Raw genomic sequence first — 144179 nt, 5'->3', positions numbered from 1 at the left:
CCAAATATAGCTGACCTTTGGCATATAAAATTACATAAAAAGACCAAAACTTAAAAACTTAACTTTGACCACTGAACCATGAAAATGAGGTCAAGGTCAGATGACATCTGCCCGCTAGACATGTACACCTTACAATCATTCCATACAACAAATATAGTAGACCTATTGCATAAAGTATGAGAAAAACAGACCAAAACACAAAAACTTAACTATAACCACTGAACCATGAAAATGAGGTCAAGGTCAGATGACACCTGCCAGTTGGACATGTACACCTTCCAGTCCTTCCATACACCAAATATACTAGCCCTATTGCTTATAGTATCTGAGATATGGACTTGACCACCAAAACTTAACCTTGTTCACTGATCCATGAAATGAGGTCGAGGTCAAGTGAAAACTGTCTGACGGGCATGAGGACCTTGCAAGGTACGCACATACCAAATATAGTTATCCTATTACTTATAATAAGAGAGAATTCAACATTACAAAAATTCTGAACTTTTTTTTCAAGTGGTCACTGAACCATGAAAATGAGGTCAAGGACATTGGACATGTGACTGACGGAAACTTCGTAACATGAGGCATCTATATACAAAGTATGAAGCATCCAGGTCTTTCACCTTCTTAAATATAAACCTTTTAAGAAGTTAGCTAACGCCGCCGCCGTAGCCGCCGCCATAGCCGCCGCCGGATCACTATCCCTATGTCGAGCTTTCTGCAACAAAAGTTGCAGGCTCGACAAAAAATCAGTTGTTTTCTGAATTTGGGGTTTCACCACATTTCCCTTAAAGGTGTCAGACCACCAATTAAAAATCCCTATCTGTTCAACCAAATTTTGCAATTTTCACAGCTTTCTAAATATTTTACCTTAAGTTTAACTTCAAGGAAACCAGGTATATCCTGAATTGTACATGTATCACCTTCCTACATGCCAATTTTCAACCAATGTTTAAAGTCTTGTAACAAATTTCTGATTTTGAAAAGACAGGTACTACCAAAATAACTCCCGGTTTTTTTCTGGAAATCTTAAATTAGTGTACTATGTAGCGCATTAATCCTGAATTTTTAATGCAAACTCATAGACAAGTGAATTTTGGCTCAAAATGGTCTAAATATATTTCCCTTTCACCAAAAGTTTCATTTCTGCAAATTTGCTGATTAGTTTAAGTAAACAATGACATCAAAAGCACTATTTTGTGTCATAGTAGGACTACTTTTAAATTGGAGGGAGTAATTGGTGGTCTGACACCTAAAGAGCCAAAAAAGTTGCTCAGAAATCTTTGCTTTGCTTTATTCTTAATCCTTAGTCAATTTGAAGTCAGAAACATCCTATCTGAGCATAATGTGACTTATATTACAAAGGAGTAAGTTCGGTAAGGGCCATATTTGGCCCCAATTATAAAGTTCATAGTTACAAGACAATAAGTGCTTTAAGTTGCTTTAAAGACATGTGAGAAAGTTAAACAGAACTGTTTTTGTCAAAGTTTAATTCTAACACGTTGATGTTTACATCACAAAAAGGTCAAGATAAGGGATTTTTGTGAAATTTGACAAAATCAGCTGGATTTCAACCAAATAAAGGACCAGGAAACATAGAGCGCAGGCTTCGACAAGCTTAATATTCAAATAAGACATGTGAAATGTCTTCACAAACATTATTTTAAAAGATCTTTGTTGTTGACGTATGCGCTCTATGTTTCCTGTCCAATAATCTATGGAAATTTACCCATTTTCATTGATTTTTTCATGAAAAATCAATATGAGTACAACTTGTGACGTCATAATGAAACGCAGAAACGTGAAATTTTCAATAAAAATGGCTTACATCCTATCTAGTCAATATATTAGCTATAATTTATCGGGATATTGGTAAATAAATCCGAATTTGAAATTTTCGCTAAAAAAGGGGGCCATTTTAGGACCTTATCGAACATACTCCTTTCACAGCTCAATTTAAACTGACTGTAATGTATGACTTTGATAGAAAATACTTGAAAATTTCATTTTGGATTACAGAAACATAAACTTTCAATATCAAGATCAGTTTTGTTGATTTTTTTCTTGTTTGTTCTACTTCTTAAAAGACCTTCCACAAATTTTTACAATGGGTTAAGTAAAAAATTCAGGGTATTGAAGAGTCAAGGAATATTGACCCCCCTTTTTTACACCTGGTGTAAGTAATGGGACTATTAAATGATCAAAAGTGCAGTCATGGTCATTTAACTGTTTTTTTTTCTAACAGTTGATACAACTTAAGGCATAAAACTTTCATTTGAGATAATAAATGTGATATTTGTGAGTTTTTGCAATGTTTACATCAGGCTGTGTTATCTGCCAAATACATGCTATGACGCAATGATATAAGGGATAAAAATCAAATAATTTCATTAAATCTTGATGACAAGAACTTTTTTTGGTGGTAAAATAACCATGATTTAATGTTAATACCACAGAAACATCTTGCTGTGCATTTATAACAATTTGGGACATTTTTTTTATGTGAAAGCATATTCACTAGTAGCACGATTTCAGTCTGAAACGGTCATTTTGGTCTGATCGTATCTTAATTGACTGGATTTACCGCTAGAGGAAAACGTCAAGATTTGTCAGTTCGTTAAGTCTCCATTCGGATCGATAGTCTCATTAGGTAAATTAGTCCCGTTAAGGCATGTCAAGATATTTAAGACTGTATCTTCTAGCGAGCTGTTTAGATCCGTTAAGACCGTGTCAGACCAAAACAGACCATGGATACAAACTGACGTCAAGATGTTGTCAGACCGTGTCCAGTCGTGTTCAGATTTTAATAATTTGGACACAAAACGAGTGAAACTTTCCCATTATTTATCAGGGGTTGCTCCCCTTTCAAGAATAAAATAAAACTGTGAAAGAAGACGATTTTTTTAACTGAAAGTCTACCACGTCCCCTTAATCATGTTATTTAAATAAAACAAATATTCAATTTGAATTCTAACTTCTTCCTATTTAATTATTTAACACTGTTTTATAATTATATAAATAAAAAAAAGTAGCTCAATTGAAGTCATACTGCTGCACAAATCGCCGCGAATTGACTAAAAAAAATCAACAGATTGCCGAAATAATATTTGATTATTGAATATAAGCACCTGAACCTTTATATTTAATGGTTTACAAGTGATTGCAATACGTTTTATATGCAATTACAGACTGCCGTATGTGGTGAAGAATTTGTCACTCATTTTTACACCCTTATTTAATAATAACGGATGTCGGCCGTGAACACTTGAAAACGTGATCTTAATATGTTGAATTAAATTTAAGATATAACTATTTTTAAATATTGTAAATGAATGCATTATCATTTATCTTTTTATGTTACCTATATAAATTGCATTTGAGTAAATTTGAGGCAGGGAAAAAAATATATAGATATAACTCTGTCTTTTATCGTTTTCCGTTTATTGTCATGACATTGTCCGTTAACTTTATTTTTGCCAGACTCATGCGTTTGACTTTCCATCTTTATTTTTTAATGTGTCTATAATTCGAGGGCCTTTTGTAAAAAAAACTACATACCAGAAGCCTTCGTTAAAAAATAAAGTTTGAATATTATAGCAGAAAAAGGCTTATAAATTCATTCAAATTAATATTTGAAATAGGATAAATAATCAAGAAAATGTTTATAAATACGTCAGACACTGTACTTAAAGTACATTTAAAGACCAGGTTACATATATATTACATGCATACAGCATAATAAAGCTGGTTTAATTTGAATGACTATCCATTAGGGACATTTTTCGACGATAATTAATCAAATCTGACAAGTTTAATTAAAAACGGAAAATAATTCTTCGCCCGTAAACGATTTAACGTTACCGTACCCTCTTTATTTTTTGTTGCATTCATGTCGCATGTGTGTCGGCAGTGTCAGCGCTTCTAATAGCTAACTTATTTTACACAAAATCGTTGACATGGTAGAAGGAAACTATAGTACAATATAAGCTGAGCTGGAAATTGCAATTGGTGAGTAGAAATGAATATTTTAATACATGTCTATCAGAATAATCATTGATCATGGATCATCACCCAAGAGTTTGAAGGAAAAATGTTCACATTTGTTAAATTTGTGCATACAGGTATGAATCGACGTTCCAATACTCCACACTCTTGGATAGTAGCCTGTTCAAAGGCAAAGTAAGAATTTGGGCTTGTTAAAAAATTGTTCCTGTGATTGGACCCCCCCCCCTTTTTTCATTTTTTTGGAAGATCAATGCATGATTTAAAAAGTTACATATAAACAAGTATGGTTTAAACCCCCTTTTAAAAATGGCTGGATCCACCCCTGTTTATTGCCTAACATGCATTGACATGTGGGGTATTCACAATGGTATGGTTGTGCGTGATGGCCTATAGGCTATACAACAGTTACAAGACCTAAACCCCTGATCGAGTAATCCTACATATTGTATGTTAATGTATTGATAACTGTCACGTCCTAAATTTGCATGAAATATTTGTCACTTTTTTTTATTAACCAATAACCAACCAATCTTTACATGTTACGATGTAGTCCGAGACAAGCTTGTCTGGCAAAACAGCCGTTTGGACATCAGAGTAATCTCGGACTAGTTACGTTTGGACGTCAGAGTAATCTCGGACTAGTTACGACGATGATATACCTATTTATATAGCCACTGGTGGGTGATGTACAATAATTATAATTTGTCACATATGTGTTATGAATACCTTCAACATGTTCAAGGCTTGGGTTTGTATATATGCAATAACCTCAAAATTGCCCGGGGCAAAAAAAAGAGTATATTGATATTGTGCCCTGACATGCCTGATTCCAAATGATGAGACAGCATTGCGTCCTTAACAACAATTTTTAACACTTTTCATCTTTTGTGATAAGAAATTTAAGATTTTACCGGGTATGATTCATTATTTTGTTATAAATGATTTGTTATGCTCTTAATTTTGTAGAACTTAAATATATGTTATAACAAGAAAAAGAAATTATGTTGAAATTTTTATTTTTATCTTTTGTATATTATTCACTGTCATGACTGTCATGACTAAATAAAAATTAGATCCCACGCATGCGCGGCATAGTTAAATAAGTGCCCGACACGTTATCATCAGTATGTTGATGGATTATAAAGAAGAAGAAGAAGAAGAATCTTATAAGGCCGAGAAAAAAAAGATCGATGTTTCCGGTAACCCGACCAACCCTGTTTTTTAGCCCCCGACCCTAACTTTTTTATTGGATCTTCAAAAAAAAAAAAAAAAAATTGTATCAACCGACCCCGTTTTTGACACAGGCTTCTGATAGATGACATAATATTTTTTCTCTATTGCTTCTACTTGCATAGAAAGCCAGTAAAACATTTTATTAATGTCAATAGGTATTCCAAATAGGTTAAAATCCAAGAAATTTGCACAGCAGGGGCTTCAAAAACATTGCAAATGGCACACTTCCGGTTTTTGAAACTAATTACGGATCCGGACTTGGAAAAACCATGATAATTTTCCGGATTTCATTTACGATGTCAAAAAAAAAAAAAAAAAAAAAAAAAAAAAAAAAAAAAAGAATTCCGACCTACCGACCCTATTTTTCAAAATGATGTTACCGGAAACACATATCTTTTTTTTCTAGGCCTAAATACTATTTGCTTTGTCACCATGTCACGTTGGTAGTAATATTCAACAAATTCTATTTTAAAATAAAAAAGTATTATAAATTGATCACAACAAGTATAGTGCTATAGCCTCTATTAGACAGTAACCCTTCAATGAAGTATACACCTAAGAAAACATTGATGTAGAAAGAGAGAACATTTTGTTTTAGAAATAGAACCTCAAAAAAGGGTTTTATTCTTCTTCTCATTTATCAATTAAATTGTATAAGTCATAAATTCATTTCTTTACATCATTAAACTTTGTTGTCAAGCAACTTATGATTGCTAGTTTTTCTTGTAGATAAATACAAGTTTATATATAATAAATACTTTATTCTTAATGTATATTTTTTTTGTAGATAAGATATCACATTGGTTTGAGCATGATTCCCAGCCAGATTATGAAGCGGCATATATCATGTATATCAATGTATATATAGGAAATATATAGTGTCACTAAGTTACTCTCATATGGTACCTCATTTGTACCTGTAGCTATAAATTGTGAAATGGTGGATTCATTCATAATTTTGTGTTACTTATTGGTTTGGAAATAACGTTGATAGAGCTAACAGCATTATGTCATGATGTACAGTTGATGGGATGATCTGATTGGACAAAAAGAGAATTGTGAATTGAACAAATAGCAAACTTACAATTCATAGAAAAAATGTAGGAAATACAATGTACTACATTCATGACATTACTTGGTGACAGAGCATACCTTTGATATATATATATATATATATTTGAAATAAGTAATATTAACAATTTGAAATAAAGAGAATTTAAAGTTTTCTAGGAATATTAGTAGTGCATCATATCTTAATTCCATGATTATCTTGGATAGTTATATCATTAAGAATAGAAAATTGGAATAATGGAAATTTCTAGTTTCAGTGAATATATATCAATCATTGTCAATACTAAAAGTGCAGCATCATGATCATACATCATCTGATTCACCTTGGATAATTATTCATTTGAAATAAGAATTTGGATATAATAAGAGTTTCTATGCTGCCATTGCTATTGTTGGCTACATGTACCACCAGGGAGTGTTAAACCTCCTTTACTTTCCATGAGGGTCTGTCACGGTCCATCACTATTGGTTAGTGTCATATATATGCATGATGATGGAAGTTTTTACCAACCTAGACAAGCTTTACAGCCCTGGCATGGTTGTTGGTTAGAGTCGAATGACAGCTTGCTGTATAGTTATAATAGTCTGAATGTATCTACATGTATTTTAATAATCTTCTAAATTACTGTTCATTCTGAAACTGGCATTTTATAATAGTAGTCAAACATATTAAACAATACATGTACTTCAAAGTATCATTTTATGTTGTCTCGCCTTACACAAAAGTCATGAAAGCTGGTTGTATACAAGAAATTTGTATTACAGTCTTGGGGTGATGATGTAAGCTATTTTATAGAGCTTTACATTTTAAAAGCTGAAAGAGCTGGATGTTTCTTGTCTTGTATTCAGATGCTAGTAGCTAATTAATATGTTATGATGTTTCAGTTTGCCATTATATGTACATTGCACCTGACCCCATTTTCATGGTTCAATGACTGCATGTAAAATATACTGTTACTTAATCAATGAAATGCTCTCTTATACTGTATATTTTATATATGTAATTGGATACATTTTATTGTATATGAGTACCTTGAAAGATCTACTTGTCTATCAGGTTGGGTTGACCTGACCTTGACCTTCATGGATAATTTAAGTGATTAATAAAATTGAGAATGGAAATGGGGAATGTGTCAAAGAGACAACAACCCGACCAAATAAAAAACAACAGCAGAGGGTCACCAACAGGTCTTCAATGTAGCGAGAAATTCCCGCACCCGGAGGCGTCCTTCAGCTGGCCCCTAAACAAATATATACTACCCGTAGTCCAGTGATAATGAACGCCATACTAATTTCCAAATTGTACACAAGAAACTAAAATTAAAATAATACAAGACCAACAAAGGCCAGAGGCTCCTGACTTGGGACAGGCGCAAAAATGCGGCGGGGTTAAACATGTTTGTGAGATCTCAACCCTTATTTCAGTTTGATACAATGTTAACATGGTTAGGTTTGTTTCTCAGTTAATACTTCCTAATAAAATTGACACTGGAAATGGGGAATGTGCCAAAAAAGACAACAACCCAACTTCAGAGCAGACAATAGCCGAAGGTCATCAATGTTTCTCATAAGCTATAAGCTACATTGTACATGTATAGGATCACTACTTTTGGCATAATTATGGAATAAATGTAAGTTGTACATGTTTGACATTTTTGAACATTGTTGAATGGCTTATTTCATCTGACAATGACACCATTTTCATGGTTTTTATGTTTAGTCTTTTTCTCTGTTTCTATGGTTACTATAAACGTTTAACCATAAATTTGGGGTATGGAAGAACTGTGAAATTCAAAAATTCATGAAATTCATGAAATTATCTGTCATATATCTGTCTGGCATGGTTATTTTGACTGGACTTCATTTTAATGGATTATTGATAATGTAAAGTTTATGTGATACTTATAGACTACCGGTAGTAAAATCTTCTTATTACAGAATTTCAATAAAAAGATCATGAATAAGGCCACATTTAAAAGAATGTCTGTTTCCCATCCCAGGGGGCTTATTTTTTACCTGGGTGTGGGGAGGGGAAACATACAATTTTTATTTTGGCCTAAGGAGATATGGTGAGACGACTATCAACCATTTAAATCATGTAGACCAAGTGATTTACTTGTTAGTCACTATATAATAGGTCACTGCACACCCTTCAACAATGACCAAAAACTAAAACTTTATAATGAGCACCCTATAAAAGGTTCAGCCTGTAATGAGGCATCTGACACAGTTAATGTAAAATATTCAGACTAGAAACCCAACAATGATGACAATTTGATTTATTATACCATACCCTCCCCCCTCCCTTGAAGTTAAATGTCTAATCCCTTGGTGTACTGATATGAATAGTATTTTACCATGTTTACTGGAAATGTTTCGGAAAATAGATATTGATGCTAACGTAAATATTTTATCCAATAAAAAGACAGGAAATAAGTCGGTGAACCAAAAAGTTCAAATCTAATTGAAAATTAAAGTGCCCATGAACTCACTGATCATACACGAGTGATTCTATTCATAAAAAGTGTCCGTGTAACAATTAAGAAGAGTCTGTGTATCATCGAAAAAGAGTCCCCCTTAATGTACTGTTTTTCTATAGCTCTGCAGGGGGGGGGGGGGTCAAAGTCGTTCAAAGGTCACTGTGCGGCCTTTAACAATGAGCAAAATCCATACAGCATTCTAGTACGGCATACGTTTTACCTCAGCGAACTCTCTGTCTTCACTCTTGGTGATGTATCAATCATTTGCTTCAGGTCGATCCATTTCGCATCTCGTCATGAATATGCGTGATATATTTGCCACTGGACATTAAGGGAGCAATCAATTTATCAGTTTCATTTAGTGATGCATGCTAATTATATATAGTTCTCAAATGATAATTGTCTAAAACTGTTTCCATTTTTGTGTATTTTATTTTTTAGCGTAAATGTTAGAATTTCTTTCCGAATCTTTCTCTTTGCATTTATTTGTTTGTAAACATTTAATAAAGTAGTCCATGTCAGGGGTTAGATTGTATACAGCCAATCTAGGACAAGGGCAGTAGAACAGAAAACAGTCTCCATTGTATACATACATATGCATTTATGTTGAAGCGTAAAACAACGACATGTAGTTGAGCTCGTTTTGGTGAATCAATTACTGTCAAATCTTTATATATATATATATATATATATATATATATATATATATATATATATATATATATATATATATATATATATATATATATATATATATATATATATCTGGTAAAGTTGTCATAAAAGCAAAAACGGACGAAAAAGTTGGCAACAATTTATAATAAGACTAAACTTATTTTGGCCGTTTCGTTTCTTCTAAAGTGTTAAATTCAACCATGCGACTGGCTTACTTGGAGATTCAGGTGACCTTTTTCGTTTTTTAGAAATTTCAATCAAAGTTCGTATATCCCTTCAACGATTTATTCAATTTTTTTTAACGTATAGATAGCGCGAAACTCTCACTACACCATGCATAGACTATTTTTTTTTTCGACCAAATGCGGCTGCTTATTTATACAACCGAACAACCAAACGTCCGCACCCAATTTTAGCAAAGATATACTGTCGAACGGGAGATGTGAATATTTCTATACCCAATCCATCATTTGGTTTTGAAAACAATTTTAAAGGTATACATTAATACGACATCAACCCAACGACACATATCAATCAAAACATTAAGAGTCAACACACAGATTTTTGTTATAGAAAGAAACCTATACAGAATAAAAAGCCTAAACCGCAACAAGACTTAATAATACGGGAGCAGTGATTTTTTTTAGACAAAAATGCAAGTGTTCCGTAGAAATATTTCACGTACCATTTTTTTTTATTTCGATCGTTGAAAATTATAGCAGGTGTGATATAAATCAGTAGATTTAGGACAAAACTATAATATGGAAATATAATATGAAAATTAAGCCTGCTTTGTACTAGACCGACACACTGAGATGGATTTTTAACGTGTAAGTTCACAAGCTAACAGTTCGAAAGAAAGAAAAAAACTCTTTGTTAGACCCGTTTGGGATTCGGACTAAAGTCCTCTCGCTGTCGAGGTGAACTTATTCTCACGAGACCAACCAGGAGAGAGGTCGCATAGTCATACCAAAAACTCGGAGCATAATAAACAATACAGTTTAACAGAATTATCACCGTTACTAATGCGATTTTAAAGTCATGATCTTATCTAAATTAGATACCGTTATGTGATGTTGGTATCTACACGTATGAATAGAGATGGCCGACATCAGAGTAGATTGAGAGGACCATCGCTCTCTGCAAATTGAAAACTCTTCCTCAATGATGTTAGTGGTCCCATTGTAGCGAGCTGTTGCAAGGCTAAATTTCTATCCTTATTAAATCTTCTCTCATTATTCAGTGGTATTTCAAGTTTACTTTTAATCTTATTGTCAAACGACTATTTGAAGTGCTTCCTATTATATTTAAAACTTGTGTTCTCGTTATGAACACGAATGAAATATTTGCCACTGGAGGTGACTGAGGCAAACAACAATGAATCACCATCACTAAAATATAAGTATTTGTTCTCACAAAATACTTTGTAATTAATTAGAAGAATGATGACAATTTCTCATCTATTCACGTTTTGATCGAGCCGCTTCAACCTCAAATCTTGCTGCAATTGTTTTACATTTAGGCTACTAGTATTAAATACTATTGTATTCATTGAAGTTTACATGCGTAGTTTTTTTTTATTCAAAAGAATAAATTAATATTTATAAATAAATTGGACTGAACAAACAACACCAATTATTTCGCATTTGCATGTAACGCAGTTTAGAAAAATAAAAGATTTGATTTTTTTTTAGATTAGCACACATGCAACGCATCCCCACTTAGGAGTCCTCCAAAAAGGTAAAATTTACCTGTAACGGAACATGTATGTCTGGTGTATGTATATCACTCGTTCCATCTACAATATACGGAAATGACACGACCGGGTATTGTAAAGCTTTGAGGGACTTTTAATGTCAAATTCATATCCCTGGGCGAAGAAATTACCAAGTTTGGAAAACACCGTGTGTACACTGACTTATAAAAGTGTTTATGTCTTTCATGCTGTCTAGTCTGAGAATAAAAGTTTGAGCAGTTTTTGAAGGTAAAAAATAAAGGTTTAATAATATTGCAAAAGTCTGTGAATAATTGAAAATAGGACGTTCCGGAAAACACAAGTCGCTATATTAAATGCTTGTAAATCTCTGTTACATGTGGTGCGCTTCTATTTAAATACCTTTCTGTTAATTAAGAAAGTGTAAAAACAGTTATTGAAATCCGGCTGAAAAAAGGGAAAACGAATAGTGACTATCTAACTTATTTTTCAAATATCGAATACACAAATAAATCTCTAACCATCCACGCTTACAATTTGTTTTTACTGACAGGTGTCTGCTGGCATTCGATTGGATATCAGTTTTATGTAGGCGTAACAATTCATCCCATTTATCCAATCAGCTGTCTTGTGTGCGATCTCATACGGTTCACACTAGGGTTCACAAAGTCGAGTTTTTTATAATGATAGCGATAAAAATTATTCGTGCAGAATATACATACACTATAAAACAAAAATATCCTGTCCAAAAATGACTTACGAGACACCATATTAACCAAATAACTATTTAAAGACTAAGACCGTACGAGTATACGTATACGGTCCGGACCGTACGCGTACGGTCCAAATACTCAAAATTGATCGGATTATCTTATTTTTGTTTATGAATTGTGTTGTTAGTACTGGTCCGGGAACACAATTATCCCCCTTCAATTTTCGTTGTCAATTTTCGTTCACAAATATAGTTCCCTTTAATTTCAGTATATTTTTTCTTAAATTTTTTTTTGCCTTTCCTTTGAATTTTCCCCCATTTTTTTGCTATAATGTGAATGTAAGGTCATCTAAGAGAATTTCTGTAAAATTTCTTTTTGATATTTTGAGCAGAAATGAGTGATTTTGTTAGGTAAACATAGGTGGGATTTCCCCTTTTCGGAAGCTCTCTGGCTTAACCCATACTGGTGTCCTTGTGTTTAGAATTAGAATTTAAAATATTTATAAGACAGATCAGTATCTAAAAAAGAATACTTTAATGAACGAATGAACTTTATTACCTTAAAACTACATTTCATAGTAACAGAGAAAATATATATTTACAATTATTAATACCATGATCGTGCACATTCATTTGGTTGAAAAAAAACCTTGATTTAACTTGCATGTAGCTTGCAGGACCGATTTACCTGTAACATTTGTAGAAATTTAGATTATTTTTTTGTAAGATGACCGATAGTGCTGTCTCAATTCAGAGTTTGAACTTTAAAAAACATGATTAAGTGTGTATTAATATAGTACATAATAGTATAGAATGTGAAAGCGATTCCTTTGATATAAAATTTGCAGCAATATTCCAGTATAAAATGTCTGTCTATCTGTAGCTACATCCAACACTTAACATGTCATGATATAATGATATTCGTCACAGATATCTCTTGAGCCGCAGAAATGACAACGTCTGTCTTGAAAGGGGTTAGTTAGTTATAACTTTATGAAGTTAATCTCTTTTCGTGCTTTTGGAGAGTTGTCTCATTGGCAATCAATACCACATCTCGATCTTTTTTTTATTTTTTTTATATATATAAAGTTAGACTTCAATGCCCCCCCCCCCCCCCATTTTTCTTGAAACTCCTCGTAGATTTATAATTATTATAGATAGCTTACATATAACATATGTTTTGATAACTAATAATAAAGATCTTATTTTAGTTTAAAAACTTTACGAATGCCCAGCAAAGATTAAGCGTGTTGCATTCGAAGTGATCAGACTACCGCTAGGCCATTTCAACTCAAAATATATAAAATATCGTTGCATCGGTAAAACTTTGAATCATTTTTGACAAAACTATTAGAATTTAAGACTGCTCTGCTTTTACAATAACTGTTTACTTGTTATCATTTCAATGAATATCGAGTAATATTTGTCGATGGACGGTTGTTGAGTTAATGCACGGTATTGTGATTTTTTTCACAACTGAATTTATAGAACCTTTTGTTAAGATTCATTGTCATATGTATCAAATCAAAATAGCTTTCTATTACCAGTTCCTTGGCGTTGCAACACCACTGCATGGTCATCCAATCAAAAAAGGAAAGTTATAATATTTATTTTATTAATAATATAATCTTTTATTCGTAAGCAATACAACTTACAGAAAATAATTATTACAAATATTCAATTACATCAGTGAAACATATTTACATTTAAACAATTAGTCAAATAATCATATAAGTAGGTATACCATTATAACAGTACAGCAGAATAGGATCAAACGGATTTTTAGCATTAATGAATGAATTTAATTTCGTACCTTCTCAGTCAGAAATAAAAACTTCCCTTTAATTGGTTAGTTCCTTTACATTATTAACAGATACTGGTGAGAACCCAACCCCTTTAAAAGGGGGTCCCAACCGAGCATAAAAAAAAGGGGCGAGTTCCAACTGTATATATATGCCCCCTTTCAAATGCATTGATCGTCTAAAAAGTTTAAGATTCGACGGTTTTCTCCAACAATATGGTTTGATAAATTTCTTTCGAAGTTCATTATACTTTTCACATACTAAAATAAAATGATATTCATCTTCAATTACTTGTTTATCACACCATATTACAAAATCTCGGATATCTCTCAATATTATAAAATCGACAAGTTTCTATATTCAAACAGTGAACAGACTGATTTATGCGGTATTTACAAATAAATGGTTTTATAAATATAATTTACAGCATGATCTAAATAAAATTGTTGGGGTCAAATACATCTATGCAACATACATTTAGGCGAGTCTTCAAAAAAATAGTTCATTTCACTATTAAGGCAGCAACCATTTGATTTTCTGGGGGGGGGGGGGCTATGGATTTTTTTCCAAACATTTTTTTGGCGACAAATTTTTTTTCTTTCAATATTAGCATTACATATAGTGTCAGCTGAGGGTAAAACAAACATTATTTTTCTCAGGGTCAAAAAACAAATTATTTTTTTTCCAAAACTCGAAACAAACTTTTTTTTCCAAAAAAAACCATAGCCCCCCCCCCCCCCCCCCCCTTTCCACCCCCAGAAAATCAAATGGTTGCCGCCTAAAGCTACCGTTTAATCTATCTTTGAATTCAATTAAAAACAAGTTCACATTTTTTTTTAACCCTAATGTAACCGTATGTTCAAGCGTTTTCGTCCGTATCAATAAATTGTTTATCAAAATTGAAGTGCATGAGTATTATTAACGTCTAAGATGAGTGTGAGATTTCTCTGTTGATGGGAATAAACAAAATTTAGCTGAATTTGTATTATTCAAATTAATGAAAAGGCAAGCTAGTGTGTGTTTAAAATGATATTGTTGGAATGGATTTATAACATTAAAAATGTGTGTAACCGATTTTAGGTTGACTTGGACTGCGAATTTGAAAATAATTTATTTGTGAAATCACATTCTTTAAGATGACATATTTTGTAAGTACGTTAACCTTTTATTCTAATTATAGTATCTTTGAAATGCATTTTATAGCTGACTATGCGGTATGTGCTTTGCTCATTGTTGACGGCCGTACGGTGACATATAGTTGTTAATGTCTGTGTAATTTTGGTCTCTTGTGGACAGTTGTCTCATTCGCAATCATACCATATCTTCTCTTGTATATTTATATAGCTGTTACTTACAACTGTCATGTGTACATGTTCCAGGCTCGTGCCGCTGAAAGGGGTCCCTTTTCAAGTTTGAAAATAGGTGAATAGGTCGGGAAAACTATCAGAAATATATATGATAAAAAAAACAGTAAAGTTCCCACTACTTTTTTGGTAAACTTTCTTGCTATTCCCGAATGTGTTTTTGTGATTTATGCAATTTTATTCATGGACTAGCTAGCATAAAGAATTACATGTACTTTAAATGTATAAAATAAATTTTTTCTACAATGATATATAATTCGGAATGGAAATTAAAAGCCTAATTCAAAAACATAAAAAGGATTTTTTTATTTGTATCTTTAAATATCCTCGAAAATAACTGCGTTTGAAAGCTTCTTTTAATATAATTTACACGTATATCGAAATGTGTTCATACCAATTGTCCCGCTTAATACCGAACCCGCGTAACCTTAAAAATTAAGACATTACACAATCAAAACATTACAATTTTGTTTATTACAGATATTTTATCATATCCACGGTTGAATGCACAATATCCCCACCAAGAGAACCGTCTACTGTAAGAGGTGGGACGACAGCCTAGATGTCGTGTGCAAAAATAATAATCACTTGGTACGGTTTCAGCTTGCGTATTGTAATTTTAAATAGTATAGATCGATTCGTGTTTTAAAATCAAACAAACGCTACTGCTTGCACTGTTGATCAAAAAATTACTTTTATATATATATATAAAAAAACAATGTATTTGTTACGTTATTGGTATTAAATTGTATATTTTGAAGATCATATTCCGTAATGTTATGCCCTGAATTCTATTCGATGTCTATAAAACAAATAAAATCTATTTGTACTCGTAACTAAAAGGAGAAAAGATTGGGCTGCCTCTCTTCAATTTTGTCCAGTTACCAAAGTAAAATCAAAATTAAATTCTCCGACAATGCACATCTTGATATATTGTATATGTCATTCCAACACTTACACTTGTTCTTTTATTTGTGTGGCAAATTTAATGACCATTTTAATTCAAAGCTTGGATTTGCATCCTTCATTCTCCAGTACGTTTGAATTTCTACATACATCACAGTCAGTAATTAAAGTTGTGTGTTAAACGTCAGTACGAAAGCAAACAATCCATAGTAAAAAAAGATATTTAGAGGGCACATATGTATCTTTCGTCTGACAGCACGTATACACCACAGTTATCGTAAATTATATAAACATATAAAAAAAAAATCGATTTTTTTTTTTTAAGACAAAAAAGAGAAAAGAACTGATAAGTGCGGGTAATCCATGCGCCTTGCCTCCTTTATGTTTCGATATCTTAAAAATTAATTATTCTTTTATCTATTATAACACGTGAAAACTACACCGGTGAGTTCCATACATGTCATAAACTTACAGCTGGTCCTGAACATGCATGAAGTATTTGCCACTGGACTTTAAACAACAATCAATCACACTACAACTTATAGTATATATAGTTGTGAAATACAAAATGTATATTATAATGATACATTTAGATGAATAAATAGAATACAAATACACACTACTTTATATATCTGACACAATTTAAAGGAATACTCTCTAAACTATATAAGTAGAGAAGCGAAACGTTTCTTTTGAATACTAAACAAACTTCCTAACAGTACATGTTTTTTTAATGGTTTTACATGCGGCGCTCAAATATTGTGCATGGTCTTTTGGTATAGTGTTTAGACATATATGATATTGTAAGAACCTTTAACGTATAATAGATTCACATTCGTTACTTTGCTCAATATAAAAAAAAACATAAGCATTAATTTATATTAAAAACTGAAGGTCAGACATCACTAATACGTGTTCATTCATTCTTTATTAAAGTTTAGACCTTTTTATCAAGAATGATGATGAGAGTAATTGTAAAATATAATAGGCATGTACTTTCTTACGTTATGGATCATTGATTTTGTTACCTGTTGACCCGGTTGATTACTAGCACGTGCCATTGAACTCGACCGTTTTAACTAAAACAGATTTTATTTTAAATCAACGCCATATATATATATATATACAAAGTATATACAAAGTACTATATACATATTATATGGATAAGAAAATAAATATTATAAGGATATATTGTTTGAATGAAAATTTTTATACGGTGATACTTTAACACCGTCCCGACAGAGACTGAATGCATTATATGATCAGGTTTCGGGATCCGGGAAGTCTTTTTTCGAATTTCCGAATGTCGGGAATATTTTTTTCCAACTTTAATAGAGTAACTCGCACGAAAAAAAATAAACATACCAAAAAAAGCAACAGCTTCAACGGTAAACTAGGACATATATCAACAGAAAACGAATTAAAGAAACTGTCATGCATAAAACAAAAATATGCATGACTGTGTTAATTTGCCTCCGCTGCATTTCTGTGGATTGTCTCATTGGCAATCATACCACATCTCCTTAACTTTTTTAGGTTACGTTTAGGATTTTCCGTTACTAATCTTCAAATACAAAAAACATTTTTACCGGTGTTCACAACATTTCAAGGTTAAATTTATGGCATACATTCTGGTGTGTATACAATTAACGTACGTCCTTGCATTTAATTATCAATATATATTTATATAAATAAACATTTATTAAAAAATAAACAACATATATATATAGACGAATAATTTATTAGTTCCTCAACAAAACAAGAAAAGAAATAAAGAATTAACACAAGATTTAATCTTTTTTTTTAATTAATCAAAATATACTTCAAATTGTAATAATAAAATACATATATACATGTATTAATCTAAAATACATTATCGAGTAGAAGGGGCGCAACTCGTGGTATCAAACCGGTATACTGAACGGATCAAAACAGGGTCTGAAAATTTTGAACGTTCTTTTGTATCCATGGTTTGTTTTGGTCTGACACGGTCTTAACGGGTCTAAACAACCCGCTAGACGATTCAGTCTTTTCCGTCTTGACACGCCTTAACGAACTGATTTACCTGATGAGGCTATCGATCTGAACGGCGACTTAACTATCTGAAATATCTTGACGATTTTTTCTAGCGGTAAATCCAGTCAATCAAGATGTGATCAGACCAAAATGACCGTTTCAGACTGAAATCGTGCTACTAGTGATTGTCAGGGTGGGAAAAGCTAAAAATAGCACAAATTCAGGTCTAAGGCTCTAAATTTGCAATATGTGACTTTTTGCCCCCAAAAAGATTAAAATGTGACTACTATCACTTCATATGATCAGTTAAGTAAAAAAAATCAGTTGTTTTCTGAATTTGGGGTTTCACCACATTTCCCTTAAAGGTGTCAGACCACCAATTAAAAATCCCTATCTGTTCAACCAAATTTTGCAATTTTCACAGCTTTCTAAATATTTTACCTTAAGTTTAACTTCAAGGAAACCAGGTATATCCTGAATTGTACATGTATCACCTTCCTACATGCCAATTTTCAACCAATGTTTAAAGTCTTGTAACAAATTTCTGATTTTGAAAAGACAGGTACTACCAAAATAACTCCCGGTTTTTTTCTGGAAATCTTAAATTAGTGTACTATGTAGCGCATTAATCCTGAATTTTTAATGCAAACTCATAGACAAGTGAATTTTGGCTCAAAATGGTCTAAATATATTTCCCTTTCACCAAAAGTTTCATTTCTGCAAATTTGCTGATTAGTTTAAGTAAACAATGACATCAAAAGCACTATTTTGTGTCATAGTAGGACTACTTTTACATATACGTTCTAAATTGGAGGGAGTAATTGGTGGTCTGACACCTAAAGAGCCAAAAAAGTTGCTCAGAAATCTTTGCTTTGCTTTATTCTTAATCCTTAGTCAATTTGAAGTCAGAAACATCCTATCTGAGCATAATGTGACTTATATTACAATTTCACAGCTCAATTTAAACTGACTGTAATGTATGACTTCGATAGAAAATACTTGAAAATTTCATTTTGGATTACAGAAACATAAACTTTCAATATCAAGATCAGTTTTGTTGATTTTTTTCTTGTTTGTTCTACTTCTTAAAAGACCTTCCACAATTTTTACAATGGGTTAAGTAAAAAATTCAGGGTATTGAAGAGTCAAGGAATATTGACCCCCTTTTTTTACACCTGGTGTAAGTAATGGGACTATTAAATGATCAAAAGTGCAGTCATAGTCATTTAACTGTTTTTTTTTCTATCAGTTGATACAACTTAAGGCATAAAACTTTCATTTGAGATAATAAATGGGATATTTGTGAGTTTTTGCAATGTTTACATCAGGCTGTGTTATCTGCCAAATACATGTTATGACGCAATGATATAAGGGATAAAAATCAAATAATTTCATTAAATCTTGTTGACAAGAACTTTTTTTGGTGGTAAAATAACCATGATTTAATGTTAATACCACAGAAACATCTTGCTGTGCATTTATAACAATTTGGGACATTTTTTTATGTGAAAGCATATTGTCAGGGTGGGAAAAGCTAAAAATAGCACAAATTCAGGTCTAAGGCTCTAAATTTGCAATATGTGAATTTTTGCCCCCAAAAAGATTGAAATGTGACTACTATCACTTCATATGATCAGTTAAGTAAAAAAAATCAATTGTTTTCTGGATTTGGGGTTTCACCGCATTTCCCTTAAAGGTGTCAGACCACCAATTAAAAATCCCTATCTGTTCAACCAAATTTTGCAATTTTCACAGCTTTCTAAATATTTTACCTTAAGTTTAACTTCAAGGAAACCAGGTATATCCTGAATTGTACATGTATCACCTTCCTACATGCCAATTTTCAACCAATGTTTAAAGTCTTGTAACAAATTTCTGATTTTGAAAAGACAGGTACTACCAAAATAACTCCCGGTTTTTTTCTGGAAATCTTAAATTAGTGTACTATGTAGCGCATTAATCCTGAATTTTTAATGCAAACTCATAGCCAAGTGAATTTTGGCTCAAAATGGTCTAAATATATTTCCCTTTCACCAAAATTTTCATTTCTGCAAATTAGTTGATTAGTTTAAGTAAACAATGACATCAAAAGCACTATTTTGTGTCATAGTAGGACTACTTTTACATACGTTCTAAATTGGAGGGAGTAATTGGTGGTCTGACACCTAAAGAGCCAAAAAAGTTGCTCAGAAATCTTTGCTTTGCATTATTCTTAATCCTTAGTCAATTTGAAGTCAGAAACATCCTATCTGAGCATAATGTGACTTATATTACAAATTTCACAGCTCAATTTAAACTGACTGTAATGTATGACTTCGATAGAAAATACTTGAAAATTTCATTTTGGATTACAGAAACATAAACTTTCAATATCAAGATCAGTTTTGTTGATTTTTTTCTTGTTTGTTCTACTTCTTAAAAGACCTTCCACAATTTTTACAATGGGTTAAGTAAAAAATTCAGGGTATTGAAGAGTCAAGGAATATTGACCCCCCTTTTTTACACCTGGTGTAAGTAATGGGACCATTAAATGATCAAAAGTGCAGTCATGGTCATTTAACTGGTTTTTTTTCTATCAGTTGATACAACTTAAGGCATAAAACTTTCATTTGAGATAATAAATGGGATATTTGTGAGTTTTTGCAATGTTTACATCAGGCTGTGTTATCTGCCAAATACATGCTATGACGCAATGATATAAGGGATAAAAATCAAATAATTTCATTAAATCTTGTTGACAAGAACTTTTTTTGGTGGTAAAATAACCATGATTTAATGTTAATACCACAGAAACATCTTGCTGTGCATTTATAACAATTTGGGACATTTTTTTATGTGAAAGCATATTGTCAGGGTGGGAAAAGCTAAAAATAGCACAAATTCAGGTCTAAGGCTCTAAATTTGCAATATGTGACTTTTTGCCCCCAAAAAGATTGAAATGTGACTACTATCACTTCATATGATCAGTTAAGTAAAAAAAATCAGTTGTTTTCTGAATTTGGGGTTTCACCGCATTTCCCTTAAAGAGCCAAAAAAGTTGCTCAGAAATCTTTGCTTTGCTTTATTCTTAATCCTTAGTCAATTTGAAGTCAGAAACATCCTATCTGAGCATAATGTGACTTATATTACAAATTTCACAGCTCAATTTAAACTGACTGTAATGTATGACTTTGATAGAAAATACTTGAAAATTTCATTTTGGATTACAGAAACATAAACTTTCAATATCAAGATCAGTTTTGTTGATTTTTTTCTTGTTTGTTCTACTTCTTAAAAGACCTTCCACAATTTTTACAATGGGTTAAGTAAAAAATTCAGGGTATTGAAGAGTCAAGGAATATTGACCCCCCTTTTTTACACCTGGTGTAAGTAATGGGACTATTAAATGATCAAAAGTGCAGTCATGGTTATTTAACTGTTTTTTTTTCTATCAGTTGATACAACTTAAGGCATAAAACTTTCATTTGAGATAATAAATGGGATATTTGTGAGTTTTTGCAATGTTTACATCAGGCTGTGTTATCTGCCAAATACATGCTATGACGCAATGATATAAGGGATAAAAATCAAATAATTTCATTAAATCTTGATGACAAGAACTTTTTTTGGTGGTAAAATAACCATGATTTAATGTTAATACCACAGAAACATCTTGCTGTGCATTTATAACAATTTGGGACATTTTTTTATGTGAAAGCATATTGTCAGGTTGGGAAAAGCTAAAAATAGCACAAATTCAGGTCTAAGGCTCTAAATTTGCAATATGTGACTTTTTGCCCCCAAAAAGATTAAAATGTGACTACTATCACTTCATATGATCAGTTAAGTAAAAAAAATCAGTTGTTTTCTGAATTTGGGGTTTCACCACATTTCCCTTAAAGGTGTCAGACCACCAATTAAAAATCCCTATCTGTTCAACCAAATTTTGCAATTTTCACAGCTTTCTAAATATTTTACCTTAAGTTTAACTTCAAGGAAACCAGGTATATCCTGAATTGTACATGTATCACCTTCCTACATGCCAATTTTCAACCAATGTTTAAAGTCTTGTAACAAATTTCTGATTTTGAAAAGACAGGTACTACCAAAATAACTCCCGGTTTTTTTCTGGAAATCTTAAATTAGTGTACTATGTAGCGCATTAATCCTGAATTTTTAATGCAAACTCATAGACAAGTGAATTTTGGCTCAAAATGGTCTAAATATATTTCCCTTTCACCAAAAGTTTCATTTCTGCAAATTTGCTGATTAGTTTAAGTAAACAATGACATCAAAAGCACTATTTTGTGTCATAGTAGGACTACTTTTACATATACGTTCTAAATTGGAGGGAGTAATTGGTGGTCTGACACCTAAAGAGCCAAAAAAGTTGCTCAGAAATCTTTGCTTTGCTTTATTCTTAATCCTTAGTCAATTTGAAGTCAGAAACATCCTATCTGAGCATAATGTGACTTATATTACAATTTCACAGCTCAATTTAAACTGACTGTAATGTATGACTTCGATAGAAAATACTTGAAAATTTCATTTTGGATTACAGAAACATAAACTTTCAATATCAAGATCAGTTTTGTTGATTTTTTTCTTGTTTGTTCTACTTCTTAAAAGACCTTCCACAATTTTTACAATGGGTTAAGTAAAAAATTCAGGGTATTGAAGAGTCAAGGAATATTGACCCCCTTTTTTTACACCTGGTGTAAGTAATGGGACTATTAAATGATCAAAAGTGCAGTCATGGTCATTTAACTGTTTTTTTTTCTATCAGTTGATACAACTTAAGGCATAAAACTTTCATTTGAGATAATAAATGGGATATTTGTGAGTTTTTGCAATGTTTACATCAGGCTGTGTTATCTGCCAAATACATGTTATGACGCAATGATATAAGGGATAAAAATCAAATAATTTCATTAAATCTTGTTGACAAGAACTTTTTTTGGTGGTAAAATAACCATGATTTAATGTTAATACCACAGAAACATCTTGCTGTGCATTTATAACAATTTGGGACATTTTTTTATGTGAAAGCATATTGTCAGGGTGGGAAAAGCTAAAAATAGCACAAATTCAGGTCTAAGGCTCTAAATTTGCAATATGTGACTTTTTGCCCCCAAAAAGATTGAAATGTGACTACTATCACTTCATATGATCAGTTAAGTAAAAAAAATCAATTGTTTTCTGAATTTGGGGTTTCACCGCATTTCCCTTAAAGGTGTCAGACCACCAATTAAAAATCCCTATCTGTTCAACCAAATTTTGCAATTTTCACAGCTTTCTAAATATTTTACCTTAAGTTTAACTTCAAGGAAACCAGGTATATCCTGAATTGTACATGTATCACCTTCCTACATGCCAATTTTCAACCAATGTTTAAAGTCTTGTAACAAATTTCTGATTTTGAAAAGACAGGTACTACCAAAATAACTCCCGGTTTTTTTCTGGAAATCTTAAATTAGTGTACTATGTAGCGCATTAATCCTGAATTTTTAATGCAAACTCATAGCCAAGTGAATTTTGGCTCAAAATGGTCTAAATATATTTCCCTTTCACCAAAAGTTTCATTTCTGCAAATTTGTTGATTAGTTTAAGTAAACAATGACATCAAAAGCACTATTTTGTGTCATAGTAGGACTACTTTTACATACGTTCTAAATTGGAGGGAGTAATTGGTGGTCTGACACCTAAAGAGCCAAAAAAGTTGCTCAGAAATCTTTGCTTTGCATTATTCTTAATCCTTAGTCAATTTGAAGTCAGAAACATCCTATCTGAGCATAATGTGACTTATATTACAAATTTCACAGCTCAATTTAAACTGACTGTAATGTATGACTTCGATAGAAAATACTTGAAAATTTCATTTTGGATTACAGAAACATAAACTTTCAATATCAAGATCAGTTTTGTTGATTTTTTTCTTGTTTGTTCTACTTCTTAAAAGACCTTCCACAATTTTTACAATGGGTTAAGTAAAAAATTCAGGGTATTGAAGAGTCAAGGAATATTGACCCCCCTTTTTTACACCTGGTGTAAGTAATGGGACTATTAAATGATCAAAAGTGCAGTCATGGTCATTTAACTGGTTTTTTTTCTATCAGTTGATACAACTTAAGGCATAAAACTTTCATTTGAGATAATAAATGGGATATTTGTGAGTTTTTGCAATGTTTACATCAGGCTGTGTTATCTGCCAAATACATGCTATGACGCAATGATATAAGGGATAAAAATCAAATAATTTCATTAAATCTTGTTGACAAGAACTTTTTTTGGTGGTAAAATAACCATGATTTAATGTTAATACCACAGAAACATCTTGCTGTGCATTTATAACAATTTGGGACATTTTTTTATGTGAAAGCATATTGTCAGGGCGGGAAAAGCTAAAAATAGCACAAATTCAGGTCTAAGGCTCTAAATTTGCAATATGTGACTTTTTGCCCCCAAAAAGATTGAAATGTGACTACTATCACTTCATATGATCAGTTAAGTAAAAAAAATCAGTTGTTTTCTGAATTTGGGGTTTCACCGCATTTCCCTTAAAGAGCCAAAAAAGTTGCTCAGAAATCTTTGCTTTGCTTTATTCTTAATCCTTAGTCAATTTGAAGTCAGAAACATCCTATCTGAGCATAATGTGACTTATATTACAAATTTCACAGCTCAATTTAAACTGACTGTAATGTATGACTTTGATAGAAAATACTTGAAAATTTCATTTTGGATTACAGAAACATAAACTTTCAATATCAAGATCAGTTTTGTTGATTTTTTTCTTGTTTGTTCTACTTCTTAAAAGACCTTCCACAATTTTTACAATGGGTTAAGTAAAAAATTCAGGGTATTGAAGAGTCAAGGAATATTGACCCCCCTTTTTTACACCTGGTGTAAGTAATGGGACTATTAAATGATCAAAAGTGCAGTCATGGTTATTTAACTGTTTTTTTTTCTATCAGTTGATACAACTTAAGGCATAAAACTTTCATTTGAGATAATAAATGGGATATTTGTGAGTTTTTGCAATGTTTACATCAGGCTGTGTTATCTGCCAAATACATGCTATGACGCAATGATATAAGGGATAAAAATCAAATAATTTCATTAAATCTTGATGACAAGAACTTTTTTTGGTGGTAAAATAACCATGATTTAATGTTAATACCACAGAAACATCTTGCTGTGCATTTATAACAATTTGGGACATTTTTTTATGTGAAAGCATATTGTCAGGTTGGGAAAAGCTAAAAATAGCACAAATTCAGGTCTAAGGCTCTAAATTTGCAATATGTGACTTTTTGCCCCCAAAAAGATTAAAATGTGACTACTATCACTTCATATGATCAGTTAAGTAAAAAAAATCAGTTGTTTTCTGAATTTGGGGTTTCACCACATTTCCCTTAAAGGTGTCAGACCACCAATTAAAAATCCCTATCTGTTCAACCAAATTTTGCAATTTTCACAGCTTTCTAAATATTTTACCTTAAGTTTAACTTCAAGGAAACCAGGTATATCCTGAATTGTACATGTATCACCTTCCTACATGCCAATTTTCAACCAATGTTTAAAGTCTTGTAACAAATTTCTGATTTTGAAAAGACAGGTACTACCAAAATAACTCCCGGTTTTTTTTCTGGAAATCTTAAATTAGTGTACTATGTAGCGCATTAATCCTGAATTTTTAATGCAAACTCATAGACAAGTGAATTTTGGCTCAAAATGGTCTAAATATATTTCCCTTTCACCAAAAGTTTCATTTCTGCAAATTTGCTGATTAGTTTAAGTAAACAATGACATCAAAAGCACTATTTTGTGTCATAGTAGGACTACTTTTACATACGTTCTAAATTGGAGGGAGTAATTGGTGGTCTGACACCATAAGGTAATAGGTAACAGGTGAATATACTATTGATATCGGTATCGGACTCGACCCAGAACTTCTTAATTATTGGCAATATTAATTACGTGGAAAACAAAAGGGCCTTGAGTGGTGTAATTTTTAATCTACACCTTAGTACTATATTAGTTATATATAAAGTTGAATTCTTTGATTCGTCGTTTTGACGTGATGACGGCTGACAAATTAGACCTCGTAATTTTAGTATTATAGATGATTAATTTGATCACACCAAGAAAAAGTGGCGTCAACCAAAATACCAAGGACTTTTTCACAGTGACTTTCATTAATTTATTGGCCATTAATGGATACATTGAATGTGTCATTGCACAAGACAGACAGTTTTTGTTTTAAACCTATACTCATTGTCTTAGTTTTTGACACATTAACTAACATTTTGTTTTCATCAACCCAATGACAAATATTTTCTAATACAACTGTTACATGTAATTTCTTTGTATATTATGGTAGAAATTGAAATCTAATGCATAAATTTCAGATTTTGTTGAAAAATAATCATAAATAAACGAGATATTCAACATTATTTAGACACGTGCCTGTTTTTCTTTGATATGCCGAAAATCAATGAACCGTTTGACACGTGTCAAATTTCATAACTGATAACATTGGAATCCTGCTATCTGTTGTGTTTAATCGACAAGTTTGGTAAAGTTGGATTGTTGAAATTTTATTAATATTCTTTTCTCAATTTTCTCAAGTGTATATTTCTTGTGAATAATAAATTAGTCACCAGAGCAATATATCTAATGTCGGGTTTTTAATGATGTTCATATTAATAAGTGACTGAGATATATATTGTTTTAAATATCTTAATTCACATTCATATATATATTTTTTGAAAGTGCGAGTTGAAGTTTGAATAACTGGCAGAGATGTTTGTTGCTTTTTCATTAAACCGAAAATTGAATCTAATATTTCGTAGCGTTCTTTGTCGTTGGAACCAATTTTATTTTTTCGGTGGTCGGAAACATTATCCATAATGTGTTTTGCACCCGTATCTCTATACTGTTTATTATTCCTTGCAAGCGTGCTTTAATGTGATGACTGGCGACGACGGACATGCGATTGAACAACAGACAGCTATGGAGCTCGAACACTTTAGTTTGTTTCTTGTGGTGCACTTTTCACAATTTATTTTCATAGTATGAAGATTATAAGCAATGTTTTACTGGACAAAACGAAACCAATAAGATAATACATTTTTACTACATGCAACCACACTTAGTTCATATATGACCTGTTTGGGCAGAGATTATCTTATGCGTTTGCTGTGGTTCATTTTCAAATTTTTTATCATATGAAGAAAACGTTTGAGCAATATATTTCAGGCCTTCAACAGTGAGTAAAGCACGTACCACATAGTCATTATTTCATAAATTATTTCATACAATATGTTGAAACAGACAATTTGATAAAAAAAAATACAAATCGAATTCCTTTTGACATACTTGTTCTTCTTTAAGAAATATAGATTAAAAGAAATTATAGTTGAAAATATTTCTGTCGGCTTTTTCATTTTTTCACGTGATATATTTAGGTTTTAATATTCAGATTATATTGTATTACAAAAATTATAAAGGAGTAGGTTCAGTAAGACCCCTTTTTGGCCCCAAAATATAGCAGTTTTACAAAATTGTTAAAATGTAAACCTTTAGTTATTTATTGGACAGTAGAATGCTTCTGCTACATAAATATGGGCTGTTTTTGACAATACAATGCACATATATTCGGTACTAGCACCATTAAGTCATACTAAATTACTGAAATCCTCATAATTCTAGCATTTTAGTTAAATTTTAGACGGTTTTCGTGTAAAACGAAAGAGGCCGCATTCGTGTTCATCCTTAATATTGAAATGTAAGTTGTATTTTATGATAATACATAACATATATAAAGGTTGAGGATGAACACGGATGCGGCCACTTTCATTTTTACCAAAAACCATCTGAAAAGTGACATTTTTCGGCATATTAGGTAGATTTTTCATATTTGAGCTTGAATCGGATCGTTTTTAATGACTAAATCTGTTAAAATCTTCCACATAAACTAATTAATTCAAATAAAATAGACACTTAAGTGTTTAAAAAGTGGTCAAAATCTTTCGTCAGATGAACCTGAAATTTGAGGCCAAAATCGGTCCTTACCGGACCTACTCCTTTACACATCATGTGGTAAAGGCATGTTTTCAAGGCATTCATACGAAGCATTCTCTTTTTCTGTCAAAATTATATCTTTAGCTCTTACTAAATTAACACATGTCGAGAAAATTTCGTGAATGCTGTACTAAAAACTGTGGAACATTTTAAAAAACATTTGTCTCTTTTATATATTTGAAAATGAAACTTAATCTGACTAAAAATCGGGAAATGATTTTTTCAACTCCTTTTACATTTAGAAAAAAAAAGTCGAACATATACAAACAAATAAGTACCGTATGAAGCCTTTGTAAACAGATATCAAACTGGTTGAAAACTATAGTGGTTTTGATAAACCCAAGGACGCCACATTATTTTTTTTCTCTCAATTCAATCGAAATATTTTAGTGAAACCATTTGTATATACACGCATCTTTATCGAAATTAAAATAAAAACAAAACACTTAATCAAAGCGCTGTAAGCACTGTAGGCAGTTAACCAAAAACCAAGGCAAATTGCAACATAATTATGAAAACTGTGGCAATGTTGCTTCAACTTTTTTTTAAAGATTTACAAGAACAGACATTAAAAACATTCATATATAATTGTACATTTATGTTCATTTAATGAATTAATCATTAAGGCAAATAATTCATATTTTATCAAGGTTTTCAATAGCAACGCACATGACCATGAATGGTCATGCCTCTTTCATGAGTCAGCAGTGGTACAAATTTGCAATGATTGCAGTTCTTCTAGTTGATCGTAATTGTTCTTATTAGTTGACTGTTAGTACATGATAGTAGTTCAAGTTGACTTTAGTACGAGCTTGTAAAAGTATGAATAGACTTGCTTCCCTGGAAAGAAACTAAGTTTGTGTTGTACAGTACAAAAGTTATGAGACACAAATCAGACAAATATTTACTACTACAGGGATCAACGGTGAGGTCTGACTGACCTGTCCATAGTAAATGTAAATGACTCCCACCTTCACCCCAAGTCCATAATGTCTAAGTTTGGAATAAAATGACAGGTGTTAGGGTTTAGCAAAGTGATATGCATATGTGTCGCCTATGAGATTGACCTTGTATGTCATTCAATCTTTTTTGAAATGACAAACAGGAATGAATATGGTTTAGGCGTTGGTATCTCAATGTTTTACAAGTTCTCAAAACACACAGAAGAGGGTGTGGGGTGATCCTAGGGACTACCCCTATTTTTCATTTGATTTTTTATATATATGGTTTATGGGTGGGGATCTCGACCGTTATCAAGTTTTCAAACAGGAGGGGTGGGGGCCCCAGTGACTTCCCCTATATTTCATTTGATTTGTTATATTGTCCAATACGTAAATATATATGGTTGAGGGGTGGGGATCTCATCTGTTTCTAAGTTATCAAACAGGAGTTGGTAGGGTGACCCTAAGGACTCTCTTTTTATTTCATTTGATTAGTTCTCATACATGAATATATATGGTTTAATTTAAAGGTGGGAGCTCGACTGTTTCCAATTTCTCAATCAGGAGGGGTAGGGTGACTGCAGGGACTCCCCCAATATTTCATTTAATTTAGAGTTGGGGATCCCATCTGTTTCAAAGTTTTTAAACATGAGGGGTAGGGTGACCACAGGGACTTCCCCTATATTTCATTTGATTTATTATATATATAGTCTTATACATGAGTATATATGGTCAAGGGGTGATGATCTGGAATTTTTCCAAGTTCTCAAACAGGAGGGTGTACAGTGACCATAGGGACCCCTTATAATTCATTTGATTTGTAATATTGTCCCATACATAAATATATATTGTTTAAGATTGTGGATCTCGACTGTTATAAATTCTCCCACGACCTCCACCTATATTTCATATGATTTGTTATATTGTCCCATACATGAATATATATGGTTTAGGTTGGGGGATCTTGACCATTACCAAGCTTTGGTCATTTTGGTCTCTTGTGGATAGTTGTCTCATTGGCAATCATACCACATCTTTTTTTTTTTGTATAAGAAACTTCCAGCTATTTTAACTGACCTATCAAAATTGAGAAGAAAAAAATACCCCTTGAAATTGCAGAAATATGTTTAACTTGAAAAGCATTTAACATGCATTACCAACATTTATCACTGATAAAGAAAATTTATACTGTTACCAGGAACATATATATTGTTAGATAAACTGTTCCCAGCTGTCACATTGGATTTTGACATTAAAATTGGTGTACAAAATATTTTCTGCTTTTTCTTTCTTTTGGTTTTCAATTCTAGTGTTTATATTTATTTACCATTCATAAATGTATTTTGTCACCTGTCTGGATTTTTTTAGTTCAAAGCCAAAACCCGAGATTACCCTTATCCGCTTCCGGAATCGGATCCGATATTGTAATGTCTTCTCGCGGCAGCCATTTTATTTTCAATGTTGTGTTTGACAGATAGTGAGATACGATAATGCTCGGTTTACACATTATTTATCGGCGATTTTCTGTATAAAGCCAGCGGTTGAACAAATTGAACATCGCTGTCATGAATAGTAATGATGAAAATAAGTTTGAGATTGTTTATTAGGAAACTGGTAAAAATGTTTGCAAAGTTATTCAGGTTTTTCTTTCAATTTCCGTCGGGCATGTCGGGCGTAGCTAGTAACCAAGTAGAAAGTCCGACTGCAAAAGTGGAAGGTCGCAGACCTCGGACCACCACTAATTTGAACCCCTGCGTCCAAATTGAAAAGATACGAAAATTTCGTCTTCTAATTCAAAATTGCCCCCAACAGCGTGATCAGTTGAACTTATACTGACGTATATATACGTAGTTGACTACGTATTGACGACAAACAATATTCCTACGACTTTTGCAATTTGGGAAATCTTAACTACTTGTCTTTAGAGATTTTCGGCGATTAAATATTGCATACATTTGTTGTTTGACATCTTACCCAAAAGCTCAGGGGATAATAAACTACATAAGGATTCCTAATGTGCTCTACTTCCTATGTGCAACTTCAAAACTTTTGGGAAAATCGACGATCATTTAAGGTTTTTCTGGTCATATTTTTTGTAATCCAGAATGAAAAGTATGAAAAAACTGTCCAATAAGTTAAAACTAATATAGTAGCCAGCTAGATGATAACAATGGCACGTATTTCAGCATTTATTGGGTAGCACATAAAACCAGGGTGCTCGCATAAGGCAGCCTAACTGCCTAAAAATATATCTATTCCTTTTGTCTTCGTATCTCTTACATAACTCTCTTATAAGAAGGACCTTCAACATGAACACTATGTTACTAACGCAATGCCACGCCACTTACGAAGTAATCTATGTAAACTTAGATGAAGAACTTTACCTCTGTCCGTCGAGACGGGTCGTTATAAGATAAGATAAGATAAGATAATTTTATTAACCAATCATGGTGCCCAAAATTTGAGCTATACAATCAAATGAATTACAAAATAAAGCACAGAAAATGATTAGAATGATTAAAGTACAATTAAACAAAAAACCACATGAATACACATTTACACTAATTAACCTGATATAAACCAAGTTATTGACAAAACATAGTTGTTATGGGTGCCACTGTGACCTGGAGAAATTACATAAATCTTTAGGATAGTTCTAGGTCTATGGGAGACAACTCCTGATCAATTTTAATTTATATATATATATATATATATATATATATCTAATATATATTTTTTCTTCTATTTTTTTTTTTTTTTTTTTTTTTAAACAACAATATTTTCTATAATTTTCTTTCGTTCTTCAAAAAGGGAGTGCAATAAATTAGATAAGTTTGAAGTAACAAACAAATCTTCAGATGAAAGAATCCAAACAAATTTCATTTCATCAGGTAATCTTGAAAAATTTTTGAATTTAGAATTTAAATTAGATAGATGTTGAGATCTAGTATCTTTTAGAACAGGACATTTTAAAAGAAAATGTAGTTCGTCTTCAACTGCGTTCTTACATAGCTTACACTTTCTGTCTTCAGCTTTAATTCCAATATACCTCCCTCTTTCTATTTCAAGATCATGACAGCTAGTTCTAAATCTTGTGATTATTTGCCTGTCTTTTTTTGAATTCATTTTTAAATATGGTTCAAACATAAAAATATTTTTAAATTTTCTGTAAGTTCTTAATTTATTGCCAGATTGTAAATTAGTACACTTCTCAGAATTGCTTTCTACGAAACCACCAATACCGTTAGAAGAAAGAATTTGTCCATTTTGTAACAATGCTGTAGAAGATGAGATACACTTTTTGATTAATTGTGATATTTACAGTGACTTAAGGTTTAATTTGTTTCACATAGCTATGGTCATGGATAAATCTTTTTGTACAAAGTCAGATTTTAATCAATTTGTATTTTTAATTCAGAATGCTGAATTACAATACGAGTTATCTATCTTGGTGCATAATTTGATAAGAAGACGTCGTGCACTGAAAAGCAATCTACACTCTTAATTGTATATTTCCGTAAAAGTCAAAGTTAATATATTTAATTTATTTATTTATTTTTAATTCATGATTGTGTATTTCCGTAAAAGTCAAAGTTACATTTAATTTTTTAATTTTTCTTTTTTTTTTAATTCATTTCAATCATGTTCTATTTATTTACTATTTTACTGAGAGGTTTTTAATAAAACAACAAGATAACTTCATTTTATCCTTCGCAATCTGTTTATATAACCTCTTTAAAAGATATTCTTTTTATCACATACCATTAATTTTTTTACGTCAGACTAAATTTTGTCATTTCTATTTTTAAAAGATATGTTTGTTGTTTTTTTTAATTACTTATTTTAATTTTTTTATTTTAAGATGTGAAATATCCGGATAATTTAAAACATTTTTAACATTTTATTATGTTTTTTTCAATTTGTATTTGTTAACTAGATATATATTTTTATATATAGTGTCTCATAAGCCTTTCTAGGCTGGGTATTTGTCTTATTTTATTATTGTGCAATGTATATTATATAATCTGTATAAAAAATCTGTAGACAAGTATGTGACACTTTAATAAAATAAATTATTATTATTATTATTATTCATAACAAGCTGATCACACTCTAACTTATTAGTTTGCGGACATCAAAGTCGTGCACCTATGGCAAATAACTTTGTCGGGAAAGATATAAAACAAAAACAAAATTATTTGTTCTTTTAATCATTTTTAATAAATACAACACATCTAATTATAAATATTAAGCATAAATCTTTTCGATGCAATTGTTTGTTACTTAAAATAAAGAGATTATGATTGTTTAATCAGTTGTTATGTCATTTGGCACGTGTCAAACGGTTCATTGATTTCCGGCATATCAAAGAAAAACGGGCACGTGCCTTAATAATGTTGAATATCTTGTTTATTTACGATTATTTTTCTATAAAATTTGAGATGTATGCACTAAGTATCAATCTCTTAGTCTAACATAATATGTAAAAATAATCCACACAACAGCACTCCTAGTCCTTATAGTGGCATTGCATAGTCCTTAGTGCACTTAGCAGTGTTTAGACGTACCGTTCAAAATAACTCTTAAAATAAAATTTTAAACACGTTGATTTTCCATTTATTTAGGTCTGAAATTCACACTTTTATTGAAAAACGCCTATCTATGGGGTCAGTAAATTCCATCTGGGGTGAGGTAAGATTATAAGGTATAAAGGAAATTTGTTTTCTGAGACAATTGCATGTGTTTCCATGTGTTTGCAAATCACAATCAAAAGTTTGCCTAATGCGTGTAAGACTACAAATATACTAGTCTTTAATATATACGAGTTGATTCTTTAACACACAGTTACTTTAAAAGTTCAAAGAAAACATTTGGTTTCTCTTTCTGCCGATACATTGCGAGATAATACTAATAAAAAAAAACTCCTGACCTCCTTTTTGAATCTTGGTGTACAGGGAGATGTTTCCCTGGATTTTCAGAAAGTGAAATTGTAAATTTGTCAAATAATCAAAATTTAATTCCTGAACATACTAGTAATTCACAGTTACAGTTTGTTTAAGTCCTGTAAAATCAATGCAGAAATTTATATTTACATACATGTATCTGAAATCAAGGAATTGTATATTTAAATATACAATCATTTTACTGAAATGTAATTGCTAGATTTCTAGAATGACTGCAAACAACAATACTATTCTCACTTTTATTAATAAGTGAAAAAATAGGTAAAACAAGAATTAACGGATGCCCCATCCGCACTATCATTTTCTATGTTCAGTGGGCCGTGAAAATGGGGTAAAATCTATAATTTGGCATAAAAATTAGAAAGATCATACCATAGAGAACATGTGTACTAAGTGTCAAGTTGATTGGAATTATAAATTCATCAAAAACTACCATGACCAAAAGCTTTAACCTGAAGCGCCGGACAGACATAAATTGGGCATAATAAATCTGTTACCCCAATGCAAGTTGAGATGTAATATGACACGTTAATCAGAAGAACTATTAAAATATGGAAATTAAGTATTTCCCTTATTTGTATATTAATGACTAGGATCTCAAACCTTATGGCAGACTATCTGAGGTGCAGAAAGGACCATTCTAGTTAACATTCGGATCTTTCAGAAGCCGTGTGCTCGTATAACAAGAGGATAGCAAAATCAAAGATCTGTATTTCAATTAGATTTAAGGCAAGACACACTATACATGTATAAATCTTGAGATGTATGTAGATACAAATTAGACAGCAACTCGATACTACAATAAAACCAGAAAACAAGGCTTCATGCTAATTTGTAAATCATTCGTAAAGTCCTAAATCTTCCATGGTATATTTATCAGTTGTAAATAAATTGGAATAGACTATAGTAGAGGTTTACAATTCACAACCTATTTTCTAAAAAAAACTCTATAAAAGCCTTACATGTATAAGTATTTTTCATGCCAGCCAATTGTTTAAGACCGTATAAATTTGACCTATACTAATTTTTTTTTTACTTTTGATCAACGTGAAGTTTACTTAATATAATATATATTCAACGATCTGTACAATCAATTTTGTCCAAACTATTTGTTTCATATTCAAATGATGAGATGTGGGTAGGAAGCAGGGTCCTCTGAATTTGAGCTCTCAATGCTTGTGATACACTCGAACGAAACCATTTTTGTTAGTGATTACCATTAATTTTGAAGTTTTATCAAAATCTAAGGAGTAGGGATTGTCTAAGTTGCTTATAATTTCTCGGCCTGTTTTTCCATCAGGAGAGATTGCAAAGCAGTTTTTTGAACTTTCACCTACTGCTAATAAAAAACCATTTTCGTCTACGACCACATCTTTTGGAGTTTGCAATTTCGAATCCTGAAAGTGCCATATAAGATCGCCATCTTTGTTAAAGCATAATACTTTATGGCTGGACGAACTTGAAGAAAATATGTTATCCTCCCCTGCACAACAATGTGTCGAGCCAATTGCCTTTAACTTGGCTTTAACTGTCCCATGAATAGTAGTCAATAAGAAAAATCCCGATATTCTAATAGCCAGTGTGTCATTTAGAAAACTTATACCGTAACATGGATCAACTGTCGAGAACGTCGACAATGTTTTACCAGTTACTAGTTCAACAACTGCGACCATACTAGACGACTGACATGTCACACCAACATTTGAATTATTAATGTACGTAACAGCCCGAGGTGAAAACGATAAATCTATTTCTCGTTGAAAATTACTGACACTGTCACATGTAATTAATCGATTGTTACGGTCATCAGCAAATACCAGCAATCCTTCTGGCAGTATGGTACATCCTAATATGTTGATACCGTTATCCCCTTGTGGTAACTGAAAACTTGCAATTTCAGAAAATTTGATATTCGATAACTCATTAACAGATGGTAGTAAAAGTTGTGCTTGTTCCTTCTTTCGCACTTCAAATTCTAAATCATTACGTTTTCTTGACTGTGAAATTTCACCTAACAATTTGCTGCTTTCTGATATGGCAGTCACAGTAGGTGGTACATCAAGGACGATATCAACTTCACATATTGCTGCGTTCGTTGTAAGTGTTTCAAAATAAGAAAGTTCTTCTTCTACTTTGAGTTCTAACGGTTTAAGTCCTAAGAAGACTTGAAGATCAGTTGCGATACTGATAGCAGTTTTCAGTTCCTCCTGCAGAGTATTAATGCGGCTTTTGTGAACTTCTAATTCCTGCACAAGAATATCCAAATCAGAATCAAGTTTTTCTACGTCCGACGCTAGTGTATCTCTTAAACTTTGTTCCATTTCGTCCAATTCGGTATTAAATAGTTCACGTAAACGTTTAATTTCATCCATAAATGCTAATTTCTGTGCATTTATTCGAGTTTTGTTTTCCTGTCTGTTTTTGATTAAAGAATCCAAATTCAGCATTAGACACTTCAAATCGTTTTCAATATCTTCTAGCGCTGGTGACGTTTTTACATTTTTTACAGCATCTTGTATTATGTCGAGCTTTTGACATTGAAAATGTGATTCCTTTAAACATACATTACAACAACACTGGCGATGTTTACAACAATACAATTCACATTTCTGGTCATGGTCCGTGCAGTAGATACTTGTGTTCTTGATATACGACGGTAATTTGTCAAATTCAGTAAGCAATATAGGTTTGTGGAATTTCGTAAGTTTTAAAGAATCGTGATAATCCACACATTCCAAACAAAATGCTTCGTCGCAATCTGGACACCAAGTGACTGCAGCAGTTGAAAGGTGACGATGTTCACAATTACCACAAAATCTACCTGATGACGATTCCATGAGGAATTTTATACTGAAATTATCAAAGCAAAAATAAAGTTTTAAAGGTCACCAAGCAACTACACGAATAATTTAGTCATTATATACCGTGAATCTACGATGGCTACATTAATATAGAAGATAATCGATTACAAAGAAACAATAGGCACCAAAGACCCCAGAATCGCTCACCTGCAAATTATTTAAGAAGAAACTGCATCAATGATTATTTTGCTGTTTAATGTATATGAATACGTGTTTTAAGCATGTCATTTAAACTTTCTCTCTGTGTATCACATTTTTACCAAAAAAGAGGTTACAATCATCTTCAAATGGCTTTAGTCTTAAAAGGGGCACTAGCTACGAGACATTTAAATTTAAAATGTTGAGAAATATTGAAGTAATAAATCGCCTTTAGCAGTTACAATTAGGTCAATATACGGTAAGAAACATTGATGAATCAGATGAATTATTCACTTGCTAGTGAATAATTCGACCTCATTGGATTAGGATTCATGTGAACTTCAATTCAACCCTTACATTAGAAATGGATAACACATGAATGGTGTGTGTTAAGTTTTTTAAAAGGAAAGAATATCAACATTAAACTAGAGGCTCTAAAGAGCCTGTGTCGCTCACCTTGGTCTATGTGCATATTAAACAAAGGACACAAATGGATTCATGACAAAATTGTATTTTGGTGATGGTGATGTGTTTGAAGTTCTTACTTTACTGAACGATTTTGCTTCTTACAATTATATCAGAGAACTATATTTGGTAAAAATTTACATATATTTACCAAATTAATGAAAATTGTTAAAAATTGACTATAAAGGGCAATAACTCCTTAAGGGGTCAATTGACCATTTAGGTCATGTTGACTTATTTGTAGATCTTACTTTGCTGAACATTATTGCTGTTTACAGTTTATCGCTATCTATAATAGTATTCAAGATAACCAAAAACGGCAAAATTTCTTTAAAAATTACCAATTGGAGGGCAGCAACCCAACAACCAGTTGTCCAATTCATCTGAAAAATTCAGGGCAGATAGATATTGACTTGATTAACAATTTAACTTCTTGTCAGATTTGCTCTAGATGCTTTGAATTCATAGTTATAAGCCAAAAACTGCATTTTACCCCTATGTTCTATTTTTAGCCGTGGCGGCCATCTTGGTTGAATGGCCAGGTCATCGGACACATTTTTCAAACTAGATACCCCAAAGATGATTGTGGCCTAGTAGTTTCAGTGGAGATTTTGTAAAAGATTACTTAGATTTATGAAAAATGGTTAAAGATTGACTATAAAGGGCAATAACTCCTAAAGGGGTCAACTGACCATTTTGGTCATGTTGACTTATTTGTAGATCTTACTTTGCTGAACATTATTGCTGTTTACAATTTATCTCTATCTATAATAATATTCAAGATAATAACCAAAAACAGCAAAATTTCCTCAAAATTACCAATTCAGGGGCAGCAACCCAACAACCGATTGACCGATTCATCTGAAAATTTCAGGGCAGATAGATCTTGACCTGATAAACATTTTTATCCCATGTCAGATTTCCTCAAAATGCTTTGGTTTTTGAGTTATAAGCCAAAAACTGCATTTTACCCCTATGTTCTATTTTTAGCGGTGGCGGCCATCTTGGTTGGTTGACCAGGTCACGCCACACATTTTTTAAACTAGATACCCCAAAGATGATTGTGGCCAAGTTTGGATTAATTTGGCCCAGTAGTTTCAGAGGAGAAGATTTTTGTAAAAGATTAATTTAATTTATGAAAAATGGTTAAAATTGACTATAAAGGGCAATAACTCCTAAACGGGTCAACTGACCATTTTGGTCATGTTGACTTATTTGTAGATCTTACTTTGCTGATCATTATTGCTGTTTACAGTTTATCTCTATCTATAATAATATTCAAGATAATAACCAAAAACAGCAAAATTTCCTCAAAATTACCAATTCAGGGGCAGCAACCCAACAACCGATTGACTGATTCATCTGAAAATTTCAGGGCAGATAGATCTTGACCTGATAAACATTTTTACCCCATGTCAGATTTGCTCTAAATGCTTTGGTTTTTGAGTTATAAGCCAAAAACTGCATTTTACCCCTATGTTCTATTTTTAGCCGTGGCGGCCATCTTGGTTGGTTGACCGGGTCACGCCACACATTTTTTAAACTAGATACCCCAATGATGATTGTGGCCAAGTTTGGTTTGATTTGGCCCAGTAGTTTCAGAGGAGAAGATTTTTGTAAAAGTTAACGACGACGGACGACGACGACGACGACGGACGACGGACGACGGACGACGGACGACGGACGCCAAGTGATGAGAAAAGCTCACTTGGCCCTTCGGGCCAGGTGAGCTAAAAATGAAACAAAGGTGAATATTATCATTTGTTTGAGCGATTTGATTCACAAAAAAAAATCATTCTTGTACAGGTAACAACCATAATAAACATATATTTCTAATCTATAAAATGAAATTAAACCATTAGTGGCAAGGTTTCGGTGCAAAATATAGTTGACATGCATTTTGTGTCCGGACACATGGACACAACGTTAAATTACAAACATTGAATATAGTAATTCAGTTTAAATGCTTGATTTAATATAAATGACCACATGACAAATGACAAAAGAAAATTCAATCAGATTCAATTTTCTTAAGTATGAATTATACCGCAAATTTCTTTTTTCATTGTGTTTAAGCACCGGACACATTAGAACACCAATGACTATACTTATATTTAATATTCAAATCATTCCTGGATATTAAAAGGTGTGCAATATTCAAGATATAGAGTGAATAAATCGTCAATATAATATTATACCCTCATATGAAGTATGTAAAAGGACAAATTAACTTGCGTTGACCAAATTCTTGCAACTTTTACTTAACTTAAAATACGCAATGCGCAGGCGCACATACAATCTATTAATCCAGGGTACAGGTAACTTTAATTTTTAATTGGTCTTTTGATAATAAAATCGCATGGCAATGCAACTAATCCAAAGTAAGAATATATATTATATTCCTAGATAATTATCAGATATTTAGGCGTATTTGATATAAAATATTTTAGTATAATACTATTTAAAACTACTAAAAATATTTTTTTTATTTTCTCCTTTCTTTCCGCTTTAATTATGAAATTGTCAGCGGCTGTTGCATATCTTTCAACTGACCTGTATCCTATGGGTGTGAACTGAGAGTTTCATAATTCTGAGGGGTCACCCGGGATATCCGCTAGGTCGTTAAATAACCCAGGAAATCCGAAAATGGTCCGTTTTCATTATGATTCCTAATCCATCAGACTGATTTCATTAAGTGATTTTCCTTTGAAATACGGCGGCAATTTCGTAATTCTAGCTTCCATGGACAGGAAGGGAAATTCAACTAGTTGTGTGTACTGTCAAATTAGCTGACACATAATTGTATGACTTCACTTGACAGCTTTGGTGTCAAACACACTAATTACCTTAGCTTTAGGTCGTAAATAATTTGTGTATTTCAAATATAAAAAGAATATGTGGTATGCGGATTGCCATTGATACAATTCTCCACAAGAGATAAAATGACAAAAAAATTAGGTTACCGTACGGTCTATAACGATGAGTACAGCCTATACCGCATAGTCAGCTAAAAAAGGCCCCGAAATGACAATTCAAAACAATACAAACGAGAAAAATAATATAACGGCCTAGTTTATGTACGAAAATTGTTTACAACAATTTGAATTACTTCCCCTTTTTTGTCACCTTTCAAAACATACTCCATACTCCTTGAAATTACGTTTATATAATTTGAAAAATATACTAAACGAATCTAAAACAAATTGAATTTCAAATACATATTACAATATCACTTTTCATTAATTTTCTACCTTAGTACAATTACACCGTGTAGAACGCCACATGCTGGATGTCGGCTATGCTTGACACGGGGTGGCGGTTTCGAGCGGAGAAAAACGATCCCGGCAAGTTCAAGTATCAAAATAACTTTTTTTTAGAGTTGTTAGTACCAAATAATATATTACACGGAAGGAACCGAACAATAATCTGTTTCCTGCAAGCAATAGTAGACGTTTCTCGTGGCCTATTTTCTCAAACACCTCCCTAGTTCTTCATATGCAAGTTTCAGGATAAAATACTACTTTTAACGATTTTTTTCCTGTATAATTTACTAAGAAAAAGTCCAATCATGGAATTTAACCAAATGCCAGCTTAAATAATAGTGCCGGACATCGATTACAATCAACGTGACATTTCGACGCTGAATGAACCCACCACACGAAAAGAGATCAGTATAGTGCAGTCGAATTCGCGAAACTACGAAAAGCTTCTGGATTTGATGAGATACCAGCAGTAGTAATTAAAACACAGCAGCCATTGAACTTTTTTATATAATCTGTAACGATTGTTTCGAACTGGGAAAGTTACCAGATAAATGGACTACTAGCATAATCAATCCAATTTCATAAACGAAGTTGCGAGGAACTGGCATAAATGGAAAATCGAGCGCGTAAATAACCTTCAAGACAAATCCTTCTATTCAGATATACCAACAATATCTCCTTTAAATTGTATTTACACTTTGGCCTATGTAAATAAACTCATCATAGATACCAGGACTAAATTTTGAATATACGCCAGACGCGCGTTTCGTGTACAAAAGACTCAAATGCTTCAAAATAAGCCCTCACAAAAATGGGTCACCGACCTCGTTTTCGATTTGAAACGACCTCTTTTTCGAAGAATTTGAAAATCGTGACTCGGCTTGCATAGTTTTTTGCAATATATAAAATTTTATAGAAAGTCCGAATCACTTAAACAATTGCTTCTTTTGTTAACCTTTTTGTTTGCAGAATCTACATTATTCGTAAACGTTATTTTCTGAAGAACAAGAGATATCGATAATTTGCTTTAACAATTTTCCCGCCTTTGCAATGTATGGTGCAATGTGGAGGTTATCTTAGTAATTTAAAAAAATGAACAATTTTTTTTTCATAAAAATTCGATACAATATTCATTTCTATCTATAAAAACAATATAATCAAAGTACTGAAGTACTGAACATCGGATGACCGCAAGTTCTTGTGGATGGTCAAAAGCACATGTCACAGAAAAACTCGCATCTCTATACATGAAACTGAGTATACTTACGGTTACAATTGAAATTCAAAGTTATTTGTGCAAACATTCTCATACAGACGGTAAACAAAAGAAAATAGTAGCATGAATTCCATGCGTTGTTCAGTATACACAACAACGAGATTGGGGAATATAACATTATTTGTATAATAAAGTACATAACCACCCTATCATGCCTATGCTATCTCTTTTTTTTCTATTATACGTGATTTGATGAAAATTACGATGATCGTTAATATTTAGCAATATACAAACGAATTGTTAGTATTTTATTACCTATATTAAAACCGCATACTTTCACCTGATTTTAAACTATTTTTGAAAACTTGAGGTAGCTCTATCGGTACCTAAGAGTTAAGTGAAATCTTAGGCGTTTTCTTAGTAAAGGGGGTTTATGCATTCCAATTAAGTGTTGTGTCGTGACTTAAAACACTTAAGATTTTACTAAGGAAATACTTTAGTTAGTTTAGGACTTTTTATGCATACCACTGAGATAAAAAGGGCGGAGTTTCCTTAACTTAAGGAAAATCTTAACTTAAATAGCTTTATACACAGACATCCGATACGATTTTTTTTTAAAAATCACTTGAACTTAATGATGACTTTGACAGAATGAATACATAGATTAGATTTATTGCTCTTATAAACTTGCAAATACATACACATGTTTTAAGCTCCTCCATTGAATAGATTTTTTCTTAGAAGAAAAAAGTTTTTTTGATAAAATTATGATTTGCAAACCATATGTATTCCCCTTCAGTATTATTTTTTTCATTTTTTTTTGTGTGCATATTTGTATTTTACATAAATGTTATTATGTTACTGTGATATTCTTTATTTAATATCAAAAGTTTAAATACGCGCCGGACGAACAGAGTTTACAACGCATGCTTAATGTCCTGACAGACTTGTGCTCATCTTGAAAGTTTTTCATAAACCCAGAAAGGATGAAAGTAGTTCTCTTTAGAACACCATCGTTTGATATTTGAGACTTTAATTTTACAAGTAGTAATAATGATTTAACAATAACGTAGTCTTATAAATACCCTTATATTTGGCTTGACGAACACTAAATACATTTAGAAAAATTACCAAGAAACTAGCAAAATCAGCAAGCCGAACCATTGGGACTGTTTTTTTATACTTTTTTTTATCCGGTGGTATCTCCTTTAAGGTTTAAATTTCGCCAAATGACGTCATGAGAGCAAAAAACTATTTGAATATTAGTCTTATAAACGGAAGACTTCATCTTTAATTTAAAAAAAAAGTCGTGTATCGTTTCTTTTGTTGACTGGTATTTGGAGTCGGATATCACGTCGACGGAAAGGTTGAAATAAGGAGGTGAACAATACAGTCAACCTGTTGGAAATTAGGAACATTGTTACTTTGTTTGTGATGTGACTGACAATGAGTACAAAAGTAGCCTTGAAAAAAGTCATACATCATAAATAACACAGAATGGCAGAGAGAACTCTTTAACGATCGCGGAAAAGACAATGGAAAGTTATAACATACAGGCAATACCAATGCAACTGCTCCGTTGAACCGTTTATTTCAAAAATTATTCCACGATCGAACCGGCGTGATACAGTCCTTTTTCGTGCAGGCTTGCTCCCGTTAGTTATTGAGACTGGAAGATACACCAAGCCTGTTAAAGATCGTTTATGTACTCATTGCTCTGACATTTTTTTATTGAACAGTTGTCTATATAATGACTTTTAAGATTTGAACTTTACTCATAATGTTCACAACATATATAACAGTTTCGATAATTTGAAAGATGATTTAAAATTTATGCACATCATGAATTTCTCAAACGGATTCGGCCATTTTTTCACTACATTTTTTGTTAAATATTTTTAATGCGACGTAAATTGTTTACATAATTTTCAACCGTTTTTTTTATGCGACATAATTTAATAACTTATTTTTTCCGTAAATAATTATTCTAATTAATTATGTTCATTTGAATTATGCATATAAGATTGTTTTTTTTTCATTACATCTTAACGTAAATATTTTCACACATTAGATACTGATATTTTTCAGTTATGTGGTCTGTTTACAAAATGATGCGTTAGAAGCATTCGTCTACTTTTGTCTATTGCCGAACATTTTAAAATGGAACTCGTCGCCAATATTACAGAATTTACACAAAGTACAAATACGATTTTCTCTCTGAATATTTCCCCATCTACCAATTTCTATATGGATTTTTGTGTTCATTTTTCTAAATCAACAAAATGAAGCAACATTTTGGAGTACGTCATGACATAAAAAAAAGTCCACTCAGGATAGAGTGAACGTAAAGGAATGCTTATAGTTTGTTGTTTTTTTTTAAATCAATTTTATCGGCACGAACCGTTATTTGGGATTAGCCATGCACGACCGATGATCATATTCAATACCGATAACCGTGTTGATTAGGTCGTCTGATCTTTAAAAATTAGGTGTCACTGTGAAGGTAATAAACACATACAAGTCGGAAAAATTTCTATTCATTTTATTTCATTTGCAAACGTTAAATTATCAACCGAATCCATTACAAAACGTGGTATCCTAAGGGATCCACTAATGTTCTAACAGCGTTTGTCTAGTTTTGCCGAATATGCAAAAACATAATGAAACTCGTCCTCAATAGGGATTACATTTAATACTAATGACATTTTCTTTCTGATTAATCTGCCGTCTACCAATTTTAAAAGTTTTTTTTCTTTTTGTTCAAAGTTCTTATCATAACTGTCTTCTATGAAAGATAGCTTTATAATTGATGTCAATGCCTTTTTTTTTTAACAATTCATCCTTATTTCAACAATTGACGATGAATAACATTTTCTTTTATAATGTAATAGGCATATACTTTAGTGATTTAAGAAACCAAAATATTCACAATGTGTTATAGAAGTTAACCATGCCAAGAAATTGCCTCCGTTGAAATTCTGCAAACACCCCATAGAGCAAATTACATGGATGATTAATATTGACCATTTGGTATATGGCTGTGTTCTAAGCGACACGTACATGAAGGTCATAAATTAATTCCTTCAATGAAATCAAATCTTTAGCTACTAATGACTACCGTAGGGGGTCGACCGGAATTTTTAGCGAGGATTTCTTGGCATGGAGTAACATATAGAAACTCAGGGTTAGAATTCATAGATTAGAAAAGGGGCAGTGGCAAATATTTCATGTATATTTTGAACACGGAAAGAATTTACCTGCACCTTTTGCCAAAAAAAAACTTTCTTTTTCTTATTTGTGCCTTCCGACTTTATGTTTTGAATTGTAGTTTCACTTTCCATATTCGGTATTTATTCAAATGTAAGCTCCACACGGTAAAAATCACGTGATGCAGGAATATAATATCTTTTCGATCATGCATGTGTATAACGGCACTGTAGATTTTCGTATTAAATAAAGAAAGTTGCCGGTCCGTTACATGAATGGATTGGTTAGAAAGCAAGGTTTTAATCCGTTATATTGTAGTTGTATTCCTAACAAATCATATAAATTTATTGTTATTCTTATGTGTATTTTGTATAGTTATAAAATTAATGTTATAAATATAATAAATTGCAACGGTCAGTAAATACGAATTTGTTGCTGAACATGTCTTTTCACGTGGAAATAATATGCCGCCGTCTATATGTCACAGTCATATGCAGATCATCTGATGGAAACATGAAACTTCGTTCCGAACACGACCCTGATTCCATACTTTACCAGAGATCAGCAAAAAATTAACTTTACAAACAAGAAAACGAAATTAAAAGGATAAAAATATCAAAAAATAAGAGTAGATAATACGCTATTACTATAGACATGATAGAAGTAAAGAATATAACAGAGACAGAAATACAAAATAAACACGATATATAGTAACAACAAAAACAGAACATTTTAAAATACCATATACATGTTTAATCAGTATACAAGTGAATTGTAAGGTTTCGATTATAGCCGGGTCAAGGTTGAGCCAGAGACATATATATGTTACAGTGAATTTGTATAATCAGTGATTATGTAAAATCCCTGAAATTTTCAGGGATTATGTAGAATCACTGGCCAGTTTAGGGATTATATATAATCACTAAAATTTTCAGGGATTATGTATAATCACTAGAAAAAAAGTCAGGGATAATTATACATAATAACTGAAATGAAGAAATAGTTTTAATTTATAAAGAAAATAAATAAAAGTCAAATAATTTATGCTATAAATGATCAAAATAAAACAGCATTACACTGTATAAACATAAACTGTAAAATGTTAAGCACAACATATCAAAATGATAACCCTATTTTTTTTTTAAATGTTAAGCACAATATATTAAAATGTTAAAAACAATATATCAAAATAAATGCCTCACATCTGTTATTACCACAATATCCACATTTTAGAAACCATTTTCATTCACATATCGAATCAGATTTTATGACCCGCTTAAGAGAAATAAAGTGTTCAGTAAAAAACATCTGTAGGTACCCCCCAAAAAGGGAATTAGCAACACCGAACTGGTTCGAGCAAGAAACCATGTTTTTTGGCCAGGCGATATCCTTTTTTCAGACTTTTGGTGAACAATTATCATTAAGTTTTTTGGTATCCCCTTTCCTTTTTTACCCTGTGAAATCATGCTAAGAGAATATTACACCAAATGCCAGTTTCCTCTAAACTTTTGTTCTAATTGTCAATCCTTAGTTTTTCTATACATTTAGATGCGTAAGTTCTCTCTGTTTAAATATCTTGTTCATTTGAACAAAAAAAACAAAAAACAACAGATGTTCCATAATCGTCTTCACCATTTGTTTTCTATGTACCACAAATAACATGCTCTGTTTAATTACAAATAGAACATGAATATCCATTGGACTCTGGCTTTTAATAAACAAAAAATACATGTAAAGTTATCGCTTTAAAGTGAATCTTGACAATATTAATTTTGAAAGTCTTCAACTTTATCTCTAAACCTTCAGTTGGTTGTATCTTTCAGATCATCCTCTGTGTTTAAAAGCAAAATTATTTCATCTACAAGGAATATGAAAGTATGATTTACTTATGTCTAATCCATTTTGCTTTAATTCAGCAAATAAAATATGTTTAAACTAAACTATGAAAGTAAAAAAAAGATGATTAGTCTATATGTATTATTCTTTTTATCAAACAAAGGATCCTTAAATTATTCATAATCCCTGAAAAAAATGTTAGGGAATTTGTAGAATAATTATTAAAATGTTCAGTGATTATGTAAAATCACTGGTCATTTTCAGGGATTATATATAATTACTAATGATTTAAGTGATTCTACATATTCCCTGAAAAATCAGGGATTCTACATAATCCCTGATTATACAAATTCATTGTAACATATACACATATGTATATAAGACATATATACACATATGTATATGTCGTGTACAAAGTTGCGATTTTGTACAGGTTATAACATGTACAAAAATATTGTACATGTTATAATTTGTATAATGCAAAAATACAAGTTATAACATGTACAAAAGTGCCTCATACATGTTATAACCTGTACAAAATATTGCTTAAAAATGGTTTTAACTTGTACAAAATTTAAAATAAATCTTAATGAAGTAAAATATACATTTAAATTCACCAATGCATAAAGAACAACAATAATTAAACCAGAACGTTTCTTTTTCTGTAGAGGACAATGATCACAAAGTTTCAGAAAAATATGTTTCATGACTTATGTTGGCAAAATGTGTTTCAGCGGCATGTTATTGTATGTTTTATGCAGTCCATCATGGCTTAAATAAGTGTGAAACTATTTACTAAAAGCTTGCATTCCTTAATGACAATTACATAAGATACTAGTAACTAAATTCTTCCAAAAAATTTAAGAACAAATCCTAATAATTTTGGGAAATACTCCTCCCTCTCGTTTTTATAGCATGCAAAGACTAAAACAATGTCTTATATGCTTACTCTGTAAAAGCAAGAGAGAGCTGAAATAGTTTTCATTGGACCACGCTTCATTATCAATATCTTTGGATCTACTTTTCAACATTTTTGGCCTTCATCATGACCTATATAAGTGTCCTAAGATATATCTTATGAAAGGTCTTAGGAAAGCTTCGTAATACCGACCCCTGCATGAACATTAACTGTATAAAAATAGGACAAAACACACTAATTATAACATGAAGGAATAATACAAAAGTTATGAAAATGTTATTGAAAATGTTATTTTCGAAAAACTAAGGATTTTCTTATCCCAGGCATAGATTACCTTAGCCGTATTTGGCACAACTTTTTGAAATTTTGGATCCTCAATGCTCTTCAACTTTGTACTTGTTTGGCTTTATAAATATTTTGATATGAGCGTCACTGATGAGTCTAATGTAGATGAAACGCGCGTCTGGCGTACTAAATTATAATCCTGATACCTTTGATAACTATTATTGAGGTCTATATCATCTGTTGCGATAATAGATTGATTGATTGATTGATTGTTGGTTGCTTAACGTCCAGTGGCAAATATTTCATGCATATTCAGGACGAGAACAAGTTAACAATAAATACAATAGGTAGGTTGTTATAATAGAGGAAGTTGGTCTGGGAAATTTGGACTGCCACTGGAAAATGAGGGTATATTGGATACAGACAGAAATTTTGCCTTGCAACAGGCCACCTACGGACCCCTCGAAGAGTTGTTGCAAGGGTTCTTAACGTGCAAAGAGCGTGGCACTCTCTTTACACGAGGCATCGGATTTAACGTCCCCTTCTGACCGGACGTGACTGCGAACTTGATACATCCCGCACAGCCAAACGGACGCCCCACTTCGATAATAGAAAAATATCCTTATTTTTCGATTTTGTACAAGTTAAAACCATTTCTAAGCAATATTTTGTACAGGTTATAACATGTATGAGGTACTTTTGTACATGTTGTAACTTGTATTTTTGCATTATACAAGTTATAACATGTACAATATTTTTGTACATGTTATAACCTGTACAAAATCGCAACTTGTACACGACATATATATATATATGTCTCTGGTTGAGCGAAGGTGAATTTCTTATCAATGACACAGGTGACAATCAACAGATTGAGGCGCGTGTCGATAAAATATTAAATAACTTTCTATTTACAAAAGATTTGAAATTATGTAATTTTACAAAGCCTACTGCTATATGCAAATATTAAATACAATACAAAGGTAACAAAGAAACAGGCCGGTAACAACCGTTGCCGGATAGTTTTTCTGCACGAGTAGTCAGGTCAAGGTCCGAGGCGGTAGCCGAGGACCTTGACCTGACTACAAGTGCAGAAAAACTATACGGCAGGTTGTTTCCGGCCTGTTTTTTTGTTACTTTTGTTTTGTATCCGACTTGTACGACGTTTAAAGGAAGTATTACATTTTGCAAGACTAAACATTTGAGAAACTTAAATGACCTCAAATTAGTAAATGTAAGTTATAGTATAAACACATTTTTTTTCATTTCCCTCTAACGGAGTTTTTTTTCTAGAAAAAAAATCAGGAATCTAATAATTTGATAAAAACAAAAGAACCATTTCAAGCATAAGATGTGTGTTAACAGGTTTGAGACTTTTTTTTAAACTGCAACATCGTTAAAAAGTAATATATTAAAGAAATATTTTAGTGGTAAGTAAGATGAGATTTAATTTTTATGGGTGAAACGGAAACCGGGAGGGGGCCAAAATTGATTTGAGATAAACAGGCTGTGATCTTCACTTTGATGAAAAATGCAGGATGTGCCATTTCATTTCCCCATCCCCCTTTAAACATTTCGTGAAAATCGCACGTTTCCTGCCAAATACATGAATTTAATATTCAATGGTGGAGGGATTGCCTGATTTTATAAGTTTTATACAAAAATAACGTTGTGTCCAGCTGTGTCCACTTGTAGCCAGCAGATTTTATAAGTTTTATATAGAAATTGCGTTGTGTCCGCCTGTATCCCCTCAATTCTAGAAGTTTTATATAGAAATAACGTTGTGTCCAGCTGTGTCCACCTGTAGCCAGCAGATTTTATAAGTTTTATATAGAAATTACGTTGTGTCCAGTTGTGTCCGCCTGTAGCCCCCCATATTCAGACATTTAATATAGGAATAGTACTGTGTCCAGTTGTGTCCACCTATAGCCAGCATATTTTATAAGTTTTATATAGAAATTGCGTTGTGTCCACTTGTGTCCGCCTGTATACCCTTATTTCTAGAAGTTTTATATAGAAATAACGTTGTGTCCAGCTGTGTCCGTCTGTAGCCAGCAGTTTTCATAAGTTTTATATAGAAATTGCGTTGTGTCCACTTGTGTCCGCCTGTATCCCCTCATTTCTAGAAGTTTTATATAGAAATAGCATTGTGTCCAGCTGTGTCCACCTGTAGCCAGCATATTTTATAAGTTTTATATAGAAATTACGTTGTGTCCACTTGTGTCTTCCTGTGTCCCCTCATTTTTAGGAGTTTTATATAGAAATAACGTTGTGTCCAGCTGTGTCCACTTGTAGCCAGCATATTTTATAAGTTTTATATAGAAATTACGTTGTGTCCGCCTGTATCCCCTCAATTCTAGAAGTTTTATATAGAAATAACGTTGTGTCCAGCTGTGTCCACCTGTAGCCAGCAGATTTTATAAGTTTTATATAGAAATTACGTTGTGTCCAGTTGTGTCCGCCTGTAGCCCCCCATATTCAGACATTTAATATAGGAATAGTACTGTGTCCAGTTGTGTCCACCTATAGCCAGCATATTTTATAAGTTTTATATAGAAATTGCGTTGTGTCATTTGTGTCCGCCTGTATCCCCTTATTTCTAGAAGTTTTATATAGAAATAACGTTGTGTCCAGCTGTGTCCGTCTGTAGCCAGCAGTTTTCATAAGTTTTATATAGAAATTGCGTTGTGTCCACTTGTGTCCCCCTGTATCCCCTCATTTCTAGAAGTTTTATATAGAAATAGCATTGTGTCCAGCTGTGTCCACCTGTAGCCAGCATATTTTATAAGTTTTATATAGAAATTACGTTGTGTCCACTTGTGTCCGCCTGTGTCCCCTCATTTTTAGAAGTTTTATATAGAAATAACGTTGTGTCCAGCTGTGTCCGTCTGTAGCCAGCAGTTTTCATAAGTTTTATATAGAAATTGCGTTGTGTCCACTGGTGTCCGCCTGTATCCCCTCATTTCTAGAAGTTTTATATAGAAATAGCATTGTGTCCAGCTGTGTCCACCTGTAGCCAGCATATTTTATAAGTTTTATATAGAAATTACGTTGTGTCCACTTGTGTCTTCCTGTGTCCCCTCATTTTTAGGAGTTTTATATAGAAATAACGTTGTGTCCAGCTGTGTCCACTTGTAGCCAGCATATTTTATAAGTTTTATATAGAAATTACGTTGTGTCCGCCTGTATCCCCTCAATTCTAGAAGTTTTATATAGAAATAACGTTGTGTCCAGCTGTGTCCACCTGTAGCCAGCAGATTTTATAAGTTTTATATAGAAATTACGTTGTGTCCAGTTGTGTCCGCCTGTAGCCCCCCATATTCAGACATTTAATATAGGAATAGTACTGTGTCCAGTTGTGTCCACCTATAGCCAGCATATTTTATAAGTTTTATATAGAAATTGCGTTGTGTCCACTTGTGTCCGCCTGTATCCCCTTATTTCTAGAAGTTTTATATAGAAATAACGTTGTGTCCAGCTGTGTCCGTCTGTAGCCAGCAGTTTTCATAAGTTTTATATAGAAATTGCGTTGTGTCCACTTGTGTCCGCCTGTATCCCCTCATTTCTAGAAGTTTTATATAGAAATAGCATTGTGTCCAGCTGTGTCTACCTGTAGCCAGCATATTTTATAAGTTTTATATAGAAATTGCGTTGTGTCCACTTGTGTCCGCCTGTGTCCCCTCATTTTTAGAAGTTTTATATAGAAATAACGTTGTGTCCACTTGTGTCCACCTGTAGCCAGCATATTTTATAAGTTTTATATAGAAATTGCGTTGTGTCCACTTGTGTCCGCCTGTATCCCCTTATTTCTAGACGTTTTATATAGAAATAACGTTGTGTCCAGTTGTGTCCGCCTGTAGCCCCCCATATTCAGACATTTAATATAGGAATAGTACTGTGTCCAGTTGTGTCCACCTATAGCCAGCATATTTTATAAGTTTTATATAGAAATTGCGTTGTGTCCACTTGTGTCCGCCTGTATCCCCTTATTTCTAGAAGTTTTATATAGAAATAACGTTGTGTCCAGCTGTGTCCGTCTGTAGCCAGCAGTTTTCATAAGTTTTATATAGAAATTGCGTTGTGTCCACTTGTGTCCGCCTGTATCCCCTCATTTCAAGAAGTTTTATATAGAAATAGCATTGTGTCCAGCTGTGTCTACCTGTAGCCAGCATATTTTATAAGTTATGTCAGTATTCTCCTCAGAAACTAACAAAACCTTTAAATAGACTTATTAAAAGGGGATATAGTTACGATACTGTTGTCAGGTCATTAAAGATTGCATATTTTGGCTTTAACATTGATTCACTGATAGGGTCTTTGCATCGGAACTAAACACATTTATTTCTAAAAAAAACAGTTGTTGGCATGACACGGGTTATGTTCTTCTCATATATTTTATGATAGTATGATACTAAACCCCTAACGGGAGGGATTGTACCTGATTTTCATATGATGAAGACATAATCTTTCAATCAGTTTAATTGAGGTCTGGAGCTGGCATGTCAGTTAACTGCTAGTAGTCTGTTGTTATTTATGTATTATTGTCATTTTATTTATTTTCTTTTGTTACATCTTTTGACATCAGACTCGGACTTCTCTTGAACTGAATTTTAATGTACGTATTGTTATTGTTTTACTTTTCTACATTGGCTAGAGGTATAGGGGGAGGGTTGAGATCTCATAAACATGTTTAACCCCGCCGCAATTTTGCGCCTGTCCCAAGTCAGGAGCCTCTGGCCTTTGTTAGTCTTGTATGATTTTAAATTTTAGTTTCTTGTGTATAATTCGGAGTTTAGTATGACGTCCATTATCACTGTACTATTATGCATATTTTAGGGGCCAGCTGAAGGACACCTACGGGTGCGGGAATTCTCGCTACATTGAAGACCCATTGGTTGCCTTCGGCTGTTGTTTGCTCTATGGTCGGGTGGTTGTCGCTTTGACATATTCATCATTTCCTTTCTCAATTTTATTAATATAGAAATTGCGTTGTGTCCACTTGTGTCCGCCTGTATCCCATCATTTCTAGAAGTTTTATATAGAAATTACGTTGTGTCCACTTGTGTCCGCCTGTGTCCCCTCATTTTAGAAGTTTTATATAGAAATAACGTTGTGTCCAGCTGTGTCCACCTGTAGCCAGCATATTTTATAAGTTTTATATAGAAATTACGTTGTGTCCACTTGTGTCCGCCTGTATCCCCTTATTTCTAGACGTTTTATATAGAAATAGCACTGTGTCTAGCTGTGTCCACCTGTAGCCAGCATATTTTATAAGTTTTATATAGAAATTACGTTGTGTCCACTTGTGTCCGCCTGTGTCCCCTCATTTTTAGAAGTTTAATATAGAAATTGCGTTGTGCCCACTTGTGTCCGCCTGTATCCCCTCATTTCTAGAAGTTTTATATAGAAATAGCATTGTGTCCAGCTGTGTCCACCTGTAGCCAGCATATTTTATAAGTTTTATATAGAAATTACATTGTGTCCACTTGTGTCCGCCTGTGTCCCCTCATTTTTAGAAGTTTTATATAGAAATAACGTTGTGTCCAGCTGTGTCCGTCTGTAGCCAGCAGTTTTCATAAGTTTTATATAGAAATTGCGTTGTGTCCACTTGTGTCCGCCTGTGTCCCCTCATTTTTAGAAGTTTTATATAGAAATTACGTTGTGTCCACTTGTGTCCGCCTGTATCCCCTCATTTCTAGAAGTTTTATATAGAAATAGCATTGTGTCCAGCTGTGTCCACCTGTAGCCAGCATATTTTATAAGTTTTATATAGAAATTACGTTGTGTCCACTTGTGTCTTCCTGTGTCCCCTCATTTTTAGGAGTTTTATATAGAAATAACGTTGTGTCCAGCTGTGTCCACTTGTAGCCAGCATATTTTATAAGTTTTATATAGAAATTACGTTGTGTCCACTTGTGTCCGCCTGTAGCACCCATATTCAGAAGTTTTATATAGAAATAACGTTGTGTCCAGTTGTGTCCGCCTGTAACCCCCATATGTAGAAGTATTATATAGAAATAGCGTTGTGTCCAGTTGTGTCCGCCTGTAGCCCCATATTCAGAAGTATTATATAGAAATAACGTTGTGTCCAGTTGTGTCCGCCTGTAGCCCCATATTCATAAGTTTTATATAGGATTAGTACTGTGTACAGCTGTGTCCACCTGTAGCTAGCAGATATTTAAGTTTTATATAGGAATACCGTTGTGTCCAGCTGTGTCCGCCTAAATTACAAGTTTTATATAACACTGGGCTACTGTAGCCACTATAATAGACATTGATTGTTTATCTGTTTATATAGTTCTATATATACGTGTCCATGTATCCCCGGACACAAAATGCATGCTAACTATATTTTGCACCGAAAATAGGACATATCTAAATTAAACAGACATTAAAAAAAATCCAATTGCACAAGTTCCTATCTATTTATATTTATGTTTATATTGCTTATATGACTATCGGATACATTCGGAAGTCAACTCAGTAGTTAACTAGATGGCGTCTAGACAAAAATACACATTTAAATAAGCTACATATTATCGATCCGATGCACAGGCACTTGGTCTCAAAAAAAATAATCCTATATAGTATATATCACTTGCATTTAAGTGAAAATGTCAGGCGGTGTCGATGTTCCGTTATATGCCGCTTTCTAAGATGTCAACCCCACTAAAAGTTGTTATATCGCAAATCAAAATGTATTTATCATTACAGTAATGTATAACATGTCTACATTTTATGGCAAGCCGTTGTGGAATTTATTCCCTATTTATTAATATTAAAAAATCATTTATTAATATTAATAAATGATTTTTTAATATTAATAAATCATTTTTTAATATTAATAAATCGAATTTTTAATATTAAATAATACGCTGATTTTTTAATATTAATAAATGAATATTTAATATTAAAAATTCATTTATTAATATTAAAAAATCATTTTTTAATATTAAATATTCAGTCTGATTTCTTAATATTAATAAATGAATTTTTAATATTAAATAATACAATGATTTTTTATTATTAAAAAATCATTTATTAATATTAAAAAATAAACATCAATGTAACCTTAGCGTTTAATATAAGGCAAATCAATCATTATCTGTCAAACGCTTTAATGATGATTATTGGACAAGTCGGTCCGTAGAAATTTTGGAGACTAGTCTATGTTAAGTTAACTCGGACCACAGGCACTAGACGTTCTGTCAATAGTATAAAAATATTGGCAATTGGAAGAAATTAGTGTCCATATATATAATATATTATATATATGGACACTATATTATATATATGGACACTATTTTCTTCCAAATGCCAATATTTTTATATTATTGACAGAACGTCTAGTATTATATATATGCATGGACACTATTTTCTTCCAATTGCCAATATTTTTATACTATTGACAGAACGTCTAGTGCCTGTGCTCGGACCATCTTATATCGACCCTGACAAGTATTTTAGGAAAGTTTGAACTATTTAATGATTATAAACCATTAAATATTAAATGTTTAATTAGATTTTCTTTTAATAGTTTCTGAACTTGCCAAAATAAAAGCGTTTTAGGGACAAAACAAATTGAGAATGACCGATATTTGGCAAACATACCACAGTACCGTGGTTAAATATTCTGCATTGCCCCTATCAGAGCTTTGAAAAGATCTATTCATATCAATATTTAAGTTCAGGAACAAATCAAAACATAATGTCACATTCAAGTGAACCACTGACTAAATTCTCGATCGATTTATTTACTTGGGTCGACATAAGCGATTTGTATGCATCTTTTTACTAGTCAAATAAGACACGGAATTTCGACCCTTCCATTTTTTACATTCAAATAATTGTAATACGATTTCCCTAACTTGGAGTCTGGACTAAGTAAACATACAAACTATTAGTCCAATGCATACAGTTGAGTTACCTTGTTTCTTCCAGGGGCGTAGCTGCCTTAGGCACGTTAGGCACGTGTCTACACATAATTTTTGTATAAAAAAATTAATAAACAACGCTATCTGCAGATGCACGATAGAGAAGTCATCAAAACTCTTTAATTATCAAATATCATGTATACACTAGTAACTATTAGTGAATGGAGTATTGGATATACTTAAATGTCATCATATCCCCCCTTTATATAGAAAATATAACTAGAACTTTCGTTCAGATCATTTCGCTTCTATCAACAAATGCTAGAATAAACCTCAACTTAGTTATAAGTAAATGAGCTGTAACGACAAATTATTCACCAAAAGAGAAGCCTTTCATGTCCCTCTCTGGAACGAGGCGTAAATTTTTGTTTTACGTAAGGACTTATTGCCACCTCAACTTACACACATGATTTTTTGTTAATTAGTTGCTGGTTTTCAACTAGCTTCCCACTTAGTCTTCATTCTACCTACATAAAACCGTGCCAAAGTTGGGCGTCCGTTTGGCTGTGCAGGATGTATACAGACGCAGTCAATTCAGGTCAGAATGGGGACGTTAAATCCGATGCATGATGTAGAGAGAATGCCACGCTCTCTGCACGTTAAGAAACTTGCAACAACTCTTTGAGGGGTTCGTAGGTGGTCTACTGAAATTCTAAATTTATGTTCCTATCCAATAAACCCTCATTTGCCAATGCATGGGATTTCCAAATTTCCAGACCTTCGTCCTCGACGACCCCTATTACAGAACCTAGCTTCCTGTTATATTTGTCATTATTTTGATTTTGTCCTGAACATGCATGAACTATTTGCCACTGGACGTTAAACAATCCATCAATCAATCAAGCTTTCAGTAACTTCGAGTAATCAAAGATCTACGTGTAATGACCATAAACATGCATTCAAATTCCTTAGCAGGTAGGGAGTATATACAGGATATAAGGAAATATGAATTTCTTGAATTTTGTCCCAAAGTATGAACAGAACTTCTGCCCGAGGCATTGACTGTGTGTATATCATTAGTATGTGTTTGTGTAGCCAGGGGCAAGATCGTCAATATATATGTACTTTCAATTGACGTATATTAATTATTCCCAATCAGAAAGAAATAGATGTGAAAATACTATATAAGTTATGCTGCTTAATTAAGGGCTTATGTTAATAAAGAAAATGTTGTATGATTACCAATGAGACAACTCTCCACAAGAGACAAAAATGACACAGAAAGTAAAAACTATAGGTCACCGTATGGCCTTCAACAATGAGCAAAGCCCATACTGCATAGTCAGCTACCCGCACTGGGCAACACATATTGTAGATATTTTTATTGCACTGGCTACATCTAAATTACAAAAACATTATTGTTACATTGGAGACTACTAATAGTTGCCGGAATAAATGGTTGGGTAGGGATCTGAATAATTACAAATGTAACATATTATTTAGGTCTACGGCTACCATGTTACATTGCGTTATTGTTACATTAATGCACTTCAATGTACGCTAGATTTATTAAACTAGTCTCTAATGTAACAATAATTTGTATACGACCGCAAAAAAATTTTGCAGTCGTATTGTGGTATCACGTCGTCGTCGTCTGCGTCGTCCGAAGACACTTAGTTTCCAGACAATAATTTTAGTTTAAGTAAATGGATCTCTATGAAACCACAAAAAGAAGGTTGGGATTGATTTTGGGGGTTATGGCCACAACAGTTTAAGAATTTTAAAAGGGTCTAAAAAGCGGTCCAAATAAGCATTTTTTGAGTTTCCAGACACTAACTTGTGTTAGTGTATAGATCTTTCTGAAATTGTACCATAAGGTTCCATACCGGAAAAGGAAGGTTGGGATGGCTTTTGGGGGTTATGGCCCTAACTGTTTAGGAATGAGGGGCCAACAAGGGTACAGAAACAATTCATTTCTAATACTTTGTATAAATTGCTTATTTCTTGACCAAATATCATAGAAGGTACTTGTTGAATGTCATCTAGTTATATCAGGTGTTTGTTGAATGTCCTATAGGTATAGCAGGTACTTGTTGAATGTCCTATTGGTATAGTAGGTTCTTGTTGAATGTCCTACAGTATGATAGGTACTTGTTGAATGTCCTACAGTATGGCAAATACTTGTTGAATGTCCTAATGGTATAGTAGGTCCTTGTTGAATATCTTACAGTATGATAGGTACTTGCTGGATATCCTACAGTATGTTAGGTACTTGTTGGATATCCTACAGTATGTTAGGTACTTGTTGGATGTCCTATTGGTAAAGTAGGTTCTTGTTGAATGTCCTACAGTATGACAGGTACTTGTTGAATGTCCTATTGGTATAGTAGGTTCTTGTTGAATGTCCAATTGGTATAGTAGGTTCTTGTTGAATGTTCTACAGTAGGACAGGTACTTGTTTAATGTCCAATTGGTATAGTAGGTTCTTGTTGAATGTCCTGTTGGTATAGTAGGTTCTTGTTGAATGTCCTACAGTATGACAGGTACTTGTTGAATGTCCTATTGGTATAGTAGGTTTTTGTTGAATGTCCTATTGGTATAGTAGGTTCTTGTTGAATCTCCTACAGTATGACAGGTACTTGTTGAATGTCCTTATAGTATAGTAGGTCCTTGTTGAATATCCTACAGTATGATAGGTACTTGTTGAATGTCCTACAGTATGTTAGGTACTTGTTGGATATCCTATTGGTATAGTAGGTTCTTGTTGAATGTCCTACAGTATAGTAGGTTCTTGTTGAATGTCCTACAGTATGATATGTACTTGTTTAATATCCTATTGGTAAAGTAGGTTCTTGTTGAATGGCCTATTGGTATAGTAGGTTCTTGTTGAATGTCCTATTGGTATAGTAGGTTCTTGTTGAATGTCCTACAGTATGTTAGGTACTTGTTGAATGTCCTAATGGTATAGTAGGTTCTTGTTGAATATCCTACAGTATGACAGGTACTTGTTGGATATCCTATTGGTATAGTAGGTTCTTGTTGAATGTCTTACAGTATGATAGATACTTGCTGGATATCCTACAGTATGTTAGGTACTTGTTGGATATCCTATTGGTATAGTAGGTTCTTGTTGAATGTCCTAAAGTATGATAGGTACTTATTGAATGTCCTACAGTATGACAGGTACTTGTTGAATGTCCTATTGGTATAGTAGGTTCTTGTTGAATGTCCAATTGGTATAGTAGGTTCTTGTTGAATGTTCTACAGTAGGACAGGTACTTGTTTAATGTCCAATTGGTATAGTAGGTTCTTGTTGAATGTCCTATTGGTATAGTAGGTTCTTGTTGAATGTCCTACAGTATGACAGGTACTTGTTGAATGTCCTATTGGTATAGTAGATTTTTGTTGAATGTCCTATTGGTATAGTAGGTTCTTGTTGAATCTCCTACAGTATGACAGGTACTTGTTGAATGTCTTAATGGTATAGTAGGTTCTTGTTGAATGTCCTACAATATGATATGTACTTGTTAAATGTCCTACAGTATGACAGGTACTTGTTGAATATCCTACTGGTATAGTAGGTTTTTGTTGAATGTCCTACAGTATGAAAGGTACTTGTTGAATGTCTTATTGGTAAAGTAGGTTCTTGTTGAATATCCTACAGTATGACAGGTACTTGTTGAATGTCCTAATGGTATAGTAGGTTTTTGTTGAATGTCCTACAGTATGATATGTACTTGTTTAATGTCCTACAGTATGACAGGTACTTGTTGAATATCCTACTGGTATAGTAGGTTTTTTGTTGAATGTCCTACAGTATGAAAGGTACTTGTTGAATGTCTTATTGGTATAGTAGGTTCTTGTTAAATGTCCTACAGTATGACAGGTACTTGTTGAATATCCTACAGTATGATAGGTACTTGTTGAATGTCCTACAGTATGTTAGGTACTTGTTGGATATCCTATTGGTATAGAAGGTTCTTGTTGAATGTCCTACAGACTGATAGATACTTGTTGAATGTCCTACAGTATGACAGGTACTTGTTGGATATCCTATTGGTATAGTAGGTTCTTGTTGAATGTCCTACAGTATGACTGGTACTTGTTGAATGTCCTATTGGTATAGTAGGTTCTTGTTGAATATGCTACAGTATGGCAGGTACTTGTTGAATGTCCTAATGGTATAGTTGGTCCATGTTGAATATCCTACAGTATGATAGGTACTTGGAATGTCCTACAGTATGTAAGGTACTTGTTGGATATCCTATTGGTATAGAAGGTTCTTGTTGAATGTCCTACAGTATGATAGGTACTTGTTGAATGTCCTACAGTATGACAGGTACTTGTTGGATATCCTATTGGTATAGAAGGTTCTTGTTGAATGTCCTACAGTATGATAGGTACTTGTTGAATGTCCTACAGTATGACAGGTACTTGTTGGATATCCTATTGGTATAGTAGGTTCTTGTTGAATGTCCTGCAGTATGACTGGTACTTGTTGAATGTCCTATTGGTATAGTAGGTTTTTGTTGAATGTCCTATTGGTATAGTAGGTTCTTGTTGAATCTCTTACAGTATGACAGGTACTTTTTGAATGTCTTAATGGTATAGTAGGTTCTTGTTGAATGTCCTACAGTATGATATGTACTTGTTAAATGTCCTACAGTATGACAGGTACTTGTTGAATATCCTATTGGTATAGTAGGTTCTTGTTGAATGTCCCACAGTATGACAGGTACTTGTTGAATGTCTTATTGGTATAGTAGGTTCTTGTTGAATAACCTACAGTATGACAGGTACTTGTTGTATGTCCTAATGGTATAGTAGGTCCTTGTTGAATGTCCTAAAGTATGACAGGTACTTGTTGGATATCCTATTGGTATAGTAGTTCTTGTTGAATGTCCTACAGTATGACATGTTCTTGTTGAATGTCCTATTGGTATTACATATCTAAATTTCGATGCTCGAATTTGAAGTTACCTATTGAGACGGGTAGATGGGCGGGGATCGCGAGGGAAAATAGAATATATACATTTTGTAATGAGGGAATAGGGGATGAGTTTCATATATTGTTTACCTGTAAAAATGCTGATGTTTCTGCTCTTAGATCAAAGTTTATACCAAATTACTATGTAATGAATCCAGGCAAGAACAAATTTACTGACTTGCTGTCTATATGTAACGTACAAGTTCAAAGGAAATTATCAATTTTCGTGAAGAAAATTATAAAATACTTAATCTAATTATACCAATTGTCTTTTATAATATACTATGTATTTGTGTTTCGTTTGTCCTGTCTCGCTATGTATTATCTTAATATGTTTGTATATATTGTCCTCTTGTACACAAGTATGTGTCTGAGGTTATGAATAAAATCTTGAAAATCTTGAAAATCTTAAATGGAATATAGCATTTTAAACCCTACAACTGTACGAGTTTATCAGCAAAGTTTAATAACCAAACTAAGAGATTTGTTACGTGTGCCTTGGAAATAGAGGGGAGTTGGCATTTCCCAAAGTAATTAAAGCAATTAAAGCTTAGACCCATACGTATATGTCAGCAAAAAATGGGAGTTTGGGTGTCTTGGTATGGCAAATATGCCAACTTTCCTATTATCCACTAAGATATTTTCCATGTTGACCAGAAGTAGAGGTAGGCATGGTCTCTAATATTACCCATAGTACCAGACTTGTAAAAGTTTTGAATATAAACAAGAAGATGTGGTATGATTGCTAATGAGACAACTCTCCACAAGAGACCAAAATGACACAGAAATTAACAACTATAGGTCACTGTATGGCCTTCAACAATGAGCTAATCCCATACCGCATAGCCAGCCAATAAAGGCCCCGAAATGACAATGTAAAACAATTCAAACGAGAAAACTAACGGTCTTATTTATATAAAAAATGAACGAAAAACAAATATGTAACACATAAACAAAAGAGGGACGAAAGATACCAAAGGGACAGTCAAACTCATAAATCTAAAACAAACTGACAACTCCATGGCTAAAAATGAAAAAGACAAACAGAAAAACAATAGTACACACGACACAACATAGAAAACTAAAGAATAAACAACACGAACCCCACCAAAAACTAGGGGTGATCTCAGGTGCTCCGGAAGGGTAAGCAGATCCTGCTCCACATGTGGCACCCGTCGTGTTGCTTATGTGATTACAAATCCGGTAAATAGTCTAATTCGGTAGGTCATATTCATGAAAGGGAAGGGGATTGTAGTTACGACGTAAGGAACATATCCGATATCATTTGTGAAACGGTTATTCCATAACGGTCAACCAACTCGTGATGGCGTCCGTAAAATTTACGAAGGGATGATTTCAACTTCACTATTTGGAACTCTTGGTTTAATAGCTTCCTTGTGAGCAGCAAACCTCTATCAAGAAAATCATGATAGGAAATGCAAGCACGGGAATATCGTATCAATTGGGAGATATATACCCCGTATGCAGGTGCTGCTGGAATGTTGCTACTTAGAAATGGAAAGTTCACAATTGGAAAGCTGAAATCATCTCTTTTGTCGTAAAGTTTTGTTTTCAACCGACCCTCATTGTCAATTTCTAGATGTAAGTCAAGATATGAAGCCGACTTAATTGTATCTGTAGTATCCTTTATCTCTAGTTCGATTGGATAGATGCATTCCACATAGTCACCAAATTTTGAATTGTTTAGTGAAAGAACATCATCTATATAGCGGAAAGTAGAGTTAAAGGATATTGCTAACTTCTTGTCTTTCTTCCTAAGAAGTTCCTGCATGAAGTCAGCCTCATAATAATAAAGAAACAAGTCGGCGAGTAGAGGGGCACAGTTTGTTCCCATTGGAATGCCGACAGTCTGTTGAAAAACACGTCCTCCGAACGTAACAAATATGTTGTCAATCAAGAAATCAAGCATCTTGATAATATCAGTTTCAGAGAATTTTTTGTTTGAATCAGAGTGATTCTTTACAAAGTAGGATTTATCCCTCCCTAAGACAAGATACTTGTATCTACGTTGGCCATTCTTTTTTATGAAGCAAAGTAATACCAACTCTTTCAATTTGTCTTTTAGTTTGGAATGTGGAATACTTGTGTACAGAGTAGAAAAGTCAAATGTTTTAATACTGTTACAAGATGAAAGAGAGTTAGATTGTATGTACTCTAAAAGATCTTTTGAATTTTTAAGTATCCACATCTGATTCACGCCACCTCTAGAATAGGCAGTTTCACAATAACTTTGAAGCCCGTCTTTGATTGCTGATAAAATAGATGTTAATAATTTAGAAAGAGGTTTCGTGGAGCACTTGGAAGACCCAGCAATATACCGTTGTTTGTAAGGACACTTATGTAGTTTAGGTATCCAATACAGTGATGGAAGATCCAGTTCTTCATCTTTGGTTGAAATTCCAAAGGATAATAGAACAGACCTATGATTATCCAGGATTTCCTCTTTGGTAAGTGTCGTGAGGGTATATGTTGAGTTTCCAAGTGAATTGTCAATACCTAATTCGTTTATCAAGCAGTTGATGTAGTGACTTTTGCACACAAAAACGATGTTATTTGGGGCTTTATCTGCGGGGACAACAACATATTTGTCATGGAGGTCGGATAGGTGTTTTGCAACATTTGGGTCTTTAAAGATTGACGTAGCATGGGCATTGATGGACCCATTCAGTTTCTTAATTCTGATTTGTATCAACGACCTCACTGCCTTAATCCATTCGGAAAGAGTTTCTACGTCTTCCTTCTCGCGCTTAGCCCATTGCCTGGCATAATCCTCGACTGAATCCATCAAAATTTTAAAGTTGTATTTCCAATTGATGGATTTAGGCTCACGATATTTGGGACCTTTCGATAACACATTTCGTAGAGAAGTGTTATTAACAATGTTAAGGTCACCGGTAATAACGTGGCCAGCAGGATTATATGTGAATTTGAAACTAGCACAAGTGCAATCAGGAGGTTTAGACTTGAAGTCGTCAATATCGAGATCCTGCAAAACGCGTTTGTAATAGAAAATTTTAGTTGCAATAGGTTTGGTATAGGTATAAGAAATTATTGGTACAGACTGGTCTTTGAAATAAGGAGGTATTTTCGATTGTACTAATTTATGATGAAGGATATTGCCTAGGTTGACGCCATCGAGACCTTTGTTGGCAAAGGAAAGATTAAGAAAAAATCTTTTCTCTTTTTCATCTTTTCCAATGCGAACTGGCTTGAAAAGTCTGTGACTTGCAATATCCGAAATTATAGCTTCAAGTTTGTATTGGTTTGAATGAGGGTTTGTAACAGTGGATTCCAAACATAAATTGAACAGAGAATGAAGTTTTGAAAGGGGTAATGAATAAAGTTTCGTGCGTTTTGAAAGGGGTAATGAATAAAGTTTCGTGCAAACGACAACCACTGACTTGCAGGCTCCTGACTTGGGACAGGCACAAACATACATAATGTGGCGGGGTTAAACGTGTTAGCGGGATCCCAACCCTCCCCTAACCCGGGACAGTGGTATAACAGTACAACATAAGAACGAACTATAAAAATTAGTTGAAAAAGGCTTAACTCATCAGATGGACAAAAATACAAGTGGATAGGGTATGAGGTGTCTGGTTTGTCGCAAAGACCACCTGAACTTTTACCTGCTGACCAAAGTAAGTGATTCGCACCATGGTCCATGGATATGGAGGTAGAGTTATACATGACCTCTAAAATGGACCAAATCATTTATACATTTAAAAATTATAAACCAAATTTCATTAAAAGAAATGGTTTTCCCGTTTTAATGGTTTTACATTTGTAATTGTGGGGCCCTTTATTATGCTTAATAGCTTGTTGTTCGGTGTGAGCCAAGGCTCCGTGTTGAAAACCGTACCTTGACCTATAATTGTTTACTTTTATAAATTGTTATTTGGATGGAGAGGTGTCTCATTGGCACCCATACCACATCTTCCTATACCTATTAACCCCATGTCCTAAATCAGGAGCCTCTGGGTTTTGTTACTGAGTCGTGTATGGTTTTTTTTAAATTTTAGTTCATTTATATGTTTTGGAGTTTAGTATGAAGTCTATTTTCACTGAACTTTCTTTTCTAAGTGTTCTTCGACTAGTTTTGAAGAGCTATTAATTATTGTAGAAAGATTATTTCCTATGACCTTTTATTGTTTACCATTTATGTCTATTAAATGGGCAGCTTTTATTAATATGTTCATGTTTAGTAATATTTTTAACAGTTATTTCATTAAATATAATAAACAAAATGTTTTATAGATTTCCGTATAAAAAAATGAGTGTCTAAAAAGATGAATGTAGGAAAAAAAGTCACAGGAAAAAAAGTCACGGAAAAAAAGTCACAGGAAAAAAAGTCACAGGAAAAAAAGTCACAATATATATTTTTTGCATGAAATAGTCATAGGGTCTGCACATACATGTATTAACAGGAAAAACATTCCCAATTTGTATTTTTTTTTATGGAAATGGTCATAAGGCCGCACATATATATGAATATATTGGAAAACATTCCCAATAGATATTTTGTTTGGAAATAGACATTTTTTTATTCATTTTATACGACTAGCTTTGGAAATTTAGATATAAATCGCAAAACATTGAAATGGAACATGTACATGCTGGTGTACTAGATTGATACATGTTTTCAAGGATTTGTTGTAACTATTTTTGTTTTATATCTCTTAGAGATGTGAGTTTAACAGCAACAATTTAGAACAAGTTAGAAGTTAAGTATATAACTTGACCACATGTTTTTTTTTTTATTTTTATAAAGATAAGTTTTGTGTAATTTAGTGTTAAACAAACAAATCAATGCCATCAATAATAGCTTAGTATTTGTAAACATATATATCTAGGGACTGTTGATATTGATGTGTGGCTTCTTGTGGCACCTCCCCCTTTGTAGACCATGATTTCCTGTCTTCGTAGGAAGCCATATCAATAAAATACAACTTAGCTCAATATTAAATAAAAGGACACAACTTCAGTTTTCCCTGTTTGTTAAAAAGTCAATTTTGAATAAAAAAAAAAAGAATATTATTTATTCCAATACACTTTTATTAGTATATATATAATTCCTTTATAGGTTTTTAAAATTAACCACTAACATAACTTTAATAAGTAATCCGATACAAACATATTATGACTTTTTTCAATGCATTCAAAAACTCCATTTTAGTTATTTATTGCATACATGTACATAGTGACCTTTCCACATGCATTCCAACATATTTCTGACAAAACAAATTGTGACTTTTTTTCCTGTGACTTTTTTTCTTGTGACTTTTTATCCTGTGACTTTTTTTCCGTTTAGAATATAAATCTTTCAAAATTTCTTTTTCGTGCATGAATTAATTTATAATTGTTTTGAACAGTCATGAAAATAACTTTTATTGCCTTTTTCCTGTTATCATGGTTATGTCAACATTTATTGGGGGCAGTTGTTATAGCAATTAAACGTCAGTCATATATCACAAATAAAGCTTTGATAATCTGGTCACCTGTAATTACATAATCATTTAGTTGTTAAAATCACTCATTTTTGTTCCGGGAAGATTTAGAAACAGAACGAAAAGCTACTCTTGCCGAGGTTTTCTTTTCTTTCTCAGCGAGTACACATACATTTAGTATTTCCGACAATGTACATCTATTGTTTATATTCTACAATTTACAACTGGGGCTCTAAAGTTTATTTTTTAAATCCAAGTCTCTGATTCTTAACATTTTTCAAAGAAATCTTCATAGTTTAAACGCAGACCGCGAAGTGGTCACGGCAGAAACAGAAATATTCTCATTACCGTTTGCTGATCTTTGCTCAATATGGAGTTGGAGTAACAAGAGACTTTATTTGTACAAGTAAAAAAAACTTTATTTTTCAACTTGTTATTTTTACAATAATTGGCTGATTGCCGGATAAAAGCAGGTGTTTCGTAGATGTTTTTGTTATTCATATTTTCCACTGATCTAGTTCAGCTACATGCTTGCAGTAAGGTATGATCATCGTAAATAAAAGCGCTCAAACAACTCTTACATATAGGTGGCGTATTTATTAATATTAAAAAATCAACCTGAATATTTAATATTAAATATTCATTTTTTAATATTAAAAAATAAGACCATTTATTGATGTTAGAAAATGATTTTTTAATATTAAAAAATGATTTATTAATATTAAAAAATGATTTTTTAATATTAATAAATAGGATCTATTTTTTAATATTAAATATTATTTTTTAATATTAATAAATCGAATATTTAATATTAAAAAATGATTTTTTAATATTAAAAAATAAAACCTATTTATTAATATTAAAAAATGACGATTTTTTAATATTAAAAAATATTTATTAATATTAAAAATTCAATTTATTAATATTAAAAAATAATATTTAATATTAATAAATGATTTATTAATATTAATAAATAGGGAATAAATTCCACAACGGCTTGCCATAACATTTGTAGCAATCCTACCCAAGTATGTCAATCATCATAATTTTGCCAACTATTATAAACAAGAGGCTGCCACAACGACAGCAAACCGGATTTATTAAAATTTATTGTGTCCTGGCAATATCACAAGAACCATAATTGATGAACGGTGAAAGTGAAAATCGTCAATATCAAATTTGACCTCCACTTTGTCATCAGTATCAAAATATTAAAATTTGAAAAGCTTAGGTTGAATGGTTCATGAGTAAATGCAACAACATGAATGGAAACGCCATTTTTCGATCTTTCAAGAACCATAATTCCTGAACGGTAAAAGTCAAAATCGGCATTATTGAACATGACCTCCATTTTGTCATCAGTAACAACAATGAACAACATATGGAAATTTGAAAAGCTTTGGTTGACCAGTTCATGAATAAATGCACGGACACGACTGAAAACGACATTTTCAATCTTTTAAGAACCATAACTCCTGAACGGTAAAAGTCAAAATCGTCATTATTGAACTCGACCTTATTTTGTTGTCAGTAACAACATATTAAAATTTTAAAAGCTTTGGGGCGTACATTTATATTTATATATTTTTTATATTTTCAAACTAAGTGTGTATAGACATATATATTCATTGTGAAGTGCTCCTTTGAAGGAGGGATTTCCTAATACAGATACAGATTTGGTAGAAGGGTTCATGAGTAAATGCACGGACAACATTTGGTTGTCGCCCGCCCGACCGTCCGCCGTACATCTCCAAATCAATAACCGACATTTTTGTCACAAAAATCCGGTAAAAAATTGTGTGAAGAGTTGTCTTATTGGAAATTACATCACATCTTTTTGTATTTAGGCCACACCAATTTAATTTCTTGTTCTACGGATTTTTGGACTCCAAAAATTGGGGCGAGTGAGCGATTTAAAAATTTTAATAAAAAAATATTTAATTTGCAAATTTTTGAGGCGAAGCTTGAAAAGTAAAGGCGAGCGTTTTTATAATTTTTTTTTGTAAACATAAAATAGTAGGATTTGACAATATTAAAACTCGATTTATCACTTGTACTTTGACATTTCTTTAATTTATGAAGTATTTTTTTCACTGTTTACCAAGAAATAATTGAATAATTAAATCTGGTCTTTGTATGTGTGACTGACAATGAGACAATTCTCCATCCAAGTCATAATCAGGTTGGGAACAACCCCTTAATGTTATAAATATCCCTTTTAATGAGGGGTCAATATAACTTTACAATATTTTTTTTTGTAAAAAACACTTTTTAGTACAAAAGGGCTCATATTTTCCCAAAGAACTATATATATCTATCTGGGAAAATATGAGCCCTTTTGTACTAAAAAGTGTTTTTTACAAAAAAAAATATTGAAAGTAAATCATGACACTTTATTGATATCATGTATATAGTAATGAATGTTCATAATATACAGATAAGCGCTAAAATTATTCATGTGAACTTTTGATACATTTTCTGAAATTTTCCAATCATTTAATGATTAATCTTTTACAATTCATTGATTACAAAAAAAAAGATGTGGTTTGATTGCTATGTTGAGACAACTCTCCACAAGAGACCAAAATGACACAGAAATTAACAACTATAGGTCACCCTACGGCCTTCAACAACAAGCAAAGCCCATACCACATACTGAGCTTTAAAAGGCCCCGAAATGACAATGTAAAAAAACAATTCAAACAAGAAAACTAGCGGCCTTATTTATGTACAAAAAATGAACGAAAAACAAGTATGTAACACATAAACAAACGACAACCACTGAATTACAGGCTCCTTACTTAAATAGTCATAATATATACTAAAAGTATGTTCACATTGAAATTGAGAGAAAACCAAAAATTCGGAATTTTGGAAATAAAGAAGGAGGGATAAAAAAAAAAACATTTTCCTGTCCCCAATAACCTATGACTTATGATACTTTTGCTGAAATTCTCCATTCATTCAATATTTTATAAAATTCTTCCAACAACACTTTACATACTTTAAACTACGCTCTTGTACGATTCGCTCGTGTATGTAACAATGTATTAGATTTTAGCGAGAGAAATTTATGTATTACTGAAAAATTATTACACCAGGGTTTTCGATATCACAAACTGGTCAAAACATTTACTAAATTTTATCACCGGTATAAGGAAATAATTCGTAAATATAACTCAACATGCAGACATCTTATACGTTCAGGTATTTCACATCCAAAATTTTATGGAAATATTCTTTATAAAGCACAAAAATGTCAGTATTCTCCTCAGAAACTAACAAAACCTTTAAATAGACTTATTAAAAGGGGATATAGTTACGATACTGTTGTCAGGTCATTAAAGATTGCATATTTTGGCTTTAACATTGATTCACTGATAGGGTCTTTGCATCGGAACTAAACACATTTATTTCTAAAAAAACAGTTGTTGGCATGACACGGGTTATGTTCTTCTCATATATTTTATGATAGTATGATACTAAACCCCTAACGGGAGGGATTGTACCTGATATTCATATGATGAAGACATAATCTTTCAATCAGTTTAATTGAGATCTGGAGCTGGCATGTCAGTTAACTGCTAGTAGTCTGTTGTTATTTATGTATTATTGTCATTTTATTTATTTTCTTTTGTTACATCTTTTGACATCAGACTCGGACTTCTCTTGAACTGAATTTTAATGTGCGTATTGTTATTCTTTTACTTTTCTACATTGGCTAGAGGTATAGGGGGAGGGTTGAGATCTCATAAACATGTTTAACCCCGCCGCAATTTTGCGCCTGTCCCAAGTCAGGAGCCTCTGGCCTTTGTTAGTCTTGTATGATTTTAATTTTTAGTTTCTTGTGTATAATTCGGAGTTTAGTATGACGTCCATTATCACTGTACTATTATGCATATTTTAGGGGCCAGCTGAAGGACACCTACGGGTGCGGGAATTCTCGCTACATTGAAGACCCATTGGTTGCCTTCGGCTGTTGTTTGCTCTATGGTCGGGTGGTTGTCGCTTTGACATATTCACCATTTCCTTTCTCAATTTTATCTGAATGCCCGCGATTTTGCGGGTGTGTTCTAGTAGTTATGTAATACTCATGTTGTGTTAGGCTCTGATTCTGTCCAAAATTTGTTATAGTATGGTATCACAGGCGCCTGGGTATATGATACATATTTTTTTTATTTGTTTTTATTAAAATATTCAATTTTCTTTATTTATAATACATATCAGTGGCGGATCCAGAACTTTTCCTAAGGGGGGGGGGGCTCCAGTCATGCTTCAATGATTCCCTATATAATCAACCAAATTTTTCCCACGAAAGGGGGGGCCTGGGCCCCCAAGGCCCCCTGGATCTGCCTATGCATATCTATCACTTCTTTGCATGTCTCACCTAGTTTCGAGGTATTTAAACGACTCAGAGAAAATATCCAATTTTACTATCCATACTAAGAAACAAAATTGGGTGTTTTCTCTGGTCGTTAAAATTAAGAAACTAGATGAGACATGCACAGAAGTGATAGATACATGTATTATAAATATAGAAAATTGAATATTTTATTTCTGTTTAGTTCTTTTTCCAATCATATTGTGCATAATATTGTTGTAAAAGGATGCCCTTCATTGGTTCTTGATTAGATTGATAATTTTTTTTTATCTATCTTCTTATCTCTTATAAGCATGATAAGCATTATAAGGGGAGCATTATGATCTTACAAAACATAATTAAACCCTGCCCCAGACACAGTTTGCCTTTGATACTATGATATTATTACGCAATACATAAGTATTTTTGTATTGGCCTGAGGCAAAGCCGAAGGCCAATACAGCTGGCCGAGGACCAATAACAAGGCCAATACAGAAATACTTACGTAATAATATCTTAATATTAATTAACTACAGTGTTACAATATTTTTTTTATTTCATTTCAATAGAGATAAATATTTTTACCTTGAAGTGGAACTATCCAAATCTCAGTTTCTTTTTATTAGATGCAATATATATAACGGAGTGGCTATTTGTCCGGCCATTGTAATGCGCATGTCATATTATGAGCATTCAGAAGTACGTGTAATCTGATCACTGATATTCAATTTTTAAGATCATGGCTGAAAACAACGATATCAAAATTTATGATAAATTTTGCAGTTTTCGGAATTTTAACAATGGAATACGATAGCATCAGGGGCGGATCCAGCCATTTTAAAAAGGGGGGGTTCTCAACCCAGAGTAAAGGGGGGGGGTTCCAGCTATATGCTCCCATTCAAATGCATTGATCGGCCAAAAAAAAGGGGGGGTTCCAACCCCCGGAACCCCCCCCTCTGGATCCGCGCCTGAGCATGAACTTCAAAGAATGATATATTCTTATGAAAGGGACTAAAAAATAATTGAAATCACAAGGAAAATAGTAAATACAAGATAATTGATCGGACAACTATAGTTTTACAAAATTATTCAACTCACTACAGCTGTATAAATGGTGGAAAAGACTTTCAAAGCAAGAGTAGTTGAGATAGGCATTTACAATGTCATGTCTAACTTAATAAAATTTTATTTTATTCCAAAAATGAATTTTGCAAGTAGGCCTCAAAATGGGATATAAAAGGGCGGTGTGGGGTTGGGGGTTGAGGTTACAAAAAGTGGGGATATTGGATAAAGGATTATAAAAGTGGGGTAATGAAATATAGGGGACAACAAAGGTGGGATCTGGAAAAAAAAGAAAAGAGGAAAAAGGAACACACCGTGTCACCCTTATCCCTTCACGTAAATAATAAAAGATCCCACCTGCAATTTCTTCATAACATTTTCATTGACAGTGTTGTTTACTTTTTTTTAGGGGGGGGGGGGTGGCATTATAGAAAAATCTCCCACCCTCATCCAAAATATGGACATCTTTGTGTGAAGGGGTCTTTAATTCTCTTTGTCAGCTACAGACATAGTAATTTTGAACCTTTTTCAGCTCTAGAGACAAAATCCGTTAACTTAAAATGCACGACAGTAAAACACGAATCGAATTTGTTTTACAAGTAATTTCTTTTCTCTTCTTACAATTGTAACCATAAATGAAGTAATACATATGGAATAAATATGATTTTTCCCCTAATTATTCGCTATCCACATTGGAATTGTATTAGTATAAAGAAAACAACAATTTCAATTACCAGTAACAAGATTACAAACATGTGCTACCCCCTGGTGCTGCTGAAGATAATACTACAGGCACACACAAATAGTAACATGCGCATTGTATTGGCCACACAAATAGTCCTGGTACTATTCGTCCGGCTAACCGGACAAATAGCAACTGCCTATATATAATGATCTGGTGCTGTTTCCAAGTGTCTTCAGCATTTCCTCATCTGATGAATTTTTCTACCCTTTTCAGTCACTATAAAGTGTTACAACTTAAATTTAGACGCAACACATAAATAGTAATTGGAAAGGTACTGCCATGCCCCCCCCCCCCCCCCCCCTTTCTGCCATATTGCATGTTTTATGCAGAAAATAATTTGTAAAATCGATTTGTACCATCGTGAAATTATGAGGTCGTCAAGAAATGAACTTTGTGATAATCTACTCGTTCCCAAAACATGAAATATTTCCATGGTCTGCTTTCAAATGGCTATGAACAATCAGTATATGTAACTGTTGATATGAGATAACTTTGTTGATATGAAAACCCTATATATCAGACCAAAATTTATCTTTGAATCGTTTTTAAATGTTCCAAAATTGAACCAAGTCTTATAAATATATAAACATACGTACACTTGCATAAGGTCGATTTCTATCCTACGCAGCTGAATATAAAGAATGAAAAAAAGAACAGCTAGAACATGTAGAAAGGTTGACAATATTGAAATCAATTGTTGTTACAGAAAAAAATGAAAAAAATCGTTTCTCTCCCCAATCTCATGTAGCCCTCGGACTTTGTTTACTTTGAAAGTTGATGACCTACAAATTAAAGTATTGCATGATATTGATGTTTGAATCATCTACAGCAAACATAATTATGTTTAAATTTAACACATACTACTTTTTAATTAGTGCACAATCTTTGAGAATAATTTAAATAACCAGTGAAGGATATCCCTGCTTCTGCGTATAGGTAGTGTGGCATTCCAACAATGACGTCACTATAAAATATAGTCCAAATAATTATGACGTCTGGCAAGGCTATTTTATTTTTTTTCTGGGACGCCTTTCAGACGTCATAATTATTTGGACTATATAAAATATAATGTAGCTTGAATATATTTAGAATATCTCGTCATACTGATTTTTCCTGATTGTAAAAGAAACGTAAATAGTGTAAAGGAGAGCTCAATATACAATAATTTCGAGAGAAACAGAAGGGAAATGTGTAAAAAAGTGTTTAGAGTCAATTTATTCATTTGTGTCTCCCCATCTCATCAATCTCAGTAAAATTTGTTGGGGGGTTTTCCACACTATAAAAACAAAATGAATGATGTGAGGGAATGTCACTCTGGTCAACCCCATAGGGGATTGACGGCTTGAAGCCGTCTTTCCCCAAAAACTGCGTCTTCAAAAGATTGCTTCAAAACAACTGTTTACTTTCAGTTTGTGTTTATCGTGACTTTCGATGTAAAAACTAGAGACGTTCCGAAATCCTGTACTTGTGTCAACTCGGCCAATACAGAAAAAAAATCTATATTGGCCGAGTTTACACCTTGTATTGCATAGGCAGTTTTCCTCATATTAAGGCAAATAACAGTGTAGTTAATTGATAAAGTGTATTAATGTGTTTCTAAATTATTCGATATATTTCCATGTTTAGTGTGCAGTCCATTTACACTGCCTGAGCCGAGTAGTACATTTACACTGCCTGAGCCGAGTAGTACACATTATTGTTTAGAGGGCAGCTAAAGCCAGTCAATATTTGTGCTGCCTTGATTGGTGCCTGTTTTCTGCTCTTTGGTCAAGTTGTCTTTTCACAAATACCGCGTTTCCATTATCAATATTCTACTTACATTTCTTCAAAACGTTTATCAGCGATACACACATAACTTCCTTGCCCGTTGTACTACAGGTGTGCAGTAGTTCAAAGTCAAGGTTATTTTTACAATCTTTAATATTGATTAAGGCAGGGGCGGATACAGAATTAGACGTCAGGGGGGGGGGGGGGGGGGGGCGCAGAATAAAATTTCGAGCGGAGCGAGGCGAAAATTTTTTGAGGTTAAAATAATCAAAGTTATTGAAATATTCTTCTAGAGTGGATGCAATGTAGATAGATATCTTGCCAAGCGAAGTGTGGCGAGAAACATTTGTGGTAAAATGAGCGAGAAATTAAAGTTTCAATCTAAAACCGCATAATTTTAATGACAATCTACATTAACCATAATGTGAAGAGTTGTCAGATAGACAGGCGGACCAACAGACGCAAAGTGAGACGAAGCAAATGACGATTTTTCATCTGACCAATATGAGATTTTGAAAACGAAAATTATTACTGGTACAATTTATTTGTCAATTCATAATACGTGTTTTTATTTTTGTTCTATTTTCGGAGGTCGTGCTAGACTTTTCAATTCTGTAAAAAAAAATGGCCGCTAACCGCTAAAATCAAAATGAGATCCTTAAAAAAATGTGCTTATTTTCTTGGGATCCCATGTAATACTGTAGTACCTACGGGTTTGGTCCTTGACCGTTTATGCATGCTTCGGCAAAATATACGATATGTTGCAAGTGAGAATCATATATTGTCACAGAGATATTAAATAATGAGTCAAATTAACAAACTAACCTCTCGCTTGAACCATATAATCTTTATCTTTCCTTCTTAAGACTGCTTTCTTGGTCGTGCCATGATGAAATAACCCAAATAGCGGGTAGGGCACTTCCACCTTCTTCGTGGGAAAGTGATGTAGGGATGTTTTTGAACTTCGATTATCGAAGAAATTGTTTATTAAAACTGCAACTACAATGTCACAATTGTTTTATTCTAACTGCTGAAAGACTATGATATTTGTCATCAAACGCAGTACTGCGTTTGACACCTTCCTTTGAAGTGTAACATGTTTATAGAACTAATAAACAATAGGTCAGTTGATTAGTAATCACGCTAAATAATTCTGTTAAATTACTGTTTTATATAGTAAGGGAGCTACCATTTGATTTTTATGGGGGGGGGGGGGGCTAGGATGAAATTTGAAAAAAATAGGCAGGACAGGAGTTCTGAGTAAAAAAAAAAGGCAGGCAGGATGACAATTTATGAAAAAAAGTCAGGACAAACTAATAAAAAAAAAAAAGGCAGAACCGAATAGAGTGAAAAATAAAAGGCAGGACAGAGATTACAACTAAAAAAAATGCAGGACAAAATTTTTCATCCTAGCCCCCCCACAAAAATCAAATGGTAGCTCCCTAATACTTGTTTGAATGTTAAAACAGATTGAATGCGACGACATTAAGCTAGCTTTCGTCGTCGTCTCTTTGGATACTTATTGCGTGCGGACGACCCCTGCTTTGCAAATTTTAGGGGGGGGGGGGCGCACGCCCGCCACGCCCCCGCCTAAATCCGCCCCTGGATTAAGGGACTTATCATTTTTTACCTGGGAGGGGGGGGGGGGGGGCTGGTCATTTTGAAATCAAACATATAAAAATTTTTGATCCCCCTTAATATTTCGCCAATTTTATTTGATCCCTCCTGTATAAACATTTTAAAAAATGTGACCCCCCCTCGAAAGTTAAGCATGCCAAAATTTTAACATCCAAATACATATCATGTTTATATTTCACGGAAATATTGAAACATGAAATATTTTCAGTTTAGTGTCCTAAAGGTATTTGAGTGATTGATTGTTTGTTGCTTAACGTCCAGGATTTTGATATTTTAAAACTTTGATCAAAATTTCAAAAATCTAAAAGTGTAACCATTTAACAAAACTTTTCAAATTTTAGATTTTTGAAATTTTGATCAAAGTTTTAAATTATCAAAATTCCAAACTGAGTAAAAGTTTTGCAATTTTGCAATTTTAAACAAATTTAATTATTTAAATATTAGAATTCTAAATATCGTTTTGAAATTTGATAGTTTAGGAATTTGATCAAACTTTTAAAATACTAAACCTTACGTGCAATTTTGATTATTTCACTTTTTGAAAGTTTGATTTTTTAAATTTTTGATTAAAATATCAAAAATAGAAAAGGGGCAAAAAAGAGGGGTACCTATAAAAAGCGAAACGAAATAAAAGCGGAACGAAACGAAACAGTATGAATTGAAAACATACTGATACTTAAAAGTTAATGTATGAAATAAAACCACAGACAGACAGTTGTAAGCGGTGAAAAATTGGATGACAAAATACATATTTCTCCAAAGAAGAGAATTCATTTCAAAACCAGACGTACGGCTCTGATACTGGCCATTTTACTTGCTGGTTTTTCTAGCACCCATATTTTAGGAGAAACAGGAGTAACAGTTAAAACTGAACAACTCGCAGTAGGTCAAATAGTATGGTTAGGTTGAGCATGTATGTATATTTTCTACTGAACTCTAAGCAATAAAAAGACTCAATACACGATGTATTATCTCTTTTGATTTCAAATTTTTCTGTTTTGCTCTACGACTTCTTACTTTCTGCAATTATGTTGGCTAAAGAATATATCATTTCGTGTACATTATGAACGATCATCTTTAACGTTTTAATCTGTTTTTTGTAAGTTGTATGCCCTAAATATTCAGTTTTGAGCGTTCCCAAAGAAGGTCGAACAATAAAAGCGCTTCGGTCTAACGTGAAATAACTCAGTGCAATCCCAATCTAAGATGCAAACACATCAAAAGAAAAACAAAATCACACCCTATCTCCACATGACACAAAACAAAAACCAGCTGCAATCAACAAAAAATCCATTCGCGGGCAACTACCGACTTATTATACTGTACGATCGAACACAAACATAGCCAAAATATGACACAAAAGAAATAAGACGCAAACTAAATTACAAGAAATTGCAAGATCAATAAATGATGTATAAAAAATAATTCCGAACGACAATTGGTTAACACAAACAAAAGGAATACAACGATATAAATATATGCAACTTCACAATGACCAACCAATACGGGTTACTGTATAACTAAGATGTAACAAAATGTGTAACAAAACTTTTTTTAAATAATACAGAAATTATGACTGTCGGTGTAAATGTAATTGTTTAAGAAAAAAAACCATGTCAAACATGCAAATATTATTTAAAAAAAATTAGTTTTAATCACTTAAAAGTCATGTGATGTTACAGTTACGTATATATATATAGGACAGGTGTGTTCGATGCGTAAATTAATTAACAAAACCCCGTCATATAACATCTAACTTTGAAATTGCGTCCAAATGTCAATTTTAGGTGTGCCACTTTGGGAATGGTCTTAAACGATTGACAATTCATTTCTCAATTTTTGTAATTTCCCCCAGATTTTTTCTATGTTGGGCAAAACAAAGTAGCAGTTTTTAAGTAGACCCCGTAAATGACGTAACAGCTTGACTTATGGTCGTTTTAAAAACGATTGTTTGCAAGTTGCATTGTAAACAATTGTGCAATATGAAAATTAAACAACGTGAATGCAAATATTTATAACGACTTTACGGAAAGTAACTTTTGTGACATCTTGCCAACCGTATACAAAGTTTATTTCACTTTTCTACCTTCTAAGGGACCGTTCAATATTTATCAGATGGATGGGCAGGTGCATTCTTAATATTGTTTCATTAAAAAAGTTATTGCCCATCCTTTTAAATTCTGAAAAAAGTCCTTGCCCATCTAAAAAAATTTATAAAAAAAGTCCTTGCCCCTCTAAAACTCTATAAAGACAATCAAAAATTATTTAGGTTCTTTTTCTATTTTTAAGTTTTTAAATTTTTATGTCTTGAAATCAAAGAATAGACTTTATACAAAATTTAAAATGTGCTAGTTAATTCTATATGTATATATCTATGTGTGTATCAGAACCGTACATTTTATTGATTTTCAAAACCAGTATGAATATACATGTACAGATTTGATTTTATATGTACAGCCTCAAATACAATATTGATTTAAAATAAAGGAAATAATTTAAATTAAGGGGCAATAACTCTTGGACTAGAAAACATATTATCATATACTGAATTACTAATTATTGTCCCAATAACAGAATATGTTTATAGTTCAAATATCAATGTCCCTTTATCTATTCTACTTTTCAAAAAAGAAATTTAATATGGTCTTTTTTAGAAAATATATTGATTTAAAATAGTTGATTAAAATGTTCAGCTGAGTTTTAAAAAAGTGATCTCCCGGTCGTGTTGTGTAAGGTTCCACCTTAAATGCAGTGTTAAATATTTGGCAGGTTCACTATAGTTGCGAGAATTTTAACTGACACTAGAAAACAAGGATATGTTGGAAAGTGGTAGATATTTTGAATTTAAATCGATGATTCAGATTATTTAACATGCAAATATTGCCCATCCGGTCTGGAAGTGAATGGAAACAAAAATACAGTCAAATGAACACCCTTAATTAGGAAAGGTTTTATTGTTATGAATGATAAGTTACTCAAAATCACTCTCATGTGAATGACTTTTATATTATCTGGAAAATACTTAACTTTTATAAATTTCTGACTTGAATGGAGAGTTGTCTCATTGACACTCATACCACATCTTCTTATATCTAGTTAAGAAAAAAAATGTATATTAGAAATAAAGAACCCACGAAATTAATATACTGATAGTATAATTTTATTACATAAAATTGTTGTAATAATGTCCAAGTGTGGAAAGTTCTGCAGAGTGTTCCTTCATCAGACTTGCTGAACCATCTACCCAAGCTCCATCATTGTGGTGCAACCATCTACTAACAAACCATGCGTAACGGAATACATACGGCGCAGACTCCAAAAGCGGAAGTACCTCTCTCATAAACCGTAGCTGGTCGTTAACTGATGTAGTATGAGGACAGGCGAATTCCGTCAGCCATATTGGTTTGTGGAATCTGTTCCAAGCATCCTTAAGGTATGTCATGAGTTGATGTGCATCGCATCTATAAGCATGGACTGCCACGTGATCAACTCTGCAATTGTGACATTGATGTAAAAAATGTTGCAACCAGTTTAGATTGGTTACTGCAGGACTTACTAAGATTTTCCCCGATGCATGTTTTTCCAATTCCCTCCACATGACGACAGCCTGTGCTACTGTCAGATTCGACTGGTCATGGTGATCTGGCTCATTAAATCCAAGTAGGTATTGCGCATTGGCAGAAATATTGATCCCTTTTTCGAAATGTCTGCCGTTAACCATCGGTACATACCCTGCTCGAGTATTTATCGGACAGTGATTAAAAAAGTGCATCCGTTCGGGTGATTGTCGCCAGTCGTACCTGAAACAAATAACGAAATAAAACATTAACTTCATTCAATTTTTATTAATGGGCTCGAGTTTACACAATAGAGTATAAAGGACCAAAAGTTTATAAGAGCAAATGGGCTTTGAAGAGGTTTAATCATATCTTCCTAGCAATATCGACAGAATATAAACATCAAAGTCAACAGGCTTGAGAAAATGAAGACTTTTGAGACGATTTCAACATTTTAAGTAAAAAGAAGTATATCCAAAGACGTTTATTTTCGTTGTTTTTCGCCCTCAAAACACACTAAGACCAAAGACGGTGTAGGGTACAGGTCGAAACCTGGTTCTTTTATATGCGTGTAAAAACTTATAATTAAATATATGATAGTTTAATCGATTAGAACCAAATATTTGTTTTACCATTTATAGAAATGAGAAGATGTGGTATGAGTGGTAATGAGACAACTCTCCATCTTAGTCACAATGTGTAAGAGGTAAACCATTACAGATCAGAGAAAGTCCGTCAATATGAAGCGTCAAATTGGCTCACACCGAACAACAAGCTATATAGAGCACCATCATGACTAGCAAAACAATTAATACAGGAAAACCAATAGCGTATATTAAACAAAAAGATGTGGTACGAACGCCAATGAGACACCTCTCCACAAGAGACCAAATGACACAGAAATGAACAACTTTAGGTCACTGTACGGCATTCAACAATGATCAAAGCCAATACCGCATAGTCATATATAACTCTATATATAAAAAAAGCGAAACACCTGTGAACCACATCAACCATTTATCAAGGTCCATGACAGTACAATTGAATGTTGCATAGGAACCCCACAGGCTCCGTAGTAAAATGACGTTGTCAGGTAAAAACCAATTACTTGTACCCATAATAACAACTGAACGTAAGCAATCAAGATAAAAATGGTGGGCGTCATTTTCACTATATCAGCACATAATTATATTATCTAATCTGCAAATAAGTCCCACTGGGTATGTTTTTTTTCTAGCTCGCAAATGAGTGTTCATTTGGATCTGTTTAATCTGTTGTTTCTGCTTTTTACGTTTGGCAACAGGATGTGAACATTATAATACAATGTCATGATCTTCAGCCTTCCTAGAGAAAAGCAGTATTATGTAAACACGTGATACTGTTAATCACGTGAAACGGTTCAATTGCCTGTTAACACGTGATACTGTTCAATTACATGTAAACACATGATACAGTTCAATTACCTGTAAACACGAGATACTGTTCAATTACTGGTTAACACGTGATACTCTTTAATTACCTGTAAACACATGACACTTTTGAATTACAATTAAACTTACCACCAATGAGTGTTAGTAAAGGTGGCTTCATCTGTACAGTGGTACTGCGGGCTCCATGCTATTCCAACTCCTTTCTTGTGAGAAGCTTCGACAAGGATGATGATGTTTAGTACCAGTATACACAATGAACCGGATACCATCAATACTGTAACATTGAAACAGGAAAAAAAAAAAACCAAAGCTTTTCAAAACAATTGAGAAAGAAAACGGGAAATGTTAAAAAAAAAACTAATCCTAACCGAAGAGCAGAAACAGCCGAAGGTCACCAATTGGTTTTTAACACAGCGAGAAAATCCTGCACCCATAGGAGGGATTCTGCTGACCTATAACAAAATATGTGTACTAGATCCGAAAAAAATTGATGTCACACTAAACTCAGATTAAAAAAAAATGGATTTGAATAAAAAAAATATCGATACAAGACTAAAGAGGCCAGAGGCACTTGATTGAGACATGCGCAAAGATACAGCGGGGTTAAAAAGTTTTGCACGATCTCAATCCCCACCAAAATATTTTATCCATGATTACGAATAATGCTTAAAATGATTTGTATCAATACATAAACACAACTTTGATCTGTTTTAGAGAACCGCAATAAAACATGTTTGCTTTATAAGTTTGATACTTTGTATTTATTATGGTGTTTAATGTAATGTTTATTCGTTGGATATCAGTTTTTCTTGGAATCGTGGGAAAATTAAAACCTTCAACGATGTACCCTTTTTTAATTCGATGAATAAAAACGTTGCCGAAATTATGAATAATTAAATCATGTATGCATGTGATGTCATCTTTTTTTAATACAGGTAAACTTTACCCATCAATAAAATAAATCTACAGTAATTAACTGATGTTGGCATTAAATTTATGGATTTCAAATAATAAGGCAAAGAAAAGTAACGTTTTGTACATACTCATGATGGAAGCACGAACCAAATCCAAAGTATTTCAACGAGACAGTACCAATAAACTTAAATTTCCTGATAAGGCAGCAATCTAGGCTATCAAATTATAGCTATATATTGACCATTCTGACCGACTGAAAAGTATTACAGTGCTCCTACACCCAAACTACATGACTTCAACCTGAAATGTACTCAATCGTATTGAAATTAAATTTTCGGTTCCTCTTTACTTTTTCAATTATTATCATATAACCTGATTATGTCTATGTTGGTTCCTCAGACATTTTATCAACAAAATGGAAATTAAAACAACCGTAACACAACATTTTGTACAAGTCTGAGGTTTCCTTGGCTATGCAACCAGGGTTAGTCCAACATCCACCAACCGCAGAGACACTTTATGCTTAAAATGTGCGGACGATAAATAGTTTCAAAACCCTTTTAAGTTACAAAAATGACAAATTCATTTCGTATCATAACATTTATATGCTATGGGTTAATACAGTGTTGTTTTCTAGAACGGTTTTAAACGATGATGAAGCGAGTGATGTTGATCTTTTGACGCTCATGGGGAAAGTGCTAAAGCTGTTTTGAAAGAACGTTGGACGTATGCTGCAACTGTTGAAATCAGTGGGGAAGGTATAAGGCCGTTAGAACAATCATATTAATATGAGTGATGAGGGTATTCTTAACGATCGTGCGGAAGTCATGAGGCTTGTTTAAATGACCGCAGGCGAGTGTTGAGGCTGTTATAAAATCATTGAGCGAATGTCGGTAGTGTAATAATTAATGACCCTATACAAAATCTTATAGATTAAATAGATGTTGTTACTAAGTAATTATCATTTCACGTTTTTATATAGATTAGCCCGTTTATATGCCTTTTTAAAATGGTGTTACACTAGTCTTTTTGGGGACCATTTATAGCTTGCTGTTCGGTGATGAAGACCGTTTACTTTTATAAATTGTGACTTTGATAGAGTTTTCTCATTGGCACTCATATTATAACATCTTCTTATATCTACATGCATATACGTATGTACGATACATTTTTTGCGATACGTTACTTGCCATCATTTACATGTGAATATTAACACAGTATTTGTGTGACAGAAACTGCATTGCATACGGCAAGGAGAATACTGAAGGATGGCGTGTTTTTTTAAAGAGTTAATTAATTCGTTTTAACTTATCTGTGGCACATCAAAAATGTTTATCGCAATAAATGCAACAGCACATGACATAACTTACAAGCAGTAAGCTGTTCAAAAACCTTCAGTTAGGATTAAGTTATTACGTTATAAAAAAGAGGGACGAAAGATACCAGAGGGACAGTCAAACTCATAAATCGAAAATAAGCTGACAACGCAATGTTGACTTATAATGGTTAACTATTACAAAATATATAATATATTGGAAAGGTAAATTAGTAAAGAAAAGCCCTTTTACACTAGGTCACTGTATGGTATTCAACTATTTACAAAGCCCATTATGTATGGTAGGCTATAAAAAGCCCCTCACGACATATTTAAAATATTTTGTAATTCGATAATTTTCTGTACTTCAACAAGCCTTAATGTTATCTGAATTATATCCTAAGAAAATAGAAATGCATATTAGTAGAACAGCAAAAAAGAACACATAAATTTAAATTGTATGTAATAATGTCCAAGTGTGGAAAGTTCTGCAGAATTCGTTCATCAGGCTTGCTGAACCATCTACCCAAGCGCCATCATGATGGTGCAACCATCTACTAGCAAACCATGCATAACGAAATACATACGTTGCAGCCTCCAAAAGCGGAAGAAGCTCTCTAATCAACCGCAGCTGCGCATCAACTGATGAAGTATGAGGACAGGCGAATTCGGTTAGCCAAATTGGTTTGTGGAATCTATCCCATGCTTGCTTAAGATATGCCATGATTTGTTAGGCATTACATCTATAAGCATGGACAGCAATGTGGACAACTGTGCAATTGTGACATTAGTGTAAAAAGTGTTGCAACCAATTTAGACTTAGTCTAGTTACTCCTGGACTTACCAATGTTTCCCCTTTCGTACATTTTTCTTTTCAAATTCCCTCCACATGACGGCAGCTTGTGATACTGAAAGATTTGACTGTTCATGGTGGTCTGTTTTGAATTTTCCTAGTAATTCTGAATATTTGTTATACTCATTTTTACAATGCTTCTTTCCGATTACTTTCGGTAGTTATTGGTTTTAAAAATAGTGAACGCAACATAAAAAATTGAGATCTAAAACGTACTCACCAAATTAATAAAGAAATGTCATCCACTACATATTATACAAGAGTAAAAATTATTTTGATATATGTTTACTGTCCTACGCTTCCGTTTCGCCTGACATTAATAAAAGGTAATAGGTTTAAAAAGTAGGCGTTTTCCCTATCGGCATCAAAACAGTTGTTTTTTTGTGTTCAAGTTATATTTTGAGATAAGATAGACTTTTTTGTTTAAATTTATGCCATTACTGATATAGCTCTGAAAATAATGAACATTCAACCAGCTGGTCAACAAGCTTGTTTTATTGTTGGTGTAAGGTATTTAAGCCGACAACAAACTGACAAATGCCATGTTTAAAGATTAAAACGACAAGAGAATACACAAACACTACACAAAATATAATATTGGAAAATTAAGACTGAGCACCACGAACCTTAAAAAATGGGTGGTGATCTACGGTGCTCCGGAAAGGTAAGCAGATCCTGCTTTACACTTGACATCCGTCATGTTATAGAATATAATTTGTTTATAAATGGCCTTTACCAATGAGAAAACTCCTACATATAGAATATTATGTAAGGCATTTAATGAATACAGTTAAATCCATAGACACGAAAATGTGACGATCTGTTTTATGAAAAACATTAAACCGATAAATAACGAAGTGATGCTAATATCGAGAATCCGAAGACAACACAAAAATGGTGAATAACGAACAATTTTACCACGTTAACAATGGATAATAGATAATAAAGAAAAGCCTTAATTCGGTATATCAAAAAATATCAAAACACCTGACACATTTAAGTTTCATGATATACCATCCATAATACCTAAATAGTTTACAGTGATCAGGACATAAACTCGCCATAGATATCAGGAAATAAATCTTCACATGAGTAACACAGGTATAATAATACCACCTCTTTATTACATAAAATTGTTGTAATAATGTCCAAGAGCTGACAGTTCTGCAGAGTCTTCCTTCATCAGACTTGCTGAACCATCTACCCAAGTATCTTCATTGTGGTGTAGATATCTACTTGTAAACCATGAGTATCGAAATACGTATGGCGCAGCCTCCAAAAGCGGCAGAGCATCTTTCATAAATCGAAGCTGTTCATTAAGGTATGACATGAGTTGATGTGCATGAAAAGTTTTTTTTTACATTTGAAACTTTGAATGCTTATCGTTTTCAGAACTTTCTATTGAATATAGTTTTAATATGATTTGATAATATCATAGTGATAATTATAAAATTCGAAATCCGATTAAGTTTCCGCATAACACATACAGACATGTTCCTCTGCTTAATTCTTCATAGAGGACTTCGTTAAAAAATCATCAAACGCTAAAAACAAACGGCTATGACGTTAGAATATAAATCTAGTAGGAAGTTGGTGAACCAAATTTTGCAGATTTTATGTGCAAAATTACAACGGTGCTTTGGAAAATGTATTTTATGTAATCTGAAATGTTTCGCCAGCCATGCAATTAATAACGTAAAAGTAAGGTTTGTGTGATCAATAAAATAAATATATGGTGCAAAAATTTAAAGAATTAACTTGAAATAAGAAAGACATGTCAAGGCCTTTCTGTAGATATATGCATGTTGCTGGATGTATTTTGTATAGGCGAATGGTTGCTGTTATTAAATCATAATATCGTAGTTTAATCCGAACGCATTACCGTGCGTAACGTCTAACAAACCCTGCATGTGAAGACTAGTAAAATCGCGACACTGTGGAGCTAGTTTTCTAGCCACCAACGAACGTTAGTAAAAGTAGCTTCATCTGTACAATGGTACGTATATGATGTATTCAATAGTACTTTGGAACGAGTATACTCACCATTAACTAGCGTTTGTAAAGGTAGCTTCATCTGTATAGTAGTACGATTGGTTCCATGGTGTTGTGGAACTAGTACCATTGAATACATCATATACGTACCATTGTACAGATGAAGCTACTTGTACTAACGTTCGTTGGTGTCTAGTTTACTCGCCATTAACTAGCGTTAGTAAAGGTCTCTTCATCTGTACAGTAGTACGATAGGTTCCATGATACTGTGGAACTAGTTTTCTCGCCATTAACTAGCGTTAGTAAAGGTCTCGTCATCTGTACAATAGTACGATAGGTTCCATGATACTGTGGAACTAGTTTACTCACCATTAACTAGCGTCAGTAAAGGTGGCTTCATCTGTACAATGTTACGTTGGGTTCAATCATATTATGGAGCTATTTTACTTACCACCAATGAACGTAAGTAAAGATGGCTTCATCTGTACAGTGGTACGTTGGGTTCCATGATATTGTTCAGCTAGTTTACTTACCACCAACGAACTTTATCAAAAGTGGCTTCATCTGTATAGTGGTACGATCGGTTTCATGATATTGTGGAGCTTATTTACTTACCACCAATGAACGTTGATAAAAGTGTCTTCATCTGTACACTGGATGTTGGGTTCCATGATATTGCCGCCCCTTTCTTGTGAGAAGCCCCGGAAAGGTCGATGATACTGAGTAGAAGTAAACACAAATCACCAGACACCACCAACACTTCAAAAGATGACAAAAAAAAAAATACGGTTGAATTAACACGATACAACTTTGTCTAAAATTGTTGATTTCTACTTCAACGTTTTTATGCTTTTGATTATATATAATATTTTCAAAAATTTCTGCAACATATGACAACAATGTGAGTTATTTTATTTCACTATTACTGATATATGAGTAAGAACGTGGGATCTATGTTGTGGTTTAATGTTATTTACGAATATGAAAAACGTTTATCGAAAAGCAAATTATCATTTAGAAATTTGACATTTGATAAAAAGATTGAATCAAACACTTAATACGAAAATAAAATTTCTTTGAATTCAAGAAAACCTTATAACAACAAAAATAGAAAATTTGACAGTATTGTTTTGATATTTTTATGAATCATATCAATATTGGATATTAATACATGTCGAATGATTTGTACATACTCATGATGAAACCACAATTCAATATATCATTGAAGTACTACACCAAGAAAGTACCAATACACTGGAATATACCGATAAGCAGTGATCTAGATTTAATTATTTGTACTGTGAATCAACTTAAAGGTGAATGGGTGAAAAGTGAAACCTTGGCAAGACATCATACATGCACGACGTCAACCTGAAATGTGTTTAATCTTACTGATATAAAAATCTGTGTTTATTTTACCACAGGACGATATTAGTCTGTATTTTGTCTGTAGATTATTTATATGTATATGCCATTTGGTTCTTGTTTCTTTGCTGTTCTTGAGATTAAGATTAGAACTCAATGTTGACTGCTGTTTTTTGTTGTACATATAATGGTTCTGAACACACTTTTTTGTCAGTATAATTGATTTCTAAACGACTGACATATAAGTGAGAAATCCAGGTTCAATCCACCATACTTTCTACACGTACATAAGGAAATATTGGTTAAGAATATGCTAATTATTTTCAATTTGTTTGATATGTTCAAGCTCTTGATGTTGCCTTTCGTTAAATAATTTTTCGTTTCGATTTTGTCCTTGGATTTTGGTTTTTTGTTAGATACTGAATTCTCTTATATGTTGAAAGACAAAATAATATTTCAATGTAGCAAAATTGAAATGTACTTAAATAGTACTCTCTTAACCATTATTATCTGTGTCAATGCATATAAGGTTGAACAATATAGATACTATTTAAATTACGATAATAATTGATTGTAGATTAATAGTATACATCACGAACAGACCCGATTACTAAATTAATTTGTCAGTACATTTCGTTAAATAATGCAAAAAGAGCGAAGAAAATAACACACCTGTTTTCTTTCGATATTTATTATGTTGGTATCTTTTGTTTCTGTAAGGGACATAAGCCGATAACAGTCCATTCTGTAAAATATTAAACAGGTCTGAGGCCGCTGTTCAATATTCTACATAATGGACTGTTAGAGGCTTATATTTTACTTAAAACATTGTTGAAAACGTCGAACAAAAGTAAAAGTAAGCAAGTTTTAAAATTGTTTTGTGAATAAACTTTCTTTACATTAAAAAATATCATACATTCTTGACCCTTTTAAGACGTAGCTCAACGTAAACAATAGACAAAAAGAAAGTACAGCTGAAGGTAAACAACATGTATTGCTACGTAAAGATTAAGACACAGCTTATGCGTATCATGATTTCTGCGTGCGCAAATAGTACTCGTATTTTAGCTCATAGTTTCCGTGAACACCATTACAAGCGTGTTGTGTTTCAAAATGGTAAAGTGATGAAACTATATTTTAACGGAAAAAAAGAAGGTGATGTCGTTATTAGTGATTGTGTTGTTTCAAACTTTGGATAAAAGAAGATGTGTATTCAGAATCTGTTCAGATACATTATTTCAGTGTGGATTACAAACTACAAAGAAGATTTAGTCAAAGCAGCTAATAATGGCAAGTTTTATATATATTATATTTCAAAATGTAGTCCTTTCCTATTATTTTCTTGTTTCTTATCAGGTTTAATTTTTACTAGGTGAATGAGAAAAAAAGAATAGCGCATGAAGGGTTCTTGTTGAATCATATCGAGTGCACCGCAATCAATTTTATGTCAAATACATAATCAATACGAACAAAAGAGATAACAAGGTGCAATGAGTTATATTCTTTTGTTGGAATTTCTAAGAGAAGACTGTTATTGTTTACCCAAACAGTACCACTTGAATACCCTTCCCCCTTTTTCCTCCTTTTCTGTTTTTTTTATTTCTGCAAGGACGTGTCGCTTTTTTTCGTTTATTTGTGTATTGAGTCCCTTGTGGTTTTTTTTTAAATGTGTCTGTAACGTACTTTTGTCTCGACTTGTTTTTGAAAAAATATATTTATAAAACGATCACTGCGAACAAAGTGTGAATAGGACACACGATTGGTTTGTTTGACAGATAAAATGAGTTGATGTCTTCCTTTATTCTGCTTCCCATATTCATATTAGAAGTGTTGCATTAAATTCACATTTAAGCAATCATATCAGACTTAAAATATAACAACTTGTAAATCAACACCGAAACATGAAAATAAAAAACCCTATTATAGTCCCCTAGTTCATGAAGGATATTCTAGATTCGCACTTTGTACACATTGCGTTATGAAGAAGAAGCACGGCTGAGTAGACATGATATACGACCTTTTTATTACATAAAGTTGTTGTAATAATGTCCAAGTACTGATAGTTCTGCAGAGTGTTCCTTCATCAGACTTGCTGACGCATCGACCCAAGTACCTTCATTGTGATGTATAAATCTGCTAGTAAACCATGAGTATCGAAACACATACGGTGCCGCCTCCAAAAGCGGCAGAGCATCTTTCATAAATCGAAGCTGTTCATTAACTGATGTCGTATGAGGACAGGCAAACTCGGTCAGCCATATTGGTTTGTGGAATCTATTCCATGCATCCTTAAGGTAAGCCATAAGTTGATGTGCATCACATCTATAAGCATGGACTGCCACGTGGTCAACTCTACAATTATGACATTGATGTAAAAATTGTTGCAACCAGTGAAGATTTGTAACTGCAGGACTAACTAAGATTTTCCCAACAGCCTTTTTCTCTACTTCTTTCCACATTCCGACAGCCTGTGCTACTGTAAGATTTGACCCTCCTTTGTGGTCAGGCTCATTAAAACCGAGAAGATATTTTGCATTGGAAGATATATTGATGTCTCTATTGAAATTTTTAGGGTTTATCATCGGTACAAACCCTGCTCTTACGTTAGCTGTCGGACAGTGATGTAGAAGATGCATTCGATCAGGTGAGTGTTTCCAGGTATACCTGAAAAAAGAGAAAACAAATGAGAGTTAAATTGGCTGATTTGGAAATTTTCTGTTTATCAGGGTATAGATGAATAGAGAATAGATTGACAAAAGAGTAAAACAAAATCGTCAAAAAAGCTAGTTTTTGTTTGCAAAAATATAAAGAATAAAGAATACATTGATGCTTTTTACGCCGTATAGTTTTATTTTGTGTGGCTCGCAATTGGCTGCATTGCATATGAAACCAAATTCAAATAAAATAAGTAAAACAAACCCAAACCACTAGAACTGGTCGTCATGTTCATTGTATCAGCAGACAGATGAGTGCGCGTTAGATGGCATTCCGATCTTTCTAAACAGTACAAGTAGTCTATGATGACTTATATCGTCCGGTAATACCTTTACAAATTATTATAAAATTGCACATATTTATTGTCTCAACTTAAGATAATGGACCAAACGCAAGTGTTTCAACTAACAAAGTCTTATCGATTTCATGCAAATAATCAATAATCGAATACAATAAAATACATGTGAATAATTTCATACACATTATAAGATCAGAGGAGGGAAATGAAGAAGAATCGAACGGCTTGGATCATCGATTAAAAAAAACCAACTAAATATACCGTGTTATTTTGTAATCAATAAGCTCTATTTGAGCAGATATTTTGTTTTTCAAGCATACGAATCATTGTTGAAAAACAAAAGAATATTATTCATATCATGTGAATGGTCCATGTCTATGAGAAAAATGAGCTACAGACTTTATCGAGACTAGTACTTTTATAAGGCAGTGCGTGTCATTCTTTGTTACAATTTGATGTGGGTTTGCGACTGACATTTAAACACTTATGTACAGCATCATTGTATCCTATAAACGTTTGGTATTACGGCGTTTACAATGTGATCTGTGTTTGCGACTGCCAATACAAATACTTGCGTACAGCAGACATGTGCCTGCTGTTCCGATAGTCATTTACATCAATGAATTTTACCAACGTGTATATTTCGTAACTTGGTGTATCTGCATGTAGGTAGGTGGTAATATGATGCAAACATTTATTTATAAAAAAACTCTATGGTCTTATAGGTGAGGACTAGTGAACGTGGTATTGTGGAGCTAGTATACTTACCACCAACGTGCAAAAGTAGAGGTGGTTTCATCTGTTCAATGGTACGATGGGTTCCATGATATTGTGGAGCTTGTATACTTACCACCAACGTACATATGTAGGGGTGGCTTCGGCTGTACAATGGTACGATAGTTTACTTACCACCAACGACCGTTAGTAAAGGTGGCGTCATCTGTACAGTGATACAATAGGTTGCATGTTATTTTGGAGCTAGTCTACTTACCATAAATGAACGTTAGTACAAGTGCTTCACCTGTACAGTAATACAATAGGTTCCATGATATTTTGAAGCTAGTCTACTTACCATCAATTAACGTTAGTACAAGTGCTTCACCTGTACAGTGATACAATAGGTTCCATGATATTTTGGAGCTAGTCTACTTACCACCAATGAACGTTAGTAAAAGTGGCTTCATCTGTACAGTGGTATGTTGGGTTCCATGATATTGCAGCACCTTTCTTTTGAGAAGCCCAGGAACGGTCCAAAATGCTGAGTAAAAGTAAACAGAAAGAACCAGCCACTGCCAACACTTAAACAGACGGAAAACAAAATTGAATTTACACGATACAACTTTGTCCAAAATTGTTGGTTTCTATTACAGCGTTGTGATGCTATTGATTATATATAATAATTTCCCTCAACTTATGACAATACTATTAGCTTTTTTTAATTGACTTTTACTAATATATGAGTTAGAACTTGGAGTGTATTTTGTGGTGGAAGGTCACCTTAGAATATAAAAAACGTTCAACGAAAAGCAAATCATCATTTGGAAATTTAAAAACTATGATAGAAACCATGAATCAACTATTAACGAACATGTAATTTATAGAAAACCTTATGACAACAAATATAGATAAATCTACAGTTTTGTTTTTCATTTTAATTATCATTTCGATATTTATACAACGACGAACGTTTTGTACATACCCATCATGGTCTCACAATTTAAAAGCTCATTAAAGTACTACACCAAGATAGTACCAATAAACTGTAATGTTCTGATAAGCAGTGATCTAGATTATAATATTTGAACTGTAATTCAACTTGTCGGTGAATTGTTGAGACCTTGACAAGGCATTATAACAAGGATATTATGAAATGCATATCTATGTTTTGACACATTCCATATTTCCATTCGCAATTTTATCATGTTTATTACTATACTACAAGTAAATATTTTTCAGTACTCTCGGATATCATATAGTGAACGGCAACATTTTTTTGTCAAAATTGAAATGTGTTCAAAATAGTTCTCTCAGCCATTTATCATCTATCTCGGCAGATTGAACAATTTTGGAACTCTTTACAATGAATTAATCATATTACAAGATTTTTTCACATATCGTTCGCATATAGACTTGATGACACATTTTATTTGCAGTGCATTTTGTTAGACAATACCAATTAAAGAAAATAGTCACTTGCATTTTTTTGATAATGTTTTACAGTTTAGTGTGTTTTTTGTGGGACAATTTATATCAAAATAGAAAAGTTTACAAAATTATCAAAATATCATCCCGATATAGACGATTCAATGTTGGTCTTTTATTCAATTTTTCATCTTAAAACGTACGTCTTCTGCTTCTAGTTTGACAGTAGTCAAAATAATTATGATGTCTTGAAAGGCTATGATATTTTTTTTTCTTTGACGCCTTACATCGACGTCATAATGCTGAACCCACCATTTTTGGTTGGACTTTGAGAGCATATTTTTCTCTCAACTTTGAGATCCAATTTAGCCATTAAAATTTCATTGAAGGCTAAACATTTTGGCATATATAAAAATGTGTTTGCTTGTGCAAAATATGTCTAATTAATCCCTACAGTAATAATAAAATAAGTTACAATTCCATTCGAGGCGGGAAAATGTCGACTGCTTTTTTTAAAACGTTTATCTGATTTCTTTTTAGGAGATTATAAAATAATTTGTGCATCAAACTCGGTCAAGTTTGACAGACTCCAATTTCGGGAACCTTTGTTTTTTATATTATTCGGAAATTCAGGTCCGTCAAATTTTACCGAGTTTGGTTCAAAAATATTTTATATTCCTAAACTGAAGCATCTTGAGAAGAAATCAGCTAAACGTTTTAATATAACAGTAAATTCCAACTGAAAATATGAGTTTGGCGTTATGACGTCGATGGAAGGTGTCAAAGAAAAAAACAATATCATATCCTTTCAAGACGTCATAATTATTTCGACTAGTTTCACAACAGTGAACACATTGCTATTGTCAAGGTCTTGTACTCTTTAGAGGGAGTTGTAAGTTAACAATGATATATTGCATAGCCCTTCGCCGATCGTTTTATGTATCCATCTTCACTTTGAGTTGTAAGAAGATCCAAACCATCCTCTTTTTTTTAAGTCTAACACAGCACAATTGACTTCCTGACTACCTGTTTCAAATGAGCCTTTTTATTTCCATTCGAATGGTTTACCGGTTTAATTGATTGACTAATTGATCGATACAGTTTTTTGTTGGAATTGTTTATGTAATAACAGGTCTGCTAATAATGTTCCCGTTTGATAATAAGAGGATATTTTCTTCAATTGTTTTATTCCCTTTTCCAAATGATAAACACAAACATGTATTCTGACATCGGACTCCAACATCCTTTGAACTGAGTTTTATTATGCGTATTTTTATGTGTTTTTTTTCTCACAATAACTGGAGGTATAGGGAAGGGTTGATATCTAAAAGCACATGAATAACCTCGCTGCAATTTTCCCATGTCCCAAGTCCCGGGTGCAGGAGATTCTCTGCATTGCAGAAACCATTGATGGCCATCGTCTGTTGTCTGCTCTATGGTCGGGTTGGTGTCTCTGTGACACTTTCCCCATTTTTATTCTCTTTTTAATTACAAGCTCAGTAATCAGCACTTTGGTGCACGTGTTGACATCAATATCAAGAAAATTATAATATAAATTTACCGTTTGCAAAAGTATGAATTATTTGAAACACTAAGGATTTTCACCCTAGCCGTATTTGGCAGAAATTTTTGGTCTATTTTGGTCTTCAACTTTGCACTAGTTTTGGATTTCGACCTGTTTTGATCTAAGCGTCACTGATGAGTCTTATGCAGACGAAACGAGCGTCTGATGTATAAAATTATAAGCCTGATACCTGTGATTACTATTTATACCACTGAGTTGATGACACTGATTGTGCACGTTTCGGCCCCTAAGGGAATCACAAGCCCAGTAGTCAGCACTTCGGTGTTGACTAGAATATCAAGTATATGGTAATGTTTATAACTTTATGTTATGTGTATGTGTTTGAGCTTTTGATATTGCATTCTGATTAGGAAATGTCCTCGGAGTTAAGTATTTTTGTGATTTTACGTTTTCTGCATAAATGAAACTGTGTCAATATCAGTTTGCCTACAATGGTTGAGTAGTGATGAGTTTAACTTTGAACTTCGTGTACTCGAAAATATTTAAACAGCTGTTGATTTGTCATAATATAAAATACTACGCATAAATGTTATCTGAAATGTATTTCAGAGAAAAGAAATAAACAGGAGAAATAGTACCGATTCAAATCATACACTTTCTAATCATTGTATTACATAAAATTGTTGTAATAATGTCCAAGTGCTGAAAGTTCTGCTGAATTTTCCTTCATCAGACTCGCTGAACCATCAACCCAGGAACCATCATTATGATGTAACCTTCTACTAACAAACCAAGCGTATCGAAAAACATACGTTGCAGACTCCAAAAGTGGGAGAAGCTCTCTCATCAACCGAAGCTGTTCATTAACTGATGTAGTTTGTGGACAAGCGAATTCAGTTAGCCATATGGGTTTGTGGAACATATCCCATAGATGCTTAAGTCTAGCCATTATTTGGTGTGTATTGCACTTATATATATGGACAGCCACGTGGTCAATTCTACATTGGTGACATTGCTGTATAAATTGTTGTAACCAGTTCAGATTTGTTACTGCAGGGCCAACCAAGGTTTTTCCTGTGGCATGCTTCTCTAATTCCTTCCACATTACGACAGCTTGTGCTACAGTAAGATTGGCATGTTTTTTGTGGTCCGGCTCATTAAACCCAAGAAGATATTGCGAGTTACCAGAAATATTAATTCCTCTTTCAAAATGCATTCCATTCACCATCGGTACATATCCTGCTCTAACGGTTGTTGGACAGTGATGTTGTAAGTGCATTTGGTCGGGTGATTGTCGCCAGTCGTACCTGAAATTAAAAACATAATTCTACAATTAACTGTATGGCCTGGTTTTGGTGTTACCAGGTCACATACATTATTGTCGTCAATGTATTCCATGTTCACACATTCGTGTTGTCCAGTTTATTTTTTCCAATCGGTATATTATTTCTAGCATGAAAATTCAACTAACTTTAAACAAAAGATAATTGTGTGCAATTGAGCGTTCATTGCAGCCAAGAATTCGATATTTTCATACAGTATTGGTAGTTTTTCTTGATATAATGTCAATTAATCTGCAGATGAAGAACATCGCACCCTCATACCAGCTAACAGTACGTCAGATGATGCTTATCATACAATCATTAGCAGGAGAAATGTGTAGCAGCTGAATTTTGTCTGTGGTTTCATGATCAATTACTTTAATTTGCCTTGAATTTTTCGATTTTGATCTGCTTTCTAGTTTAATCAGTAACCATAGCCGATAGTAGGATATGAACAGCACAAGGGAACATGGCGTTCTACACTCACCCATATAACTTGTGTGTGAAAACGTGATCCTGGTAATTTATCTTTTTACTTACCACCAATGAACGTTATTTAAGGTGGCTTCATCCGTACAGTGATACTGTGGGTTCCATGATATCCCAACTCCTTTCTTATTAGAAGCACTGGAAAGTGTGATGATGTTTAGTACAAGTACACATACAGTACCAGATACCACCAACACTGAAACATAAGTTACAGCGTGTTTAAAACGTGTTTTAATCATATGATCCATTTTCTTCAGGTGATTATTTTTATTTGTAAAGTGTGTTAAATGAGCTAAGTGTAACATGGGAAGGAACCACAATTAACTCCGTTGGTAAACCAAGTAAAATACGAAAGTATAGAGCGTGAATAGGAATATACTTAGGCTACGGCAGAATAATCTTTAAAATGTATTGAACGTAATTGCGACTTTTCGTCTTGTTTGCATTGATGCAGTTAACAATATTTACGTCGTTTACGTATGATTATGAAGATAACGTCGCTCCATCTATGAAATATATAAGGTTTGTCTGCACCAAGCATTTGGGACAACATCCCTAATGCGCCTTGAAATGAGGAACTCAAAAGTCACGTGTAAACAAAAATTCTCTGTGTAGTGATATTTGACAGTTTTCTATGATAAACAAGTGACTGAGCTTAACCATTTGAGTTAATTCAGAAAGTAGGGGAACACAGAATAAATGTGTTAAAGCTATGGAGCTATTAAATGTGTTCAAAGTATTAAATTTTCAACGAACTTATTGTGTTAAAAATGGGATTTTTTACCATGAGGAGCCGCATCACAAAAGAATACTCGGGGTTTGCTAATTTACGGAAAAAGTAATCCCACTTCGTACCCCGAAAATTTAACCACATTATGTCAAAATGTCTCAGCTTCGAAACGAGCCATCACACATCTCCAAGTTAACGATATGGACTGAGCAACAGAAGAAAACGTTACCATTACCGCCTATGGAGAAACTAATGCACATCTATACCCAATTAAGAAGCTTAATTCCAGAAGTTTTGAGACTGATTTATGGATGATTCCACCTTGTACACCACCGAAAATGATGGTTAGTAGTTTTTTTATTTATACCTAGTTACCATAAATGGTTTAAGATAAATATTATTGATAACGATCAGCAAAAACGTTCGCTTTAAAAATGCATTACTGGCACGGGACTGAACACTTTTTTTAGGCACAATCATAACTTTGTTTACTTCCGAGAGATCCGAAAGGAATTTGTTTACTATATTGAAAAAGGCAAGAAATAACTTTTAAATATTATTAAATTGTAAGTAAACAAGACACAATATACTCTTTGTTATGTAGTTATCACTCTGGTCTACAGGAATACCTGATAATCAAGGGAGATAACACACTTCATACGAGTAAAGTGAGATACATCATCGCATGTGCTTTTATCCAATGATTTGACCCCTGGTCAGTAGATATTATATGCAAAAGAACAGAAAAAAAATTTACAAGTTTTAAGAAAATCATGAATTATTATTTTAAATGCACTTGAGCAAAACAAAAGATATTATCATTTCTCAGTGAAAAAGGGGGAGGGTCAAACCTTTTTGAAAACAATATTTCTGCACCTATTCAACTATTAAGCTAGTTAGCTACTACATATTGCTTCTAATGTAAAAGGTTTAAATGAAGGTGGCTAAGCCACAAGGGAGAAGCATTTGTCTTTCTTTGTAATTAAACTTTCAAGAAATAGATTTTTCTCTCTAAATAATACTTATGTATTTAAATCAAATGATAACACAGTCTGAGTAATTTTTTTGTCTTATTTCAGTTCCAGACATATCATTACTTTTTAACCTGAGATGGCAAATTAGAGGTTTTAAAAGTCCTGAATAACTGGTAAGCATTTAGTTTTATTAGGCAAGCTCTAAATTGTTTATTTATGGTAGTTATGCAATTGAAATTACAGTCGGTATGTTAAAAATATGCTAATATGAAAACTGTTGCTATGGTCTTGGTATTAAATGAAAAGGCTTAGTTACAGATCGTTTCGACTCAATATTTCGAGTTATTTCTTGCGGCGACTGTTTCTCACGTAACACTGCAAACTATATTTAGCACTATTTGATCTGTCGTTATTTAGTGACGCCATAATACATGTGATGTCACAATGTTTCCTTTAAGACTTCATGTGGATTTCTCACTGATAAAAGGTTTTCACTGAAATACATGTAAAAATAATTTTTTCTCAAATAGAATTATGTGAAAGGACAAGTTTTAAAAATTTGCACTATATTGCACCCTCATTATATGATAAGGATGACTTTCCCAGTAGTTTAGAGTGGTTTCAACAGTACCAGATTTCCACTAGTAAGAATAATTATTTTGGTATTTTTTTTTTATAAAATCTTCATTTTTGCATACTTTCTCTGTCAAAATGCACTTTAATGTACAAGAAAATTTTATAGAATGCTTTAACAGGCTCTGTGTATTGTAATTAAAGGTTATAATCAGAAGTTTTGTCCTTGTTTTGACTAGTAGAGGTATTGTGGAAGAAATTAATTATTCATACACATTGTATTCAAAATAAATGAATATAGCGACTAAAGTGTCATTGCCTTATTGTGCTAAAACAACTTTATTTTTTTTTCAGAAATGAACAAAAATACACAGATTTATTCAGAATGTTATACCGATGAAGATCACATAAAAATATTTGGAAAAATCAGAAGTATGGATTTCAATATGGGACAACATCCCTAATGCGCCTTGAAATGAGGAACTCAAAAGTCACGTGTAAACAAAAATTCTCTGTGTAGTGATATTTGACACTTTTCTATAATAAACAAGTGACTGAGCTTAACCATTTGAGTTAATTTAGAAAGTAGGGGAACACAGAATAAATGTGTAAAAGCTATGGAGCTATTACATGTGTTCAAAATATTAAATTTTTAACGAACTTATTGTGTTAAAAATGGGATTTTTTACCACGAGGAGCCGCATCACAAAAGGATACTCGGGGTTTGCTAATTTACGGAAAAAGTAATCTCACTTCGTACCCCGAAAATTTAACCACATATGTCAAAATGTCTCAGCTTCGAAACGAGCGTTCACACATAACCAAGCTAACGATATGGACTGAGCAACAGAAGAAAACGTTACCATTACCGCCTATGGAGAAACTAATGCACATCTATACTCATTTGGTTAAGAAAATACTAGTACATAGTAGAATATAAAAAAATACAAAAGTATCAACCTGTTTAATGTTGACAATCAAACAAAGAATGCTGCTGAAATATGTGACCTTACAGTGTCCCTTAGTATATAGATTCTTTCACTGTATTGCACTGCAGCAAGTGTGTTACGATATTTATCCACTCGAGAGAAATACATTTTCAAATTTATATAGCATGAAAAGCGAGGCTCGCCAATCGTTTTAATTATAAAAATGTATATGTCGAGAGTAAATGAATATCGTATTGCATGAGATCTGGTGAATAAATTTGTTACTTTAAAGACTTTTATACGATATGCAAACAAATTCAGAACTTCTTTTCCGAATGATCTCATTATGATCTGTTCGTTCGATGTGACATACTCAGACATGGATGCCTTTATATGACGTAACAATGGGAATTTCAGAGAAAAGCAAGAACTTTTGACGCCATTAAATGAATATCACCATCGAACAACTAAGATCACACGAACCACACGTTGACTTACTTAAATAATCAAAAGGTCGGGAAAAAAATCGGGCAGGAATAAGAACACATTCTATAAACTTTTACTAGACTGAATTTGTACGTTTATTAATACAACATATTGAAAATGTTTGTCCACAGATTATTTTTAACTGATATTCAGATATGCATTACTAAAGGAGATCGCATTCTTTAGACAGTTACAACGTTATGAGATCAGGAGTATAGTAGTTTTATTTGCTAGTACAAATTAAAAAAAAACTGTTTTTGATTCATTGGTAAAATGTTATATTTTGATGATTTTTCTTTGTATAGATTTTTACTGTTGTTGAGGATGTGTTTTTACCAAATTGAATGATATATATTTTTATGAAATATATCAACTTCTGATAATAGAACATCGAATGTAACGTACATACCCATGATGGAACCACCAATCACAACTAAGTATAGTACTAAAAGATAGTACCAATAAACTTAGACGACCTGATAAGACAGTTATATTATAACTGTAAATTGACTTTTACATGAATAGCTTCATGGTTAGACCTTGACACGACCTCATTCTTGTACGTTGTCGATCTAAAATTTGCTCAATCTAATACAAATAGATATATTAGTTTGTCGTGTACTACCTAGCAAATAAAATTAAAAGTCGATAATTGTCTACTACGAATTCGTTACATCTAAGACACAAATCAGCACAATAGCAAAACAACTTAGTTAATTTCCAAAACATTTCTTACAAAAATCCACTTAAAGTATTATACTAGGGACACCTTATTACAAAACTCTATAAAAGCTCATTGGCTTTTTGTAACAAAATAGATTCAAAGTAATAAAAATGTTGCTGTGTTTCTAAAACTGACTTTTATCCTTGAATACATTGGTAAGGTATAATTTTAGACGATTAAAAAGATTGATAAAGTTATATACAAGGCTTATAAGTTCAATGAATGACATTAAGTACCTTTTATTATTGAAAAAAAATGAAATTATCCATAGTCCTGTCGATTCTGAGACGACGAATTACGGAGCCTTGATAATACAATGGTGATTAACAAATATCAATGGTACCATTTTATTCAAGCATCACCATTATATGTGTAAAAGAGTTTTGATAACGTAATATACCCATTGTATGATATGAGCTGTCACAAATGAAATTGTAATGTAGTAAAAAAGCGATCACTATCTACATCATATCACATGTCCATTTTGTAATAAATAAGTACGTATAAAACCAATCAGGTTAACAACTGGGGACTAGAGGATATGTCTATATGCTATCTGTTCTAATGTTCACCTTAACGTTACTATTTACAAGTAATCTGTTCCAATGTTTGCCTGCATCAGGTTATAACAGTTTATATTCTAAGAAATCAGTTTAATAATCTTAAATTCAAATGTATATTCTTCAAACTAATATTAACTGGTATTTTCTTTGTTTTCGAACTGGAAATGAGGATACCGGAATGGTTTTTTCCATATAGCAAATTCATAGCATGGAAAGTATTTTTTGGGTTCTTATAATGTTTTTAAATCAATGCTCAGAATTAAATTGTATTATGTAGTTGTTGAAATATGACACAAATATGCAAAACAAAAGACTATACTTTTTTTAAATATTTAATTTTTATTTACATAGAAATCTGTTATGACTGATGATTTTTGCAGACAATTTTGATTAACAATTACACAAAATGAGATTTGTATTCCATATATGTTAAACTTCTCAGGTCTTGTAATTTTGTTTCTTACATGAGACATATTTAAGTTCTATATGGACATCCTGTAAAACAAAAATTCATCACTTCATGTTTTACTCATATATTTATCCAACTGTACATTTTATCGAATTGAGCCATCTGATATTCATAACATTGATCAAATTACTTTATTTCTTCTCATTCTCCAAGTTTAATACGAAATTGTACAGACAACCTTGCCCTTGTGAATAAAGCCTTATCTTTCAGTGTCCCACCATCAGCCTTGTGATTAAGATGTAGTAATTTTTAAGTTTTGATAATGGTATCAATTTTTTCAGCATCCTCTCAAACTTTACATTCACCATGTACCACTTTGGAGCATCTTTCTTTGCATTTTGATCATAATGAGGATCTTTAGAGGCAGACTGTGTGTTATCTACATAACTTTCTTTCACTACCTTGCAAATTCCAGCTATTCCAGGCTCTTTACAATTACTGTGATAGAAAACCACCTTATGTCCTTCATCTGATCCCTCTTGAAGTTCCTGGCCTGATAATTTCTTACACTATCCCAGCAATCTGTTTGATTCTTACACTTCTTTAAATCTTCAATACCAAACTTTAAATCCACACCATTTTTATAAATCTACCTTCTGGTTCAGACATGGTTTATTCTGTCCAATAACCCTATTACAATTATTCAATGAGAGTAAGATTCTACTGCTGATTTTTTTCCTTCAACTTTTGATGTCAAATCATTTTCATTTTCTTGTTGTCTTTTACCAGTGGATGTTTTGGAACTTTAGCAATTTATTTTCGATTGCAATTTTACATTTTACATTTGTCAATCTACACACGTGCATTTGTTTATTTCTGTTCCCGCGGATTTCTCTGTATACTTGTATCATTCATTCTTGTTAAGCCTAATAACTGTACAACGAAGAAATACAAAACTGTCAAGATATTTGACCCACAAAATTTACAGGAATAATTTAATTTGATTATTTTGATTATTTAGAAGCCTAATTTCAACAGTATGTGAGATAAACGTTAAGTTGGTTCGTACGCTATGTGTTCCGACATATATAACAAAGGAGATAGCATACACACTGACGTTGACGGACGTTCTGCTTTAAGTTCATCATATACAAGTATTACTACTGATCATGTGTATAGGCTTTAATGACAAGGATCTGACAATGTTTCTACCTAATGTTTTCATAATCATTTCTTCCCTCAATATTCACAAAAAAATAGCCACATTCGATTGTTCTAAATATAATATAATTTTGACAATTTCAATGATTTTGTTTTCTGTAAAAAAGGGACGAAAGATAGCAGAGGGACAGTCAAACTCATATTTCGAAAATAAACGGACAACGCCACGGCTGAAAATGAAAAAGACAAATAGACAAACAATAGTACACATGACACAACATAGAAAATTAAAGTATAAGTAATACAAACCCCACCAAAAACAAGGGGTAATCTCAGGTGCTCCGGAAGGGTAAGTAGATCCTGCTCCACATGTGACACCCTTCATGTTGCTTATGTGATAAGAAATCCGTGTGAAACGGTTATTCTATAACGGTCAACTAATTCGTGATGGCGTACGTACTTACATGTGTTCTACTTTGTTTTTAAGAACTGCAGGACATACTGACTTATTTAACAAAACATATTCAATTGGGATAATGCTTTATTATATGTTAAGTTAAAACCACTATTCATGTCAATAATATATTTTCTTTGATGAAATTACTATTTGAGTTTTATAATGACTAAGATTATATAACTATCTTGTTGACTGATGTACCACAGCTTTTGACAATTTCACCTTTTATTTCTGTTTGTTAAAGTCACAAATATAGATATAGGAAGATGTGGTGTGAGTGCCAATGAGACAACTCTCCATCCATATAACAATTTAAAAAAAGTAAACCATTATAGGTCAATGTACTGCCTTCAATACAGAGCATTGGCTCACAGAAAACAACAAGATATAAAGGGCCCCATAATTACTAGTGTAACACCATTCTAACAACGGGAAAACCATATATTAATATAATGAACTTAATGCAATTGTCATTCAAGTTAGAAGGATTAAACTGTGTAGAAATACAAAGGAAATAAAAAATTTGCATAGATTTTCTCCATATTTTCTTGATGAATTTTATCATTAACTGCAATGTTTTTTGATGAACGAAAGATAAGTGTTTGCATACCTAGAATATTTAAAAACGTATATCAAAATATAGAAAACAACTCTTTCGAGTGTTACTGCTGCTCTAAAATAAAGCTTACATCTGCGACAAATGCATCAATTATATAAAATCAGATAACCATATTTGAAAAAATTATTTCAAACTAGTTTTTATGCAATAACATTAACGGTACCAATTTTCCTGCACCAGATTTACATTTCGACAATAAATGTCTCTTCAGTGATGCTCGTGGCCAAAATATTTGAAATCCAAAGCTATAAAAGATGAAGAGCTATAATCCAAAAGGTCCACAAAGTATAGCAAAATCTGTGAAAGGAATCAGAACTTTGCATACATTCCTTAATTTATAATAATTGACGTTGGATCATATACAATGTAAATCAAATATAGAAAACAACTGATGTGTTTTTGTTAGATATATAATATCTATAATCAACCTTATTGTATTAATTTTATCGTGATGGTATTACAAAAAAATAAGCATTCATAATATTGATAGAGCTGAATCAAAATTAGTTTCTCCAATGTTAATGCATAAAGTTATTGTAATAATGTCCAAGCGCTGAGAGTTCTACCGTGTTTTCCTTTATCAGGGTTGCTGAAATATCTACCGTATTACCACCATCTAAATGCTTCATCCATCTACTAGCAAACCATGCGTAACGATATACATACGGCGCAGACTCCAGCAGTGGAAGAATCTCTCTCATTAACCGAAGTTGATCATTTGCTGATGTAGTATGGGGACAAGCAAATTCTGTAAGCCAGATTGGTTTTTCAAACCTATCCCATGCTTGCTTAAGTATTCTCATTATTTCGTGTGCATTGCAATTAAAGACATGGACAGCCACGTGGTCAACTCTGCAATTATGACATTGCTGCATAAATTGTTGTAACCAGTCGAGACTACTAACTGCAGGACTAACTAAGATCTTTCCTACGGCATTTGCTTCCAATTCCTTCCACATGACTGCAGCCTGTGAAGCTGATAGATTTGCCTGATCACGACGGTCAGGGTCATTAAAACCTAGAAGATAATGTGCATTTGCAGAAATATTGATTCCTCTGTCGAAATGTTTTCCGTTTACCATCGGTACATACCCGGCTCTAACGTCTGCCGGACAGTGATGATGAGAGTGCATGTGATCAGGTGATTGCTGCCAGTCATACCTGAAAACAGTAAAGAAATCGATAAATTCATTCACATTTGTTGGGTATTTTCGTGGGTTTTATGGTACAAGTGCATGACGAATTTAAATATTTAACGAAGTGTAAATTTTCTAAAGGAATGTATGCCTACTTTGCTAAAATCCGAAGTTAAATATCTACGAATAGTCAATCCAGGAAAATTGATATCTATATATTGAAAATAAATGAATCCACAGTGAGAGAAATGTTAGTGACTTGTTCATGTGGTCTGAACACTTTTATTTCTTAAGATCTTGGTTAAAAGAATGAAGAATAATACGCAAATAGAGAAAAGAGAAGAGTATAAAGAGATGCTAAAATATAATATAAGATGGAGTAATGATCGACAAAATAAATGATCAAAAAAACTGCACAGAGGTAAGGGACACACACCAACCCAACCAGATCCTCATCAACAAAATGATGTCACTCAGAACATTAAACATGAGATGAGACTCATGTTTATATTTAATAACCACCATGGTTTATACGAGTATATGTGCTGGATGTGATACGTTAAAAACTCCGTTTCATAATGAAGTTAAACGATAATGAGTTGACACTTTCTTTGAAAAAAAAGTACATAGTTCTTTCAAAACTTTTATCAATATTACGCATTTATTATTCTTTTGATCTTCAAGAACCAAACTGAAGTTGACTTTCTGTCTTTTGTATTCAATATCTCCTTCTTTCCATGATTTATTCTAAATTCTATATGACATTCTTAACATAAGAATATAAACTCTTTTATAAGGCAACCAATTTAAACGAGGTTTGCAAAGTAATAATTTCAAGATTGCATGAATAACAAATCAAATATATTGCTACGTACAGTGATGTAAAGCAATATAATACAATTAAAAAGTGAATAGTTCTCAAAATTACAGCAGACCTGAAATAATACAATTAAAAAATGAATAGTTCTCAAAATTACAGCAGATCTGATCGGGAAAAATAATGGTAGTCAAATATACTTTATCATCAGATATTCCTTCTGCCTATCATTCATATTGGTCCTTGTGTGTATATATTGTCTAGCAGAAACATGGATGCTTATAAGTATGCTGGATGAAGGTACAATATTTAAATATAATACCAGCAGTGTATCATAACATTATAATATTCCTTTACTATATGAGTGAGAAACACAGTATCATATCCTCGACTATCCATTCTAAATAAGAGGATAGGTGTTTGCTATGGACATTCAAACACTTGTTGGTTTTCATCTATTGTCGATTCCTTATTATCCATTATTAACCACGAATAACATATTTTCAAAAATCAGAATGTGAATATATATGTTCAAACTCTTTTAGGTCATTTTTTTAGTAGCAATAAACAAAAAAACTATGTTAATTGGACATGCCATTGAATTTTTACTAGATAACATTTTTGTTCGCTTTGGGGATTCCGTATATCGTCAGGTTATCGGAATTCCAATGGGGACTAACTGTGCACCACTTATTGCGTACCTGTTTTTGTATTGTTATGAGTTACAATTTATTACAAAAATAAGCAAAGACCCATCGAAACAACATCTGATAAACAAATTTAATAATACTTTTAGAAATTTGGATGATATTTTGGCTCTCAATCATGACGACTTCAGTATGTATATTAATGAAATGTATCCTGTTGAACTTACTTTAAATAAAGCTAATACTAACAATGACCACTGTCCTTTTCTCGATCTTTATATCTATATCACTAATGGAAAGCTGAATACTAAAATTTATGATAAAAGGAAGGATTTTTCATTTCCTATCGTTAATTATCCGTTTTAGATGGTGACGTTCCCTTGTCACCATCTTACGGTGTTTATATATCTCAACTTGTACGATTCGCTCGTGTATGTAACAATGTTTTAGATTTTAACGAGAGAAATTTATGTATTACTGAAAAATTATTACACTAGGGTTTTCGATATCACAAACTAGTCAAAACATTTACTAAATTTTATCATCGGTATAAAGACATCATTCGTAAATATAGCTAAACATGCAGACTTCTAACACGTTCAGGTATTTCACATCCATTTTTTTATGGAAATATTCTTTATAAAGCACAAAGGTGTCAGTATTCACCTCAGAAACTTACAAAACCTTTGAATAGACTTATTAAGAAGGGATATAATTACGATACTGTTGTCAAGTCATTAAAGATTGCATATTTTGGCGTTAATATTGAGTCACTGATAAGGTCTTTGCATCGGAACTAAACACATTTATTCTAAAAACAGTTGTTGGCATGACACGGGTTATGTTCTTCTCATATATGTTATGACGGTATGATACTAAACCCCTAACGGGAAGGATTGTGCCTGATGTTCATATGATGAAATCATAATCTTTCAGTCAGTTTAATTGAAGTCTGGAGCTGGCATGTCAGTAACTGCTAGTAGTCTGTTGTTATTTATGTATTATTGTCATTTTGCTTATTTTCTTTGGTTACATCTTCTGACATCAGACTCGGACTTCTCTTGAACTGAATTCTAATGTGCGTATTGTTATGCGTTTACTTTTCTACATTGGTTAGAGGTATAGGGGAGGGTTGAGATCTCACATACATGTTTAACCCCGCCGCATTTTGCGCCTGTCCCAAGTCAGGAGCCTCTGGCCTTTGTTAGTCTTGTATTATTTTAATTTTAGTTTCTTGTGTACAATTTGGAAATTAGTATGGCGTTCATTATCACTGGACTAGTATATATTTGTTAAGGGGCCAGCTGAAGGACGCCTCCGGGTGCGGAAATTTCTCGCTACATTGAAGACCTGTTGGTGACCCTCTGCTGTTGTTTTTTGTTTTTTACTTGGTCGGGTTGTTGTCTCTTTGACACATTCCCAATTTCTATTCTCAATTTTATTTGTATACAGACATTTGGAAAAACACGAAATCAAATATCTATGAATATGCAGGTTCTCAGAAGTCTACGAAAATGGGTACCCATGAAAATAAATGAATCCAAAGTATTCTTAAACTTTGTTATACTAACAAAAAAAAAAAAACAAAAAAAAACCGCCATGCCCCACACTTCCATGCAGGTGAGGGGCGGGGTAGGTGTGGGGACACGTGATTATGCTAAGTAACCTGTATACTCACCACCAATGAACGTTATTAAAATTGCCTTCATCTGAACACTCATAATGTTTGCTTCTCACTATTCCAACACCCTTCTTGCGAGATGCACCAGCAAGGTCAGTGATGTTGAGTAAAAGTACACATAACAATCCAGATAACAACAACACTGAAACATTAGAATCTTTATTAACTTTGCTTCAAATGTTTGGTTATAACTAGTTTAGTTTAAAACATATTCATTAATAGTGGATTGGGGAACAATTATTTCAACTTATTTTAAACCGTTTCCACATTGCCATTATTACACTCTTAAAATGGTTATAATGGTGAAATGAGCTTTTAATACTTGTTCAAACATATGACAACAACAATCTCTTTATTTTATTTCATTGATAAATAGATTACAACTTGGTGTTTTGTGTACCTCATAAACTGTTGATTTGTTGTTATTTGCGCGATATTAAGTGCAAGTTTGGTTTGGTCTGCATAAAAGCTATGGCAATAGCATATAATCAAATATTTACGAAAATATCATTTTTTTTAAAATAAAAGAAAATTAATATCAGCGAAAAAATTAGATACAAAGAATTTAATTGACAGTTTCAAATACCATATTAATATCAGGTACAAATACCAAAAAAAAAAAAAACGATTTGTACATACCCATAATGGAAACACAACCTTAAAATATTAGTTAAATACCACAACAATATAGTACCAATGAACTTAAATGGACTGGTAAGAGAGCGGCCAATATAGTTGTATTATAATTGTTCATTATCTTGTCTGTGATTGGCTGAAAAGCATTACCTTGACATCACATCATATATAGCTGCACGACGTCAACCTAGAATGTGATCAATCTTATCAAAATAATATCGTAGTTTTCAGTTTATAATTCCAACTTTCAGTACCTAATTGTCAACTTGATTTTTTTATTTTATTTTAATAAAACAATTTGAAATTTTATTTTTATTTTAATAAAACTATTTGAAAATTTTATTTCAAATAGATAGGAATATGCCTAAAAAAACACTGAGAAAACAAATAAATGTCCTAGTTGTAGTGTAAACAGATTTTGATACCTTCTCAAATGTCGATTATCTTATAGGTAGAACTCTCTCACATATCATTAAACAACTGTTAAGATAGTTAGGACTTATCTTGTCGGACTTTTAACCTTTGCACAAAAGTGCAATTTCCTGCTTGTGATAACTTTAACAACATATTAAATACCAGAACAACGTAATCAAAGTTGTCTTCAGGAAACATAGTCAAAATCGACATATTTTAGCAAATACATCTTTTCCGCTTTAGAACATAAACTAAGGACAAATGGTTGGAATCGTTAAAATGATCGTTCTACACATACTATTAATACTGGACAACAACATGACAGTCTTTAAACATGAAAGTATAATGTCTTATTGTGTTTATTCTATTCAATCGGAAAAATGAAAGCTGAATAAAACTCAAAAAGACAAAATATGGTAATGCATCATCAATTTAGAATTAAAATTAAGAGACCGAAAAGTGCATTCAGAAATCACGAACAAATACCATTGAGCATAAGAAGTACATACAATACTCATCGTAACTAAATAATTAATGATTCAGGTCCTGTGATACATACATTATAAATAACCGTACATTGTTTCAACTCCCTCAAACAAAGTTGACCTTTGTTAAAATTTGGCTATTTGTTTTGGTATTTTTGTCATGTAGCGCTTCAACTCTTTCGGTACTTATACATCCCTCGGATTTTAAATGTTTGGCTTTGAGTGTTCCTGATGAAGGTAAATCTAGAAAAGCGCTTAGGACGCATGCCACTATTAAACAGGGGGTTGTTTGCAATTTTTACCAAAGAGAAACAAATAAAAAACGAAATGCCTATTCCAAGTTATACAATCCAAAAGGAGCATTTAAATGAATATGAATAATAAAATTGCAAAAACAAGATAAACAATAAATGATCATAAAAATGAAATAAAATAATCAAACCTTAAACATTCTTATTGATTAATTATGAATTAGAATTTCTTAAAACTAATACAATGTGGAGGAATAATTAGCTTTATTTATCTGAACAACAACCACTGTTTGTTTGCAATGTAACAGAATATAGTCATGAATAGTAAGTACAAACTACAGTTGAAATACTACCTAACTGCTACAGGAAGTGACAGATTTGGTTGAGTCTCTCTGAAACCATACAAAGTCTGACATATGTGTGATATGACGTCTAGTTGTAGTGATTTGAACTCCCTAAATTAAATTTTGAAACGATCTTTCTTAGATGGAAGATTTCATTTTTAGTTGTTGGTGGCTTTTCACTAGCTGTCAGTAACGTAAACTGCGATTACTCTCAGATCTATACTTGGTGTCTTTTTGTAGTTGCGATATACAAGTGCCCGGCAAAAATTGTTGTATTTGTAGTATTTGTAGTTTTATCCATCTGACGAGTTAAGCCTTACAAATGATTTTTATAGATGTTCTTATATTTTACTGTTATGCCACTGACTCTGGGTAGAGGTAGGGTTGATATCCCGCAAACACGTTTAATCTCGCCACATTCTGATGTATGCGCCTGTCCTAAGTCAGGAGCTTATAATGCTGTGGTTGTTGTGTGTCCATGTGTAACATATTTGTTCTCGTTCATTTTTGATACAAAAATTAGGTCGTTAGTTTTCTCGTTTGAATTGTTTTACACTGTCCTTTAACGGCCTTTTATAGCTGACTATACGGTATGGAATTTGTTTATTGTTGAAAACCGTATGATAACCTATAGTACAAAAACGCAAACATATACCATCAACAAAAAACACCAAAGGATATCGCAAACAATGAGTCGCTAACGCAACACACATGCAATCTTAAACTTTATAAATTCATTTTCACAATACTTGTCAAAACAATTTGAATGACAATGATGGTTTTGAAAGGCAATATTATTATTATTTGGAATTCATATGATACGAAATAACACATAATCCTAGCGCAGTATCATGTGATGCCTTCTTAGGAGCCTACACGACTAAATTCATTAACAGAAAAAACATGTTAAATCAGTAGTATTGCAATCTGCAGGTGACTTGTCATTTGTGTTAGTAGGCATTTGTTGATTAATGTTGATCGTAGTCATTTGGCGTAATTTTTTTCTGTTACCTACAGATTGTGCAGACTTTTAGTTAATATATTAGACAAATTTATTTACCATCTAGATCATACCCCGTTTTTTAAATATTTTATGCTATGCATTTTGCCAGCTTTTATGCCTAGTTTACACTTATATGCATTTAGCTTTCATACCTCGTTTTTGCTTATATTCTGCTTTTAGTGCTTCATTTGTGCTGTGAAATTTATTGCATGTGTATTATGTGTTGTATTGTTATAAATGTTGTATTGTTAAAAATGTCTCATATGTCGATAAAAAGCTCATCAGATATTATGTTTATCTATGTTTGTGACCTTGCCGACTCTAAATAAAGCTTATTTATTATTATTTTTATTATAATTATTCTAACACCGAACTCTGACTTTTTAACTGATTTTTACTGTACGTGTTTCATTGTGATGATCTCTTCAATGCTAGTTAGATGTATAAGCTGGATGGTTTGATATCTCTCACAACCATTTATCATTCCGCCGCGAAGGAAGGTGCTTAATTGTCATTTCCTGCAAACATGACCCTTCCTGATACCTCTAGTGTAGTGTTATAATACTGCCCGATAATGCAGCAAATTTTACCTTGATAAAATAATAAGTTTTTTTTACCATTATCATTTATATCAAATTATTACAAGAGATGAGACACGACGGGTACCAAATGTTGAGAACGATTTGTTTTCCCTTCCGGATGATTTGAGATAAAACTGTCTTTGCGACCGTCAAATCGACAATTGACGGTGGCAACTCTTCAATTACAGTACTATTATTCCGTTATGTTACCAGTGCAACGACTGTAATACTATATGTATCCAGTCGAGACAGTTAAATTTTCAAACTTGAAACGCTAAAATTGCCGAGCATTTTAAATATTTATATTTGAACTGTTGAGACTGAATAAATATCGTAGTACACGAGATTTAGTTGTGGAAAATGTTTGTATTATGATTTTTAAACAATATGTATTCACTCGAGACAGTTACATTTTCAAATTTGAAACGCGAAAACCGCCGAGCATTTTAAATATTTAGAATTTAACTGTCGAGAGTTAATAAATATCGTATTACACGAGATTTAGTTGGAATCTGTTTTTCTGATGATTTAAAAAAAAAAACTTGCGGGCAAACGTATTTTTTCTCTTGAAATGATTTGCAAAAAGATGTGTTCTTTTTATGTAACGTATGAAGGCATGGTCGCCTTTATAAGACGTCACACAAAGAAATTCAGAAGAAAACTTAAAAAATTGGACATCATAAACGAGTTTCGAACAACAAAGAACTGAGATAAAACAATCACACGTTGATTAAATTTAAAGAATCAACAGGTCGGGAAAATGATAAATCGAGTAAGAATTAGTGAAATGTATATTTACTGTTTGTCTACGTCGTGTATCACACTATAATAGACATGTCAGGAATTGTAAAATGAAAGACTGATTATCTTAAAATATGCATCATCTGATAAACCGTAACACTTTAAAAAAAAAATTGTTTAAGACTTCCTGGAAATTTAGACTTGTTCCGGACCATATGTGTATTTGGACCATACGCGTATGGTCGGGCCATATGAGTATGATACTCGTTTGGTTATAAAAGGGTCGGACCATATGAGTATTTGAACCATATAGGTATATTTTCTTTTAAATTACATTACTAGAATAAAAGTTTCAATAATACAAAAACTAAAAAAACAATGATGGTTACATGACAATGCATTATGTTTATAATTCAAATATTAGTACTACGTAAACATTAATTATTGATGACATAGTTAGTATTCATCGCTAATTATATTCTTACATGTAGGCTTGGTGTGAGATTTACTTCCACACGGTATCATAGCTTTTTTGTTCATTTGCAAGTCTTGTGTGTACACGCGTACGATCCTTTTCATTTACACCTTTTGCGAGTGAAAAGCTAGCCTTTTTGTAGCTGCGTACAGTGATACCGATATCTTGTACCATTCCGATATATCTACCGTAACGGTGTTTTAAGAAGCTCTAGATCTCAAATATCGTAACATGATTGCAATACACCATACTCACAAGACAACTCAAATAAATTATGTTACTTTTCAGTGACTTCTTGTGTAACAGTTCATTGAGACAGATTTTTTTTTAAGTCGACACATTGCCATTCACTCGTAAAAACAAATCGGTAAAGACCATCGGTATAAAATGTGTTTATTTTAGTTTTGACAAGTAAGTTAAATTAACTATGTGAACTTCTAATTTTTATTTAGCTAATCTTTTTATTATAATATAATTATAAAATTACCTTTATGATAGCGTCTTTTTAATGAACGGTCATACCATATGAAGAGTTTCAAAGTATTAAAAGTAAACTGTAACAGAGTGTTAATTACCCCGACCATGCGCGTACGGTCGGACCATACGCGTATGGTCGGACCATATGATTATATACCCATATGGTCATGACCATACGCGTATGGTCCAAACACTCATATGGTCCGGAACAGACCCATTTTCCTAATTGCTTGCCTCATATATTTGTAGTTTCGTCATATCGGAGCAGGCATTGCTTACTCTACCGGAAAACCTGAAATCACCCTTAGTTTTGTGTGGGGTTTGTTTTGCTCAGTCTTTACTTTTCTCTGTTGTGTTTGTCAAATTTTTTTTGTCCATAGGTCTTTTTCTTTTAACCACGGTGTCGTTTGTTTATTTTCGACATTTGAGTTTGAATGTCCGACTTGTAATTTTCGCCCCTCTTTTACTGAAATGATATTTACTTATGTGTTTTAGATTATCCACGTTTGATGTCAGATTTGTTAAGTGAACTGTCTTTATAAAAGCTTTAATTAACGCTGACAAATAACAAACTGGTTTTAGTGGAGTCGCAAAAAAAGAAAAACTATTGAATTCTTATTGAATTTTCACTTGGTAGCGTTTTATTAAATAACTTTTTAAAAGGAAATGTTATGTTTTTATTACAAGTTAAACACTTGATGTAAGACAAAAATGTATGACGCAACTGCTGCAATAAATGAAAGTTAGAGATAACTTGTTCAAAATATCACAAACTAGGTTCGGATTAGCTTTTATAAAGTTGACATTGACCAAAAGTGTTATCGATTGCTAATACATACATGTATCAAAAATATAAAACGAGTTATTAACAACTGATATATTATCTATAATAAACCGTTAACTTGAAAGTACTAAATATCAAGAAGGAAAAAACTTTATGACATAAGTAGAGCTGATAAAAAATCATTGATTTCAATTTTACCACCTTTTTAATGCATAAAGTTATTATAATAATGTCCAAGTGCTGAAAGTTCTGAAGTATTTTCCTTAATCAGAGTTGCCGATATATCTACCCAAGCGCCATCACTTGCATGTTTTAACCATCTACTAGCAAACCATGCGTAACGAAAAACATACGGCGCAGACTCCAAAAGTGGCAGAATCTCTCTCATCATTCGAAGCTGATCATTTTGTGATGTAGTATGTGGACAGGAAAATTCGGTCAGCCATATTGGTTTATGGAATCTATCCCATGCTTGCTTAAGAAATGCCATGATTTGGTGCGCATCGCATCTATAAATATGTACTGCCACGTGGTCAACTCTGCAATTGTGACAATGTTGTAAAAATTGCTGTAACCAGTTCAGATTGGTTACTGCAGGACTAACCAATGTTTTCCCTGCGGCATGCTTTTCCAATTCTTTCCACATGACGGTAGCTTGTGCTACTGTTAGATTTGACTGCTCATGATGATCAGGCTCATTAAACCCAAGAAGATAATGTGAATCGTTAGAAACATGTATTCCTCTTTCAAAGTTTTTGCCGTTTACCATCGGTACATACCCGGATCTAACATTTAATGGACAGTGGTGGCGAAGATGCATACGATCAGGTGATTGTTGCCAGTCGTACCTACAAATAGATAAAGAAACCTATAAATAGATAAAGGAACCTAAACTTAGATATTAGGAAACTAAATATTAAACTTGAAAAAAACTTTTGCGGGAATTTCTCGCTGTCTTGGAGACAAACTGGTGGCCTTTAGCTGTTGTCTGCACTTTGTATCAAATATCCAAAATAGCAGCACACCGCAGACCTGATAGACAAATAGTCGTCAATTGGACTTTATCAGAAAATGTTCGTCTTGCTTTGGCTTCCGTCTAGTCAAAGTTGGTATATTTTAATATTATTTTTTATCTGCATGCTTTATGATGGTACAATGTTTTCAAACAATACCTGTATTGTTTTTTGTATGCTGTATAATTACATCATAACTTTGTTCTATAGAAAAGAATGGCCAACGAAGATACAAGTATCTTGTTTTAGGAAGGGATACATCCTACTGTGTAAAGGATCACTCTGATTCAAACACAAAATTCTCTGAAATTGACATTATGAAGATGCTTGATTTCTTGATTGACAACATATTTGTTACGTACGAATGACGTGTTTTTCAACAGACTGTCGGCATTCCAATTGGAACAAATTGTACCCCTCTTCTTTCCGACTTGTTTCTTTATTATTATAAGGCTGACTTCATGCAGGAACTTCTTAGGAAGAAAGATAAGAAGTGAGCAATATCCTTTAACTCTACTTTCCGCTATATAGATGATGTTCTTTTACTAGATATTTCAAAATTTAGTGACTATGTCGAACGCAACTATCCCATTGAACTAGAGATAAAGGATACAACAGACACATATCTTGACTTACATCTAGAAATTGACAATGAGGGTCGATTGAAAACAAAACTTTACGACAAAAGAGATGATTTCAGTTTTCCAATTGTGAACTTTCCATTTCTAGGTCGCAACATTCCAGCAGCACCTGCATACGGTGTATATCTCCCAATTGATACGATATTTCCGTGCTTGCATTTCCTATCATGATTTTCTTGAAGGAGAGTTGTTTCTTACAAGTAAGCTATTAAATCAAGAGTTCCAAATAGTGAAGATGAAATCATCTCTTCGTAAATTTTACGGACGCCATCACGAGTTGGTTGACCGTTATGGAATAACCGTTTCACAAATGATATCGGATATGTTTCTAACGTCGTACCTAAAATCCCCTGATCTCTTTCATAGATGTGATCTATCGAATTAGACTATTTACCGGATGTGTTATCTCATAAGCGACACGACGGGTGCCACATGTGAAGCATCAGCTGCTTACCCTTCCGGAGCACCTGAGATCACACTAGTTTTTGGTGGGGTTCGTGTTGTTTATTCTTTAGTTTTCTATGTTGTCATGTGTACTATTGTTTGTCTGTTAGTCCTTTTCATTTTTAGCCATGGCGTTGTCAGTTTATTTTCGATTGATGAGTTTGACTGTTCCTTCGTCCATTTTTTTTACCTGTACAAACAATAATACCACCTACCATTACGTCAGATATGATATAATCTGTGTTTATGTTTAATGCAGAATTTTGTCTTTCGTTTTTGTTGACCATGCAGTACAGCAGAATTTACAATGGTGATCAGCAGATTTTGATCTTTGTTACCTGTATTATTAAAGTATCGATTGCCGGTACTTGAGTTTAAACATGATAAAAGAATCTGATGGTTCTTAATCCCACTACAGACTAGATAAAATATGTGAACACATAATACTGTCCAGTGTATACTTACCACCAATGAACGTTGTTGAATGTGGATTCGTCTGAACACTGGTAATTCTTGCTTCTCACTATTCCCACACCCTTCTTGTTAGATGCATCAGTAAGATCGATGATATTGAGTACAATCAGGCATAAAGCACTAGATACCACCAACACTGAAATATTAGAAACAAATTGTTTGAAGCTATCTGAACTAAACTTTATTTGTCGGCAATCTGTCCAAGGTTATGAGTGTCCATCTGTTATTGTTTTACCTCTTATTCTATTTATTTTGCATTTACATTATGTCATAGATCATATGTATTCGTTCAGTGTTTGTGTTGATTTGTCTTTTGATTGAGTAAATCCATTTCAATTGATATTTTAGAAGGGCGAAGGTAAGGACCTATTAAAATATTAAATTTTTTGCACCTGAACATCTGTACTAAGTCAGAAACCTGATGTTTAGTGGTTGTTGTTTGTTTGTTGATGTGATTCATAAGTCTTTGTCGTTTTTTATAAAGATTAGGCAGTGTTTTTTCTGTTTTAATTGTTTTAAACTAGTCATGTTTGGGTCACTTTGTAACTTTCTGTTTGTTGTGAGCCAATGGTCCGTGATTGAGACCGTATTTTGACTTGTAATGGTTTACTTTTACAAATTGTGACTTGTGCTCGTTATAATATTCGTATGAAGGTAAAGACGGTTACAACGTGGTTTAAACGCAACAAATAAAATAACCTCCTTTGTTAATGAAAAATCCTTATTGCGACTTGTGCTCGTTATAATATTCTTATGAAGGTTAAGACGGTTACAACGTGGTTTAAACGCAACAAATAGAATTGTCATTTAAGTACTTTTTATACTTCGAGCACTGTTGATTCATTTTTACAGTCTACTAAAAGAGGGACGAAAGATATCAGAGGGACAGTCAAACTCATAAATTGAAAATAAACTGACAACGCCATGGCTAAAAAATGAAAAAGACAAATAGACAAAGTGTAGTGCACATGACACAACATAGAAAACTAAAGAATAAGCAACACGAACCCCACCAAAAACTACGTTTTAACAGTTTGAAGCAAGACATAAAATAACCTCTTTATTAAATAAAAAAAATCAATTGTCATTGAAGAACTTTTTATACTTCGTACACTGTTGATTCATTACTATTTCATGTCAACCAGGAATTTCAACAATCGTTCAACCAATTAAATATTTTCTTTTTGCCTATATCACCCTATTGCAAAATGGTGAAAATCAAATATCTACGAAAACACGTTTCTACTTTTTTTTTTAAATAAGTGTTAATGATCTTTGTATTTCATTGAATTGGCAATCTAATCTAATAAATCAAATTCTGAAACAAAGAAAACAAAAGTGTTGTACATACCCATTATGGAAACACAAACACACAATCAAAATAGCAGTAAGATAATATAACAAGATAATACCAATATACTTGAATGTACTGATCAGACTGTAGTATAGATCATTATAGTATAACTGTTAAATATCTTGTTTGTGATTGGCTGACAAGTATGACCTTGAAACGGTATCATTCCTGCACGATGTCAACTTTAAATTTGCTGAATCTTATCAAAGTATGAATTTAAGTTTGGCATTTACTATTCTACTTTTCGGTACATGTCGGAAACCTATAGTATACGACATGTACGACTACATACGATTTTATTTCAAACAGACGGAAATCTGCTAAAAATGCACCGACCAAAACATATGAAAATCTAAGTTTGAAAAATAGAAATACTTATTCTAATCACACTTGTTTCTTGTGCAACATACATCTTAAACAACCGTATATTTAATTGAAATATTGAATTAATGTGTGGCTTAGAAACAAATACAAAGCGAGACATACACATATATTGTATTTCTAATTATAACATCAGCAGAGTGCACTTCATTTAGAAAACAAAATTGATAATAATCCTCATGATCCTTATGTATCAAATATATGCTTAGTATAGACATTCGTATACAGAAATATGTATCAAATATATGCTTGGTATAGACATACATATACAGAAATATGTATCAAATATATGCATAGTATAGACATACATATACAGGAATATGTATCAAATATATGCTTAGTATAGACATACATATACAGGAATATGTATCAAATATATGCTTAGTATAGACATACATATACAGGAATATGTATCAAATATATGCTTAGTATAGACATACATATACAGGTAAATGTATCAAATATATGCTTAGTATAGACATACATATACAGGAATATGTATCAAATATATGCTTAGTATAAACATACATATACAGGAATATGTATCAAATATATGCTTAGTATAGACATACATATACAGGAATTTGTATCAAATATATGCTTAGTATAGACATACATATACAGGAATATGTATCAAATATATGCTTAGTATAAACATACATATACAGGAATATGTATCAAATATATGCTTAGTATAGACATACATATACAGGAATTTGTGTGAAATATATGCTTAGTATAGACATACATATACAAGAATATGTATCAAATATATGCATAGTATAGACATACATATACAGGAATATGTATCAAATATATGCTTAGTATAGACATACATATACAGGAATATGTATCAAATATATGCTTGGTATAGACATACATATACAGGAATTTGTATCAAATATATGCTTAGTATAGACATACATATACAGGAATATGTATCAAATATATGCTTGGTATAGACATACATATACAGGAATATGTATCAAATATATGCTTGGTATAGACATACATATACAGGAATATGTATCAAATATATGCTTAGTATATACATACATATACAGGAATATGTATCAAATATATGCTTAGTATAGACATACATATACAGGAATATGTATCAAATATATGCTTAGTATAGACATACATATACAGGAATATGTATCAAATATATGCTTAGTATAGACATACATATACAGGAATATGTATCAAATATATGCTTAGTATAGACATATATATACAGGAATATGTATCAAATATATGCTTAGTATAGACATACATATACAGGAATATGTATCAAATATATGCATAGTATAGACATACATATACAGGAATATGTATCAAATATATGCTTAGTATAGACATACATATACAGGAATATGTATCAAATATATGCTTAGTATAGACATACATATACAGGAATATGTATCAAATATATGCTTAGTATAGACATACATATACAGGAATATGTATCAAATATATGCTTAGTATAGACATACATATACAGGAATATGTATCAATTATATCAATTTTGAATAAACATCAAATGTTTATAATTGAAATTTCATTTTTCAATATCTTCATCTAAAATTGTACAGTGGGAGGCTGTTTCGATCAAATAAGTTCTGTTGAACCATGTACAGATCAAACATAGTTTTAAGACGATGAATAGTTGATCAACCAGTTCTTTTAATTTCACATCGAGATATAGTAATGATTATATTTATCCTTCAGTTAACAATCGGAACTTTTCTGGTTGGTTTTCATTTATATGTCTTCCAGAACTAACTATTATAGAAACAACAGACATTGTTTTACATTGTCTAATCGGAGCCTTTTATAGCTGACAATGCGGTATGGGCTTTGCTCATTGTTGAAGGCTGTACGGTGACCTATAGTTGTTAATGTCTATGTCATTTTGGTCTTTTATGAATAGTTGTGTCATTGGCAATCATACCACATCTTCTTTTTTATACAAAATTGAGAATGGAAATGGGGAATGTGCCAAAGAGACAACAACCCGACCATAGAAAAAAACAACAGCAGAAGGTCACCAACAGGTCTTCAATGTAGCGAGAAATTCTCGCACTCGGAGGCGTCCTTCAACTGGCCACTAAACAAATATATACTAGTTCAGTGATAATGAACGCCATACTAATTTCCAAATTGTACACAAGAAACTAAAATTAAAATAATACAAGACTAACAAAGGCCAGAGGCTCCTGACTTGGGACAGGCGCAAAAATGCGGCGGGGTTAAACATGTTTGTGAGATCTCAACCCTCCCCCCTATACCTCTAGCCAATGTAGAAAAGTAAACGCATAACAATACGCACATTAAAATTCAGTTCAAGAGAAGTCCGAGTCTGATGTCAGAAGATGTAACCACAGAAAATAAACAAAATGGCTTCTTCGCTTTTTTTTTTTATAGTTTGACATTTTAATTATATCAATGTTCTCACAAAATATCTTTGTAGCAACACAGCAATTTTTCCTGCGTTTGGGGTATACATTTGCAATGTATTCAATATTCAATAACTTGCAGCTCTTTTTTCATAGAGCAGTTTTTTGATGACCCAGGGTTATGTCGAAGAACTTCTCGTTACTTTTCTAAAAATGTTCAGCGGTGGATTCAAATCCTTTATGAAAAATATTATAAATCAATTTCACAATTAATACATGCTATACATAAAAAATTACTAATAATGTATGTCCGTTTGTTTTGTTCAAACATTATTGTCAGTATGATTTAATTGTATGTGACTGTCATACAAGTGAGAGGTTAATCAAGCTAAACAATGATTAACCCACCGTTTTCTACATCGTAAAATGCCAGTTCCAAGTTAGGAATATAGGACAGTTGTTTTCAATTAGTTTGATGAGATTAGCCGTTTGATTTTTACATTTGTTAAGGGTATTCCTGATTTGTATTTTTTTTCTGTATTTTTCCGTATTTTTCCTTTTTTAATACTGCAACTGTTACAACTGTTTGTAATGGAATATTAAGAAAATGCACAGTTGTAGTATAAAAAGCGATACATAGTTAGTAGCTTTGTATCACAAATAATGTATAGGTAAAGCGGAAACTCTCTAAGCAAATGACAAAATAAAAAGCCCAAAAACATCAAACAAGTGCACAACAACTGTCATAATCCTGTCTTATGTAGAAAATGGTGAATTAAATCTAGTTGTATAGCTAGTCGAACCTCTCTCTTGTATGACAATTGCATAAATATAACAAATAATAATCCTGACATTTTGAATAAAGTTAAATCAACCTACTTTATTGTATGTTTTTGTAATCCTCGTTGTCGACTTATTGTCTTCATTGGAGGGAAGGTAGCACCACTTGATACACACTTTAATTTTACACACTACATTTATCTAATGAATATTTCGGTGATAATACGCATTGCCTGATTTCTTCATATCCATAATGTAACATAGTTGTAAACCATAAAAAAATGTACCATGTTTTTAGGTCAAAATTGATTTTTCATTTCTTTGAATGACTTGATTTGAATTCTTAGTCATTCTGAAATGATTAAATCGACTTGTATTTCGTTATTCAATATGTTTTATTAACTTACACACACAAAGCCAATAATCTCCTAATGACAATTTTATTAAATTAAATGAGCATATGATCTTTTTTTAACAAATATTGGTTTTATGAGTTTACAAATTTCCTGTGTTTAAAAGCTAATACCTAAGTATTGGATGTGCGGATACGGCGTATTTCTCTGTATGTAAGAACATGAATCTAACATGTTCGCTATTTTAACAGACTGAATTGAACTGAAATATTTCCCCAAACCAATAAAACAAAAATATAAATACTTGTTATCGTTTGCATATATTGTAAGATTAGGATGTACTCAAATGTGTTTAATATCGAAATAGAGTAGTCAGCACGGTCGTAACAAATTCTATCTTATAGTTGTCTATATTTGTCAACGAAAATATCATGAAATGAACCAACACTTCTAGACCTTACTTATATTCGTAGTAGTTCAAATTGAGGTTACTTTTAGATGCTGCGTCGTAATTGATCCGTGTCGGCAGTTGCAATCAATTAATTTTCAGTAAAGTTCGAAAGGTGAGGAGTGGAGTTAAGTCTTTCTGGCGTTAAAGTAGTTTCCACGTAAGTAACTGATTCTGTGTTTTTATAAATTGGAAACGGTCTATGCTATGAAAGCAATATATATATAACCATATAATTGATATTCATATCAACAGCAAATTGCTGATTATAGTCCTTGGATGGTGTAAACTTCCCACTAACACCATACACCATTACACCATACACCATACACCATTACACCATACACCCTGTACCATTACACCATACACGTTACACCTTTGCACCATACAGGTTACACACTACACCATACACCATTCTCCATTCTATCTACACGATCCGAAATTACCCATAACGCAATTAAATTTCAAATATTAAGATTATTATTATTTATGTTCACTCTCCGAAAATTAAAATAAAAAGAACTTTGTTTTCAACTAATGAAATGTTGTACACCGTTCATTCACACCATTCCCGATCACACGTTACACAATCACACCATTCGTCATACACCATTGCACCATTCCCCTTACACCATTCACCATAACACCATACTCCTTACACCATTGCACCATACACGGTTTTTTGGGACGTTTACACCATCCAACGGCTGTACTGGGCTATTGATTCCATCGTGAACCGAACTTCCACTAGGAGTGGCATCGACCTGTGGTGTTAATAGTTATCAAATGTTCCAAGATTATAAGTTCATAAGTCAGAAAGCAATAACTCAATCAAGTGTCCCATTCGAAAATAGTAGAAATATAACAGTGACTTAACCGTAACGCAAAGATACAGGAAACATATTTTCAACATAGATGGTTGAATGAATTCCACGTTTTCAAATTGTTCTGCAAGTTTATTGTTTATCTGAAAAGTTATCCGGTTTGTACACAGTTTGAAAATGTGCTGTACATGTAAATTTTTACAGAGGTGCAGTTTATATACAGCTTAAAAAATGTACAGTTTATATACAGTTTTACAGATGTACAGTTTATATACAGCTTTACTGGCGTACAGTTTATATACAGCCTTACAGCTGTACAATCTAAATCTGTGTATAGGATTAACATATAGAATCTACCACTGCATCTTGTGTGATATGATATTTATCCACAGTTTATATACAGTTTTAGAGATGTACAGTTGATATACAGCTTTACAGATGTACATAGATAAAGGAAGATGCGATGTGAGTACAGTTTTGTTACGGGCTCAACCATGCGACGGGGATTTTATAAAAAGTTGTTGTGTTTTTCTGTATTTTTAAACTGCGGTAATGTTCAAAAGGGACTCTGAAATGTCTGAGATATAATTACGACACATATGGTGTTATTATTGCACACAAAGCACCATAAAACACTGTGTTTGTGAGTAAATCATATAACTACAAGTGTATTATAAAAAAAAACTAGAAACTAACCCTGGGAATCACACGCACAAAAAGTAACGTTTGATAAAGATGTCCTCTATGCATATTTAAATGAACAACACAATTTCAATTTTGACCAATTGTTTATTTTTTGGCATTTATTCCCATTTAGTTACATAAAGTTATTATAATAATGTCCAAGTGTTGACAATTCTGCTGAGTTTTCTTTCATCAAACTTGTTGAACCATCTACAAATGTATGACTATGGAAGACCCATCTACTAGTAAACCATGCGTATCGAAACACATACGGTGCAGACTCCAATAGTGGAAGTAGCTCTCTCATCAATCGAAGCTGTACATTAGCTGATGTAGTATGAGGGCAGGCAAATTCAGTCAGCCATATTGGTTTGTGGAATCTATCCCATGTTTGCTTAAGGTATGCCATGATTTGGTGTGCATTGCATTTATAGATATGTATTGCCACATGGTCCACTCTGCAATTGTTACAATGCTGAAAAAATTGTTGCAACCAGTTGATATCAGTAACTGCCGGACTTACCAATGTCTTCCCTGCAGCATGTTTTTCTACTTCTTTCCACATATCGGAAGCTTGAGCTGCTGTAAGATTTGCCTGTACTTTGTGATCGGGTTCATTAAACCCAAGAAGAAATTGCGAGTTGACAGAAATATTGATTCCTCTTTCAAACTGTTTGCCGTTTACCATCGGTACATATCCTGATCTAACGGTTGTCGGACAGTGATTATATCCGTGCATCAAATTGGGTGTTTGATGCCAGTCATACCTTAAAGCAATAACAAAACGGGAAATTTAAACATAGAGAACACTATGTGTACATATCTTAAACCACGCTTTTATTATATCTGTTTTTCGTTTTGTTTTTGTTTATTGTTTTATACATACTTCAGGTATTTAGCTTTTATATATAAATTGTTATTCACTTTTTCAAATCAATGCAGGTTATAGACATTATATTATGAGATTTTACTCATTGTTAAAAAGCTTATGGTAATATGTAGGTCTATGTCTTCTCTAAGTGATTCCAGTGATTTCAATACTTGAAATAGCCAACTTTTATAGCTTACAGTGTGGTGTTTGTTTTGATCATTGTTAAAAATGATAAGATGAACTCGAGTTGCCTATTTTTACTTCATTAGGTATGGTTGTATAAAATGTTTCATTGGCAATTGTACTCCATCATCTAACTACATTGTTGTAAGATAATTGACAGGTTAGGAAAAATCAGTTTTTTTTAGTCTTGATGAGATATACAAGATAAAGAAAACTATGCCAAAAATGAAAAATACATACGAATACTTTGGAAAATTAAGAGTGGAACATAATAGGGCGATAACTTGCGCAAAACAATAGATGAGTATAATGGGACACGAATGCAAATTAAAAAGAGTGAACAAGGAGTTCAAAGTAGAAAATAAATAAAAAATGCCAATATTTAGCATGTTTAGATTAGAGAACCCACTATCTTTGTCCTAGTTCAAGAAATGATATCGCAAAGATCATCCCAGATGAATCGATGTTATAAATATATTACGTGTTTTACAAATTTTCCCTGATATCACAGAACACCGCAAAAAAAAAAAAACGAACATAAAATGAATATTATTTTAGGATAAGAAAAATTAACCGAAACTGTAACAAGTTATTTTAAATAATATCGTGCAAATCACATTACAAAATCAGTGGTATTCTAGAAATGTCATAATAATGAATAGTATGTTTGTACAAGTACCAAGACTAGTATAAAAATCGAAAATCAGCATTCCCAAGAGATCTATTGTGAACAAAGTGTTTTATAATTCAAGATTGGAAAAATTACTGAAAAGAATCATATTCAAAGACTTTATTTTAAACTTTTTTCATCAGAGGAAACCAAAAAAAGCGTTATATATTATATTTAAAGATATAACATACATCGTCCTTTAACCTGAATATGAGCAGCATGAAAGCACCACGTGACATCATCATCCAACTTCGTAGTAAAGTTAAGTCTGTCTGTCAAAATCGGTAAAAAGGGAAATAACTTGTGATGTACATGTCGCACAGGTAAACAAATAAGGTGTCGTCTGAGAAGAAAAATAAAATTTCATTGGCCTCTATGTGATCAAGTGACACTGTTCAATTACTTGTTAGCTTACCACCAGTGAACGTTATTAAAGGTAGATTCGTCTGTACACCTGTATTGTTTGCTGAACATTATTCCTACACCCTTCTTGATGGAAGCCCCAGAAAGATCAATCATTTTGAGTACAAGCAAGCTTAGTAAACCAGATACCAGTAACACTGAAACATAAGTAAAAACTGGAAAGAAACAATGTTGAGTTAAAATTATACTGCTTGAAACCGTATGCCAAAAAAAATGAAGATTACGAGCATTTTTACATTTTTTTCAATGACTGATATTAGAGATAAAAGTGTGTGTGTTATATTTCGTACATTTAATTGGCATTTCCGGCTAACATATTACTTGTTAAAGATTGAGTCAATGAACAGTTTTGTACATACCCATGGTGAAATCACAAATATAGGATGTCAGTTAAGTACTACAAGATAGTTCCAATATCTAAACTTAAATGTAATGATAAGACAGTGATCTAGACTATTTATACAAAACTATAAACCATATTTTATATAATTCAAGTTATTGGCTGAAAATAAAGTGACACGGCATTAATCATGCACGATGTCAACCAGAAATGTGCTTAACTAGCAAATAAAACAGTGAAATTGCACTGAGGCGAAAATGTTGTAACTACTTATCTACAAATCGCAAGTGACTGTTCAATTTGATGATGACTTGGGACGTTTGATATAATTATTTACATGCATTTGTAGAGTCAACTGGTAATAACATGTAAAGAGTAGGGACTTGTTCACATCATAATGGACTTCGGAATAATATATAAAGGAAACAGATAATTTTGTAATGTATTTAATTCTCTAAATCTTTAAAAAGAGTTATATTACTTGATTACTTAATATTAGACATGTTCACCATAAGTCGATACCGATACCGATACCGATACCAAAACCGATACCGAAACCAAAAATAGTAGTGAGGTAAATTGTAAATATTTATAATGTTTGATTAATCCAACCATGTTACTTCATTATATATTGAGTGACATTTGAATACACTTGATGGAGTATTACTTCAATTCAACAATTTATATGAATCTATCACCGAGTATTAGATATTGAAAACACTAACGCAAGTTGTATACAATTAAGATGTGGATTCAAATTTAATAAAATACATAAAAATGAGAGAATAAGACAGAGGAATAAAGGAGCGGTACGTATAATAAACATTTTATCGTTTTGATTTTGTTAAGATGTTACATCACTGAAGAGACATTTGTTAAGATGTTACATCACTGAAGAGACATGTCTTGTCGAAATGCGCATCTGGTGCAACAAAATTGGTACCGTTGATTTTATTACTACCTACTAACACTGGGTCGATGCCTCTGCTGGTGGACTATTAGTCCCCGAGGGTATCACCAGCCCAGTAGCCAGTACTTCGGTACTGGCATGAAAATACGGATTTTTTGTGTTATTAAAATTTGCTGTTACAAAATATTAGAAATTATTATAAATTAAGGAATGTATCTCCCTCATGCAAAGCTCTGATTCCTTTCAAGAATTTGGCTATACTTTTTGGACCTTTTGGATTATAGCTCTTCATGTTTTATATAAGCTTTGGATTTCAAATATTTTGGCCACGAGCATCACTGAAGAGACATGTCTTGTCGAAATGCGCATCTGGTGCAACAAAATTGGTACCGTTGATTTTATTGAAGTAATGGCTTTGATTTTTGATTTGAGCAAAATTAAAGAGATATTTTGATCTATTGATGGCACCTCCGGAAGAATAAATTGCCCAACTAAAAAATAGGCATCGTCTTATAGTGGACATTGGCATATACACTGTATCAATACGCAAGTCATAATAGACATAGAAAAGAAAATAAGATACATCAAATCTGGTTTCCTGGATCATATAAATGACGCAATGACTTACACGTTGATGGATTCGATCGGTCCACACGAGATATTTTCGTTTCTTCGTGATTGTTACTTAATCGGCGATATCCATCTGAAAATCATATTTCTAATCACATACTGCAAGGCAGCTACGCAATCAAAATGCAAAAAATCCAAGATAACATAAATGTTTCAATGAAAAGATTCGTGCAAGAAGAGTTAATGTAGAACATTCCATCAGACGAAGGGCAATTTATAAAATAAAAGGTTCTCTTTGTAGACATTGTCGGAACAATATTGCACCTATTGTAGACTATGTGAAGATTTCCCTACGACGATACCAATAATGGTTGAATTTAAGTTTGTTTTTTTGAAAGATGCATGTGAAACTATGAATTGAAATACATAGTAATGAAAGGTACAAGGATTATAATTTGATACGCCAGACGCGCGTTTTGTGTTCATAAGAATAATTAAAAAGACAAACAGGTATAAAGTTGAAGAGCATTGAGGACCCAAAGATCCTAAAAGTTGTGCCAAAAACGGCTTAAGTTATCTATGCCTGGGATAAGAAAATTCTTAGTATATCAAATAACTAATAGTTTTGAAGTATTACTAGTACTCAATCTAGTGTATTCAAATTTCAAACAATATAATGGAGTTCAAATGGTTGAGTTAATTAACATTATGAACATTTATCTTATACCCCACTACTATTGTTGGTTTCAGTATCGGTTTCGGTTTCGGTTTCAGTATCGCCTTATGGTCAACATGTCTATTTGTGAATACAAAAATGTATGCGAAAAGTAAAATCACAAAAGTATTGATCTCCGAGAAAAATTCCAAACCTAATCAAATGGCAAAATCAAAAGATCAACCAACATCAAACGAATGGAACACAACTGACAAATCCTGACTTCTTGAGTAGAACATGGTAGATTAAACAAACGTTATTAGCATGAACATAAATAAATCTAAACTTTAAACACAATTTCGGATGCGGGAGTTTCTCGCTACATTGAAGACCCATTGGTGGCCTTTCTATGTTCAATTCATGTTTGAAAACCAATGTTACAAACCCTCATTCAAACCAATACAAACTTACAGCTATAATGTCGGATATTGCAAGTCACAGACTTTTCAAACCAGTCCGCATTCACTACAAACCAGTCAAAGTCTGAAATGGCCTATATCTGTACTTGACTGTACTGATTTTTACTCCACCAGTCTGAATTGGTCTGCAATTTATTTGATAATACTCGACTGTAGTCTGAACCATACTTAACAGTCTGAATTTGTACTTGATCAGTTCTTAACTATTTTGTACGAGTCTGAACCATGCTCTACCTAGTCTGAACCGTACTCAACCTAGTCTGAACCATACTCGACCTAGTCTGAACCATACTCGACCAAGTCTTAACCAACCTAGACCTATTCTTTGTATCTATCAACTGAATTTTGTCAATTTAGGAAATATTTTTAATAAAAATGAAATTTGAACAACAACTTGATATTAAAAATGTAATCAAAGAGGGACGAAAGATACCAAAGGGACAGTCAAACTCATAAATCGAAAACAAACTGACAACGCCATGGTATTGAAATTAAAATTTCACAATAATCAATCATAAAATAACTTCAACACAATATTAATCAACACTTACATAATAATATATATCAACCTTAAAATACAAATAAAATAAGGTGATCAAATAATCTAAACAATGAATTGTGACTAATATTTTCAATATTATTCAAAATTTTATGAATATTTCTGAAGTATTTTATGCTAACTGGACTTTTTTCACCATTAACTTAAGCCTAGTATAGATTTATGGTGTCAGTTAGACTTTAGTTAATAATGCAGTGAATGTTTTTTTTTATTAATATTTATATAAAATAGTATATAAAACAACTAAATTATTAAAAAAAATGAGACCTCAATTGTTTTGTATTATTAAACCAAGAATTTAATATAATCATGATAATAGAATTTCCATATCGATCCTTGATAACCTTTTTAAAAAGGGAAATGTGTTCCAAAAAGAGAAAAGATCTTTCCTTAAGGTTCATGTGCACCCTATGGCTAAAATGGCCGTATTTTCACATCAAAATTTACTATGAGTACAGACAAACCTGTGCATCTAGAAACGTTTCAAGACATAGCATGCCCTAGATAAATAAATTTCAAATGCATTGTATGATTTAGAAAGTTCATAACTTAACTGGATTTTGCCGTACACTTCTTTTCGTCCCTGCAGAAGATAATAAAATTAACAAACAGTTGAGTTTACCTTGATATGGTCCACTCAGGTACACAGTTTAAATAACCAATTATTGTCATGTATCTATTGTCCGTGTAATGTCCATGTCATTCAATACTGCTCACTTCAATTATTACCTGTGGGGAAGTTCTCAAAACTGTTTCCCAACTTAGTTTATTTTGGCACCTTCTGAAGGAATAAAAAAAAATGCACGGCAAAAAGTTTTTATTTTTCTAAAACATAAAACATATTTGAAATTTATTTATCTAGGGCATGCTATGCCTGAAATTTTTTACAGATGCACAGGTTTGTCTGTACTCAGAGTAAATTGTGAGGTGAAAATACGGCCATTTTAGCCATAGGGTCCACATGAACCTTAATCTTTCCTTCGCCAACAAAGGTCTCGATGGCGTCAACTTAGGCAATATCATAAATTAATTCAATCGAAAATACCTCCTTATTTCAAAGACCAATATGTATCAATCATTTCTTATACCTATACCAAACATATTGCAACTAAAATTTTCAATTACAAACACGTCTTGCAGGATCTCAGTATGGACGACTTCAAGTCTAAACCTCCTGATTGCACTTGTGCTAGTTCCCAATTCACATATAATTCGATTGGCCATGTTATTACCGGTGACCTCAACATTGTTAATAACACTTCCCTTCAAAATGTGTTATCGAAAGGTCCATAATATTGTGAGCCAAAATCCATCAATTCGAAATACAGCTTTAAAATTTTTATGTATTCAGTCGAGGATTATGCCAGGCAATGGGTTAACGTGAGAAGGAAGACGTATCCGTTCTTTCCAAATGGATTAAGGCAGTGCGGTCGTTGATACAAATCAGTATCAAGAAACTGAATGGGTTTACCAATGCCCATGCTACGTCAATATTTAAAGACCCTAATGTTGCAAAACACTTATCCTACCTTCACGACAAATATGTTGTTGTCCTTGCAGATAAAGCCCCAAACAACATCGTTTTTGTGTGTAAAACTCATTACATTAACTGCTTGATAAACGAATTAGGTATTGACAAATCACTTGGAAACCCAACGTATACCCTAACGACACATACCAAAGAGGAAATCCTGGATAATCATAGGTCTGTTCGTGCTATATTCCTTTGGAATTTCAACCAAATATGATGAGCTGGATCTTCCATCACTGTATTGGATACCTAAACTGATATTTTTTTTTATCATTCTTGTTTAGAAGTCTAAAAGTGTACAGATTTTAGTCATTATTATATTTACACATAATTTATGTTGCAACAATATACTCTGACGTACGTATTATCTAGAAAAATGATTATTTTCAAAACATCAATAAACGAGTTAGGTTAGCAGCAACCAAATACACAAACATCATCAGAAAAGTGATACTAAATCAAATGATTAGTAATTTCATTTTTACGTAGCTATTGAAGAAGGAAGTTCAATATCCGACTTTGCAAAAGTGGAGCAGATAAATAAACGTATAGAATGTAAGTGAATTATCCTTTAGGTAGGAATATGAAAATGTGGTATGAGTGCCAATGAAACTATTCTCCATCAAAGTATTATTGAAAGTAAACTATTATAAGTCATCGACGGTATTACACACAAAGTATTGGATATGATATTTCGTTATTGTTTATGTCTTTTGTATGGGTTTGATGTTGTTGTGATTTGAGCGTCACTGACGATCTTACTTATTACAAAGAAACGATTGTCTACATTATATGCCTGGTTTCTTCCAGAATAATGTTACATGTGTGTATATGTCGTTTAGTTGTGTAGACATTATGCGAATGATATACAAAACTGACAATGATAAACAAGCTTCTAAAATCTCATAAAAAGTATTATTGAAAAGAACCAGTCGACAAGGAAATGATTAAAAAGATAAAATTAATATATTCCAGATTGTCACGGGAAATGCAATGAACAAGGTAAACGTCTTTTATTATTACGTAGCTAACGCTTCGTTTTCAGAAAACTCAATTTCAAAATTATATTTTAACATCAACAATCAAATAAATGTTATGCTTTTGTTTATTTTGATTATTCTATGACGACAACAATTTACAATTATTATCACCGTTCTAGAAAAAAAACTTGTATAAAATATACTTTACCCATCTTTTGGATAGAGAAAAAACTAACGTGTGATGCAAACATTAAAGACCACTTTCTACTTTCAATACTGCTTGTTTTGATTTTAGTCAATTTCATATTAAACTTGCAACAATATATTTGGAATAATTATCTCAAAAAAAGATAATTTTCGATGCATCAATAACCGTTTTACGTTAATAAAAAAAAAAAAAAAAACACATCATCAGAAATGTAATGATATCTCAAATGATAAATTAGCCTGTTCTTTTTTTCAGGATTTTTTGCATTGTCCTACGGAAATTATGGATTTAGCATGGGAAGATGCATTCAGCAATGTAAACATAAGTGAATTGTCCTTTAGGTAGAAAGAAAGAGAAGTGGTACGAGTGCCAATGAGACGACTCTGAGTCTCAATGACAGTAAATAGTTATAGACCAGAGTATAGGATTCAACGTACTAAGCGTTGGCTATCACATGTGTACGAACAGATATATTACCAATAATCCTTTAGATTCTGAAAAGGCGAATTGATTGATATTTGATATTATTATTTAAATTACACTTTTTATAATTCGGATATAAAAGCAAGCTAGACAATGGAACTATCTTGTTTTGATCTGTTTTGTGATGCAACAAAAGAAATGATTGTTGGTGTATTTGTACTAAATTAATATTTAATTTTGAAAAAAAAAACATATTTTCTAAAGACACATTTGTGATGAAAAAAAAAAATTGTTCGTGTTACGAGGAAAACTTGTGATATATTGACCACAAAGTAACTATAAATTAATCATATCTAAATCTTTTGTAATTTCAGAATTCTACATGACCATTCCTGGATTGAATTAAATAAATTAAAATAATCTTAACCGTTTTATACGTTTCATTGACAGATATAAATACACTTCTAAACTTCAAAGATGTGCATATGCTTATAAGTAAAATAACCTAAATACAGAGCTCCTAGGAAAATTCTAAACGAAAAGTCACTTAGCAAATGGCCAAACCCAAAGCTCAAACATATCATACGAATGGATAACAAAATTTAATGTCATATTCCTGACTTGCTACAGGCAAATATTTAAATGATGAAACTGTTGCCATGAGTAACAAAATTAAAATGTAGTACATGTATGTTTGCATTGCCCAATATTGTGTATTTCTGAACGATACTGTTGTTTAAATATAATTATGGAACTACAGAAATTTACAGATAGAAAAAATGTGTACTACTTTTTTTTATTTCCGTATGTCTCTTGAATGTCTAAATCTGATCTTAAAATTTCAAAATCTTTAACCACAGAGTGATTAATAATGGACGCTGCCACCGAGAACGCCGACACAGACGACGGAATGCACATGAAGGATCGCTCTGTCTCGCTTTTTCGACAAATATCGAGGGCTTTTAAAATAATTTAACTAAAGGTGGTACATAACACTTCAGGATGATAACTCTGTAAAAGCAGCTGAACGTTTTAATTACGTTCTCTTGTAAAGAAAATATGAAGCTTCTCAATGATCAAAATTAGTGTTTGTCAAACTGCTATATATCGAATTACTTCTTTCCAATAATGTGTTTGGTTCAATTGTTTTGAAATTTGCCTTATATTATGAAAATTAAACGAGCCAAATTAATTGTAGTCAAGGTGGTAGGTACCGCCTTAACATCAAAATATTGTAAATTTTTGTCGTAGGAACTTTTTTTGAATGACCGCGAGAGGGGAGGGAAAGGATTACAAAACCAAAACTTTGTTCATCAGTGGTAACTTTCCATCAATTGACCCACTAGAGTCTTTGAGATAAAGCATCCTTACTATATTGTCTATCCTTTGTATATTGTGCTTTACCGGAAGGACCTTTTTTACGTATAGAGGATGCAGAGTAAACATAGCCCAATTTTGTACCTGGATCGATCGTTGTTATGCTAAATTGCACATGACTTACGACCAATCTTAGTCATAATAAAAATGAGAATGGAAATGGGGAATGTGTCAAAAAGACAACAACCTGACCAAAGAGCAGACAACAGCCGAATTCCTAATGCGTATTCAATGCAGCGAGCAACTCCCGCACCTGGAGGCGTGCTTCAGCTTGTCTCTCAACAAAAATGTATACCAGTTCAGTGATAATGAACGTAACACTCAACTCTGATATATACACAAGAAACTAAAAATATGTTGTTTTTTGTTTGTTAACGGAAATCGACTCAAGAGTTCAAGCTTCATGCAACCTTATACTATTAGCTATCATTTGTATCATGAGTAGACATAAGGTTTTTGAGTCTAGACAGCCTTTGGCAGTTGCACATCTTGTAAAATGTACATGTATATCTAGTGTGGACAGAAACTTTGCGGTCGAGACTTTTTTTCTTATTGAAGTTTAGTCATAAAACCAAAACTTGTTATTTTACTTTTTTCTTTGGTATTCAAAACCAGTCCTCATAATTTATCTAAACTTGACTAACAAATTTCATAGTTCGCCAATTAATTCTTATAGTTATTCTTATTTTTGATATTTTAAATTCACTATTTTGATATAGATATTCTACCGACTTTGAATTGTACTCCATTTCATTTTGATCGAACGGTATGTTTAATGTGTGGTTTTACGCAAAAAGAAAATGTTGAAAAAGAGACAAGTGTTTTCCGAACAGGATTGGTTATTAATATCTTATCGAGGGTTTGTATATGAATAATCCTTATTTGGTCCAATATGAACGAGGAAGTAGATGTCGGTACTTTATTTCTCTTAGTAATATATCAATTTGTAAGCCGATTTTTTATGTGTGTATGTGTTGGCCGTTTTTTTCTAAACGTTTTGTCCTTTGTTCTATATTCAGTGTACATCCAAAATTGACCCCTATAAATTTTGCAGTACACATACATGTTTTAGCTATCTGTCCTTAAAAAGTTTTAAACCTAATATTTCCTATAAATTAAAGGTTTTGATATTTAGAATTATAAAAGCTCTACTTATTTAAGTCCTTGTGATTATAGTTATGTACACAGAGGAACGAGCGGGATTGATGTTAATCATTGTGTCTGGTATAATTTATCTGTTCAAAATATATCTACTACAGAAGTTATGTTAAGGGAGCAGTTTACTCCCTACGCTCCTAAAATATCATACTATACAGTATGGGTTTTACTCTTCAGTGACTGGAAATGCCAAATGATATGAATAATCTTACGATGTGCACTATAGAGATTCTTTATAGAGTGCAGCATTACTACTATTTAAAGGAAGACCAGATAATGTAATGTTGCTTCAACTCTGTAGTGAAATCATTGCTTTATTTGCTTTTTCTATAATGAATAACTAAATCCAAAGAGGTCTTTTTTTCCGAAATGTAAAAATAAATCAAATTAAAATATTTGTCAAGGGAGATTACCCTTCTATCATAAGAACATTTCTTATCTTCCTTTTTTCATTTAGGACGTTCATTTCATAAAACATCTTATCTAAAACGAAATAATTATGTAAGTTTCACGTATTTTATTTTTGGGAATCATCTTTTCTTCCTTGGGTTAAATATATATCAATAAGTCAATTGTCTTACTCTCACACGTAAACCTTGTCCATGAACTAGAAATCAAATTAAGAAATAATTCCTTCAAGTCATGCTCTATGCTCATTTTAACATGGGTTGGCATTATATTTGTCGACATTTTATACTGAGCGTTAGCATGACACGAAGGAATTATTTCGATTCTAATAGGACAAATACAGAGTTTTTATAGGTCGAAGCGTAAGAAAATACCGTAAAAATGTTTAGCTGTTCCCGTTTCCTACCCGAGGATTCTGTACATTGCATTTCATCTTTGATAAGTTTTAAAAAATACGGGAGCAGGGTAAATATATGTTGTTCGATACAACATGTATTATAAAAGTTTATGTAAGCTACTTGAATGTATATATTTTATAGGATAACGATGGAAATAACTTTAAAATAAACTGTACATTTGTGCGCATGTGTCAAACATATTTTGTGCTCATTAGAACACGGCTTTGTTTACAATTCTAATATGACGTTCTGCTTTAACTTTGGGTACAAAGACATGTTCTAATTCGAATAGAACATGGGCTGCACGTGATTGACGTCACAATTGAAAATGCAACGTCGGATGAATTTTGAACAACGCCAGAGATCAAAATGGACATTTTGTATGGTGTTGCTCACTAGGAAATTAAATTAAAAACATTCTAAAAGTAAGTTTAAATGTTTTTGTTCTTTTTTTATTGATAAACTGTTGATTTTTCTATAACGTTTTTGTTCATCAAATCAAAATGGCGACATTTCGAGCGTCTACTATAGGTCCGCTTCGAAGTACAAATGTTCAAAATATTCCTATTAGAATCGAAATAATTCTATCATGCCATGCTCTATGCTCATTTTAACATGGATAGGCATTATATTTGTAAACATTTAATACCTCGCTAATGCTCGGTATTAAGATATTAACAAATATAATGCCTACCCATGTTAAAATGAGCATAGAGCATGGCATGAAAGAATTATTTCTTAAAGCGTAGTAGGGACGTCATATTAGAATATTCGTTTAGTAAACTCGAAACTCACTTGTCCTCAATACTTCTGAAACTCGGCAAAATAGAAATCCTCCGGACAAAGAGAGGGGGAAGAAACAAAATGTTAACTTAGACTCAGAAGTCATTAACAAAAACCTCCCTTTTTATCTGTTAAATGTTGCAAGCGACTTATTAAAACAATTGTTTATCGTTTTGATAAAACAAGTGTCACCATAATTATTTTCTGATCTTACAATTAAAAAATGGGTCATACACAAAATGCCTGGAGAGAACTGTGCTAAAAGAAGAGATTATATTGGAACCTTAAAAAGCAATGATAACAGATAAACGGTCTATATTGTTATCGAATGAGAACATTAACCCCCCTTTCCTAACTTTCTATTATCAAAACGAACTCTCGCTATAATGAATATTTGACCATTATATCAGTAATTTGATTGAAAGGAGAAATTCTCATTTCCTATATCTTAAAGTTCTTTTGTGACTGAAGCTAATTACAGACGTTTAGAATACAAATTAATCATATGACTGTGTCATGTAAAGTCACGTTCCAAAATCCGACACAAGCAACAATTTTTACCGAAATTCTTGTATTAAATGTCCTTTGTTTGTCCATGATATTGAATATTCAAGTATAATTCTTGCTTTATTGGAATAGACAAACCCTTCCTTTTATGTTTTTTATGTTTTATTTAACAAATTTACCAATTTACTAGTGCTCTAACTATTTTATCGGCGTCGGAACATCTATATACACCTAAAGAACAGGAAATTATCAGTAGTAATGCACTTGTCCCAAGTCAGGAGCCTCTGGACTTTGTGAGTCTTGTATGGTTTTCAATTTTAGTTTCTTGTGTATAATTCGAAAGTATGGCGTCCATTATCACTGTACTAGTATAGATATTTGTTTGGGGCCAGCCGAAAAACACCTCCGAGTGCGGGAGTTTCTCGCTACATTGAAGACCTATTGGTGACCTTCTGTTGTTGTCTGTTCTATGGTCAGGTTGTTGTCTTTTTGACACATTTACCGTTTGAATTCTCAATTTTATCATGTTTCTTAATGAATAAGCCAGAGGACTAACTAGCGTACTGTAAATATATACCATCTGTTCTAAATATAGATTGTGTTATAATGACTAGGATCTGACAGGAGAGGCGAAAAATACCAAAAGGTATTCAAACCCACAAGTCGAAAATAAACTGACTACAACATGGCCTAAAAGAAAAGGTCAAACAAATAACAATTCATAAAACATGACATAGAAAAATTAAAGACCGAGTAACACAAACCCCACCAAAAACTAGGGATGCTCCGGAAGAGTATGTAGATCCTGCCCCTAGACCACATTTGTGGCACTCATCATATGGGGCTCAAACCTACTTTCTGTATCTAATGATAATTGTGCGCACCAATGAAAATTCTTAATTTATGTTTTGAAAGATTCATAAATATGACAATTCATACGATAAGCTACCAAGACTATTATTTCAGGCATTAGTTATAAATTAGAAACGTGTATGAAGTAAGATTTTTATTTCAAAATTTACATAGGGACATAACATTTTTATCCAAAATGAATTGAATGTATACAAGAAAGTCAAATGAATACACTATTATATTTCTACAAATAGTACATGTATTTTGGTTTTGTTTACGGAGTTTTATCTCACACGTTTTGGGATTTACAAAATCTATCAAAAGCTGCATTATAATTTGATTATATCATATTAAGCAAGTCGAAATATTGAAAAAAATCAAAGCACAAGAATGTATCTATATACCTGTGAATTTTGGTAAATAGTGAAAAGCTAATTAAAATGTTCATTAAGTTAAAGATTTATGTATTCATTTTCCCTTACTCTGTTTTTTGTGTGTGTGTTTAAAGATGTTTTAACTAACATATAGAAAGAAGATGTGGTATGATTCCAAATGAGACAACTCTCCACAAGAGACCAAATGACACAGAAATTAACAGCTCTAGGTAACCGTACAGTCCACAACAATGAGCGAAGCCCATACCGCATATTTAGCTATAAAAGGCCTCAAATGACAATGTAAAACAATTCAAACGAGAAAACTACCGACCTTTTTATTATATTTTTCAGATTTCAAAATAAAGGACACAGTTCACTACGGGGTACTGCTAAGACCTGTATATGACATTGCAGCACTTACAATTGTAATCAATGTAACAAGAGAACGAGTCACTATGTAACTTATGCTATCAGGGGAGAAAAATCATCATATTTTTTTTTTGTCTGTTAAGTGTTCAAGTCGATTCCTCGCCGCTGTTGTACATCAAGATTATTTAGTCCGTGTCAGAAATAAAAATCTGCGAATACGGTAAGAAAGTGCTTACAGATTTTAATATTTAGTTTATAAATATGAGATACAATTCTCCAAGTCAAATTCAAAAGTTTTATTTCTGTTTGTTTTGTTCACACAATTTTGTTAATTTAATGAAATTTGTATGCGACTGTCATACAAGAGAGAGGTTAAGCTAGCTATAAAACCATGTTTAATTCATTTTCTACATATAAAATGCCTGTACCAAGTCAGGAAATAACAGTTGTTATCATATACTTAGACAAAATATCATATGATTTTTACCGCATGATAATAGCATTAAATTTACGTAAATTCCATATTTTTCGAATTGGTGCTTAGCTGATATGAAAAGTTTATCATATACTTGTATACGATATTACTAAAATTTTACAGTTCAATAACATTTGAAATTATCAAAAGGCTATGAAAGGATTACTAGGTATATTGACCAGATTCCTAAGAACTTCCAAAGCGGGCTGATAAAGGTACCTTTATTGACTGCTTCCGGAATGTTATCACATGCCTTTCCGTTAATTTCCGTGACGTTTATCACATGCAACTTCGTGCATTTCCGGAAATTTGATTAAAAACGATAACAAAACGCGGAAAACGACAAGTGATACGACTTTTCACAAAATGGTTGAGGAGCAAAAATTAATTAAGTTAAACATGTTTTAAAGACATAAATGAGGTAACAATATAATTGAAGAACATATGATAATTGTTGTGACAAGATAAATAAAATGGTTGTAATATCAATAAAAACAATTAAAGTTAAGATTTTTTTTGGCTGTCTGTAAATATTATCTGAGAGTGCAAAGACAAACAAAATTAAATTTTAGTTGTTTTTGTCTGTATTTCTTCTGCTGAAGTATATGATAAAAAGATAATTACATGTCATTGTTCATATCAGACCCTTTATCGGCCCTCGTTCATGATATTAGCCCTCGAGCCTTTGGCTCTTGGGCTGATATCATAACCTTGGGCCGATAAAGGGTCTGATATGAAAAATGCCATGTAATAATCTATACTTATCACATGCTTCGATTATTATCACATGCCTTTCCGTAACGTTATCACATGGCATTCCGGTAATACTCGGCAAATTCCGGAAAATACACATCAATGGTACGTTTTCAGTGGAAAACATTACAACTTAGGATACAAAACAATTATTTGGAAACTGGAAGGTATACCTTGTAAAATGAAAAAACAACAACAAACAAACAAAAAAATAAAAAAATAAATGCATTTTTAAAAGTTTCAAACATGATTTAGAAAGTTACTTTAAAAATGTTGACTTTTCCAAAACAGTGTTCATTATGTATATTGTATATTTTTCAATTATTATTTTATCGTCCAGATTAAAATATATCATACTGCTTTTTGTCTTCTCTGTTGAGACATATGATAGACATTTCATATCGAATGTACTACATTTGGGGTCTGACGGCCGTGAACTTTTAACTTTTTGAACTTCTTTTTGAGCACCAATCAAATGAATCAATATATTAATCTGTTATTTTTCTCCATTGATGAAGCATATGATAAAAAGATCATAACATGTCATTTTTCATATCGCATGTATTATCAGCCCTCGGTCAATATCACCACCCGAGCCATGCGGCTCTTGGGCTGATATTGAACCTAGGGCTGATAATATATATGCGATATGAAAAATGCCATGTGATAATCTGATATTATTAGTTCGTTTGACGTGTTTGAGCTTTTGAGTTTGCCATTTGTCAAAGAATTTTCCTCGGAAGTCGTTAACAAAAACCTCCCTTTTTATCTGTTAAATGTTGCAAGCGACTTATTAAAACAATTGTTTATCGTTTTGATAAAACAGTTGTCACCATAATTATTTTCTGATCGTACAATTGAAAAATGGGTCAAACACAAAAAGCCTGGAGATAACTGTGCTAAAACAAAACAAAACAAACAAATAAAAGAATGAATAAATGATTGAAATCACAGAAGAGATAATATTGGGCCCTAAAAAAGCAATGATTTCAGATAAACGGTCTATAGTATATATGTTTGGGGCCAGCCAAAAAACACCTCCGGGTGCGGGAGTTTCTCGCTGCACTGCAGACCTATTGGTGACATTCTGTTGTTGTCTGTTCTATGATCAGGTTGTTGTTTCTTTGACACATTTCCCGTTTCAATTCTCAATTTTATCATTTTTCTTAATGAATAAGCCAGAGGACTAACTAGCGTACTGTAAATATATATATATACCATCTATTCTAAATATAGATTTTATTATAATGACTTGAATCCTGACAGGAGAGGCGAAATACCGCATAATCAGCTGTAAAACAATTCGAACGAGAAAACTAACGACCTAAATAAGGTTAAACAAATAAACGAAAGTCAAATATGTAACACAGCAACAATCACTGCATTACAGGCTCTCGACTATGGACAGGCGCATTCAAACATAATATGGCAGGGTTACAGTAAAGTATGTCAGCGGGATCCCAACAAATATGTGAGTGTTTCACACGCTTGCATTACTGTAAAGGAGATATTCTATTCTCCTGTTTTCAAACGTTGTCATTGGACTCTGGTAGATAGTTTCACTTAATTTAATTAAATTAAAGATTACTAATTTTCTTTAGATTTCAAAAACAAAGTTTAAGAAAGTGTAATATTACAAAATTCTAAATTGCGTTATTCATATGAATTCTGTTTATAATTATGTACAAATATCTTTTTTAAATTCAACATAGATATCACCTATTACTAATGCTACTGTTGAACTTACATACGATTATTCGATAAATCAAGAATGTTATAATTCGATAAGGGAGACTACTTATTGTGCACGAGAATGTCATTTTCCGAATGTTAAAAAAAATGGGTCAATCTTGTGAACAAAATAAATGCAAAAAGAGGACAAAAATACTAAAATTATTATACAAAGGCAATTAAAAATTTTACAATCAGTAAATAAAAATGAAAATTGGTGATGTTTATTTTTAGTATGACAAATTTTTCACACAATTACTATTATCTGCTGAATTAGATCCCTTTAATTGCTATGATACTGTGTTATTTTAGTTCGGATTAAACCTTTTTAGAAAAGCTACAATTACAAGCTGAACCCAGATTAATTTACCGACCTTTTTATTATATTTTTCAGATTTCAAAATAAAGGACACCTGTATATGACATTGCAGCACTTACAATTGGAATCAATGTAACAAGAGAACGAGTCACTATGTAACTTATGCTATCAGGGGAGAAAAATCATCATATTTTTTTTTGTCTGTTAAGTGTTCAAGTCGATTCCTCGCCGCTGTTGTACATCAAGATTATTTAGTCCGTGTCAGAAATAAAAATCTGCGAATACGGTAAGAAAGTGCTTACAGATTTTAATATTTAGTTTATAAATATAAGATACAATTCTCCAAGTCAAATTCAAAAGTTTTATTTCTGTTTGTTTTGTTCACACAATTTTGTTAATTTAATGAAATTTGTATGCGACTGTCATACAAGAGAGAGGTTAAGCTAGCTATAAAACCATGTTTAATTCATTTTCTACATATAAAATGCCTGTACCAAGTCAGGAAATAACAGTTGTTATCATATACTTAGACAAAATATCATATGATTTTTACCGCATGATAATAGCATTAAATTTACGTAAATTCCATATTTTTCGAATTGGTGCTTAGCTGATATGAAAAGTTTATCACATGCTTCGATTATTATCACATGCCTTTCCGTAACGTTATCACATGGCATTCCGGTTATACTCGGCAAATTCCGGAAAATACACATCAATGGTACGTTTTCAGTGGAAAACATTACAAGTAAGGATACAAAACAATTATTTGGAAACTGGAAGGTATACTTTGTAAAATGAAAAAACAACAACAAACAAACAAAAAAATAAAAAAATAAATGCATTTTTAAAAGTTTCAAACATGATTTAGAAAGTTACTTTAAAAATGTTGACTTTTCCAAAACAGTGTTCATTATGTATATTGTATATTGTTCAATTATTATTTTATCGTCCAGATTAAAATATATCATACTGCTTTTTGTCTTCTCTGTTGAGACATATGATAGACATTTCATATCGAATGTACTACATTTGGGGTCTGACGGCCGTGAACTTTTAACTTTTTGAACTTCTTTTTGAGCACCAATCAAATGAATCAATATATTAATCTGTTATTTTTCTCCATTGATGAAGCATATGATAAAAAGATCATAACATGTCATTTTTCATATCGCATGTATTATCAGCCCTCGGTCAATATCACCACCCGAGCCATGCGGCTCTTGGGCTGATATTGAACCTAGGGCTGATAATATATATGCGATATGAAAAATGCCATGTGATAATCTGATATTATTAGTTCGTTTGACGTGTTTGAGCTTTTGAGTTTGCCATTTGTCAAAGAATTTTCCTCGGAAGTCGTTAACAAAAACCTCCCTTTTTATCTGTTAAATGTTGCAAGCGACTTATTAAAACAATTGTTTATCGTTTTGATAAAACAGTTGTCACCATAATTATTTTCTGATCGTACAATTGAAAAATGGGTCAAACACAAAAAGCCTGGAGATAACTGTGCTAAAACAAAACAAAACAAACAAATAAAAGAATGAATAAATGATTGAAATCACAGAAGAGATAATATTGGGCCCTAAAAAAGCAATGATTTCAGATAAACGGCCTATAGTATATATGTTTGGGGCCAGCCAAAAAACACCTCCGGGTGCGGGAGTTTCTCGCTGCACTGCAGACCTATTGGTGACATTCTGTTGTTGTCTGTTCTATGATCAGGTTGTTGTCTCTTTGACACATTTCCCGTTTCAATTCTCAATTTTATAATTTTTCTTAATGAATAAGCCAGAGGACTAACTAGCGTACTGTAAATATATATATATACCATCTATTCTAAATATAGATTTTATTATAATGACTTGGATCCTGACAGGAGAGGCGAAATACCGCATAATCAGCTGTAAAACAATTCGAACGAGAAAACTAACGACCTAAATAAGGTTAAACAAATAAACGAAAGTCAAATATGTAACACAGCAACAATCACTGCATTACAGGCTCTCGACTATGGACAG

The 144179-nt window shown here is 32.7% G+C and overlaps 9 long non-coding RNA genes across 10 annotated transcripts; 2 read left to right on the top strand and 7 right to left on the bottom strand.

Moving 5' to 3' along the window:
• The first annotated feature begins 3322 nt into the window (after window positions 1-3322).
• On the top strand, window positions 3323-7001 carry LOC143058679 (uncharacterized). The gene is made up of 2 exons (XR_012973184.1): window positions 3323-4008; window positions 6026-7001. It is a non-coding gene; the product is annotated as an uncharacterized LOC143058679 (long non-coding RNA).
• Window positions 7002-34172: 27171 nt separating this feature from the next.
• On the bottom strand, window positions 34173-74504 carry LOC143059286 (uncharacterized). Its single transcript, XR_012973469.1, has 2 exons — window positions 74451-74504; window positions 34173-36795 (listed from the first exon to the last, which is right to left on the bottom strand). It is a non-coding gene; the product is annotated as an uncharacterized LOC143059286 (long non-coding RNA).
• Window positions 74505-79185: 4681 nt separating this feature from the next.
• On the bottom strand, window positions 79186-82204 carry LOC143059045 (uncharacterized). Its single transcript, XR_012973356.1, has 3 exons — window positions 82067-82204; window positions 81153-81297; window positions 79186-79836 (listed from the first exon to the last, which is right to left on the bottom strand). It is a non-coding gene; the product is annotated as an uncharacterized LOC143059045 (long non-coding RNA).
• Window positions 82205-89469: 7265 nt separating this feature from the next.
• LOC143059044 (uncharacterized) lies at window positions 89470-92313 on the bottom strand. Its single transcript, XR_012973355.1, has 3 exons — window positions 92176-92313; window positions 91630-91774; window positions 89470-90127 (listed from the first exon to the last, which is right to left on the bottom strand). It is a non-coding gene; the product is annotated as an uncharacterized LOC143059044 (long non-coding RNA).
• A 2415-nt stretch (window positions 92314-94728) lies between these two features.
• Window positions 94729-100168, bottom strand: LOC143058207 (uncharacterized). The gene is made up of 3 exons (XR_012972943.1): window positions 100056-100168; window positions 96006-96150; window positions 94729-95450 (listed from the first exon to the last, which is right to left on the bottom strand). It is a non-coding gene; the product is annotated as an uncharacterized LOC143058207 (long non-coding RNA).
• LOC143059144 (uncharacterized) lies at window positions 96504-99072 on the top strand. The gene is made up of 3 exons (XR_012973402.1): window positions 96504-97028; window positions 97764-97831; window positions 98586-99072. It is a non-coding gene; the product is annotated as an uncharacterized LOC143059144 (long non-coding RNA).
• Window positions 100169-103975: 3807 nt separating the features above from the next.
• Window positions 103976-108616, bottom strand: LOC143058508 (uncharacterized). Its single transcript, XR_012973096.1, has 3 exons — window positions 108500-108616; window positions 107858-108002; window positions 103976-104740 (listed from the first exon to the last, which is right to left on the bottom strand). It is a non-coding gene; the product is annotated as an uncharacterized LOC143058508 (long non-coding RNA).
• Window positions 108617-114237: 5621 nt separating this feature from the next.
• LOC143059043 (uncharacterized) lies at window positions 114238-118112 on the bottom strand. Its single transcript, XR_012973354.1, has 3 exons — window positions 117975-118112; window positions 116615-116759; window positions 114238-114899 (listed from the first exon to the last, which is right to left on the bottom strand). It is a non-coding gene; the product is annotated as an uncharacterized LOC143059043 (long non-coding RNA).
• A 5819-nt stretch (window positions 118113-123931) lies between these two features.
• Window positions 123932-126488, bottom strand: LOC143058439 (uncharacterized). 2 transcript variants are annotated; one of them, XR_012973061.1, is made up of 3 exons: window positions 126353-126488; window positions 125986-126130; window positions 123932-124613 (listed from the first exon to the last, which is right to left on the bottom strand). It is a non-coding gene; the product is annotated as an uncharacterized LOC143058439 (long non-coding RNA). The 2 variants fall into 2 exon arrangements; XR_012973060.1 differs by having other exon boundaries at window positions 125986-126148; window positions 126353-126425.
• Between the last annotated feature and the right edge of the window lie 17691 nt (window positions 126489-144179).

This window comes from Mytilus galloprovincialis, chromosome 14 (genome assembly GCF_965363235.1).
Source record: "Mytilus galloprovincialis chromosome 14, xbMytGall1.hap1.1, whole genome shotgun sequence".
Classification (NCBI taxonomy): domain Eukaryota; kingdom Metazoa; phylum Mollusca; class Bivalvia; order Mytilida; family Mytilidae; genus Mytilus; species Mytilus galloprovincialis.
The sequence above is the reverse complement of the archived record's forward strand: the minus strand, read 5'-3'. Positions and strand labels throughout refer to the sequence as shown.